Source organism: Dromiciops gliroides, chromosome 3, assembly GCF_019393635.1.
Source record: "Dromiciops gliroides isolate mDroGli1 chromosome 3, mDroGli1.pri, whole genome shotgun sequence".
Taxonomy (NCBI): domain Eukaryota; kingdom Metazoa; phylum Chordata; class Mammalia; order Microbiotheria; family Microbiotheriidae; genus Dromiciops; species Dromiciops gliroides.
Genome location: NC_057863.1, coordinates 581165165 through 581293597, shown reverse-complemented (window position 1 = coordinate 581293597; position 128433 = coordinate 581165165). Strand labels below are relative to the sequence as shown.

Here is a 128433-nt window from a genome sequence, read left to right as displayed (position 1 = left end):
AGGGAAAAGGGCATTTTTTTCAGGAGGAAACCTATCTTTGAAATCCTGCTCGGAAGTTTCTTAGGATCTCAGTTACAGGTGGGATCCACACTGGTCTCAGAGCAGGGATTTCTCAATGTGAGCCAGTCCTGGGCTTTTATCTACTTTCCCCAGATATCTCCACCCCTTTCCCATTCATATCAAGGTCTGAATTGCTATCCTCACAATGAGTGGCACAATAGAAAAATTCCTTTGTTCTGCCCTCACCCAGGAACACTGCTTAGCGGTTAGTTATTTCCTAGCCCAGCACCTCATTTACTTAGATTCAACTTAGTCACTTTCTGAGTGCATCAAGTGTTCACTCCTCAGAAACAATGAAGAGGGAGTTTACTCCCTTGAGCAATTCATCATAACAGTTTCTAATTATTTACTATGTGTAATGTGCTTAGATAAAAGGAGAATCAAGTCTTCTCTTCAATGGAGAGCTTTTGACCAAATGATCCCCTCACCCAGATTCATTAAGAGTTTCTCAATGTCTGAGTAAGCCAACCCAGGCCCAAGCTTTACTTTTTTTCTGGTGTCTGGACTGGACAACTACCATCCACTAGGAAGGAGTCAAAGCCTCCTCAGGATCCCTAGTCCCTTGGCAAAAAAAGTCACATGGGCCATGCAGGGCACTTATGACATCAAGAACCAACTGCTGAAAAAAAAAAAAAAGAACCAACTGCTGGAGGGACAAAGAGAAAGTGGCCTCCCCAGCCCAGGAAATATCCTGAACTGCAGAGTTAATCTAGCTCACTGAGCTTCAGGGGTTAACTGCAGGATTCAGGTTAAGGAAATGAAACACCCTGAGTTCTATGCACTTAAGGCACTAGCAAGAATGAGCATGACTGGACAGGGTGGCATGCCTTCTATTTGTCTGTGTGAGTGTATGTTTTGTTTAGTATTTTATTTTTCCCCTCAATTACATGTAAAAACAATTTTAACATTTGTTTTTAAAACTTTGAGTTATTTCTACCTCCCTACCCCTTTCGTTGAGAAAGCAAGCAATTCCATATAGGTTGTACATGTGTAGGCATGCAAAATATATTTCCATACTAGTCATGTCATCAAAGAAAACATAAACCCCCCCCCCCCAAAAAAAAAACCTCAAGAAAAATAAAGCAAGTAAACAAGTGTGCTTCAAGCTATATTCACACACCTGGACTTCCGTTTCTGAGGAGGGATCGAATTTTTCATCAAGTCCTTCAAAGCTGTTTTGGATCATTGTATTGCTGAGAATAGCTGCATCATTCATAACTGATCATCTTACAATATTGCTGTTACTTTCTACTCAGTACATTATATTTTGCATCAGCTTATATATGTAAGTCTTTCCAGGTTTTTCTTAGCTCATCCTGCTCATCACTTCTTATAACTCAATAGTATTCTATCACAATCACATATCACAGTTTGTTCAGCCATTCCCCAATTGATTGGCATCCCCTTAGTTTCCAATTCTTTGCCAGCAGAAAAGGGCTGCTATAAATATTTTTGTACATATACGTTCTTTTCCTTTTTTTTTAAATCTCTTTTTGGATACAGACCTTCCAGTGGTAGTAACTAGCCTTAATCACTGAGTGGGTGTTGCCTCAGGCAAACTGTGACCTATGAAAGGCCTTATCTTAAAAGGCCAAGGTGTCCTCCCTGTGTCTGGGGCCATTTCCACTAGTCCTGATGTATATCTTGCCACAGGACTCAGATCACTCAGGATGAAAGAGTGAGGCTGGTGACTTTATACAGCCCTGCCTCACTTTTAAATGAAATTCACCATAAGTCATGATCACCTCCCAGATGTCTTGGTCTTCTTACAGAACAAAGGATAGACAACCACCACAGTTTTTTCAGTAATTCCCCAATTGATTGGCATCCCCTCAATTTCCAGTCCTTTGCTAGCAGAAAAGAAGTGCAATTGGGGCAGCTAGATGGTGCAGTGGATAGAGCACTGGCCTTGGAGTCAGGAGTACCTGAGTTCAAATCCAGCCTCAGACACTTAACACTTACTAGCTGTGTGACCCTGGGCAAGTCACTTAACCCCAATTGCCTCACTAAAAAAAAAAAATTTAAAAAAAAAAAAGAAAAGAAGTGCAATAAATATTTTTATACATATGTCACTTTCCTTTTAGTTTTTTATCTCTTTTTGGATACAGACCTAGTAATGGTATTGCTAGGTTAAAGGGATTTCTAAGGTGCGGAGTCAAGATGGCAGAGGAGAGGCTGTGACTCCCACAAGCTCCAGATAAACCCGTCTACTCACTTCCAAATAATGTGGTTAAAAAACAAAAAACAGAGCAGTCCAATGCACATAAGAACAGAGTGAGACTATTTTTCAGCAAAAGAAGGCAATTTTGATCACCTACTGATCAGACTGAACAGCTCAGAGTACAGTCTGGACCCAGCCAGGAACAGACAGTGCTTCCAGAGTGCCTCAGAGTCTTCAGCACCAACAGCTTCTGAGGCTCTGATTGCAGACTAGTGAGAGGGTTCAGCAGTAGGGCAGGGTAAAGTGGTGTCAGTCTCTGCTGGAGTTGGGGCAAAGTGACCTGGTTCTGAACCAGTGGGCTGAATCGAATGGTGGTGGCCCAGTTGAGGAGGGACAGAGGCATGCTAAGCTTCCAACCATAGAGAATCAGAGTTCAATCAGACTTCTCTTTCCAGGTAAAAGAGAAAGCAACTATGGTTACTCACAGGCCAGGCAGGCTGAGAAGAAGCCCAATCGCCCCCTCGGCCACGCTGTAGCATGAACAGTGTGTCCTGGAAGGAGCACTACACTTTAAGAAGGAGTTAGAAGCCAAGAAATAGACAGTCAAGACGAGTAGGCAGAGAAAGCAGTAGACCATCCAAAACTTCTTTGGGGGAAAGGTAGACCACAACACACCCTCAGAAGAAGAAGATAATAACAGGGTCAAAGCTCCAACATTTGAAGCTTCCAAGAAAAATATGACTTGGTCTCAGGCCATGGAAGCATTTAAAAGGGATTTTGAAGAGAAAGTAGGAGAGATAGAAGGAATATTTAGAGAGATGGAGGAAAAGATGGAAAGAGAAATGAGAGCAATGCAGGAAAGTCAAGAGAAAAGAATCAACAGTTTGAAAAACCAAATGGGAAAAGAAATAGAAAAGCTCTCTCAAGAAAGTGATTGCCTAAGAATTAGGATTGAACAAATGGAAGCTAGTGACTTTATGTGAAACCAAGACATGGTAAAGCAAATCCAACTGAATAAAAAATAGAGGGCAATATGAGATCCCAAAAGGAAAACCTCCAGGAATATTATAGCCAAATTCCAGAGCTCCCAGGTCAAGGAGAAAATATTGCAAGCAGCTAGAAAAAAGAGAATTCAAATACTGTGGAGCTCCCATAAGGATAAAACAAGATCTAACAGCATCTACATTAAAGGACCGGAGGGCATGGAATATGATATTCCAGAGGGCAAAGGAACTGGGACTATAGCCAAGAATCACGTAGCCAGCAAAACTGATTATAGTCTTTCAGAGGAAAAAATGGGACTTCAATGAAAAAGAGGACTTTCAGGCATTTGTGATGAAAAGACCTGAACTGAATAGAAAATTTGACTTTCAAATACAAGACCCTAGAGAAGCATAAAAAGGTAAACAGAAAAAAGACTTCATGAGGGATATTAAAAGATCAAACTGTTTACATTCCAACATGGGAATATAATACTTTGAACTCATAAGAACTTTCTCAGTAAGGAACTCACAGAAGACACAGGTCTGAACTGAATATGAAGGGATGATATCTGTAAAGCATTTATGTTTTGTTCTTTGTGAGGCAAACAGGGTGGGATGTCTTATGTCTAGGGCCAGATTTGGGCTTGGGGCCTCCTGGGTCCAGGGCTGGTGCTTTGTCCACTGTGCCACCTAACTAACCCATGATGACATCTTTAAAATAGGGTTGAGGTGTAGGGGGAATAGACTGGGGGAGGGGGAAGGGGAGAGATGGTCTGTGGAGAGGTAGTTCACATGAAGAAAACAAGAAAAAAGCTTATGGAGGGGAGGCGAAGAGGGGGAAGGAGTGGGGGAGTGAGTGAACCTTAATATCATCAAAATTTACTCAAAGAGGGACTAACATACATACTCAAGTATAGTAATATATTTTTGCCCTGGGTGGGGAGGGAGATAACGGGGGAGGGAGAAGAGGGTAAGGAAGTAAGGGAAGATTGGGGGAGAGAGCAGTAAAAAGCAAAACACTTTTGAGGAAGGTAAAGATGTTCTGTATTACTGCACATGTATGACATTGAATCGCTTGATTTCATAGAGAGGGTTGAGGAGGGAGGGAAGAAGAAAAATTTAGAACACAGAATAAGCTCAAAGACCTTAATCTCATCAGAGTGGGCTCAAGGAGGGAATAACATTCACACCCAATTGGGAGGAGTAATCTATTTAACCCTACAGGAAAGTAGGAGAAGAGGATAAGGAGGGAAGGGTGAAATAAGGGGGTGCAGATCAGGGGAGGGGACAGCCAGAAGTAAAACACTTTTTAGGAGGAATACGTTAAAAGAATATAGAAAATACAAAACAAAATAAAACAAAAACAAAAAGGGGCAGCTAGGTGGCACAGTGGATAAAGTACCGGCCCTGGATTCAGGAGGACCTGAGTTCAAATCTGGCCTCAGACACTTGACACTTACTAGCTGTGTGACCCTGGACAAGTCCCTAAACCCTCACTACCCTGCAAAAACAAAATAAAACAAAAACAAAAGAAGAAAGAAAATAGACTAAATATCTTGGGAAGAGAATAGGATAGAACGAAATAGTTATGATGATTGATTATAATGGCAAAATGTATGGTACCTACTTTGCTGGGTTATTATGAAGAAAATTCTTTGTCAAGTTTAAGGTACTATATATAGGTTATGATGAACAGGATGCTATCAGAAAAACCTGGAAAGACCTACATGAACTGAAGCAGAGTGAAATGTACTGTATACAAAATAACAGCAATAATGTAAGATGATCTGCTGGGAAGCATGTGGTTATTTTTAACAAGGCAATGATCCAATATAACCCTGAAGGACTTATGAAAATTGCAATCCATCTACAGAGAAAAAACTGATGGTATCTGGAAACAGATGGAAACACATTTTAAAAAAACAAATTTTGGACAATTCCTTAATCTGAAGTTTTATTTTTTAACTGTTTTCTCTCACAACCTAGCTAATGTGGGAATGTTTTCCACAGCTACTCATGTATAACTTATTTTGAATTGCTTGAGTTCTGGTGGGGGGTGGGTGGGAAGGGAGGGAGGAAGAGTAGTTGGAACACAAAGTTTTTAAAAAATTGATGTCAAGATTTTTTTCACATATATTTTGGAAAATAAATTTCTATTCAACTAAAAAACAAAACAAAACAAAAACAAAAATGGGATTTCTAGCCTTTTGGGCATAGTTCTGAATTGCTCTACAGAATGGTTGTCAGTTCACAACTCTACCAACAGTGCATTAATGTCTCTTTTCCTCCAAATCCTGCCCAATATTAGTCATTTTCCTTTTCTGTCCTAGTTGCCAATCTAATAGGTATGACATAGTACCTCAGAATTGTTTTAATTAGCATTTCTCTGTGAGATTAAAATTGGATATTAGATCATAAATCTACCCTACTTAACCTTTCCCTTAATTTATCTCCTGGACTAGTAAATGGAAGAAGCTTCTGGTTTTCTAGATAGAGCTTTTATTATATGGTAGTCACAAGGTGATGTTGATTAGAAGGATAGGAAAGAAGAAATACAATACAAATCGTCTTTAGTCTAGGCTTAGTCTATATTCCGTATAAAATTCACCAAAACCCAAGGCTACCTTTGGGGAGAGAGACTGAGTCAAGCGCGTACTGTTAACCGAGAGCCAGGCCGAGTCAAACTCCAGTCCACGTCTGTCTGTGCAGCGCAGCCAGGAGACCAGCGGAGCAGGAAAAAAGGCCCCACTTCCGTTCTCTCCTTGCCTTTTAAGCTCGCACCCCGGAAGTTGAGTGCTCAGCAGGCAATCTGGCGTGCGTAGCTCATGCTGTTGGTCTCCTCCCCAAAAGGGTGGTCCTAAAAAAAGTGGCGTCTCTCCATTATCTAACCGACTGTTAAAACTTTTTACCACATTCCCCCCTTTTGTTCCTCAAGAAACAAAATATTTCCTTGACGGAGCATCCGAGACAGCCAGTTAATAAATTCCATTACATCTCCAATCAGTAGTGACTTAGAACATTTTTTCATATGGCTATAGATAGCTTTGATTACTTCATCTGAAAACTGTTCATATCTTTTGATCATTGATCAATTGGACAATGGCTCTTATTTCTATAAATTTGACTCAATTCTCTCTATGTTTGAGAAATTAGATCTTTTTCAGAGCAAGTTGCTTCAAATTTTTTTTTCCAATTAGGATTGGTCACTGTATTTTCCTCCATCTTATTTCCCCTTTGTTTATTCTGTTTTCTCTCTCCTTTCACCCTGTCCCTCTGTGGGGATTAAAATTGTCCAGCATATTATAAAAGAAACTGAGGCAGAGCTCTGAGGAAATGGCACTTTATGAAGTAGACCTCAGGTCTTCCTCTTGATCTAAAATGCCCCCTTCTACCAAGGTATTGTTTTTATAGGGTTTGATACCCAGATATGCAAAAGAGCACAGTGAAATACAGAATTTCATTGGTTGGTAGACCTTGCTTTTGAGGGCCCAAAATAACATCAGCAGGGGAGTCTTGGTTTGGGTAAGACATGGCGTACCTCCACTGATGAAGTGGTCATACGATGGTCACAAGATGGTCACCTGCTCATATTGGACAAAAGGCTCCATCTGGGATTGAATTGGACTGATTTGATTGCCTGAGATTGACTGACTTTGCTGATTAACATGCTTTTTTTGGGGGGGGGGAGGGAATGAAGGTTAAGTGACTTGCCCAGGGTCACACAGCCAGTAAGTGGTAAGTGTCTGAGGCCGGATTTGAACTCAGATCCTCCTGACTCCAGGGCTGGTGCTCTATCCACTGCACCATCTAGCTGCCCTTCCTTTTTTTTTTTTAAGTAGGAAACATTTTTATTTATAGTTTTTAGCTCCAGTTTTTATCCCTCCTTCCCTCTCTCCCCTCTTCCCTCTCTGGTAAGCAGAGGTTATACATGTGTAATTATATAAAACATTACCATATTAGTCATTTTGTACAAGAAAACATGAATAAAAGTAAAAAAAAAATGAAAGAAAGTGAAAAATACCTTGCTTCATTTTGTGTTTCATCAATATCAATTCTTTCTTTGGATATGGATAGTATGTTTCATCAATAGCCCTTTGGGATTGTCTTAGGTCATTGTATTCTTGAGAATATTCAAGTTATTCACGGTTCTTCATCAAACAATATTGCTGTCTCTGTGCACAATGTTCTCTTGGTTCTGCTCACTTCACCATACATCAATTCATACAAGAATTTCCAGGCCTTTCTGAAATCATCTTGCTTGTCATTTCTTTTTTTTTGGGGGGGTGGGGGAGAGGGGTTTGAAGGGGGAGGCTGGGAATGAGGGTTAAGTGACTTGTCCAGGGTTACACAGCTAGTAAGTGTCAAATGTCTGAGGCCAGATTTGAACTCAAGTCCTCCTGAATCCAGGGCTCCTGCTTCATCCACTGTGCCACCTAGGTGACCCTTTGTCATTTCTTATAGCACAATAATATTCCATCACTATCATATATCACAGCTTGTTTAGCGATTCCCCAACTGATGGGCATTCCTTTGATTTCCAATTCTTAGCCACCACAAAAACAGCTGCTATAAATACTTTTGTATAAATATTACCTCTCCCTTTCCCTTTCTCCCAGTGCATTCCTCTCTCACCCCTTAATTTTATTTTTTTTAAATATGTCAACCCTTCATATTCAACTAACACCTGTGCCCTCTGCCCATACTCCTAACTGCTCTAATAATGAGAAAGGTTTTAGGAGTTATGAATATCATCTTCCCATGAAGGAATGTAAACAGTTTAACCTTATTAAGTTGCTTATGATTTCTCTTTTGTATTTACTTGGGAGGGGGGTAGATAAAAGGGAATGAAGGTAGTGGGGTAGAGAGGAGTGTGTGAAGTGCCAGGGTCAAGTCAAGGGCTAACAATGAAGGAAAGGTGACCTCTGTGGTCTCACAAAGTAAAGAACCTCCAGAGGAGTGGGTGAGGGGGAGGCAAAGGAAAGAAGTTTTGCTTTGGTGGTGGGAGGGCATTCCATTGATTAAAGATGAAGCCCTTGTTGTTGTTGTTGAGTCATTATTCAGTCATTTTTCACTCCTCATGTGATGACTCCTCTCCACCCCACCTCCACCAAATTCAAGATGAAGTAATCAGGAGCAGATTGAGAGCTCTCAGTCCACCTCCTCATCCATTGTTCACAAATCAGGGTAGTTTTCCCATCTTAGGTTTTCTTGTTAAAGATTCCTTCTCCAGTTCATTTTTCAGGTGAAGAACTGAGGCAAACAGGGTTAAGTGACTTGACCAGAGTCACACAGCTAGTAAGTGTCTGAGGCCAGATTTGAACTCAGGAGGATGTGTCCTCCTGATTCCAGGTGCAGTACTCTATTTCTACTGTGCCATCTAGTTTCCCTGATGAGGGCCTTACACTGATCAAGAGGTAATCCCTTACAAAGAAAGGGTTAGTGCTTGAAATATCTACTCATCCTATATTAGGAAGGGGGAGTGGGAATAACTGGGATCAACTCTCACATTGGGGAGTCGGAGAACATGTACACAAGGAGATTTTGAGGCAAATGAGGTGGGGGTGATGTGGGATGGAATTTGAGGTCAAATTGATCTTGAGTTGTCCCAAAAGAATTACAAGACTCAGTGACTCAGTTTCCCAAGTTTTATTGCAATACTATGGGTAACCACAGGGAGAGAACCAGAATAGTGGAAAGGTATCTTTCAAATAAGGAAAGGAAAGATGGTTATATTTAGAGTATGGATAAATTATCAGTCTCATTATAATAATTTCTAACTTGGGGAGGTACAAGGGAGGGCCTATCCTCATTATAATATTCTCTACCATGGGGTTTTACAGGGGAGGGCTTATCTTAATTTGGAGTTCCTGGGGTCCTAAGCCAACCCCCAAGGCAGGTATTTTTTTTAGCAGAGGTATGTTTTGGGTGTTTACATGTCATAAGGTGAATCTGGGGACAAATTTGGCCTTTTCTGTGCATGTCTCTTTCTGGTTTCCATGGGTAGTTTCAAAACATATTCATTTTTCATTTATTTCTGGTCTAAGCTTCTATAGTCTTATCAATTCCTTTATTGTTATTTGACCTGACCCCTTATGGTCCCATTATGGGTACTAATTTCTGTGGGTAAGAGAACCCAGCATCCTGCCTTGCAAGTTATCCATTAACTGGGATTTTAGAGCTAACATCTGAATTAGAGCTTTTGTCTTAGGTTTTTCTGTCAACCCTTTTTTCACCTCCTACATCAGGGGAATGGGAAATAAGGCAGGGTACAGATGAGTGGTGGGCCCCATAATCAGAAACATGGTAGGAGAGGGGCCTAACCATGGGCCAGTGTCCTCTCTGATGTTAAAAAAAAATACCCAAACTGTCTCTTATAGAAAAGAGTGAGAAACTCATGCAACAGAGTAAAATACAGTTTAGAGAAAACAGCACCAATTTGTTCTCTAATGAGTAGCATGTAAGGTGGGGTTGTGAGAACCAAGAAAGCATGAAGTGACCTTTCTGAGATTTCAAAGGTCAGATCAGTGTCCCAGAAGTTGCCACCTTCATAGACCACCTTTAAGTCATTTCAATCAATGGACTTGAATGTGACCAGCCAATTAGCTTGGAGCTGTGTGTGGGGACCACCCTTCTTTCTGTTTGACAGGGGGCTTCAGGGGAACTGAGTGGGACTCTTTCCTTTTGGAAGCCTGGCAGGTAGGTAAAGGAGCGGTTTTCCTCTCTCTCCAGGCATATATCGGAGATCGGTTTTTTTCCATTCTTTCAGAGACATGTGCTTCTCTCCTTCTTTACTTACTTCTAATATACTTTAATAAATGATTAAAAGTCTAAACTGTTGATGAAGCTCCTAATTTATAAGTAATTCCTGGCTAGTTTCACACACACACACACACACACACACACACACACACACACACACACTGGCGGGGACAGGTAAGGACACACACATTAGATTTTAATCATCACAAGGTCCTCTCCCCAAAAAGAACAGCTCAGGTTCCTTTTTCTGGGTGAAAGTATTTAAAATCTTTTTGCTCAGAGTGTTTACAATCCTTGGGCACCCAAAGTTTATGTCTTTATTGGTAAATCAAGCACATCCAGATTGACTGTTCCTGGCTTGTTAGTTACAGGATGTTCTTAGTTCCATTAGCATAGTACAAACTTGAAATCAAACAACATGACAAGAATATATGAATTAGAAGGGGTTTCTACAAATAAGAATATTTCTTGAGGGGTCCATGACATCCCAGATATTGGGGGAGGTGAGACAGGATGACTCTGGCAGACAATTAGAAGACTATAAACCACCAATTAACTGGGGGATGGAATTTCTCTTCTGAAAAAATGTTCATTGAGTCGTTCCATTATCCCCAGACATCCATAGAGAAGCAAATGGTCTCTATACCCCACCCATTAGTGTATCATCCAGGTTCAATCTCTGTCATTGTTAAGAGAATTCTGATAAATGCAATTCATCATTATTTATCACTGGCAACTTCAATAAATAATTAACATTGTACTTGTTTATAGAAATTACCTACTTCTGCCAACCTACTTTGAGTGAACCCCATGAATTCCAATTCCCCTCCTCTATTTGTGACATCCCTCTGATAAGGCACGGCTAAAATACTTGCCAATCCAAACATGAGGCAACCTCTGTTCTTGCCAAGAGAAGTCTAGAAAAAGGTAGCAGCCTGTGCTTTAATCCCCTTTTGAAATTCAATGGTAAACTCCTCTCTGAGATGACCTTAGGCCATCTCCTTGTGGAAATGGGCACCTATCAGGATTGCCTTGCTTTTATAATCAGTGGTCTATCAAAGCCATAGGTATTCTGAAACCATGACTTGACAGCATTCATCATGCTTTTCCTTGGGTGCTGAAGGCACCTGAAGGCCAACCCACTTTCCCCAAATGCACCCAATCTTAAAGCTTCTCCCCCTTTCAAGGCTCAATAAAAAAAAATGGTGTTGCTAGTGTTATCAGGGAAATGAGGTATGACATTCAGAAAATGAGTGTATAGTGATACAGATGAATTTCTGAAGTGAAAGTTCACTTTAAATTGTACCAACAGTTATGGACTTATTATTAATTTTTCCACTGTCCCACCTACAACCCCTGGCTAGATCCTATTTTTTGTTTGTTTGGGGTTTTTTGCAGGGCAATGGGGTTTAAGCAACTTGCCCAGGGTCACACAGCTAATAAGTGTCAAGCGTCTGAGGCCAGATTTGAACTTAGGTCCTCCTGAATCCAGAGCTGGTGCTTTATCCACTGCACCACCTATCTGCCCTGATCCTATTTTATAGATGAGAAAATTGAGACTCAGAAAGTGTCACACAATAAGCATTAATCAATTAAGTGAATATCACATCTGGAAGTTCGCCAGCCATTAGAGATGCATCAGGAAAAAGGAAAGAATCCTTGTCCTCAAGGAGCTTACATTCTATCAGAGGAAACAACAGAAACACAGAGAAATGTAGTCTTCTCCCCCCATGTCTCATACATTTTGGTAGCCTGGAACTCCAGAGGGCAGCTGACTACTTCTCCCTTTGAGGTTTGAGGGGTAACCCTGAGGCAAGGTTGTGGCTTCTAATACTAAGGCTCCTGAGCCCTGATCCCAGGTGTTCCCTACTAATTACCAATCAGCCAGCTTACAGTTAACTTTGACAAAGGAACACTGAATGAAGTAGTACAAGAATAAAAGATGGTAGAAAGTTTTCTTCCTAAGAAAGATCATTCTCTCCCCCACACAAGGTCCATGGGGAGTGTGGGTTAAGACTTAGAGAACACATATAACAATCAGAGGGTAACTCATGACTTGGGCTATTCCAAGTCCTTTTCTCCCTTTGGGGAGTTCTCATGAAGTTCCCCTTGGGTGCGACTCTGCTGTGCTTTGGGGGTCAGTGTCCTTGTAGGATCTTGAAGCTGCCTTTATTGAGTATGATTAATTTCTTATCTGGTCTTTTAGCTTCAGACATTGACAACAGCATCTGGTGCTCTGGGGACTCGGCTCCTGCTGTGGGAGAAAAGTCCAGGTCTTCTCTGATCAAGATGGAGGAGGGGCTATAATTAGGTGTGGAGGGGTAGGAAAAAGGTTATTCCCTTGACTTCCACTGGTCTGGTTTGTCATAAGCTTGGTCCTATTAGAATCCATTGGTGCAATGTACATAAGACCAGATATATTTATGATTCTTTCAACCAATTCAAATCATTTCTTGTGTGGCTGTCCTCTGATTATACTCAGTGATCAAGTACTTTATCCACAATGATTGATTCAATACCTAGCTTAAAGCTTTGATAGATGGATTCAATTTAGAAGTGTTGGCCATCTGCTCCATCTTAATTAGGTTGGGGGTTTCTATGCCCACCCTTATGTATTTCTGAAACTCAAGGGCACAAGTTAGAGAAAATATTCTATTTATATTTGGAAGGTATCTTAAAGAGGATCAAGTCCAAACCCCTCATTTTCCAGATGTGGAAGCTGAGGAGGCCCAGAGACTGTGACATGCCTAAGGTCAATGAAGTGGTAAGTAGGAGAGCTGTTGTTTAAGCTGGGGCCTTGTTGATTCCATGTACAGAGTTTTCTATTAGTGGCAAAGGCTAGACTGGAATCTAGACTAAAGCTAATTCTCAATGCAAAGCTTTCTGCTCTGCCAGGCTGGTTAATTATTCTCGACTGAATGCAAAGGTTCTCTCCCTCCTCTGCACCTCCCCATCTCTTCCTCTTTAAGGACTCTTGGGACTTCTTATGAGTCAGGGGCTTTGCTTTTCCATTTGGATATGTGGCCATGTCAGCTCCAGGCCCAAGCTTCTAGTGCCAGGCTGGGGCTAAGTACAGCCTGGCAGAAAGTGGCAACTCCCAGCAGAGGCAAAATGGTTCCTGAGCTCTGATTGCTGAACACGTAATATGACAAGAGAGAACACTAATATGTATTTTACTCTGATTTCTATGATTACTATCCCCCAGGAACTGTTAACATCATAGCCTGTAAGTTAATGGAACCATGGGAGCAGTCAACCTGAGTTGGCTTACCTTTCCCCTCCCAATTTGGGTCAGTGACAATCCAAGGCTTAAGGGTCATTTCTTTCAATTAGTCACTAACTAGCCTCTGAAGGCACCCAAAGTAAAAATCACTTCTCTCAGCCAATTTCTTGCTAATATATGGCTTAGAGCCTGTGGGCCAGGCCTTAGTGGTGCCAACTTGCTTGTTGGGGAATAAATTACTGCCTGTTGTTATTGGCAGGGATGTCCTATTTGTTTCAGAGCTTTCCCTGGTGACAGCCTATAGTATCTCCTTTTACTTGAACAGTCAAAGCATTTCATCTGCCCTGTACAATTTTGCCTTTGATTATATCTAGCCTATATCTGACAAAAAAAGGAGCTCCATCTCAGTGATTGAGCCTCCAAGGGTGGAGGTGGAGTAAAGAGTTTGGTTGCCAGATAAAGGGGAAGTCATTAGTTGAGGCTCCTGATAAGTCAGAAAATTTCAGTCCAACAGCCAAAACAGCTCTGGGGTGAGCAGGAACTGACTGAGTCCATATTGACATTTTGGCCAATCAAATCTACTTTGACATCAATCCTTCTCTTGGCAGGTGAAAGAGGTGAAAGAGAAATCATTGCCTCAGGACCAGACATCTCTTTGGTGACTTTGACAAGAAGAGCGCAAAGCTGGGACATTTCGATGGATACCCTTCAGCCAGAAAGGAAATGCCCATGGGCCTTGGCTTTTGTATATGAAGATTTACAAGGACTCAAGCCCTCTGAGGTGGTCAATTTAATCCCACCAGCCTCAGAGTCCTAGCCAAGACATTGATGCTCCTGCTGCTCTGACTGCTCCTGCTGCTCTTGTATCTCTTGCACAATTATTGTCCAAGTTATCCTGGTTCTCTTCATGCTCATCATTATTGTGATACTATATGTATTCTCTGTGAGACCCTCTACAGGCTCAACAGCAACACCATGAAATTCATGCATGTATCCCCAGACTTGGTACAAATTATGGACCAGCACAAACTGGCTTTTGGATCCTCCTTCTACTCTTATCACTAAAATGATGTTAGAGAAGCTCCAACCACTCAATATACTGTCATATTTTCTGCTTGCTGTAAGGTACATGACCACCAGTACAAATCTCCTCCATGACCAACTCAGAGACTAACCAAGGCCCTGACAAGCTTTACCAGTGGCTTGTGAAGAATGCCTGTCTTCAGATCCGCCTGGCCATCAAGTCTGGTGAAGCCTGAAATAGCTTCTCTTATCTGCTACCTTCCCTCAGTCCTCTTCCTAGAGGAGGAATTTCTTAGAACACCACTTCCAATTTTATAGGAATAAGCATCAACCCAAAGAAGAAATGTGAGAAGACAATCAATCCCACCCTACTCCTTTAGAGAGGTGGGAGGGCAACTGGTGTGGCACCTTGCTTTTCTGCAATGTGTTGATCACTTTGGTGGATTTTTCTCCTCTTCCCATTTTTTCCCTCTGTAATAAATATTATCAATAAATTTACTTTAATAGACTACTATCCCTGTGAAGAATTTTTGGTCATTTTCTCTGTAAATGTCAGATATTTTAACATATGGATATTCATTCAATTCTGTAGTATTTCTGTTTACTTGAATGCTAGGATATAATTGGGAATGGAGAAAAGAAATATCTAGAAAACAAGAGGATTTCAAGTTGTAAGGTTTTATAAGCCCAATTTGAATATGCCCATAGAAGGGATTAGCAGTTAGAGTCATTTTAATTTGGAGTACAGAGACTCAAGGAAAAAGAATACTACTATTCAGGGTCTCATATTTACTAGCTGACCCTTTCCCTTAACTTTTATCTGCCTCAGTTCCCTTAAGTATAAAATGGAGATAACAGCACCTACCTCCTAGGCTTGTTTTGTGAATCAAATGATATTATACATGTAAAGAGCTTAGCACAGAACCAGGCATACTGTAGGTAATTAATACATGCATGGTTCTTTCCTTCTTTGGTTTCTTACTTTGTCCTAAGATGCCAGCTTATTTTAATTTTCATCTGTTTTGCAGTAGGCATTTTTGAAGAATAGTTAAAGCTATTCTCTTGAAGAAAGAATGACTTGTAAGAAAAACAAGCTTCCATTAAGAGAGAGAGCACACACTTCTGCCTCCCAACACTGATACTCCATGAGTATCACTTGTTGATTAGCTAGATACTCTCTTGTATTCATCTCTGGGTCATCCAGACAAATAGCTTATGAAATTTTCTCAAATGCTTTTTAAAATTTAGATAAACTATGTCTTCTGTATTTCCTTGATCTATCATTCTACTAGCCTTGTGTTAGGGACAAATTTGATATGTGGAGAGTTAATTGGGTGGCTCACCATAATATTGGGGTTCAGAAAATAATGAGGGACCTCTAGGTCCAAAATTTCCTCCCCACTGAACTGCCTTTTTAGTTATTTCTCCCAGGCCAATAAGAAAGGAGCTTAACAGCCTCTTTGCCACAAATGAATCAGGTTTTATTAATAGGAATAAAATACACAGCAAAGTGAAATTAATAAAGTCAAGGACAAGGGAATAGAGAAAGAGAAAAATGGACAATCTCCCTGGCTCTAACAAAAACCTATAGAATCCCCAATCTCACTTCCAGCTCAGCTAATTCAAAGGGCTGGAAATAACTCATCACCAGGGGTCCATAGTTTTTATGGGAGTCAGCAGCCAGTCTCTAGTTTGCTACAAAGCCAGAGAGAGAGAAAGTGTGAGAGAGTGTCTTACTTCCTGTTGGGTCCTCTTTTCTACCTTTTTCTCTCTCCCCCCAGAGGGGAGGTCCTCCAAGTAGTTGTGGCTGAGACTGGTTCTCTGTTGATGACACAGTCCACAGCCTCTGAGGACACTCCTTCTCAGGGTTGGCTAAATTTAAACTAAGGTCTGACAGGGCAGGCCAGGTCAAGATCTAATCACCTTAAGTGGGTACTTCTCATTCACACACACTTCAAACACTACTAAGTCAATCAAGTTGGACCCCTGGGCATCTGCCAAATTCCATTATTTTACCACACTTGTCAAAGAAAATGAGATCACAAGTGTGACTTTTTCTTTTTTTCTTTTTTGGGGGTTTTTTTGGTTTTTGTTTTTGTTTTTACTTTTTCTTAATAAGAAGGATTTTCACTGAATAAAAAGGAAGTGATGATAAAAATTGTTTTAGAATTTTGCCAGGAATCAAAATCAAGGTCAATGATTTGTACCTTCTGTATTCTTATTAACTTTTTTTTTAATACAGGATGTTTGTTGTTCAATAGTTTCAGAGGACCTCTCCTTTTCTTATGCTCATTCAATGGAATAATGATTTCTTTATTTTTAAGTGACCTTTCCAAACTGAATCCTCCTCTCCCTCCTATACAACAAGCCATCAAACCTCTTTCACAATGATCAAATCACCCAACTTTAGGTTTGCTGGAAGCCAGGCATCCCCCAGAACTCCATACCAGTTCCCCTTCCTGGGCCTTTAAGGGAAGGAAGAGAATATTGTAGCCTCTGTGGGTCAGCAATTATCCTCGCTTCCCACAAGAAACTCCTACAACTGGAAAGCCATTGTTTTGCACCAGTCCTCTCCAGTTCTCCACTTCCAAACTCACCTCTCTCTCTGCCCAATTGCTATTCTGCCAAGTTCTCCTCCACCACTTTTAAAGATTCCCTCTGTTGCCTGATGTCCAAGGAGGACTCAATGGGAGGATGAATACCTAGGAATAATAAGAACCTACTGAACTTATTTCTTAAGGATTACAGACTCCCACCTTGTCATTCTGGGACAGGTAAGTGGCCCATTGAATAGAGCACTGGGCTTGGAATCAGGAACACTCATTTTTCAGAGTTCAAATCTGGCCTCAGACACTTCTTAACTTGTGACCCTGAGCAAGTCACTTTACCCTGTTTGCCTCAGTTCCTCCTTTGTAAAATGAACTGGAGAAGGAAATAACATGATACTCCAAACAAGAAAATCCCCAAATGGGATCATGAAGAGTCAGATATAACTGAACAACTGTAAATCCTGGCTTTCATTCACTATCCCAATGATTCTCATCTTCTTTTTTTTTTTAAATAATTATCTTTAATATTTGAGTTGACATTCTGGACAAGGGTGTCACATTACATTTATAGTCCAAACGTAAAAACAAGCCATGTTTCTGAATACATGACGCACATGTTCACATAAATGTGTGTATGTATATTATGGGAAGTAATTATGAATGACCAATGTAATGGGAAACTTCAGATCCCCCCTTTTATTAAATGCTGTAATTCAAACTCAATGTCCCTCTTAAGGCTACACCCAGGTAGAATCAAACCAGCTGGCTCAGTATGAGTATGGTCCACATTCTTTGAACTGATAACTTTATATAGAGATATTGTCTGGAATCAAAAGGACTCTCAGTACTTTGTGGGGTTTTTTTATTATTGTGACTAAATTGTTTTCTAAATTAATTGCTGCTTATAAATTAATGGCTATTGCACCTGTTTTGGCAGTAAGCATTTATTATTAATTAATACCATATATACCATGGGCAGTTAGGTGGTACAGTGGATAAAGCACCAGCCCTGGATTCAGGAGGACCTGAGTTCAAATTTGACCTTAGACACCTGACATTTACTTGGCTGTGTGACCCTAGGCATGTCACTTAACCCTCTTTGCCCCTCAAAAAAAAAAAGACAACAATAATACCATATATACCAGTTGTAAAGTTGCTATCTATACAGGGCTAAAATTCTAGATAGAATGTCTAAAAGTCTAATGAATGGTCACCATAAATTATAAGCTTTAGCAAGAGTTTAGACTTTTAAGTATTTATTAAGGAGCATAAGAATTTGGTGAGGAGAGAAAAAGAGGCCAAGATGCCTTCATCTATCTATATAAGGGAGCCAGAGTCTCAGCTCCACTCCACATGAGGTCCCTGCAAAAGAGAGAGAGCCTCGACCCTTCTTCATCCCAGAAGCCTCCTCTCCAACAGGAAAAAGGGCCGTCCACACACACACACACACACACACACACACACACACACACACACATAGCTCCAAGCTAATTGGCTGGTAGTTCTGATTAACAAGTCTAACAGGTGGCTCTATAGAGACAATTTCCTGGGTACCAGCCTGCAAGCTTCCAGAAGCTAAAGTCACATGTCTCCCCTTAGGCCAGAGCTCGAAATGTTCCTTCCAGCAGGGGCATCATTCCAACTCTCACAGTCCCCGGCCCCCCCCCCCCTTCAAGTGAAGAAACATGGTTTCCTCACATGAAGCAATGACATTCCAGATGCTTATGACTAACTAAGTAAAGGGAATGAAAAGAGAAAAAAAGAAATTGAGTGACACATTGACAAAGGCAAAAGGGGACACTCCGCTATTAGCAGGTGGACATCACAAAAAGAAAAAATTAAAGGGGGCACTCCCCTTTAGTAAGTGGACATTATAAATAGTAAATACAATGTGGAACAGGAAAACATGGAAATGTCCATTTAAGTCTTTTGAAGTCTTTTCTCAGATGATTCTTGGGATGTCTTCTGGGTGTAGTTGTGGAATGGAAGTCTTTTCAGATGTTTCAGATATGTGGATGCTAGTAATCAGTCAGGAAAGTCCACATCAGTTTTTACCAATATTGTTCTCCCAACCTTTCCCTGGACAGTTTACTACCTGCTCTTCATGCCTCTGTAGAAGCCCTTCAGGGTCACTGGCACAAGGGCTGCTCAGGAGTATAATCATATCTGGTAGACTAAGAATAAAATCAATTAATGTCTCAAATGATAAATTCCCATAATCCAAGTCTTATATAGATTGTAACAATTGAGGAAAATGATGATAGCAAAAAGTGCGAATTTGCTTTTTGACTCAGGATATACTTGCAATATACAATAATTCCAAATAATACTACAAATATGTAATTACAATCACATAGATAGTAGATGACAAATGTAAATGACTGACAACATTATTCATTATTACATAATCTCAATCAATGTATTAATAATTAAAATCACATCACCTTGGGAATCAAGTTATGTCCATGAATTCCATATATTTTAAAGCTAACTATAAAATCAGCTGCAAACATGTTCTTTATTTGTAGCATGAATGTAGTATGTAGCATGTAGATGCTTTTCCCTTTGTGAAAAATCAGAATATATTCTAATACAGGTTAAATTCAATTTAAAAAGAATGACAATCTCTATGATAATAAAAACCCATACACTTAATTCCAAATGTGGGTGCAACATCCAAAAATAACCTTTATGCAGCGTTTGAACTGACATTATTCCTCTGAGGGAATCTAGAAAGTTTTTGGTTGTGTCCCCTTTGGGAGTTTCTAAGATCCTCAAATCTCATAAGATCTTGCTGTCTTATTCTTCATGCTTGCAAAACATACCCCCATTTATGGCAATAGAAATTGGTTCTCAAAAGGCTGATGATAACTGTCAGCCACTTGGTTCAGCTTACTAGAAATTTTCTATATGGAAGTTAAATACTGTGGATCCTGTTTGTGTCCTCAGGGGTGCTGGTGTCTAGTACCTGATACTTGCCTTTCACCTCTTTATTCAGCTTAAGTTTTTCCTTTCTGATCTCTTCCACCTTTTATTTCTCTGGTACTTGAGTAAGTTTTTCTTGTTTTTTTTTCTCTTTTTATTTTTCCTTTCTCCCTTTGTTTTCCCTCTTAGTGTCTTTATGTGCTATTCCTTTCAAAAAGCACTTAATCACTGTTTACATTTCTACATGGGAAGATGATACTTCTAACTCATAAGAACTTTTTTTCAGTACTAGGGCAGCTGACAGGAATAAATTTAGACAGAGGCCACAGGTGGGAATTGATTATGAAGGGATGATATCTGTAAAGAATTTTTTTTTTTTAGTGAGGCAATTAGGGTTAAGTGACTTCCCCAGGGTCACACAACTAGTAAGTGTTAAGTGTCTGAATTTGAACTCAGGTACTCCTGACTCCAGGGCCAGTGCTCTATCCACTGCACCACCTAGCTGCCCCTGAATTTTTTTTTTCTTTAAGCAACAAACATTTATTTTATTTTTTCCAGTTACATGTAAGGGTAGTTTTCAACATTCGTTTTCATAAGATTTAGAGTTCCAAATTTTTCTCCCTCCCTCCCTCCATTTCCTCCCCCCTCCATAAGATCACAACCAGGTTATATATGTACAACCCACAAATGCTCTTTTTATCAGTTCTTTCTATGGGGGTGGATAGTAGGCTTCCTCATTAGTTCCTTGGGATTTTCTTGGATTGTTGCATTGCTGAGAGTAGTTAAGTCATTCACAATTGCTCATTGAACAATACTGCTGTCACTATGGACAATGTCCTCTCAGCTCTGCTCACTTCACTATACACTGATGTTCATTAATCTTTCCAGGTTTTTCTGGGATCATCCTGTTTTTCATTTCCTATAGCACAAGACCATTTCACCACAATCATATAGCACAGCTTCTTCCATCATTCCTCAATTGATAGACATTCCCTTGATTCTCAATACTTAGCCTCCATAAAGAGTTGCTCTAAATAATTTTTGTACAATTCTCCCCTTTTCTCTTTTTCATGATTACTATTGTTAACTGTTTCCCTTCCATTCTATTCCCTTGCCCATGACATTTATTCTATTATCCATCTCCTTTCATCCTATCACTCTTCAAAAGGGATTTGCTTCTGTCTGTGCCCTCCCCCAATCTACCCTTCCTTCTTTTGCCCCTCTCTCTTTGTCCCCTTCCCCTCCTATTTTCCTGCAGGATTAGAGAGATTACTCCACCCAATTGAGTGTGTACATTATTCCCTCCTTGAGCCAATTCTAATGAGATTGAGGTCTTTGAGCCAATTCTGATGAGTGTTAGGCTCATTTACTGCCCAGATTAAATAGACTACTCCACCCAGTTGGGGGTGTGTGTGTGTGTGTGTGTGTGTGTGTGTGTGTGTGTTAGTCCCACCTTGAGGCAACTCTGATGAGTTTAAGGTCTTTGAGCCTTTTCTGATGAGTGTAAAATTCATTTATTGCCCTGCTCTTCTCCCATCTCTTTCCCCACTCCATAAGCCTTTTCCTTTTTCATTCATGTAGGATTTCACCTCTGCCCTTCCCCCTCACCCAGTGCATTCCCCTCACCCCTCAATTTAACCTTAAGGATGTCATCATGGGGCAGCTAGGTGACACAGTGGACAAAGCATCACCCCTAGAGCCAGGGGGATCCCAGCCAAAACCCAGCCTCAGACACAAGACAGTCACCCACTGCACAACCCCTGGTATGTCCCCCAACTTCAAATTTTTTATAGTTCTCTAGGGTCTTGTATTTGAAAGTCAAATTTGCCATTCAGTTCAGGTCTTTTCATCATGGATACCTGAAAGTCCTCTTTTTCATTAAAGTCCCATTTTTCCCTCTGAAAGTTTATAGACAATTTTGCTGGGTAGGTGATTCTTGCTCGTAATCCCATTTCCTTTGCCTTCTGGAATATCATATTCCATGCCCTCTGGTCCTTTAATGTAGAAGCTGCTAGATCTTGTGCTATCCTGACTGGGGCTCCATAGTACTTGAATTCTTTCTTTTTGGCAGCTTGCAATATTTTCTCCTTGACCTGAGAGCTCTGGAATTTGGCTATAATATTCCTAGGAGTTTTCCTTTGGGGATCTCTTTCTGGTGAATTCTTTCAATTTCTATTTTAACTTCTTCTTCTAGAATTTCAGGGTAATTTTCCCTGAGAATATCTTGGAAGATGGTATCTAAGCTCTTTCCTTGATCACGGTTTTCAGGTAGACCAATAGTTTTCAAATGATCTATCCCGGACCTATTTTCCAGGTCAGCAGTTTTTCCCAGAAGATATTTCACATTGCCCTCTATTTTTTTATTCATTTAGATTTGCTTTATTGTGTCTTGGTTTCTCATAAAGTCATTGGCTTCCATTTGTTCAATCCTAATTCTTAGGAAATTATTTTCATCTGAGAGATTTTCCATTTGGCTTTTCAAGCTGTTGACTTTTTTCTCATGTCTTTCCTGCATCACCCTCATTTCTCTTTCCATTTTTTCCTCTACCTTTCTAACTTTATCTTCAAAGTCCTTTTTGAGTGCCTCTATGGCCTGAGACCAATTCATATTTTTCTTGGAAGCTTTAGATATAGGGGCCCTGACATTGACATCTTCCTCTGAGGGTACACCTGGATCTTCCTTGTCACTGAAGAAACTTTCCATGGTCCTCACCTTTCTCTGTCTACTTATCTTGCCTTTCCTTTACTTGACTTTTAGTTCCTTTAGTGCCCACTTTAGGGGCACTGTTTCCAGGATGCAGTATCCCAAGTTTAAGAAGTCCCAGGTGGTATGATTTAAGGAGGATCAGGTTCTTCACTCACCTGGCCTGTTCCCTGGTCTGTAGATGACCCCTGGCCAACTTGCTAATCAACCAGCTTTGTGTGTTGTGGTTGTTAGCTCCAATGAGCCTGTGCCCCTCCCCTACCTGGGCCACTGCTACTCAAGCCTACCCACTGGTTCCCAGAAGGGGTGAAAAACCCAAGTTCTGTCTCAGCACCAGCATAGACCCCTGTAGTCTCCCCTCTGCCCAGGGCTCAGCCCTCTCACCAGACTGTGAGTTTAGTTCCAGATGACACTGGCACTTCAGCTGATTCAGAGGCTCTGGGGGTCGACTTCTCTGGTGAGGCCTTCCTGGGACTGGATCTGTGTCAGAGTGACTGTGGGGTTGGGCCCAACTCCTGTATCAGCACAGGAGCTCCCTCCTTCTGACCTTCCAAGCCGTTCTTGGTTAGAAGATGATTTCAGCACATTCTTCTGTGAGTTTTGCTGCTCTGGGCATTTTCCTATGGCATTATTTGGATTTTTTTTGGAGTGATTGTGTCATAAGTTTGAGAGCTCACTGTCTTTCCTCTGCCATCTTGGCCCTGCCCAAGAATTTTTTTTATCATTTTTTTTTCCCTAGGGCAGTCTGGGTTGGGTAGCATGCTCTGGGTCAAGCAGTTGGGCAGTGTCTTATGTCTGAGGCCAGATTTGGGCATGGGTCCTCCTGGGTCCATTAATCCAAGTGAATGTACTTCTGAATTATCTTACAAAAAATCATTTCATTCTTCTTCCATATTGGCATTCTATGCTATTTGCACGCAGAGACCAGAACAGAGTGATTTTTACACTTAAAGTCATAAAGTGGCCAAAATCAATGCCAATCAAGCACAGGTAAATTATAATGGGAATAATAATTTTCCCAATTAATTTATCAAAATCCAATATAATTACTTTTTTGACATTCAAGGTATTTAGTATATTAATCATCTCTGATGATCCAATGTGACTGTTTCAATGAAAGGTTACACATAGATTTCTTATTCTTACAGTTTATAAACTTTTTTATCTTAATGTCAAATTTTAAGGATATTTTCAATCAAGGTATATCTTACTTATAGAGGGTCACATATTACAATTATCCTAATAAGAAAAACATTCCATTTTAAAAGAGACTGCATTTCAATTTTAGTTAGAATAAACTTATTCAAATCAAATCTGAATTTGCAGTTATAAATGATTCCATATAAAATCTCAAATTTCCTAAGGGCCAGTCAGTGCCAGCCTTTCCATTATATACACAACTACCTTAAGTAAGGAGTAGCTAGGTGGCTCAGTGGGTAGAGCACCAGGTCTGGAGTCAGAAAGACCTATCTTCCTGAATTCAAATCTGACCTCACACACTTACAAGATGTGTGACCCTGGGCAAATCACTTACCTCTGTTTGCCTGAATTTCCTCATGTGTAAAATGAGCCAGAAGAGGAAATGACAAACCAATACCAATAAAACCCCAAATGGGGTCGCAAAGTGTTGGACATGACTTTAAATGACTCAATAACAATAGCAAGAGCTTTCAATAAATCTTCTGATAGAGGTTAACATGGATATCTTGCCTTTCTGTTCCTACATATCAGGAATATTCTCAGCTTTTCTGAAACATGGGAATTGCAAGTGTATGATGTCATATAGTAACAAAATTTTTAATGTATATTCCTCATAAAGATTAAAATGCATGCTAAACTCAAATAATTTTAGGTTGCAAATTTATTTTCATATCGTCCACTAAGTAACTGTTGTAAAAAGATAGAATTCTATTAACAGAAAACTCAGAGCATTTAATCTCCCCTCCCACAAAAGGGGAGGTCCTTCAAAAGCTGCCTTTGTAACCTCAGGGTGGGCCAGGTGTGGCCCCTCCCAAATGAGTTAGCTAAAAATGGGAATATTAATCTTTACCCCAAATAATTTTTACCACACAAGCAACCCATATATCTTATCTGAAACTGACCCCATCCTGGCCAATCAGTTATTGTTTCCATGTTCTCTTCATTGAAATTTGGAGGGAGTGGGATGCTTTTTTTTGCTTTCAGGGAACTGCACCACTTAGCTCTCCTCCAACTTGCAAATCCCTAATTTTTCCTTCAACTAGAAATCAAATGATCTACTTCTATATCCCAGTGAAATGTTTTCTTTTAATTAATAGGTCTTATTTAATTATTTGTTTTTAATACATAAAAATCTGTCTCCCTCTATATTCAGGGTCCAATACCAAAGCTGAGGGAGGCCACTGGTGCCTATTTGTCATGCAATCAGCACGCATTGCATTGTGTTGAATTAAGAAAACACTTGGTCTCTGCCCTCTAAGAAATGTAGATAAAATTGGAGAAGGGGCAGTAAAATATTGCAATAACACCCCTATGAGGTAGATATTATTATTATTTTTATCATCATCATTATGACGATGATGTCTGAGTCAGCTCTTCAGGACTACAAGTTTATCTTTCCATTGAGAGACTTTTCCACAAATTTCCCACCTCCAAGCAAGCTTTCTTGTGCTACACTGAAGGAATTCTTAACCTGATATCTGTGAACTTTTAAAAGAATCTGATCATTTTATTTCAATATAATTTTTTCCCTTTTTAATCTTATTTGTTTTATACATGTAAAAACATTCTGAAAGTGGGGTTATATTATATATTATTTTAAGGTTATAATGTAATAACTAATTATTACTTTGTGATCTACCCTTTCTTCTCTTATATTTTTCTGTTAGAAAATAATGGATTTTGGGATTCCCAGAGACCCCCACTTGAGAGGATAATATTGGGATTGATTGGATTGACTTTGCTGACTAACTCACTTAAAGCTGACTTGATTGAAACCACACTTACATGAGAGCCTGGCCCTAAGGGGGTGTGTTCTCTGAACCCCTGACCTTAGCTTGTATTGCTCATGGACCACCCTCAAATCCAGTGAACCAATAGATTTGGGTGATGCTGGCCAATTAGCTTGGGGTGGTGTGTGGAGGCCACCTTTTGTCCGGACCCAGAAGTAGCTTCCCTCTCATAGGCAGGGGAACTTCCACTTTTGGGCCTGAGACTCCAAGGTGGTGTGGCTAGATAGGCTTCTTAACTTTGTGAGCCAGGTGGTCTCTTTTTACTAATATTTAGCATTCTTTAATAAATGTTTAATGCCCCAAACCAGTGCTAAAGCTTTGAATTTATAAATAACAAATATATTAGAACCCCCAGCAAATTTTCCCCAAACTTGGGACAGAAATAAGGCAACCACATATAGTTTTACTCATCACAGTTCAAACCCATTTCCTGGAAAAGTTCATTCAGCCTCTGAAGGGCATAGCTGAGTGATAAGATGTGCTCCTAGTCCCCAAAGCACATTCTCTTTAATTAGGTGCATGGGATCCCACCCCACTAGCAGACCTAATTCTATTTAGAGTGTAAACAGAATCAGGACTGGGCAAGCCTTTGCCTTTAGGAATCTCAGTCCTTGTTCTTTTCTATTAGACTTTAGGGCAACCCAGCTCATGAAGGAAAAAACTATCCAGAGATACCCAAATGGAGATGGCTTCCCCTGTCCAGATGCCTTGAGGCTGCTTAATCTCATGCTTAAGCCATGTTCTCAGCAGAAGGAGCTGAATATTTATAGTCTACTTTAATAAAGTTCATCAATGTGGTAGATAGGTGGAGCAGTAAATAAAGCACTGGCCCTGGATTCAGGAGGACCTGAGTTCAAATCAGACCTCAGACACTTGACACTTACTAGCAGTGTGACCCTGGGCAAGTCACTTAACCCTTAATGCCCCAGCCAAAAAAAAAAATGTTCATCAATCAGGGTTGATTTTTTACTTTTCAAGGGAGTCCTCTTTGAGAAGCGATTTAAGGCATTTCAGGGTCTTCTTTTGCATCTTTGATTACTGAGGGAAACCACTGACCATCAATTTATTGATTTCTGCCTAGTGAATTAATAAATGCATTATTAATTACCAAAAATCTCTGCCACAATATTCTGTTACTTGCATAAAGGTATTATTTTGTGTATCCCATTGTTATATAGGCTAAGGGGGTAGATAGAGGCAAATTTGCATTATATAACAATCACTTTATGTAGAGATCTGCACAATGATCTGCTTATGTAAAGTGAGAACTGTCTGGACCTAGAATTGACACATGGTTAAATTGCTACCAATACTTTAAAACATTATCAGACCACTAAGAGAAAACACTTAATGTAACACTATTTTAAAATATAGTGGTCTATTTAAAAAATAATTATTGATATCTTTTGTATGTTTTTTTCCATTACCAGAGTTTTCCCCAGTATTTCTCTTCTATCCTCTATCAGAGAGTCATACCATACAACAAACAATAATTATTACAGAGGAAAAAAAATGAAAAAATAAAAAAAATTTCAAAATTCATCAGTTTATTGAAAACATCTGCAAAGTGTGTAGTATCACTGGAAGATCAGCATCATGGTGACGCAGAAATATTAAAATAGGTACAATAATTTTGTTTTGTTTTTTTAAGAAAAAGGGATTTTATTGAGAAATGTGATGAAGCAATAATGACTTCTGCTGAGTTTCTGCTTCATAGTCCTATATAGAGCAAAATTTGCCTGGATGAACTTATAAAAGCCAAAATAAAACAATGGCCCAATCATGTAGACTTTGCCCCTTTAAAGTTTTCTTCTCTTGATGCTTTCTGCTTTCCAATGTACTGGATGAGTTTCTTCATCCCTCAGCTGAGCTGAATCATATTTTATGTCTATTTTAATGGTCTTATCCACTTCTGTAGTGAGTAATCAACTCCCAGACTAATCAAAAGCACATGCAGATATTCCTGATTCACTGTCCAAAGATCCAGGCTGCACAGCTGCATGCACTCTTTGGAAAGTGTATCCAGTCCTCCAGTACCAAAGATGCATAGTGCCATCATCTGCTCCAGATACCAACACTCCATCCGAGTTCACAGCCAGTATATTAATTATAGCATTATGATCAGAGAGATCTTGAAGGAAGTTTCCCTTAGGGAATTTCCATTAGTTAATATGATCTGGAGAACCAGATGCAAAGGTGTAATGTCTTGGATGCAAAGCTGCTGCTCTCATGGACTTTTTGTAATGTTTTAATATGACCTTTGATCCTCCAGCCACTAAGTCCCAGAATCTTATGGTTGTGTCATGGCTTCCAGTAATGATCTGGGGTTCTGCAGCTTGACACTTCACTGAAGCCACTGCATTTGTATGCCCCCCCCCCAAATGTGCCAACACTGGCCTGTGTCCTCAGTTCCCATATCCTTGTATTTGAATCCCTACTACAAATCCCAGCAAATCAAGTGTTGGGTGCATATCAAAGCCATAGACTGCACTTAGATGTGCATGATAGAGTGTCTGACAACCTTATTGTATTCCAGATCCCAGCACTTCAGCTGCTTATCTTCAGCACAGGAGAAAAGGTATGGACTCTTTGCACTTACTGTCACCCCTGTTTCAGTCCAGTCAGGGAGAGTTTTAATTTGCCAGTAGCCAGGTCCCAGATCATTAAAAGTGCTATCAGCAGAACCTGTCACAAACCAGTGATTCCCAGGTTCTACTGCAAGACATTGGACCCAGCCTAAATGTCCACTGACGACTCCATAGTTTCCACAGTGGATGCCACTGGGGTTTAGGCATGGTAGGGGCCTTTCTGGCCATCAGTGCAGCATTCTTGGTGCCATTAGCTTCCATCATAGCCATAGCTAACCCAGGTGCTTGTGAATTTTCAGGACGCCCAGCTTCTTTTTCTTCCCTTTCACAGTACAGTACATGGTAAAAAGGAACACATACAGCAGTTGTCTCCACTTTCTCAATCTGGGAGATATGTTTGAGCTAACACCTAGAAAACATGTAGAAAGGAGTAAACAAGTTTTGGACATGGGAAAGAAAGAGGAAGAAGTGCAGGCAGGAAAAGAATCAAGAAACCAAAATAAATACAATTAAGCAAAGCCTTCAGCTTCACTCTTGCTCAAGATCTTGCCATGTCACCTTCAAGTAACACGTATAGCAGTGCATACCAATGGAGTTCTTAGGAAGAATTCATTAAACTTCTTTTGCCATCCCAATTTCATTCAAGTTCAATTTAGAAATGTGGAAGATATTGTCATGGGGAAATTGGTGGGGGTCCTTAAGAATTCCCCTTTAAAGAATTATACCCTCTAGCACACAAATCCAATTAGAATGAAATAATATTTTATTTTGGCACTAGAGAAAGGTAACTTTGAGACAAGTCTCAAGGGGAAATAGTTCCAGAGACATGGTTCTCTGAGATATCTATCTTAGCTTAAGGCTGGATGGGCAAAAGAGAAATACGTTCAATGAAGTGAAGATAATTTGACATATGATTGGAAAAAGCAAATAGAAAGAAAGCTGTAACCTGTTTGCACTGATAGTTTGAACTAAGAATTTGAGAGTAAATAGTTTGCAAATTTTTGAGGAAAAAAAAAGCTTTGTCTCACTTTGAATCTCCACCAGTAAACAGCCTGTAGTTGCATGATTACAGTAAACTCCTGAGATCAGCCATACCTCTTCCCTTAAATAGGTTCCTCTGTTGTTTTAGGGAGGAAACAAGACAGTTCTTAAAATTCAGATAGAATACAATTTATTACAAAAATGGGTAGGATTCTGATATAATTTACAGTTGTTTCCAATTTGAACACACACACACCCCAATTTACAAGATACTTTAAAATAGAACATTGAATTTCAATAGAAATGGTTTCCTTTGTAATCATATGTATTTTCTTTAATGCATTTTCAAATATTCTTCCAAGAAGGGGACCATTGGCTTCACCAGACTGCCAAAAAGGTCCATGTACAAAAAATGGTTTAAGAACTCCTGCTGTGCAACCTTAGCCTTGACCACAGTAGGGAAGGAACTCCCTTCCTATAGAGCATAGGTGTCAGATGCAAGAATCCTGCTCTGCGCCTGGGTCAGAGGCTCATGAATGGATCAAGGGTCAGGATAGGGAGGGAATTGCCCTTTACTGAGGTAGGTGATTCAGACCCTCAGCCCTTGCTCTGTTCTGTGAAGGCAGGCCATTCTGCAAATATATGTGCAGGTGCCAAGGTAATTGACTTGGAGATCTAAGAAGGAAAGAATTCTCTACCAGTAAAGCAAGATGTCAAGTGCCCTGACCCTTGCTTTCTGCCTAGAGTTAGCTAGGTAGTGAAATAGATAGAGTCCTGGACCTGGAGTTAGGAAAACCTGAGTTTCCAATCGAACCTCTAATATTAGCTCTGTAGTCCTGGGCAAGTCACAACTTCTGTTTACCTTAGTTTCTTCAATTATAATGTAAACAACAACAATAATAACTTGACTATACAGGGTTGTTGCAGAAATAAAATGATCCAATATTTACAAAAGCACTCAGTACACTGCCTGGCACTGTTGCTTTTTCCATTCTCTTCTCCATATCAAGACTGGAGGTCAGGTAAGAGATGAGTGCTGGCTAAATATATCTCTAAATCCTCAACCTAAAGATGACAATTGAATCCACAGGAGCTCATGAGCTCACCAAGTAAAATGGCATGGAGGGAGAAGAGGAGAGGACTCAGGCCAGAACCTCAGTGGACATCCACAGCTGAAGATCCAGAAAGTGAGACTGAGGAGTGATCACACAGGTAGGAGAACTAAGAGAGCATTCTCATGATATCCTAGAGAAAAGAGATTAACTTTAGTAACTTTGGGCAGAGCATTTCCACTAGAATGATGAAGTAGAAAGCCCTAAGAGTCAAGACCAAGACTCAAGAAGAGAGTGACAGGAAACAACATGAAGGCATTATTGACTGTAGATGGCTTTCTCAAGGAGTTTACTCATGAAAACAAAGAAGGATAATAGCATGATATGAGATGGTGCTTTTAGTGAATAGCTTCAATTTTTTCATCAAAATATAAGTCAAGGTATTTAACTGAGAAGATTGGAGGAGCAGTGGGAGATGTGAGGATGGATGAAAAGGTTTAGAAAAAGCTGCTGTCATGAATGGGATTGTGAATCAAATAGATATAAAAAGGATTGTCTTGTGAGGGTCCAGGTGAAATTATGTAATTCTGAGGTGTACCTGGTCAACCCAGTTTCATGATTCTCCACCTTCATTCAGCAGTATGGTGAGGAAGATCAATGGCAGGAGATGGTGGAGATAGTGGGAGTCATTCATGGTTGAGGCTTGGCAGGCAAAACCTGGGGCAGGAAAAGAGATCAAGAAAACCAATAGAATAGGACTGCAGAGAATTGAAGTAGTTGACTAAGGGGAACTAAGGGTTCAAGTTGGGGAAGAGATAAAAGTGTAGCCAGTGCATGGGGTGATGGCCTGGGAAAGAAATGAAGGTTTGAGGGTTTGAAGCGCAGGATAATGATGAACAGGATTAGGGGTTGCAGATCAATAGGAAAAGTGGGATGACAACATATTATATTCATCTAAAAAATTCAGAGTTCTTGAACATGAAGTAGAACACTTATAGGTGATGGAAAAAATTAAGGGTATGGACCACCTCTGAGTAAGAGTAGGTCATGGGAAAAGAGTAAGTTAGCCACTTGAGAGGTTAGGGAGTTTAAGGAAGACTCAATATCATATTTATGTTGAAGGCCTGTAGTATGAGAAGAACAGTGAGGAGAAGAGAAAAACCATGACCCAGGCACTGAATTGTTGAGGAAAGAATAAGACTGCTCTGGAGGTCAGTGGACTAGAATCTTGATAGACTGATAGAGATGGATTGAGTGAAACTCAGACATGTCTCTGGGAGTGCAATCAATTAGAGAGTAGGAAGAGGGTTTAAGTTAAAAGCTAGTGTGTTGTCTATGAAACAGATATTCCAGAGAGTACAGTGGAATAGTGGGTAAAATGGGACACTGGGAGAACTTAGGTTGAGGGGTTGGTGTTATTTTTTGTTTCTTTGTTTTTTTGCAGGGCAATGGGGGTTAAGTGACTTGGACAGCTAGTGAGTGTCAAGTGTCTGAGGCCAGATTTGAACTAGGGAACTTCTGAATCCAAGGCTGGTGCTTTATCTACTGCACCACCTAGCTGCCCCCTATGGGAATGGTGTTATTAAGGGGGTAATCCCTGGTCAGTAGGGGATAAAGAATTTGGTTTCATCAGTGATAGCTGTGGGTTGAGAATCATGGAAATGGGAAAGGTATAACGGGATGAAAATATGGCAAACACTGAGGAATGTGTTAAAATACCTTATCATAGTCCTTAGGGTTTCAGTCTCTGGAGATGACTACCAGAGCATGAGTCTCATCAGAGTGTAGATGGAAATGGAGGGGATCATTTTCCCTCTAAGGCACTGTACTCCAAATTAAATCTGTGGCTGCAGCTCCATGTCAGTTGAAGTTGCACATCCAAGTTGGGTTTGACCTTACAACTTTAAATTTTCTTCCCTCCCAGACATATCTTCTGTTCATTCCCAATTTTATCCTATCATTCAAGTAAGCAGAATTAGCAAAGATTAGAATGACCATCTATATTTTAAATCATTGTCACACATAGAAAAATATTTCAAACATACCATTTACAAGGACAGTAACCCCCTTTAAAGCATGTTTTCTTTACCTTTGTTTTTTTCCATCACCAGAATTTATCCCAGTATTCTTCCTCCAACCTCTCAGAGAGCCATTACATAGAACATTTAGCTCTGAATCCCTTTTGAATGAATCACTCCTCAGAAATAATGAAGAGGGAGTTTAGCCACCAAATGAATTAATCACACCAGTCTCCTAAGCACCTACTAAGTATAAGCTATTTAGATAAAGGAAGGCTCCAATCTTCTTTGCAGTGAACCCAGCTTTTTTTACCAAATGAATACAGGTGTTACTGAAGGTCTGACAATGGATTCCAGGGTTTGAGTAAGACAACCAAAGCCCAAGCTCTACTTTTTCTGATTTTTGGTCTAGATGATTATTATCTACAAGGAGGGAGTCAAAGCCTCCTCACAAGCCCCAGTCCCTTGGCCAGGGAAGTCACATGGGCCATGTGGGGCAGCCATGGCATCAAGAACCAACTAACTGCTGCTGGTTTGGGTCAGGGGGACATCAGAAGGACAAAGGAAAAGATATCAAAGATAATTTGCTTTAGAAAGACTATTACTCTCATAAACAGTATTGTTTATCATTTGTCTTGGTGGGAAGTCCACATTTGTTAAACCATCCACATAGTTTTATACTTTGTCAATGTATTAATCATTTGAAATGAACTTTTATTTTTCTTTTGAAAAATACTATTTGCCATATAGAATGGCTCTGTGGGAGGGAGTGGGGGAAGGATATTTGGAATAACTGTGCTAATATTAGAAACAGAAAATATCAATAAAACTTCTTTTATATATTATATAATAATGTTATACTTCATTATATAATATTATAAAGTAATATATAATATTGTTAGAATAAAACCTTTTTATTTTCATAAAAACAATAAAAACTATACACATAATATTTGATTCATACAACAACCCTAGGAGGTAATGCTAACAGTTATCTCCATTTTATAGTTATGGGAACTAAGGCAGGTAGAGGTTAAGGGACATGCCAAGGGTCATAGGGGCAGTAAACATCTGAGACCCTGAATAGTATTCTTTCTCCTTCTTAGGCTATGTACTCTAAATTAAATATATGATTGCAACTGCCAATCAGTTGTATGCAGACATCCAAATGAGACTAAGAAAATCTCACAACTTTAAATCCTTTTCCTTCTTAGACATATCTTCTCTCCATTCCCAGTTTCATCCTAGCATTCAAGTAAACTGAACTGCCACAGAATTGAATGACCATTCATATTTTAAACCCATATCTGACATTTACACAGAAAAGGACAAAATTATTTACAAGGATAGCAGTCTGTTTAAAGTAAAATTTTTATTGATATCTTTTGTTTCTTCCATGGCAAGAATTCCTCCTAGTATTCTTCCCTATCTTCTACAACACAGCCACTCCATATAACAAACAATATTTTTATTACAGAGGAAAAAAATAGGAAAGGGAAAAAACAATCCAAACTGGTCAACACATTGAAAAAAATCTGCAGAAATATTCAATGTACCACACCAGTTTCCCTCCCAACTCTCTAAAGCAGTAGGGTGGAAGTGTCTTCTCATATGTCTTCTTTGAGTCCATGCTTGCTCATAGATATTGACAGTGGTTTCTTAAAAATTCCTGCTCTATGAAAAGTATTGAGTCAACTTGGAAGCAGATATGAGACTTCTCTAGAATTGACCTGGAGACAGGAATTGTTCAATGCCACTAGCTAAGTTTGTCAGAGCCTTGGATGGTGTCTGAGTTGGTTGTAAATGAAATTGGTGTTGGAAGATGGCACCTTATGTTTTTGGGTTTTTTTGTTTTTTGCGAGGGGCAATGGGGGTTAAGTGACTTGCCCAGGGTCACACAACTAGTTAAGTGTTAAGTGTCTATGGTCAGATTTGAACTCAGGTCCTCAACTCCAGGGCTGGTGCTCTATCCACTGTGCCACCTAGCTGCCCCAAGATTGCACCTTATGTACCTTGCAGGAAGAAGGAAACATGGCACTATGGTGGGTGGCTGGAGCTACTCTAACTATTGGTGTCATTAGTAATTAAGAGCAGGAGCAGGGTCCAGAAACCAGTCCTTGCTAGGCTATACCTTGTATGAAGGCTGGGGATACATACATGCATTTCATGGTGTTAGGGCTGAGCCTCTAGAGAATGCTGAGAGGAGTTACCATAGCCTCAAGGCTATGAAAACCAAGAGAAGAGTCAAAATAGCACAGAGAAAATGTCTGGGTTGGGGTTCTGGAAGTGATGGTGTTGAGTTTATTGCCACAAAAGAGTTCAGTGTTTGCTTTTCTTCATATACTAATGTCAGAGAATCAAAGGATATTAGGTCTCTGGCTGTAGGGTATCCATTGAAATAACTTAGGTTTGGGCTCTTCTTATACAATTCACCAAAATGATGTATCTGTTGTCTGGAACAAGGATCAGAAAAAGTGGAGCTTGGACCTGGGTTGGCTTACTCAGACACTGGGATACTTTTGTAACCCTTGAGTAACATGTAGGATCACTTGGCAATGCCTTGTGTTCTCTGCACAGAAGATTAGAGACTTCCTTTGTCTAAGTACCTTATCCTTAGTAGGTACTCAGGAGACTGGTGTGATTAATGCATCCAGTGGGTCCACTGCCTCTTCATTGTTTCTGAGGAGTGATACATTCAAAAGGATTTCAGAGTTTAATGTTCAATAAATGGAGTGCTAAGGAGAGAAGTGAGAAGGTGACCAAGAGCTGAGGGGTGGTGATTGAGGGGGAACAAAGAGATTTTTCTACTTTGCCACTCCTTGAGGATGGAGTACACACCTTCATCATTATGTAAATGAGAAAGGGGAGGAGAACCCAGGGAGTGAAAGTAGTATAAAAGGCCAGTAGTGGCTGAGTTTTAGAAGTCTCTGCTCAGAGTCTCCATTCCAGGTGCAGCTGTGTTCCTGACCTAGAAGCCTCCTAGCAGTACATCCAAGGTAGGTTTTTCCCTGGGGGAATACTTTTTTTTTTCTTTTCAGATCTGTGAAAACTGAGAGGTGGCCTTTTGAGGGGACTTGAAGTCAGTAGGGATTTAGGATTTTCATTGGGTGCTTATGACGTGGTCAGAGTTCCTTGACCATGGTCAAGGTTCTTGTCCCACCCAAACTTCAATTTCCTTATCTATAAAATAGGGATGTTAATACCTACAATGTCTTTACTCACAGAAGCTGTTATATCAAATAGACAGAGACAGACAATAAGTCAGATGTGAGTCTTGCTTGGTGATATCATTTAGATCAGGCCCACTCAGAAGGGGAACAGTATCTTGTTTCTGATCCATGATTATGTTAGTCTAGACTATCTCAGCTAAGGGGAATGGATGTAGGTCAATCCTTGCAGAAGTCCTGAGCTAGAAACCAAAACATACTGGAGTGATCCAGCACTGATTGCTATCCCTTAGTAGAACCTACCATTGCATTCAGCAGGCAGGCAGGCAGGCAGGCAGGCAGGCAGGCAGCTAGGCAGCTGTAATGATTGGAATGATGCCACCTACTGGAGACTTGCTGTGGAGAGCTCCACCATGAGGAAAATGCCTCAGAGGCATTGTGGCTTTTCCTTGGCGTCAGGAAATGACGCTTGCTCATGGGTGCTGTCTATCAAGTCTACCAGCCAATCAACTGGAGGAGCCTCCTATGGTCTGGGAGGAGACAGGAAGGAGGAAAGGGAGCCTGCGCAGGGAGCGCAGGCCCTTTTGGCTTCCGGACTTGATGGTGGTGGCGGCAGAGGACTTCACAGGAGATTTGAGGAAAGATAGGAATGCCAGACTGTTAGAATTCTGTTCTCAATCTTTTTCTTTCTATTTTCCAATAAACCCTTAAAACCCTAAACTCGTTTTATCAGTGATTTTTAGTCAGTTTCCCCCAAACTGGGGGAACACATTAGAATCCACATTTAGAATCTTAAATTACACAGAGCCAAGGAGAGTCATTTTGCAAATTTACTTTGCTCCAGTGCCAGGTGTAGGGCACTATGATGAAGAACCAATCAAGGACTTTCTCCAGCTTCATTTATCAGTACAGGAAGTGGAGCAAAATTGGGAGCCTTGATGAGAGAAACCCTCAGTTGGGATTTGACAAGGCATGATCTACAATGGGACAAGGGGGCAAGGCCTTCAAACCAAATGATTAGATACTGAATGTACATTGAACTTCTGATATCCTTGAAGTGAATTGGGAGTCTCTGATCATTCAGTTCTCTACTAGGCCTCCTTGTAGCCAAGCAGAAGGCTTTTCTCCATCAGATTTGGTATCTTCCAGTGTTGAAGTCTAGTGGCCATGAAGATCATCTTAGCTTGCTGGGGCTTCTTCTTCTCCCAGTTGGGCAGATCCAGACACTTGAGATCCAGTAACTTGAGCTAGGAAACTGGGAAACTCAGCTGGAAAAGTTCCATATATGTACAAGGGGTCACTTGACCATAAAAGCAAGAGATTTGTTGTTTTAGTGACTCTAAAATCAAAAGAAAATCACAGGCTTGGAGTTCCAAGATCAATAACATTAAGATTTTGACAGATGAAGAGATGATTTATTCAATTGCACATAGTAATAAATGGTAGAGCTAGATTCACATCTAGTTTTTATCTCCAAAGCTCTTTTCCATTGTACTACACTGCTTCCATTCATAGGCTTGATGAATTAATAGGTAGGCAAGCAATCTACAAATAAGGGTATTCTCCACTGCTAACTGAATTTGGCGGGGTTGGGGGGGGGTGATAGAGGGAGGAAAGACTCTCCAACCTTTTCTTATATTGACCTCTCTGAACTGTTTTTTAAGCAACATAGAAAGCAGCAAGGAAAATATAATTAAGGGCCTTTTTAATGAATAAAGAACTTGATGTTTCTGATAAAGGCCTCATTTTTCAAATACAGAGAACCTGAAGCAAGTTTATAAGCTTACAAGCCATTCCCCAAATGACAAATGGTCAAAGGATATGAAGAGGCAGTTTTCAAATGAAGACATTAAAACTATCTATAGACATAAGAAAAAAAAATGCTCTCAATCACTTGATCAGAGAAAATGTAAATTAAAACTGAGGTACCACCTCATATGTATCAGATTGGTTAATATGACAGAAAAGGAAAATGATAAATGTTCAAGAAGAGGGAAAATCGCAACACTAATGCATTTTTGGTGGTATTGTGAACTGATCCAACCATTCTGGAGAACAATTTGGAACTCTGTCCAAAGGGTTATAAAACTATGCATATAACCCTTGATCCAGGAATACCATTATTAGATCTGTATTCCAAAGAGAGCATAAAAAAGGGAATAAGATCTATATGCACAAAAATATTTAGAGCTACTCTTTTTGTGGTGGCAAAAAACTGGAAATTGAGGGGATGTCCATCAAATTGGAGAATGGCTGTGGTATATGAATATAATGGTATATTCCTGTGCTATAAGAAATGCTGAACATGCAGATTTCAGAAAAACCTGGAAACACCTGAGCTGATGCTGATTGAAATGAGTAGAACCTGGAGAACATTATAACTATAGAGTCTAAATGCAATTGGAGGCACCCTATTTTCACTTTTTGTTTATTTTTTTTCTTGTTAGTGATTTTCCACTTTTGTTTTGAATTTGATTTCATAACAAGTCATCTACAAATATGTTTAATATGGTTATACTGTATAACCTATATCAGACTGCATGCTGTCTTGGAGCAGGGAGGGAGAAAAATCACATAACAATGAATATTGAAAACTATTTTACATGTAATTGGGAAAAATTAAAGTTGGGAGAGGGAAAGAATAAGGAAGTTGAAAGTAATTGACAGAGACACCTCCATGATTATCTCCCTGTGGTCAATATGATCAATTAAACCCACCCCACATCTGTTCTACACAGGAAGTCCTACTTCTCACACCCATCAGCTCCATCCTATTCCTGAGAAACTGAGGCAAGTTTGAGAACAGATCCTAATTCCTCAGGAGAGGAAGAAGAGCTTCTGCAGACTAGAGAGGAATGCCCAGGTAAAACAGGACCATGGCCAGCATCAATGATCTACCTGAGGAAGTCCTCCTGGAGTTGTTCTCCCTGGTGCCAGCCTTGGAGCTGCTGAGGCACTGCCGGCCAGTCTGCAGCCTCTGGAGGGACCTCATTGACCAGGTGTGCCTGTGGAAACGCAAGTGCCAACGAGAGGGCTTCATCTCCAAGGACTGGAGCCATCCTGTAGCTGACTGGAAGGCCTTCTACCTCTGTTGCAGCCATCCAAAGAACCTGATCCACAATGCCTGTGGTCAAGATGGGTTGAATTTTTGGACAACTCAAGAGAAAATGAAAGAATATTGGACTGTAAAATACAGCCCTGCATGCCCTGTCCAGAAATGCTTTTTCTCATGCTATGGTCATACTCTCAAGTCTCAGATGGTGGACCTGAAAGCTGAGGGCTATGGTGAAGAAATAATGGACATAGTGAGGCCAGACATTGTGGTCAAGGACTTCTTTGTTGTCAGATTCGACATTTTCTGCGCCTACAACTGCTGTGTGCGCTTCCTAGATTATAACTTTAAACTCCTGCATGTGCTCAGACTGTCAGATGGAGAGTTTAGATGGATGGACAATAAGTGGATACAATTCTCCTACACGTTGTCCAACTATAGCCCAGGAATCCGTTACATCCACTTCCAGCATGGCACCTTGGGGTTTCAGGGCTTTAAGGGCTTGTCTTGGCCATATATGTTCAAAGTCACTAGCAGCAGCATCACCATTGGTCCTGTGAGATTTGCCAACACCCAAAGGCAAATGGAGAATGATTTAAATTGATTGAATTAAGTGAGACTGACTTGACTCTGCTGATTTACCCACTCCAATTTGACTTGATCAAAACCACACCTGCCTGACTCCCAAGAGTGAGTGTTCTCAGAGGCTGTGGGCTATGACATCAACATGAGACCAGCCTTAACCAATCTGCTTGAAGGACTGCCTCTTCTCGGGAAGGAGGGAAGGGGTTGTTTGCTCTCTCAATTTTTTCATTGGTTGCTGCAACCTGCTGTTGGTGGCAGAAGGAGGCCAGACTGAACTCTGGATCTCTCCTCTAGGGTGGATAGGTTTCCTATTTTTCTGAAGTCCATGAGTTCTCTCTTTGCTAACTTCTAAAATATTTTAATAAATGCTTAATGCCTAAACTGTTGCTGAAACTTCTAATTTATAAGTAAATCCTGGCTAGCTTTCCCCACACTTGGGGACAGGAAAAAGGGGAACACACAGATTTTTTTTGTTGTTGTTTGCTTTTTTGTTTTTTGGTGAGGCAATTGAGGTTAAGTGACTTGCCCAGGGTCACACAGCTAGTAAGTGTCAAGTATCTGAGGCCAGATTTGAACTCAGGTCCTCCTGAATCCAGGGCCGGTGTCCTATGCACTGCACCACACACATTAGATTTTAAATGTCCCAGTCCTGAGTTCAGCAGGACACCCATTTGTGCAGAAGTAGCCAGATGCAACAACGAGATCCAGACTCAGATGAACTAATGGTTTCAGTATCTTCCTACTTTTAGCAGCTTGGGGTTTCCATAAACACTGCTCTAGATTACTCCCACCTCCTACTACTACTCGAAATTCATGGGCAGCTGAAACTAAAGGAAATCACAAAACCAAGCTGAGTGAGCCACTGCACATGTATGAAGTTTTAAAAAAAATCTGGACCCTGGCCATAGCAAATAATTATAAGAATATGTGAAAAACAACTAGCACTCATAGGGTTTTTTAAAAATTGCAAAGTGCTAATAAGTATCTCATTTGATCTGCATGACAACCCTGAGAGGTGGGTGCTATTCTTATGCCCATTTGGCAGATGGGGAGGCTGAGGCAGACAGGTTGAGTGCCTTTCCTGGTGTCACAGGGCTGGTGGGTGTCTGGGGCTGGCTTTGACTTCAGGTCCTCCTGGCTCCAGATCCAACAATCTTTCCCCTACACCACCTAGCTGCTTCTTTGCATTCCCCTATCCCACCTCTCACAGCAGCTAGGTGTCACCATCGTGCATAGAGTGCTGGTTCTGGAGCTAGGACGACTCATTCTTGCTGAGTTCAGATCCAGCCTCAGACATTTGGTAGCTGTGATTCTGGGCAAGTCACTTCACCCTGTTTACCTCAGTTTCCTCATCTGTAAAATGAGATGGAGAAGGGAAAGGCAAACCACTCCAGTGTCTCTGCCAAGAAAACCCCAAATGGGGTCAAAAAGAGTTGGACATGACTGAAACATCTGAATGACAGCAATAATCCCATCTTCCACCATAGATGTTTCCAACCTTCTCATCTATATATAGTAGCCATTAGAAATGCAACAGCAAAAATGAAGGAATCCTTGTCCTCAAGGAGTTTACATTCTATCAGAGGAAACAACACAAACATAGTGAAATGTAGTCTTCCCCCCCATGTCTCATACATTTTGGTAGGCTGGAATCCCAGAGGGCAGCTGACTACTTCTCCCTTTGAGGTCTGAGAGGTAATTGTGAGGCAAGGTTGTGGCTTCTAATGCCAAGGCTCATGAGCCCTGATCTTAGGTGTTCCCCACTGATTATCAATCAGCCACCTAGAGTTAGCTTTGACAGAGAACACTTAATGAAGTAGTCTATGAAGAAGAGTTGATAGAATTCCTAAGCAAGAGCACTCTCTCCCACACACAAGGTCCCTGGGGACAGTGGATTCAATCTAGAGAGTACACATCACCAGAGGGTAACTCATGACTTGGGCTGTTCCAAGTCCTTTTCTCCCTTTGTGGAATCCTCATGAAGTTCCCCTTGGGTATGACTCTACTGGGCTTTGAGGATCACTGTCCTTGTAGTATACTAAAGTTGCCTTTTTTGAGTATGACTAATATCTTATTCTGTCTTTCAGCTTCCAGTGCAGACATTGCCAATAGCTTCTGGTGCTCTGGGGATTCAGCTACTGCTGTAGAAGGGAAGTCCAGGTCTTCTCTGATCAAGGTGGAGGAGGGGCTATAATGAGGTGTGAGATGGGAGGATAAAGGCTATTATTCCCTTGTCACCAGACTGGTTTGCAACAAGCACGGTCCTATTAGAATCTGCTGGCACAATGTACACAAGACCAGAGATATGTCTGATTCTTTCAACCAATTAAAATGCATTCCTTGTGCAGCCAACCTCTGATTTTATTCAGTGATGAAACATTATCTGAAATGACCAAGTCCATTCTGAGTTTATAGCCCTCACTGATTGGTTCAATATAAAAGTGTTGGCTATTTGTTTCATATTTATTAGGTTGGGGATTCCCATTCCCACCCTTACATAAGTATTTCTGAAACTCAAGGCCACAAATTAGAGACAATGCTCCATTTAGATCTGGAAAGTATCTTAAAGAAGAGCTAGTCCAAAGGAGCATTCAGTATGAGCCCTCCCTTACTTCTATTTCTTTCCTTGTATGATGGACCTGTGTTGTCTCCTGTACATGACTGCTGGGAGTTAAGTCAGTCCATCAACACTGATGAAGCACCTACTATGTGATAGGCGCTGTACTAAGCTCCAGCAAGGGCTCTCCAAATCTTCCGATGCTAGAGAAATGTGAGCTGTGACCAAATAGAGTTGTCATGAGGACTGCATGAGATGGATGTAAAATGCCACACAAACAGGTGGTAGGCATTTGGGGTAGACAGAGTTAGAGTCAAGTTATGAAAAAATCGATGTGAAAATTCAGGACTGGAAACCAAATGATTTTGTAATCATTTTTAAAGTGTGAATTTTCATTTTACCCTGCTTTGGATCTGTTACATCATCTCTATAACTATTTTCTTCACCGTTGAATATCCATCCTCATCCCCACCCCAACACTTATACTATCTTATTCTACCATTCTTGATGCATGCCTCTCTGTGAACCTTCCATAGAGGGAAAAACTCAACATGCTCTGGTTCTCTTAATAGCTTGGGCTGCTGGGGTTTAGAGGGAAGGATAGATAGCAGTGAAGCACTTGGGCAGTCCATCTGTTTTCATTTAGCAAGACAAACTGGCTCACCATTTTCCTGAGGAATACATGTGTCTACTGGTCTACTTGCTTACAGGTCAATTTCACACAATCCAAGGTACTTCAGAGATCATTTTTTTTCATTATCTAGTTATTACTGCAAAATTGTGTCTGAAAATATTCCTCTTTCAAAGAATTACTTGCCCACACAATCCAATCCAAATTTAAGTAAACGTTTTATTATTTGTCACACAGAGGTATGGCTGGGAGAAGAAGTCTAAACTTTAACTCCCATGGAGGAACAGATTTATGGCATGTTCTTCATCAGTCAGCATATAGAGGTATGGCTGAGAGTAGTCTAAACTTCAACTCCTTGAACAAAGGAGAAGGTGATAGTTTTATTGAGGAGAGAAGGGAGTGGGGGGAGAGACTTATGACTGAAAAGCTAAGGCAGTTTGGGAAATGATGATGCTAGCTATCTAGGGAGTGGTATACATAAAGTAGTAAATAAGCCACATTCCTATATTGAGATTATTGTCTTAATCACATAGCACACATGACTGGCTCCCAACTAAGCTCATGCTATAAATTTCAAGGTGCCCAGGTTTTTGGGTGTCCCTGACATGTCTGTTTTATCACCTGTTTGAATAACCACTACCTGGTTAATTAACTACTTTGCTTTTCCAAAGAAAGAGTAATTTCTAAGTAACCCTAGCAAGCTGATCAACCATATTTCTCCATCATCAGAGTGTCGCCTTCAGGGCCAGAGCATCCCTAACTGGACCCAGGCCTACCAGGTTGCTACTACATAGTGGACCTTCTAATATCCCTAACGGTAAGCCCCAGGCAGGGGTAAGTTACTGGACTCTAGGTGATGCCCTTGCCAAGTCTTCTTTTGCAAGTTACAAATTCACTATTCCTACCTCAAGTGGCAGATTTTCCAATCTTCTAATCATCCTTGTTGTCCTTTTGAATGTGTACCATGTGTTGTCTAAAATAATTGCTACTACTGTATTTTATAAATTAAATTGCTATTTACATATTAATGTCTATTACACCAGTTTTGGCAGTGAGCATTTATTATTAGTTAATATTATATATCCATAAACTATTGACCATGTGTTTCCCTAACTTCTCATGGTCTCAGACCTTCAGACCTACCCTATCCTAAGAGGAAGAGAACACACCAAGAGAGATGGTTCAGGGCCAAGAGAGGGGGTAAAGAGGGCAAAGAATGAATGACCCTGTTTAGGCCAAGAGTTTTGTCCTCTTTTGATACAGGCATCATTATACATTGTTCAAAGCTAATTGGTTAGCGTCATTCAATTCCACTGGTTAATATGACTTGAGAGTGGTTTACCTTAAAATGAACTCTATAGATGACTGTCATTCAGGTTAGGTGAACTAGACAAAGAGTCTATCTGCATTTCTTTTGTTCCCTTGGGCTTGTCCCAGACAAGATTTGCTGAAGTTCCCCAAGAACTGGTCTTTCAGGAGTAGAGGGGAGGGGGATGGAGGAGAAAGGACTGAAATTGATCTCTGAATCCCCCCAAGAAATCCATTATTAATTATTTTCTCACATCCATATTGTCTCTTTCTTAAAAAGTCATGTCCTCAATGGTATAATATCAGGGAGAAAACGGATTGAATATTCAGCAAGGGATATATGTTGGAGGGAGCCCAGTAGGGCGCACCTGAAACTTTCTAATTTTAGCCAAAGATGGGGGTCCCAAACCTCAATAGATTCTTACAAAAGGTAACTCAAGCAGGCTCTAGGATATCTGCCATTAGGTCAAAGGCATTGTGAATATATTGCCCTCAGGTAAAGTCTGCTCTGAAATTTTTTCAGAATGTTGAAGAGAATGAAGTCTGTCCCTTACACAGGTAAGCCCCCATCTCCTATTCCACTTTGAAGTCTTTTGGCTAACATTCAAAAAATGTCTGAAGCCACATCTGAACTCAGGAGGGTGACTCTTCCTGACTCCAGGCCCAGGACTCTATCCACTGTGCAATCTATCTGCCCTGTACTTTACACTTAGTAAAATACCTACACTTACTAAGTACCTTACACTTAGTAAATAATTAAAAGACTGCTATGATGAAATGATCAAGGGAATAAACACCTTCTTTATTGTTTCTGAGGAGTGAACACTTTGATGCACTCAGAAAGTGGCTCAGAGTTTAATGTAAGTGAATGAGGTGCTGAGTTGGGAATGTAACTAACCACTGAGGGGTGGTCCTGGGTGAGAGGGGATAAAGGGATTTTTCTACTTTACCACTCATTATGAGGATAGTAATTCACACCTTCTTCAGTGAATGGAAAAGGGGTGGAGATAACTGGGAAACCATCTATAAAAGCCCAGTTGTGGCTCTGGTTGAGAAATCCCTGATCAGAGCCTAGACCCCAGTAGGAGCTGTGTTCCTGCCTGCACTACCTAGCAGGACATCCAAAGTAGGTTTCCTCCTGGAGAAATGCCCTTTTTCTTGCATATCTGGGAGAGAGCTGGGCTGTTGAGGAGACTTGGAGTCAGTAGACAGAGGGGGTTTGCCTCAGAGCCGATGACCTGGCCATAGCTCCATGATCCCCTAACTGAGGCAGGCTGTCAGGATCAAATGTGCAACTACATGGAGACTGAATAGAGGTCTTGAGGTTGACCTGATGCTAACAGTGGATCAGAAAAAGTCAGAAGGGCAGGAGTGTCCTAATTTGCATTCAGTGGTACATTGTTATGAACTGTCTTGGCTTAGGGTCAATGGGTATAGTTGTATTATTGGGGAGGTCCTGAGCCAGCATTCAAAAGCACTGGAGTGATCCATCACCAATTGCTTTCCTTGGCAGGTCCTACCTATAGACTCAGCAGGCAGGCAGGCACTCAGTCAGTCAGGAAGCATCTAGTAAGCATTTACTGTATGCAAGTAACTGGGGATACAAAGTTTCCATCTAACTTCTTCTGTCTAATTAGAGGCATGGGAAGGAGAATTCCAAGCTATCTTTGACTCCTTTCCCATCAACTACCAGTTCCACAATGGACACCCATAGCACTTAACCAAGAAAACTCCTTTATCCAAATTAGTAGCCAAACAAAAATGAGAGAAGATATACAGAGAATAGAGAAGCCAGAGTAAAGGAAATACAGAGGTAAAAGTCATACAGAGTCATACTTCCCATTGTCAGTGAAGTAACTCATCTCAAAGAGAGTCTTGGATCTCAGCCAGGGGGAAAGTCCCCAAAGTTCCTAGTATAGCAAGCTGGGGTTAGGGACATGACTGAGACTATCATTGTTCAGTCATGTGCAACTCTTCCTGATCCCATTTGGGGTTATCTTGGCAAATGAGAAAACTGAGGCAAACAGGGTTAAGTGTCTTTCCCAGGGTCACAGAGCTGGTAAGTGTCTGAAGTGGCATTTGTATCCAGGTCTTCCAGACTCCAGATGCAGAGCTCTAACCATTGAGCCACCTAGCTGCCCTATCAGTTTCTCCCCTTGTCTTCCTAGAGTCTTTTCCTTCAGCAACTTCAAGTAAGGCTGGCCTCCATCTTTTCTCTTGAGGCTGGAAGCCAGAAGTTCCTGAAGCAACTCAAAGCTTCAAAAAGGACTCCCCCAAAATCTGGAGCTCTCTCTGATCTTGCCAACCTCACTCAGCCCCACACACAGATGGCAGAGGTCATTCACCTCCACCAACAGAGTCCCACAGCGCAATGGGCTTTGGGAGAGAGGTTACAAAAGGACAATATAATGACAGGCTTTCTTAATGCTTCAAACATTAAAGTAATTAAACATTAATAATAACTATATTTCATTCCTTTTCACAGTGACATTTTCCACATCATTTTCTTCAGATTTTGAGACCAATTAACTCTGCCCCCTCCTCAAATGCCCTATCCACAAATTCTTGTTTCACAGACCAAAGGAATGTACAATGTTTGCTTCCTCTTTCTCACCTGTAAGATGTTTGAACTCACCCACAAAAAAACTGACAAAGCAAAGTGATCCCCATATCAGTGATTGAGCCTCCAAAGGTGGAGATGGAGTAAAGAATTTGGTTGCCAGATAAAGGGGATGTCATTAGCTGAGACTCCTGATAAGTCAGAAAATTACAGTCCAACAGCCAAAACAGCTCTGGGGAGAGCAGTAACTGACTGAGTCCATATTGATATTTTGGCCAATCAAATATACTTTGACATTAATCCTTCTCTCTGCAGGTGCAAGTGGTGAAAGAAATCATTGCCTCGGGACCAGGCATCTCTTTGGGGTCTTGTACAAGAAGAGCCCAAAGCTAGGACATTTCGATGGATATCCCTCAGCCAGAAAGCAAATGCCAATGGGCCCTGGCTTTTGTATATGAAGATTTAGAAGGACTGAACCCCTCTGAGGTGGACAATGTAATCACATCAACCTCAGAGCCCCAGCCAAGACATTGCTGCCCCTGCAGCTCTGACTGTTCCTGCTGTTCAGGTTTCACTTGCATAATTATTTTCGGATTTTCCCTGGCTATATTACTTCTTATAATTATCTTGATACTATATATATATTCTTCCTGAAACCCTCTACAGACTCTACATCAAAACCATGACATCCTTGCATGTATCCCCAGACTTGGCACAAATTACAGACTGGCAAAGACTGGCTTCTGGATCCTGCTTCTGCTCTTACCACTTAAATGAAGTTAGGGCAGCTCCAATCACTCAGTATACTGTCCTATTTTCTGCCTGCTGTAAGGTACATGAGGTTTCATCTTTCAGTACAAATCTCCATGACCAACTCAGACTAAGGCCCTGACAAGCTTTGCCTGTGGCTTGTGAAGAATGCCTGTCTCTAGATCTGCCTGTCCTTCAAGTCTGGTGAAGCCTGAAATAACTCGGTTATCTGCTACCTTCCCTCAGTCCTCTTCCTAGAGGAGGAATTTCTCAGGACAACACTTACAATTTCATAGGAATAAGTATGGACCCAAAGAAGAAATGTGAGAAGACAATCAATCCCACCCTACACCTTTAGAGAGGTGGGAGGGCAACTGGTGTGGCACCTTGCTTTTCTGCAATGTGTTGATCAGTTTGGCTGATTTTTTCCTCTTCCCATTTTTTCCCTCTGTAATAAATATTATTTGTTATATGGAATGGCTCTGTTTTACATGATGGTGGAAGAATAATATGAGAAATTCTGGTTAGGGAAAAAACAAATCAATAAAAATTTATTTTAAAAGACTATTATGCCTGCAAACAATTTTTTGTCATTTTCTCTGTAAATGTCAGATATTTTAAAATATGGATATTTATTCAATTCTGTGGCAGTTCTGTTTAGTTGAATGCTAGGATTAAATTGGGAATGGATAAAAGAAATATCTAGAAAACAAAAGTATTTCAAGGTATGAAGTTTTATAAGGCCAATTTGAATGTGCCCATAGAAGGGATTGGTAGTTGCAGTGATTTTAATTATGAGTACAGAGACTCAGAAGGAAAGAGACTACTACTATTCAGGGTCTAATATTTACTAGCTGATCCTTGGCTTATCCCTTAACTTCTAATTGCCTCAGTTCCCTTGATTAAAAAATGGAGATAACAGCACCTACCTCCTAGGGTTGTTTTGTGAATAAAATGATATTATACATGTACAGAGCTTAGCACAGAACCAGGTACACTGTAGGTAATTAATAAATGTATGTTTCTTTCCTTCTTTGGTTCCTTACATTGTCCTAAGATGCCAGCTCATTTTAATTTTCATATGTTTGTCAGTAGCCATTTTGGAAGAACAGTTAAATCTCTTCTCTTGAAGAAAGGATGACTTGTAAGAAAGTCAAGCTTTCAGGGCAGCTAGGTGGCTCAGTGGATAAAGCACCAGCCCTGGATTCAGGTGGAACTGAGTTCAAATCCAGCCTCAGACACTTGACACTTACTAGCTGTGTGACTCTGGTCAAGTCACTTAACCCCTATTGCCTCACCAAAAAAACAAAACAAAACAAAACCCAAAAAAGAAAAAAAAAAGTTAAGCTTCCTTTAAGAGAGAGGGCAGACACTTCTGCCTCCCAACACCGATACTCTCTCATTAGTACCGCTTCTTGCTATGCATAGTTTTCTTTTTCCATCTATTCTTTCATAGTAACACTAGTCCCATGCACAAATCACTAAGGCAGTTCTTCCAAGTTGACATCAACTCTGGAGTTTAACCATTCAACCAGTTCCAACTGCAATTAGCTAGATACTGTCTTGCATTCCTCTCTTTGGCTCATCCAGACAAATAGCTCATGAAATTTTCTCAAACGCTTTGTTAAAATTTAAGTAAATTAAGTCTTCTGTATTTCCTTAATCCATCAGTCTAGCAGCCTTGTCAAAGAAAATGCGATCCCAAATGTTACTTTTTCTTAATTTGTACCTTGTGTATTCTCATTAACTTTTTTTTAAATACATGTTTGTTGTTCAATAGTTTTAGAGGATCTCTCCTTTTCTTATGCTCATTCTCTGGAAAAATGATTTATTTTTAAGTGACCTTCTTTGCAAATTTAATCCTACTCTCCCTCCTATACAACAAGCCATCAATCCTCTTTCACAATGATGAAAATCACCCACCCAACTTTAGCTTTGCTAGAAGCTAGGCATCCCCCAGAACTCCACACCAGTTCCCCCTCTTGGGCCTGTAGGGGAAGGAAGAGAATGTTGTAGCCTCTGTGGGTCAGCAATTATCCTTCCTTCCCACAAGAAACTCCTACAACGGGAAAGCCTTTGTTTTGCCCCACTTCCAAACTCACCTCTCTGCCCATTTGCTATTCTGCCAAGTTCTCCTCCACCTTTTTTAAAGCTTCCCTCTGCTGCCTGATGTCCAGGGAGGACCCAATGGGAGGATGAACACCTAGGAATAATGAGAACCTACTGAACTCATTTCTTAAGGATTAACATACTGCCATCTGGTCATCCTGGGACAGTTGGGTGGCCCAGTGAATAGAGCACTGGGCTTGGAATCAGGAAGACTCCTTTTTTCTGAGTTCAAATCTGGTCTCAGACACTTCTTAACTTGTGACCCTGAGCAAGTCACTTTACCCTGTTTGCCTCAGTTCCTCCTCTGTAAAATGAATTGGAGAAGGAAATAACATGATACTCCAAACAAGAAAATCCCCAAATTGGATCATGAAGAGTCAGACGTAACTGAACAACTGCAAATCCTGGCTTTTACTTACTTTCCCAATGATATCTCATCTTTTTCTTTCTTTCTTAAAAAAATAATAATCTTTAACATTTGAATTGATGTTCTGGCCAAGTGAGTCACATTACACTTCTCATACAAACAAAAAAACAACAACTCATTTCTGAATACATGATACACATATACAGATGTGTGTATGTATGTTGTGGGAAATAATTATGAATGAACAATATAATGGGAAACTTCAGATCTCCCCTTTTATTAAATGCTGCAATTCAAACTCCATGTCCGTCTCAAGACTATACCCAGCTAGAAGCAAGCCAGCTGGCTCAGTCTGAGTGTGATCCACATCCTTTAAACTGATTACTTTATATAGAGATATTGTCTGGAATCAAAAGGGCTCTGTCCTTTGTGGGCTTTTTTAAATTATTGTGGCTAAATTGTTTTCTAAATTAATTGCTACTTATAAATTAATGGCTATTGCACCTGTTTGTGCAGCAAGCATTTATTATTAATTAATACCTTATATACTAGTAAAGAATTGACCCATGGCACTTAGCACAGGCAGCACAAAAGCCCCAGACCCATTTTGTCTCTCAGAGAGACAGCATGTGATCTCAAGGGCTACATGGAAGAGTGATCACCAAGCAACTTATTGTGATCCTGTGGTCAAGGCTTTTGATCCTCTTTTGAAAGAGGTGAGTCATTATACATTGATCAAAGCTAATTGGTTAGCATCATTCAATTCCATTAGTTGACATGATCTGAGGGTGGTCCAAATGAAAATGAGCTCTACAGAAGATATAAGGGGGAAGTATGCAACAGACTCTCCCAAAGGACAAAGCCTAGGTGTCCTACAATCCCATCAGTCCTTCAGTGAGCCACACAAAAGAATCTATCTCCATTTGTTTGTTCCCTTGGGCTTTCTGGAGTGTGTGTGTATGTGTATGTGTGGGGTAGGGGTGGAGATGTAGGGGTGGTGGTGAAGAAATGGTCTAAAACTGGGTCTCTGGGTCCTGTGTCATTTGAAATATTGAGGGGAAGCCTTTGTCTGTTCTAAGTTATTGGGGGAAGTTAGCTGGGGTTTCTAAGATAATGCTACTTATAAATTAGAGGCCATTGCACCAGTTTTGGCAGCAAGCATTTATTATTAAACCATATTAAATATTAGTAAAGAGTTGACTGCATTTAAGGCAAGCTGAAAGCTCCCTGCACCATAGAGACAGAGAGTGAGCACATGGCTCCAAAGTAGAGTTCAGAAGCCCTCCATTATATGGATAGAGAAAATCCCAGCCAGGGGCCTGGAGAGAGAATGTGTGGCTGGTTCCCCTGGGGTTCCAGGACCAGAGATAATAAGCCTCCCAAGGCCCAGAGGAGAGGGTGCTCTTACACACTGTTCAAAGCTAATTGGGCAGCATCATTTGATTCTATTGGTTTATAGGATATGAGGGTGGTCCATATCAAAATGAGCTGTACTGTGCTGAGCTCAAGGCCTAATGAAAGACAGACCCTTTACTGAGAGTTTGACTTCCATTTCTATTGACTCTGGGCTGGCTTTGAAAGAGATCAGGTAAGGTTCCTGAGCTAATCCTTTGAGTAGAGGGGTCCCTGGGTCCCCAAAAAGTCCATTATTAATTATTTTCTCACAATCCCCCATGTGCTTCTTTAAAAACTAAAATAGTTGCCTTATATGAAGCAATAACTAGTATTACAAATACTTTACAAAAGGTTCTTAACTATGGGACTAATGATGATTAACAATGTGAGGGGGAATAAAAGAAGAGAAAAAAATTTGAGGGAGGCACTGACAAAAACTAAAGGGGATAGTCCCCTTTAGGAGGTAGAGATTACAAATAGCATATGCAACAGAAAAAAAGTGAAATAAAAGAAAAATGTCCATTTAAGTCTCTGGAAATCCCATATGATAACTGAGATGTCATCTGGATGCAGCTCTCGTTCTGGGTGTGGTTTCAGGTGTGGTTGCAAAGAAGTCTTTCTCAGGGTCTTTAGGTGTTGATGCTCAGCTGGAAAGTCTCCTCACCTGGAAAGTTTCCTACAAAATTGATCTTAACACAACTTTAAATAACTTTGCCAATAACCAAATCAAATAATGAGAGTTCACAAAAGCAAATATCTAAGGAAATTCAGACTCTTTTAGAGATTTTACAATTATGTATTGTCCAGTTGTTACATATAAAACTCAAGATATAATAAAAAAATTAGAACATTTAAAAAAACTTAATATTATTGTAATCCCCCATGTGGAGGATGAATTGAGAAAATGTCATATGAAAGTTATCAGATTATTTTCAGTTATAATAACTTCTAACAAAAGTTGATGTCTCTTGAAGGCATTTGCAAGAGTCCACAAGTTATGCTGATATACCCTTCTTTAATACAGGACTGAGACAATTGTAGTATTAATTAAGAAAAGGATTTATATCCTGGCTTCATCACTCTTTGCATCATGTGCCTAATTATCCTCATGCCATTATGAGAAATTAAAGAAGCTAACATAACTGGTAACAGATATCAAGGCCAAATCCTTTGATCATATACCTTTTATATATCAAATACTTTGGTCATCATATGACATCTGAAATGTTGTTCTCCCAGCCTTTCCCAGGATAGTTTACCACCTGTTTTTCATGTGTGTGTAGAAGAAGCCCTTCAGGGTCACTGGCACCAGGGCTACTCAGGAATAGACTCCGAATAAAATCAATTAATGCCTCAAATGATAAGTTCCTGTAATCCAAGGCTCAAATGAATTGTAACAATTGAGGAAATTGATGATAGCAAAAAGTGTGAATTTGCTTTTTGACTCAGGATATAGTTGTAATATACGATAATTCCAAATAATACTACAAGTATATAATTACAATCACATAGATAGGATATGATAAATATAAATGACTGACATTATTCATTATTACATAATTTCCATCAGTGTATTAATAATTAAAATTGGGGGCAGCTAGGTGGAGCAGTGGATAAAGCGCTGGCCCTGGATTCAGAAGGACCTGAGTTCAAATCCGGCTTCAGACACTTGACACTAGCTATGTGACCCTGGGAAAGTCATTTAACCCTCATTGCCCCACAAAAACAAAACAAAACAAAATAATTAAAATCACATCACCTTGGGAATCAATGGAAGCTGTCCATGAATCCCATATTTTTCTTTAAGCTAACTATATAATCACCAACATATTCTTTATCTGTAGCATGAATGTAGTATGTAGTATCTAGATGCTTTTCCCTTTGTGAAAAATCAGAATATATTCTAATACAGGTTAAAACACAATTTAAAAAGAATGACAATCTCTATGATAATAAAAACCCATACAACTAATTCCAAATGTGGATGCACCATCCAAAAATTATCTTTATGTAGCATTTGAACTGACCTTATTCCTCTGAGGGAATATGGAATTTTTCTGGTTGTACCCCCTTTGGGAGCTTCTAAGGTCCCCAAACCTCATAAGATCTTGCTGTCTTATTCTACACTCTTGCAAAATATGACCCTGTTTATGGCAATAGAAACAGGTTCTCAAAGGCTGATGATGACTGTCTGCCACTTGGTTCAGCTTACTAGAAATTTCCTGTATGGAAGTTAAATACTGTGGATTGTGTTTGTGTCCTCAGGGGTGCTGGTGTCTAGTACCTGATACTTGCCTTGCACCTCTTTATTCAGCTTAAGTTTCTCCTCTCTGATCTCTTCTACCTTTTCTTTCTCTGGTACTTGAGTAGGTTTTTCTTGTTTTTTTCTCTTTTTCTTTTTCTTTTCTCCCTCTGTTTTCCCTCTCAGTGTCTTTATGTGCTATTCCTTTCCAAAAACGCTTACTCATTGTTTGCATTTCTACATGGGAAGAGGATACTTCTAACTCATAAGAACAGTACTAGGGCAGCTGAAAGAAATAAATTTAGACAGAGGCCACAGGTGTGAATTGATTATAAAGGGATGATATCTGTAAAGAATTTGGTTTTTTATTTATTGTTTTTTTCTAGGTCAGTCTGGGTTGGGTAGCATGCCCAGGGTCATGCAGTTGGGCAGTGTCTTATGTCTGAGGCCAGATTTGGGCATGGGTCCTCCTGGGTCCAGGGTGGATGCTTTGTCCACTGTGTCACCTAGCTGCCCCATGATGACATCTTTACCATAAAATTAAGGGATGAGAGGATTAGACTGGGAGAAAGGGAAAGGGAGAAGTGGAATGGGGTAAAGTATCTCACATAAAAGAAGCAAGAAAAAGCTTATGGAGTGGTGGGGAAGATGGGGGAGGAGTGGGGGAGTGAATGACCCTTACTCTCATGTGGATTGGCTCAAAGAGGGATTCACATATACACTCAAGTGAGTATAGTAATAATCTTGCCCTGCAGGGAAGTGGGAGGAGAAGGGGATGAGGGTGGAGGGATGAAGGAAGGGAGAGCAAATTGGGGGAGGTACAGTCAGAAACAAAACACTTTTGAGAAGGGATAGTGTAAAAGAAGATAGAAAATAGAGTAAATATCATGGGGAGCAAATAGGATGAAGGGAAACACAGCAATAGTAATGGAAAAAAATTTGAAGCAGAGGCAAGAGCAATGTAAGATGACAGTGATGGTGATGGTGATGGTGATGGCACTTTGTTGGGCTATTGTGAAGAAAATTCTTCGTCAGGTATAAGGTACTATTTAATGTTAGCTATTATTGTTGTTGCAATAATCAACCTCATGGGGGTTTTGTAAGGATATCTCCCTATAAAGTACTATATAAGTATAGTTTACTATTTAAAAAAAAGATGAGTGAGATTCCATCAGAAAAACCTGGAAGACTTACATGAGCTGATGCAAAGTGAAATGTACTGTATACAAAAAACAGTAGTATTGTAAGCTGCTGTAAATGACTTAGTTATTTTTAACAGTGCAATGAGCCAAGACCACTCTGAAGGTCTTATGAAAAATGCAAAGAGCTGATGGTATCTGAATACAGGTGGAATTATATTTTGTTATTGTTAGTTCTTTTTCTAAAGATTATTTTTGTCTGCTATGTTTTGCACAACTCAACATGTATAACTTATATTGAATTGTTTGAGTTCTTAAGGGAGGGATAGGGAGGAAGGATGAGAAATTGGAACACAAAGTTTTAAAAACTGATGTTACAATTTGTTTTTACATGTAAAGTAGGGGGAAATTCTAAATAAATATTTTTTTAAGAAAAGCATTTAATCACTAGTAAAAACAGATAAAAAATATGACTATGACTTCCATCATGAGTAATTATCTCCTGTAGAGGTAGGATGGAGTCAGGGTTCTCTTTTCTCTCTAAAGCTAGAATTTCAGTTGAGGTTAATTTAGAAGGCCAGGAACAGGAAGAATCAAAATTACAGGACTGCCTGTTGGCTGTAGAAGCCATGGAAGTGTGTTTGGGTGGAATGGCCACAGTGCTAGGTGGCTCCACCTGACTTGCTGAAAGGTGAGGACCAGGTGGAGGGACACTTGGAGTGGCAGCAGGTGCATGTGAAAGTGGCAGGAACCAGAGCTGAGGGGGGAAGGGCAAAGGGCTAGCAGAGCAGCAGGCAAATTTCTTGTCCAAGATACTGGAAGTGTTTACCATCCTTCTCCAGCTCATTTTATAGATAAGTAAAGTGAGGCAAACAGGGTGAAGTGACTTACTTGTTCAGGGTCACATAGCTAGTAAGTGCCTAAGGCCAAATTTGAACTCAGAAAAATGAGTCTCCCTGATTCCTGGACCAGCACTTTATCCATAGTTTCTTCATAAAACATTTGTAGTTCTTCCACTATTATAAGAGAAAACTGCTATAAAGTGGAAGGACACAGTTGTAACAATATCAGGGCTATTCCCTCAGGCTTAACCCTGAAATCACAGATTGGCCTATTGTAGGTGTATCAGGATAGAAACTCCCTTAGTTCTGTTTGATTTCAGGTAAAAGTCATAGATGTTCTATGGAACAGCCAATCATGCTACATTATTCACAGGGTTTCAGAGCCAGGCTCAGATTTAGCAAGGTCTGAATTCTTCTTAATCATAAAAAAAGCACAGTGGGGAAACTGAGTCAAGAGGCTCCTGCCATTCCCTTGGTAAGGACATTTTCTCAACCTCCCCAATCATCTACATCTTACCTGCAGTGTTTCTCAGATCATACCTCCTTCAAGCAACTCTTGACACTTACATGGAATGCTGGAACACTGACTTAACAACATTCAAAGAGTTATACCTCAGTTCAAAACTTAGAGTAAGTCAAATTACAGTTTTACCAATCATAATAAATTCTACTCTTTACAGTTTAGAGAAGGTTATAGTTATTTTCCATGTTGGAGAATTGGTTGGTTAATAATAAATAAAAACATTTATCTTCAGTAGTTATTAAGTAAATACAAGGTCTTTCTAGAAAGCATTAATTCATCATTTTCCTTTTTTAGTTTAAACATTTTCTTAAGTAAAAATTTAATCATTAAATGTAGAAAAAATAATATTCTGAAGGTTCACACATACTTTTAATACAAGAGTTCAGTTGGAATTCAGAAAAAAACAACTTGCTACACTTCACCTGATTATCTTAAGGTGTTGCATATTAATACCTAAGACAAAACTAAAAATTTTAAAACTATGGTTTATTGATCTTAAGCTTCTTCAAAGAAAAAAATCCTCTAATATATTATTCTAGGTATAATCTCACAATTTTTATAATGTCAGACAATTCATTATATAAATCTCTTTTATATGATAAAGTAAACTTGTAAGCCAGTCTCCATTCTCACTATGAGTATTTGTGCGGAAAGAAGGGATTTTAGTTCCTGAGGAAACCAATTTACTAATTTAGAATGTCTAAGGGTCTCAGTCACATGCATTCATTCAGGCCCTTCTTTTATAGAGATAAGAAGATGCTATGATCTTGCCAATGTTGAGAATCCAGAGGACTAGGTAAGCCTCCAAAGAATTTCACAGATTGCCACTGCTAGGTTTGTATCCCAAAGACATTCCTGAAAGAGAAAAAGACCTATTTGAAAAAAAATAATAATTCTAGCAGCTCTTTTCGTGGTGGCTAAGAATTGGAAATTAAAGGAATGCCCATTAATTGAGGAATGGCTAAACAAGCTGTGGTAAATGATGATGATGGAATATTATTGTGCTATAAGAAATGACAAATAGGATGACTTCAGAAAGTCTTGGAAAGACTTGTATGAACTGATGTATGGTGAAGTGAGCATAACCAAAATAACATTGTACACAGAGACTGCAATATTTTTTGATGAAAAGTTGTGAGAGCAATGCAATGATCCAAGACAATCCCAAAGTACCAAGGATAAAGTATACTGACCACCTCCAAAGAAAGACTGATATTGATTGAATACAGAATGAAGCATACTATTTTTCACTTCCTTTCATTTTTTCTTTTAATCATTTTTTCTTATACAAAATGACTAATATGGCAATGTTTTACATAATTGCACAGTCTAACCTATATCTGAGTGCTTACCATCTCAAGGAGGGGGAAGGGAGGGAGGAAAATAGGCATAAAATTTAGAACTCAAATCTTTAAATAAAATGTTCATTATTTTTAAAAAAAGAATTTCACAGAATGAGAACTTGTAATGTCTTTTGTACTTTTCTGAAACACTAAGTAATTACCATTATTATTCATTTTAAAGAAAAGCATACCCAATTAAGTTTTTAAGAAAATTCTTTTAACTAGAACAAAAATCTCTGATAAGTGATAGCTGAAATTCATAATTCCACAGCATTCAGATCAAAAGAGGAGTTAATCTTCAAATGATACAATTGTATTGAATTCCAATTTTAAATCTCACAAGGTATAATTTTTCAAATTAACTTTTTCTTATACAATGTTTTTTCTCAAATTATAATATCAGAAATTATAAGTATAACACTAATATAAAACAATATTATAGACTGAAAATGTGTAAAACAAACTTTTATTACCAGTCAGATGACATTAATCCAAGTGAATATACTTTTGAATTATCTTACAAAACATCATTTCATTCATCTTCCATTTTTTCATTCTATGCTAATTGCATACAGAGACCAGAATAGACTGATTTTTACACTTAACGTTATAAAGTAGCCAAAATCAATGCCAATCAAGCACAGGTAAATTATAATGGGAATAATAATTTTCCCACTTAATTTATCAAAATCCAATATAATTACTTTTTTGAAGTTCAAGGTATTTAGTATATTAATCATCTCTGGTGATCTAATGTGACAGTTTCAATAGAAAGGTTACACATAGATTTCTTATTCTTACAGTTTATAAACTTTTTTATCTTTTTTTTTTTTTTTTGCGGGGCATTAGGGGTTAAGTGACTTGCCCAGGGTCACGCAGCCAGTTAAGTGTCAAGTGTCTGAGGCCAGATTTGAACTCAGGTACTCCTGAATCCAGGGCCGGTGCTTTATCCACTGTGCCACCTAGCCGCCCCCCTAAACTTTTTTATCTTAATGTTAAACTTTAAGGATATTTTCAGTCAAGGTATATCTTATTTATAGAGGGTCAAATTACAATTATCCTAATAAGAAAAACACATTCCATTTTAAAAGAGACTGCATTCCAATTTTAGTTAGGATAAACTTAATCAAATCAAATCTGGATTTGCAGTTATAAATGATTCTATAGAGAACCTCAAATTTACTAATGGCCAGCCTTTCCATTATCCACCCAACTACCTTCAGTAAGGAGCAGCTAGGTGACTCAGTGGATAGAGCACCAGGTCTGGAGTCAGAAAGACCTATCTCCCTGGATTCAAATCTGACCTCACATAATTACAAGATGTGTGACCCTAGGCAAATCACTTGCCTCTGTTTGCCTGAATTTCCTCATGCGTAAAATGAGCCAGAAAAGGAAATGACAAACCAATACCAAGAAAACCCCAAATGGGGTCACAAAGAGTTGGACGTGACTTTAAATGACTCAATAACAATAGCAAGAGCTTTCAATAAATCAGAAGATAGAGGTTAACATGGATATCTTCCCTTTCTGTTCCTACTATCAGGAATATTCTCAGCTTTTCTGAAACATGGGAATTGCAAGTGTATGATGTCACATAGTAACAAAATTTGGAATGTATATTCCTCACAAAGATTAAAATGCACCCTTCTGTAGGTCCTTGGAGAACAGAATTTTAGCATGCTAAACTCAAATGATTTTAGGTTGCAAATTTATTTCTATATCCTCCACTAAGTAACTGTTATAAAAAGATAGAATTCTATTAAAAGAAAACTCAGAGATAATTTGAAATCTCAAAACTAATTCTAACAAATATTCCTCCAAATAGAAACCTCAAATTTACAGGCCTAAAAATCTTCCCATTCTCTTATTCTTCAGTATGATCTAAAACTTCCTTAAGTTTTTCTTTCTCTTGATTCCTATAGGCTTCTACTAACCTTCAAAGTTTCACTTTTCTTCTCTCACTCTGGTTCAACCCTTAACTTACCTTCACTTCTTCCTTCATTTATCACATTTTTATCTCCCAGTCATATCCCAGTCTATTTACAAAACTAATTTTCTTCATTCCCTGGAATCTTTTCTTTTCAAATTAGCACATTTTTCTTATATAATGCCAATTAATTGGAAACTTATACTTTTTCCTAATTAAAACAGAAACTTCTGTGAGATTGGTGAAAACACTATCTACCCCCAAAATGGAACCTTAAAGTCAGAAAAAACAGTTATGAGATTATGGAAGTGGAGACTGATCTTCAGCCTGTATTGCATACAACAACTGGATAAGTCCATTGATTTTACCTTGGAGAGAGGTTCTACTATCTTAAGAGACTTAACTTCCATTCAGTGTCTGAGTCCCTAACTTCCCACCACCAAGAAAGGTTTCTTATGGTACACTGAAGGCATTCTTAACCTGTCTGTGAACTTTTAAAAGAAGCTGATAATTTTATTTCAATATAATTGGTTTCCTTTTTAATCTCATTTATTGATTTCTGCCTAGCCAATTAATAAATTGATTATTAACTACCAAGAATCTCTGTCTCTCAGGGTTTTCATTTGTCACAATATTCTGTTACTTGCATAAAGGTATCATTTTGTATATTACTTTGTTATATAGGCTAAGGGGTAGATAGAAGCAAATTTGCATTATATATTAATCACTTTATGCAGAGATCTGCACAATGATCCACTTATGTAAAATGAGAACTGCCTGGACCTAGAATTGACACATATTCAAATTGCTATCAATACTTTAAAACATTATCAGACCAATAAGAAAAAGAACTTAATGTAACAGTATTTAAAAAGATAGTGGCCTATTGTAAAAAATATATTTATTAATATCTTTTGTTTGTTTTTTTCCATTACCAGAGTTTTCCCCAGTATTTCTCTTCTATCCTCTATAAGAGAGTCATACCATACAACAAACAATATTCATCACAGAGGGAAAAATGAAAAAAAATTGTGAAATTCATAAGTTCATTGAAAACATCTGCAAAGTATGTAGTGTACCACACCTATGGACTTCTTACCTTAGCAAAAGAGTGGGGTTGGGATGTTTTCTCCTCTCTCTTCTTCAAAGTATCGTAAGTAGAAGATCAGGGTCCTGGTGATCCAGAATAAAAAAAATAGGTACAATAATTTTGGCTTTTTTTTAAATAAAAGGGGATTTTTAAGGGGATAGCTAGGTGGCACAGTGGATAAAGCACCGGCCCTGGCTTCAGGAGGACCTGAGTTTAAATCCAGTTTCAGACACTTGACACTTAATAGCTGTGTGACCCTGGGCAAGTCACTTAACCCTCATTGCCCCCCCCCCAAGGGATTTTATTGTAAAATGTGATGAAGCAATAATGACTTCTGCTGAGTTTCTGTTTCATAGTTCTACATAGAGCAAAATGTTCCTGAACGAACTTTTAAAAGCCAAAATAAAACAGTGGCACAATCATGTAGACTTTGCCACTTTAAGGTCATCTCTTGATCCTTTCTGTTTTCCAACTGACTGGGTGTGAGTTTCTTCATCCCTGAGCTGAGCTGACTCATCTTCTCTGTACACTTTAATGGTTTTATCCACTTCTGCAATGAGTAATCGACTTCTAGACTGGTCAAAAAAGCACATGCAGATATTCCTGATTCACTGTCCAAAGATCCAGGCTGCACAGCTGCATGCACTCTTTGGAAAGTGTATTCCGTCCTCCAGTCCCAAAGATGCATAGTGCCATCATCTGCTCCAGATACCAACGCTCCATCCGAGTTCACAGCCAGTATATTAATTATAGCATTATGACCAGAGAGATCTTGAAGGAAGTTTCCCTCAGGGAATTTCCATTAGTTAATATGATCTGGAGAAGCAGATGCAAAGGTGTAATGTCTTGGATGCAAAACTGCTGCTCTCACGGACATTTTGTGATGTTTTAATGTGACCTGTGATCCTCCAGCCACTAAGTCCCAGAATCTTATGTTTGTGTCACATCTTCCAGTAATGATCTGGGGTCCTGCAGCTTGTATGCCCCCTCATTGTGCCAACACTGGCCTGTGTCCCCAGTTCCCATATCCTTGCAGTTGAATCCCTACTACAAGTCCCCAACAATCAAGTGTTGGGTGCATATCCAAGTCATAGACTGCACTTAGATGTGCATGATAGTGCCTGATAACCTTATTGTATTCCAGATCCCTGCATTTCAGCTGCTTATCTTCAGCACAGGAGAAAAGGTATGGACTCCTTGCACTTACTGTCACCCCTGTTGCAGTACTGATATGTCCAGTCAGGGAGAGTTTTAATTTTCCAGTAGCCAGGTCCCAGATCATTAAAAGTGCTATCAGCAGCACCTGTCACAAACCAGTGATTCCCAGGTTCTACTGCAAGACATTGGACCCAGCCTAAATGTCCACTGATGACTCCATAGTTTCCACAGTGGATGCCACTGGGGTTTAGGCACGGTAGGGGCCTTTCTGGCCATCAGTGCAGCATTCTTGGTGCCATTAGCTTCCATCATTGCCATAGCTAACCCAGGTGCTTGTGAATTTTCAGGAAGCCCAGCTTCTTTTTCTTCCCTTTCACAGTACAGTTCATGGTAAAAAGGAACACACAGAGGGGCAGCTAGGTGGTGAAGTGGATAAAGCACTGGCCCTGGATTCAGGAGGACCTGAGTTCAAATCCAGCCTCAGACACTTGACACTTACTAGTTGTGTGACCTTGGGCATGTCACTTAACCCTCATTGCCCCACCAAAAAAAAAAAAAGGAACACACACAGTTGCTTCCACTTTTTCAGCCTGGGAGATATGTTTGAGCTAACACCTAGAAAATCTGTAGAAAGAAGTAAACAAGTTTTGGACAGGGGAAAGAAAGAGGAAGAAGTGCAGGCAGAGAATGAATCAAGAAACCAAACTAAATATAATGAAGCAATGCCTTCAGCTTTCCTCTTGCCCAAGATCTTGCCATATCACGTTCAAGTAACACGTATAGTAGTGCATACCAATGAAGTTCCTAGTTTCATTAAACTTTTGCCAGCCCAATTTCATTCAAGTTCAGTTTAGAAATGTGGAAGATGTTGTCATGGGGAATTTGGTGGGGGCAGCAAACAATCAGATATGGGTTTATACATGTATGATTATGTAAAACATTACCATATTTGTTATTTTGTACAAGAAAACGTGATTAAAAGAAAAAAAAGAAAAAAGTGAAAAATAGCATGCTTCAGTCTGTTTCATCAACATCAGTTCTTTCTTTCTTTCTTTCTTTTTTTTTTTTTTCAGGGCAATGAGGGTTAAGTGACTTGCCCAGGGTCACACAGCTAGTAAGTGTCAAGTGTCTGAGGCCGGATTTGAACTCAGGTCCTCCTGACTCCAGGGCTAGTGCTCTATCCACTGTGCCACCTAGCTGCCCCTCAACATCAGTTCTTTCTTTAGAGGTGGATAGTATACTTCATCATTAGTCCTTTGGGATTGTCTTGGATCATTGTATTACTGAGAATAGTAAAGTCATTCACAGTTCTTCATCAAACAACATTGCTATCTCTGTGCACTATGTTCTCCCAATTTTCTTCACTTCACTATACATCATTTCATACATGTCTTTCCAGGCCTTTCTGAAGTCATCCTGCTTGTCATTTCTTATAGCACAATAATATTCCATCACCATCATATACCACAGCTTATTTAACCATCCCCCAGTTGATGGACATTCCTTTGATTTCCAATTCTTAGTCACCACAAATATTTTTCTACAAATAGGTCTTTTTCTCTTTTGAGGGATGTCTTTGGGATATAAACCTAGCAGGGGTATTCCTGGATCAAAGGGTATGCATAGTTCTATAGCCCTTTGGGCATAGTTTCAAATTGCTCTCCAGAATGTTTGGTTTTCTTTCTTTTTTTTTTTAGTGAGGCAATTGGGGTTAAGTGACTTGCCCAGGGTCACACAGATAGTAAGTGTTAAGTGTCTGAGGCCGGATTTGAACTCAGGTATTCCTGACTCCAGGGCCGTTGCTCTATCCACTGCGCCATCTAGCTGCCCCTTCCAGAATGGTTTGATCTTTCACAACTCCACCAACAGTGGATTAGGGTCCCAGTTTTCCCACACCCCCTCCTACTTCTAATATTTTCCATTTTTGTTATATTTGCCAGCTCTTCCCAGAAATGCAATAATCCAAAACAATTCCAAAACACTCATGATGTAAAATGCTATCTGCATTGGGAGAAAGAACTATGGAATCTGAAGGTGGATTGATACATACTATTTTCACTTTGTTGGTTTTTTGTTTTTTTCTTTCTTGTGGTTTTCCCCTTGTGTTCTGATTCTTATTCCACAACATGACTAATGTGGGAATATGTTTAACACGACCATACATATATAACCTATATTAGAGGGAGTCTTTCCTCCCTCCAGCACTCCAGAAAGCCAGTTAGCAGTTGAGAATACGCTGCTCTATGAAATGCTTGCCTATTTATGAATTCATTTAAACCAATCAATAGAAGCAGTGTAGTACATTGGGAAAGAGCTTTGGAGATGAAAGAACTGAATTTGAATCTTGCTCTGCCAATTACTATGTGAATTTAAGAAGTAAGTAATTTCCCTTCCCCCCACCCCCTCTCTGTACCTCATCACTCAAATGTCTCTATTGTTTTATCTCTTACAACTCCCAGTTTTATCTTGGAATCAGTATCATCCTGCTTATATGGCAAAGTGACCCCTTGTACACATAAGGAACTTTGCCAGCTGAGTTTCTCAGTTCTCTGGCTCAAGTTACTCTGTGCCTGAATCTACTCAACTGGGAGAAGAAGAGGACCCAGGAAAGCAAGATGATCCCCAGGGTCTCCAGACTGCAACACTGGGAGAAGATACCACGTCTGTGATGGACAAAAGCCTTCTGTTTGGCTACAAGGAGGCCTAGTAGAGGAGATTGGGGAGACTTTTAAGAACTGGATAAGCAGCGATTGTCAGTTAAGTTCAATGACATTAGAAGTTCAAGTATATTCATTGCCTAATCCTTTAGGTTTGAAGGCCTTGCTCCGTCATCCCACTGTAGATCATGCCTTGTAAATACCATACCTGGGCTTCTCTCACAAAGGCTCCCAATTTTGCTCCTATTCTTGTGCTAGTAAATGAGGCTCGAGAAAGTCTCCTTGACTGGTTCTTCATCAAAGTACACTACACTTAACACAGTGCCTGGCACAAAGTAAATGCAAAATAAATCTTGTTGGCTGACTCTGCCTACTGAGTTTATTGGGAGGCCTTACTAAGGAAAGTAATCAATGCTGGATCACTCCAATGTTTGGTTTCTAGATCGAGACCTCTGCAAGAATTGAGCTTCTCCCATTCTCCCTATCCAAGATAGTCCAGATCATCATAAACATGGATCAGAAACAAGATACTGCTCCCCTTCTAAGTAGGCCTGATCTAAATAGTATCATCAAGCTAACCTCACAACTTACTTACTGCCATTCTCTGGATATTTGATATTAACAGACTGTTTGTATAAATATATTGCAGGTATTAAAATCCCAATTTTACAACCTGGTATCTTTGAACATGTGTTTTTAAATATATATGTATATATGTGTATATATATATATATATATATATTTTTTTTTTTTTTTAGTGAGGCAATTGGGGTTAAGTGACTTGCCCCGGATCACACAGCTAGTAAGTGTTAAGTGTCTGAGGCCGGGTTTGAACTCAGGTACTCCTGACTCCAGGGCCGGTTTTCCATCCACTGTGCCACCTAGCTGCCCCCAAAATATATATATTTTTATGATTTTAATATTAGGGGTTTCCCATAAGAAGACCATTGAGTGATGTCTTTGGCTTCTATAACCTGGGCCTTCATTCAGAGTTTCTCCGCTCTATCCTCCTTCCATTAGTATGCTCCAAGAATTGCTTGAGCCAATCATCACCAATCTCTGACACCTAATAATTCTTAATAAGTCAACTCAATACGTATTTCTTGTGTCTACTCTGCATAAGGCACCGTGCTAAATAATGGATTTGGAATAAATGAGATTGGGTCAACAATCACAGAAACCCTAGAAGTTCCTTTCCCTTCCTCCTCACAATAATGTAACAGTAACTACATTCACATTCATTTGGGGAAGTGGAATCAAAGTTCCAAACAGAGCTAATATCTCTGTATCCTGCTCATCTTGACAAGGTTCTCCATATTAAACCTCCACAATTCAGAAATGATTAACCTGGGGTTTTTGAAGTTTTTAAGAATATTCTGATCATTGAATTTCAATAGAAGAGGTTTCCTTTTCCTGTGTATTTTCTTTAATGCATTTACAACTATTCTTCCAAGAAGGGGACCATTGGCTTCACCAGACTGCCAAAAAGGTCCATGTACAAAAAGTGGTTTAAGAACTCCTGCTGTGCAACCTTAGCCTTGACCACAGTAGGGAAGGAACTCCCTTCCTATAGAGCATAGGTGTCAGATGCAAGAATCCTGCTCTGCGCCTGGGTCAGAGGCTCATGGATGGATCAAGGGTCAGGATAGGGAGGGAATTGCCCTTTACTGAGGTAGGTGATTCAGAGCCTCAGCCCTTGCTCTGTTCTGTGAAGGCAGGCCATTCTGCAAATATATGTGCAGGTGCCAAGGTAATTGACTTGGAGATCTAAGAAGGAAAGAATTCTCTACCAGTAAAGCAAGATGTCAAGTACCCTGACCCTTGCTTTCTGCCTCAGTACACTGCCTGGCACTGTTGCTTTTTCCATTCTCTTCTCCATATCAAGACTGGAGGTCAGGTAAGAGATGAGTGCTGGCTAAATATATCTCTAAATCCTCAACCTAAAGATGACAATTGAATCCACAGGAGCTCATGAGCTCACCAAGTAAAATGGCATGGAGGGAGAAGAGGAGAGGACTCAGGTCAGAACCTCAGTGGACATCCACAGCTGAAGATCCAGAAAGTGAGACTGAGGAGTGATCACACAGGTAGGAGAACTAAGAGAGCATTCTCATGATATCCTAGAGAAAAGAGATTAACTTTAGTAACTTTGGGCAGAGCATTTCCACTAGAATGATGAAGTAGAAAGCCCTAAGAGTCAAGACCAAGACTCAAGAAGAGAGTGACAGGAAACAACATGAAGGCATTATTGACTGTAGATGGCTTTCTCAAGGAGTTTACTCATGAAAACAAAGAAGGATAATAGCATGATATGAGATGGTGCTTTTAGTGAATAGCTTCAATTTTTTCATCAAAATATAAGTCAAGGTATTTAACTGAGAAGATTGGAGGAGGAGTGGGAGATGTGAGGATGGATGAAAAGGTTTAGAAAAGCTACTGTCATGAATGGGATTGTGAATCAAATAGATATAAAAAGGATTGTCTTGTGAGGGTCCAGGTGAAATTATGTAACAATTCTGAGGTGTACCTGGTCAACCCAGTTTCATGATTCTCCACCTTCATTCAGCAGTATGGTGAGGAAGATCAATGGCAGGAGATGGTGGAGATAGTGGGAGTCATTCATGGTTGAGGCTTGGCAGGCAAAACCTGGGGCAGGAAAAGAGATCAAGAAAACCAATAGAATAGGACTGCAGAGAATTGAAGTAGTTGACAAAGGGGAACTAAGGGTTCAAGTTGGGGAAGAGATAAAAGTATAGCCAGTGCATGGGGTGATGGCCTGGGAAAGAAATGAAGGTTTGAGGGTTTGAAGCGCATGATAATGATGAACAGGATTAGGGGTTGCAGATCAATAGGAAAAGTGGGATGACAACATATTATATTCATCTAAAAAATTCAGAGTTCTTGAACATGAAGTAGAACACTTATAGGTGATGGAAAAAATTAAGGGTATGGACCACCTCTGAGTAAGAGTAGGTCATGGGAAAAGAGTAAGTTAGCCACTTGAGAGGTTAGGGAGTTTAAGGAAGACTCAATATCATATTTATGTTGAAGGCCTGTAGTATGAGAAGAACAGTGAGGAGAAGAGAAAAACCATGACCCAGGCACTGAATTGTTGAGGAAAGAATAAGACTGCTCTGGAGGTCAGTGGACTAGAATCTTGATAGACTGATAGAGATGGATTGAGTGAAACTCAGACATGTCTCTGGGAGTGCAATCAATTAGAGAGTAGGAAGAGGGTTTAAGTTAAAAGCTAGTGTGTTGTCTATGAAGCAGATATTCCAGAGAGTACAGTGGAATAGTGGGTAAAATGGGACACTGGGAGAACTTAGGTTGAGGGGGATGGTGTTATTTTTTGTTTGTTTGTTTTCTTTGTTTTTTTGCAGGGCAATGGGGGTTAAGTGACTTGGACAGCTAGTGAGTGTCAAGTGTCTGAGGCCAGATTTGAACTAGGGAACTTCTGAATCCAAGGCTGGTGCTTTATCCACTGCACCACCTAGCTGCCCCCTATGGGAATGGTGTTATTAAGGGAGTAATCCCTGGTCAGTGGGGGATAAAGAATTTAGTTTCATCAGTGATAGCTGTGGGTTGAGAATCATGGAAATGGGAAAGGTATAACGGGATGAAAATATGGCAAACACTGAGGAATGTGTTAAAATACCTTATCATAGTCCTTAGGGTTTCAGTCTCTGGAGATGACTACCTGAGCATGAGTCTCATCAGAGTGTAGATGGAAATAGAGGGGATCATTTTCCCTCTAAGGCACTGTACTCCAAATTAAATCTGTGGCTGCAGCTCCATGTCAGTTGAAGTTGCACATCCAAGTTGGGTTTGACCTTACAACTTTAAATTTTCTTCCCTCCCAGACATATCTTCTGTTCATTCCCAATTTTATCCTATCATTCAAGTAAGCAGAATTAGCAAAGATTAGAATGACCATCTATATTTTAAATCATTGTCACACATAGAAAAATATTTCAAACATACCATTTACAAGGACAGTAACCCCCTTTAAAGCATGTTTTCTTTACCTTTGTTTTTTCCATCACCAGAATTTATCCCAGCATTCTTCCTCCACCCTCTCAGAGAGCCATTACATAGAACATTTAACTCTGAATCCCTTTTGAATGAATCACTCCTCAGAAACAGTTTAGCCACTGAATGAATTAATTAATCACACCAGTCTCCTAAGCACCTATAAGCTATTTAGATAAAGGAAGGCTCCAATCTTCTTTGCAGTGAACTCAGCTTTTCAGTCTTTTTTTTTTTTTTAAAGTGAGGCAACTGGGGCTAAGTTACTTGCCCAGGGTCACACAGCTAGTAAGTGTTAAGTGTCTGAGGCTGGATTTGAACTCAGGTACTCCTGACTCCAGGGCCAGTGCTTTTATCCACTGCACCACCTAGCTGCCCCAACCCAGCTTTTTTACCAAATGAACACAGGTGTTACTGAAGGTCTGACCATGGATTCCAGGGTTTGAGTAAGACAACCAAAGCCCAAGCTCCACTTTTTCTCATTTTTGTTCTAGATGACTATTATCTGCAAGGAGGGAGTCCCCAGTCCCTGGGCCAGGGAAGTCACATGGGCCATGTGGGGCAGCCATGGCATCAAGGACCAACTAACTGCTGCTGGTTTGGGGGGGGGGTTCATCAGAAGGACGAAGGAAAAGATATCAAGGATAATTTGCTTTAGAAAGGACTATTACTCTCATAAACAGTGTTGTTTATCATTTGTCTTGGTGGGAAGTCCACATTTGTTAAACCATCCACATATTTTTATACTTTGTCAATGTATTGATCATTTGAAATGAACTTTTATTTTTCTTTTGAAAAATACTATTTGCCATATAGAATGGCTCTGTGGGAGGGAGTGGGGGAAGGATATTTGGAATAACTGTGCTAATATTAGAAACAGAAAATATCAATAAACCTTCTTTCATATAATAGATAATATTATAATATATAATATTTCATATAATATATAATATTCATATAATATATATAATGTTATACTTCATTATATAATATTATAAAGTAATATATAATATTGTTAGAATAAAACCTTTTTATTTTCATAAAAACAATAAAAACTATACACATAATATTTGATTCATACAACAACCCTAGGAGGTAATGCTAACAGTTATCTCCATTTTATAGTTAAGGGAACTAAGGCAGGTTGAGGTTAAGGGACATGCCAAGGGTCATAGGGGCAGTAAATATCTGAGACCCTGAATAGTATTCTTACTCTTTCTTAAGCTATGTACTCCAAATTAAATATATGATTGCAACTGCCAATCAGTTGTATGCAGACATCTAAATGAGACTAAGAAAATCTCACAACTTTAAATCCTTTCCCTTTCTAGACATATCTTCTCTTCATTCCCAATTTTATCCTAGCATTCAAATAAACAGAACTGGCACAGAATTGAATGACCATCCATATTTTAAATTCATATCTGACATTTACACAGAAAAGGACAAAATTATTTACAAGGATAGCAGTTTGTTTAAAGTAAAATTTTATTGATATCTTTTGTTTCTTCCATGGCTAGAATTCCTCCTAGTATTCTTCCATATCTTCTACAACACAGCCACTCCATATAACAAACAATATTTTTATTACAGAGGAAAAAAATAGGAAAGGGAAAAAACAATCCAAATTGGTCAACACATTGAAAAAATCTGCAGAAATATTCAATGTACCACACCAGTTTCCCTCCCAACTCTCTAAAGCAGTAGGGTGGAAGTGTCTTCTCATATGTCTTCTTTGAGTCCATGCTTTCTCATAGATATTGACATTGGTTTCTTAAAAATTCCTGCTCTAGGAAAAGGACTGAGTGAACTTGGAAGCAGATAAGAGACTTCTCTAGAATTGACCTGGAGACCGGAATTGTTCAAAGCCACTGGCTAAGTTTGTCAGAGCCTTGGATGGTGTCTGAGTTTGTTGTAAAGGAACTTGGTGTTGGAAGATGGCACCTTATGTACCTTGCAGCAGGCAGGAGACATGGCACTGTGGTGGGTGGCTGGAGCTACTCTAACTACTGGTGTCATTAGTAATTAAGAGCAGCAGCAGGGTCCAGAAACTAGTCCTTGCCAGACTATAACTTGTATGAAGGCTGGGGATGCATGCATGGATTTCATGATGTTAGTGTTGAGCCTCTAGAGAATGCTGAGAGGAGTTACCATTGCATCAAGGCTATGAAAACCAAGAGAAGAGCCAGAATAGAACAGAGAGAATGTCTGGGTTGGGGTTCTGGAAGTGATGCGGTTGAATTTATTACCACAGAAGAGTTCAGTGCTTGCTTTTCTTCATATACTAATGTCAGAGAATCAAAGGGTAGAGTCTGGATACTAGGTTTCTGGCTGTAGGTTATTCATTGAAATGACTTAGGTTTAGGCTCTTCTTGTGCAAGTCACCAAAATGAAGTGTCTGGTCCTGGGCTAATTATTCCTATTTCAACACTTGTCCCTGCATAGAGAAAGGCTATTTTCAAAGTAGCTTGGATTGGCCAAAATGTCAATATGGGCCAAGTCAGTAGCAGCTCACCTCAGAGATGTTTTGAATGTTGGACTCAACTTTCTGGTCCTATCAGGGGTCTCAGCTAATGACTTTTCCTTTACCTGGTGTCCAGACTTTATCTCTACCCTAAGATGCTCAATTACTGAGAGGGGGATCACTTTTTTTTTCAGTTTTTCTGTGGGTTAGCTCAAACTTAGCATACAGCTGAGAAAGAAGAGGCAACCATTGTATCTTCCTTTTTCTAGGAGCTGGATTGTAAAAGGGAAGAAATCAAGGACAGAGCATCTGAGGAGAGAGTACAGTCATTTGGTCTCAAAATTTGTACAAAATTATGTGGGAAATGTCATTGTGAAGAGGAATGAGAATCATTATCAACTTTTAATTAATTTTTGAAGTATTAAGAAAGCCCATCATAATATGTTCCTTGTATTTTACTCTTGGAATCCTTGTTTTTATTGACAGAGAAGAATGACATCCCCTGTGTGAGGGGGCTGAGTGAGGTTGGCAAGAGCAAAGAGAACTTCAGATTTTTTGGGAGTCTTTTTTGCCACTTTGATTCACTTCAGGAATTTCTGGCTTCCAGTTTCAAGAGGGAAGAAGGAGGAGGGCAACCCCACTTCAAATTGCTGAAGAAAAAGACTCTAGGAAGACAAGGAAAGGAACTGATAGGGCAGCTAGGTGGCACGATGGATAGACTGGGGCCCCTGGTTTTAGGAAGACCTGAGTTCAAATCCAGTCTCAAGTATTTACTAGCTGTAAACCTGGGAAAATCACTTAACTCTGTTTGCTTCAGTTTTCTCATTTGTAAAATGAACTGGAAATGGCAAAGCACAAGAAAACCCCTAATGGGGTCACAAAGAGTTGGACAGGACTGAACAACAACAATAGTCTCAGTCATGTCCCTAACCCCAGCTTGCTATACTAGAGACTTTGAGGACCTTCCCCCTGGCTGAGGTCTTAGACTCTCTCTCTCTCTCTCTCTCTCTCTCTCTCTCTGAAATGAGTTACTTCACTGCCAATGTAAAGAGATCCTTTACTCTGTATGACTTTTACCTCTATTTCCTTTACTCTGATTTCTCTATTCTCTGTATACCTTCTCTGACTTTTGTTTGGCTACTAATTTGGATACATGGCTTTTCTTGGTTGTTATGGGTATCTATTGTAGAACTGTTAGCTGATGGGAAAGGATCAAAGCTTGGATAGAAAGTTTGGGGTTATTTTTGCTCTAATAATGAGACAGCATCAAAAGTTAAAATCTTAATAATGCCAGCACTTGTCTCACTGCCTGGCATATAGTAAGTAAATGCTTAATAGATGACTCCTGACTGACTGACTGACTGACTGACTGATGAGTCTATAGGTAGAACCTGCCAAGGAAAGCAATTGGTGATGGATTGCTCCAGTGCCTTTGGATGCTGGCTCAGGACCTCCAGTAATAATTCAACTACACCCAATGACTCTAAGCCAAGATAGTTCAGTTCAACATATCGATGAATAAGAATCAGGACATTCCTGTGCTTCTGACTTTGTCTGATCTACTGTTAGCATCAGGCCAACCTCAAGACCTCTAGCAAGTTTCCCTGAATTCACACATTTGATCCTGACAGCCTACCCCAGATAGGAAATTACAGGTATTAAAATCCTTGCAATTTTCAGATAAGCAAATAAGTTTAGGCAAGAAGAAACTTGAGTGTGGTCATGGAGCTATAACCAAGTCACACACAGGCTCTGAGGCAAAGCCCCTATGTCTACTGACTCCAAGTCCCTTCAACAGCCCAGCTGTCTCCAAAATATGCATGAAAAAGGTCGTTTCTCCAGCAGGAAACCTACCTTGGAGGTCCTCCTAGGTGGTGAAGCCAGGAACACAGCTCCTACTGGGGTCTAGGGTCTGAACAGGGGTTTCTCAACCTGAGCCACTACTGAGTTTTTATAAATTTTTCCCAGTTATCTCCACCCCTTTTCCATTTACAGTAAGAAAAAGTGAATTTCTAGTCTCACAATGAATAGTCCAGTAGAAAAATCTCTTCATTTCTCCTCTCTCAGGACCACTCCTCAGTGGTTAGTTACATTTGCAGCTCAGCTGCTCATATAGTTACATTGAACTCTGAGACATTTTCTGAGTGCATCAGTGTTCACTCCTGAGAAATAAGGAAAAGGGAGTTTACTCCTTTGATCAATTAATGATAGCAGTCTTTATTTACTAAGTGTAAAGTACTGTGAAATCCTGTAAATAAATGACCAAAGAGCTCAAGATTGTACCCCAACCCTGCTACCTCTTGAAAAAGAAATACCAAAGAACTCACAAAAATAATCACAAGAACTGTTAACTCTAAAAAATAAAATAAAACCAAAGAGCAAAAAGGGTTTAAAAGCCAAAAAATCTTTATTCCATTGGAAGAGGGAAACTAGACAGTTCTGCTAGGGTCTGCTCTGATAAGAGGAAGTGCACTGAAGTAAGACTGAGCCATGATAAATGAGAAGGTAACAGCAACAATGAGGCAAGTTTGATTCATAGCAGGGTTCCATGAAGAAAATGTGGTTTCTACTGGTGCTTGTCCTAATTCAGTACCACCTGGATCTGCTGTGAAGCCCTTCTGGGGTTTTGCTGCAGCAGAGTTCATCCAAAGGGTGAGTGTAAAGGATTGTTGTTATGCCAATCTCAGGGAACAGCTTGCTTACTGGGTCTTAGTTCTGGAAAACAGGATGTCTCCGAAGAGTAAAAAAGAGGCATGGTCTTGCATGGGGATCATGACAGTACTTATTAAGTGCATGTATTTTACTAAGTGTAAAGTACAGGGCAGGTAGGTGGTAAAGTGAAGGGAGTACTAGGCCTAGAGTCAGGAAAAGTCATCTTCCTGAGTTAAAATCTGGCCTCAAGTTACATACTAGCTATGTGACCCTGGACAAGTCACTTAACCCTAATTGCCTCCATTTCTCCATCTGTAAAATGAGCTGGAGAAGGAAATGCAAACCACCCTAGTATCTCTGCCAAGAAAACCCCAAAGGAAGTCACATGGAATTGAACACGAGTAAAAAAATGACTTAACAAGAACAAAAGTACTTGGACAAAAAGGCAAGCTTAAGCCTTCTCTTCAGTGAAGAGATCTTTTGACCAAATGATCCCAGAGGAGGACTATTGAAAGGATCTCAGGGTCTGAGTAAGCCAACCCAGTGCCAAACTTTACTTTTTCTGATTTCAGGACTGAGCAACTACTATCCTCTAGGAGGGGGTGAAAGCCTCCTCAAGCATACCAGTCCCTACAGTAGGGAAGTCACATGGGCCATGTAGGGTAGCCATGGCATCAAGAACCAACAGCTAGAGGGACAGACAGAAAAGAAAGAGGGAATAAATGTCTGAAGCAGGATTGGAACTCAGGTGTTCTTGATGCCTAGACCAGCACTCTATCATTATCTAGCTGCCTCAAATGTCCTTTGCTTTCTAGTAAGAGCAGCCCTGAATCTGGCTTCCATGACCTGAGCCTGTACTCAGAGTTTCTTTATTTTTCCTTCCCTGTCCCAGTTCAACAGGTATACATGTACAATAGCTTGTGCCATCAGCACCAGTCTCAGAGCTCAATCAACCAACATTCTTTAAGTATGTGCTCCTCTTCAGGCACTGAGTTAAGCACTGGATTAGGAATGGAGAATTGGGTTCACAGTCACAGAAACCCTATAGTGTTGTTTCCCCCAGCCCCTCCCTCTGCAGAGGGTATTAATAGGCATGTCCAAACTGCTTCAGGGAAATGTAATCAGTATCAAAAGCTTAGCCTCTCCCCCCCTCCATAAACTTCATCAAGAATAAATCTCTGGACATAGATGAAGGGAAGACAGGAAGTATAATTTACCTAGATTTTTAACAAAACATTCCACAAAGTTTCACAAGATCTTTTTCTGAACAAGTCAAAGAGATGAATATTAGAAAATACCTACCCATGCTTAATTGAAATTTTTTGAGTAGTCAGAATCCTGAAGGCAACATTGAAGGGTTGGTGTCAAGTTGGAAGAATGTCTGGGGTGGAAGGTCCCAGGGATTTAAACCTGGTTTATACTAACTAGTATTAACATCAATAAATTACACAAAATTAGAAACATCAAAAGATAAAAATAAAAAAGTAAAAAGTAAGAAACGCACTTCTCACAACAGGTGGTGCTCAACATAAAGGCAGGCTGAGCTATCTTTGTATTGAGCAGATGGGGAAGGGACTGTTGCAGAAGGATGTTCTTACTCCCCTCTTCCTTAATGAATGCTTGGCTTTCTGCCAACCCAATGATAAGAAGTTCCTTTCAGGTGCTATCTACCCAAAAAAAGGCTGGGGCAGTTAATACAGTGAATAGAGCACTAGCCCTGAAGTCAGGAGACCCGAGTTCAAATCTCACCTCAGACACTTACAAGCTGTGTGACCCTGAGAAAATCACTTCACCCCACTTGCCTTAAAGAACATCCACAGTCATCACCAGTTGTCCTAATACATATCTTGCCACTGGACCCAGATGGCTCTGGAGGAGAGGGTGAGGTTGATAACCATGTACAGCCCTCTCTCACTTAAATCCAATTCAGTGCAAGTCATGACATCAGCCCAATATTATGGTCCTCTTTGAAAACAAAGGACAAACAATAGTAGTAGGCCTCCACCAGTCGAGGACGACCATGGATCAGCACCATGAAGAGCCACAGGCCACAGTGTGGCTGTGCAGTCCAATACAGGAGCTCAGCTCCTGAGTGACTTATAACTGGTAACTGCCACATCCCCTGTTGTATCTACCCCATGAGGAGTAGCTGGAGTGTCCTCTCCAGGGCACTGGCCTGGGCAGATCAATATGGAAAACATGCTGTTGCCCATGCAGCAGGTTTTCCCTCTCCTTGACATTGGTGGATCCAAAGGAGAGGCAGTCAATACAGTTTGGCACCCGTGCCACCGCAGGAGTTGCCAGAGGGATGTGATGTCCAACATCCAACTGCCTAAGGGACTCAGACTCCTGATTTTTCCTCGGGGTTAACTCCCCAAGCCTTTCCCATATATGGGTATAGCCGCAAGGCAGTGGAGGTTTAAAATCAGGGTTTCCTTCCCCTAGGAGGCTTGCCTACCAAGGTTAAGGAGCCCCACCTGCCCGAACGACTGGTTTTGAAGCGCCAGTGACTCGCCTTCACCCCTTCTCCTGTTAGTGGAAACAGTTCCACTAAGAGAAGGCCAGGAGTTGGGCTTTGGGTGTCAGAGGCTATTTGAGACACATGCTATTGGAGCATTTTATAGAGAGTGGGAGCTTATCCACACTCCCACCCCCGCGTGACAAACCTTTGGAACCAAGAACAAACAATAAAAACCTCAAAAAAGGATACAGTCAGCAAGTTAAAAATAAAAGTAAGCCAGGGCTCCTTATCCACAGGCATTTGAGGGGAATATTAGGCAGAACAATTTTCTCTTTCTTCCTCTGAAGCACTATATTCCAAATTAAATATGTGGCATATACCATAGTTAGTTGGACTGGCCATCCAAATTGAATTCATAAAATTACACCATGATATTTTTCCCCCTACCCAACACATCTTCCTTCCATTCCTAATCTCACCCTAGAATTCAAGTAAATGGAATAGGCACAGATTTGAATGTCCATCTGTATTTCAAAACTTTTCCCCAAACCTGCAGAGATAATTGCTTAATACAATGCTATTTTTTAAAATAATAATTTTTCTAAAGATAACTTTTTCTTCATTTTGTTGTTCCTGTCACCATAATTTCACCAAGTAACTGCCCCTTATCACCTCACAGAGACCCATGCCATATAATGATTTTTTTTTTTTTTTTTTTTTTTTTTGCGGGGCAATGGGGGTTAAGTGACTTGCCCAGGGTCACACAGCCAGCAAGTGTCAAGTGTCTGAGGCCGGATCTGAACCCAGGCACTCCTGAATCCAGGGCCGGTGCCCCAACCACTGCGCCATCTAGCTGCCCCTTTATAATGATTTTTTAAAGAGAAAAATAATAGAAAAAAATGAACAAAATTGATTAATATCTGATAAAAAATCTACAAAAAACATGAGCTCAACCATGAACCTCCAACCTCTGCAAAGGTGTGGGGTAAGAGTATCTACCAAAATATCTCTACTTTGGGTCCATGCTTGTTCTTTGTAACTTTCTGACACCCATTTTTAAAAAACATGGTTTTTGTCTATTTGTTTCCTTGAAGTGGGAATAGTAAGAAAGTTGTCAGTCTGTTTGTGCAAGAGGGCAGAGGGTTAGGTAGGAGAAGTGAGACTGATATTCACAGTGTGGCTAATTCCCTTCCATCAAGTTCTTCTAAGGGGATGGGAAAAGCAAGGAAGTAAAAGGGGGAAACACTGGGACCTCCCACCAAGACAAATGATAAACCCTCTTTACAAGAGTAGTCTATTCTAAAGTACATTTCTGTTGATGTCTTTTGTCCATCTGATGGTCCCCCAGCAGTTAGTTCCTTCTTGATGCCATGGTTGCCCTTAATGGCCCATGTGGCTTCCCTGGTCCAGGAACTGGGGATGGTGAGGAGGCTTTGACTCCCTCCTTGTAGATAATAGATGTCTGGACCAAAGTTCAGAAAAAGTGAAGCTTGGACTTGGGTTGGCTTACTCAGACACTGGGATCCCTTTGTAACCCTTGAGTAACATGTAGGATCAGGTGGCAATGGGGCAGCTAGGTGGCTCAGTGGATAGAGCAATGGCCCTGGAGTCAGGAGTACCTGAGTTCAAATCTGGCCTCAGGCATTTAACACTTACTAGCTGTGTGACCCTGGGCAAGTCACTTAGCCCCAATTGCCTCACTAAAAAAAAAAAAAAAAAAAAAAAAAAGGATCAGGTGGCAATCAGCTGTGTTCACTGCACAGAAGATTGGAGACTTCCTTTTTCTAAGTACGTTATCCTTAGTAGGTACTCGGGAGACTGGTGTGATTAATGCATCCAGTGGGTCCACTGCCTCTTCATTGTTTCTGAGGAGTGATACATTTAAAAGGATTTCAGAGTTTAATGTTCAATAAATGGAGTACTAAGTAGAGAAGTGAGAAGGTGACCAAGAGCTGAGGGGTGGTGATTGAGGGGGAACAAAGAGATTTTTCTACTTTGCCACTCCTTGAGGATGGAGTACACACCTTCATCATTATGTAAATGAGAAAGGGGAGGAGAACTCAGGGAGTGAAAGTAGTATAAAAGGCCAGTAGTGACTGAATTTTAGAAGTCTCTGCTCAGAGTCTCCATTCCAGGTGCAGCTGTGTTCCTGACCTAGAAGCCTCCTAGCAGTACATCCAAGGTAGGTTTTTCCCTGGGGGAATACCTTTTTTTTTTCTTTTCAGATCTGTGAAAACTGAGAGGTGGCCTTTTGAGGGGACTTGAAGTCAGTAGGGATTTATGATTTTCATGGGTGCTTATGACATGGTCAGAATTCCTTGACCATGGCCAAGGTTCTTGTCCCACCCAAACTTCAATTTCCTTATCTATAAAATAGGGATGTTAATACCTACAATGTCTTTACTCACAGAAGCTGTTATATCAAATAGACAGGGACAGACAATAAGTCAGATGTGAGGCTAGCTTGGTGATATCATTTAGATCAGGCCCACTCAGAAGGGGAACAGTATCTTGTTTCTGATCCATGATTATGTTAGTCTAGACTATCTCAGCTAAGGGAAATGGATGTAGGTCAATCCTTGCAGAAGTCCTGAGCTAGAAACCAAAACATACTGGAGTGATCCAGCACTGATTGCTATCCCTTAGTAGAACCTACCATTGCATTCGGCAGGCAGGCAGCCAAGGAGAGTCATTTTGCAAATTTACTTTGCTCCAGTGCCAGGTGTAGGGCACTGTGATGAAGAACCAATCAAGGACTTTCTCCAGCTTCATTTATCAGTACAAGAAGTGGAGCAAAATTGGGAGCCTCGATGAGAGAAACCCTCAGTTGAAATTTGACAAGGCATGATCTACAATGGTACAAGGGAGCAAGGCCTTCAAACCAAATGATTAGATACTGAATGTACATTGAACTTCTGATATCCTTGAAGTGAATTGGGAGTCTCTGATCATTCAGTTCTCTACTAGGCCTCCTTGTAGCCAAGCAGAAGGCTTTTCTCCATCAGCGATTTGGTATCTTCCAGTGTTGAAGTCTAGTGGCCATGAAGATCATCTTAGCTTGCTGGGGCTTCTTCTTCTCCCATTTGGGCAGATCCAGACACTTGAGATCCAGTAACTTGAGCTAGGAAACTGGGAAACTCAGCTGGAAAAGTTCCATATATGTACAAAGGGTCATGACCATAAAAGCAAGAGATTTATTGTGATAGTGACTCTAAGATCAAAAGAAAATCACAGCCTTGGAGCTCCAAGATCAAAAACATTAAGATTTTGACAGATGAAGAGATGACTTATTCAATTGCACATAGTAATAAATGGTAGAGCTAGATTCACATCCTGTTTCTGTCTCCAAAGCTCTTTTCCATTGTACTACACTGCTTCCATTCATAGGCTTGATGAATTAATAGGTAGGCAAGCATTCTACAAATAAGGGTATTCTCCACTGCTAACTGAATTTGGCGGGGTTGGGGGGGGTGATAGAGGGAGGAAAGACTCTCCAACCTTTTCTTATATTGACCTCTCTGAACTGTTTTTTAAGCAACATAGAAAGCAGCAAGGAAAATATAATTAAGGGCCTTTTTAAAGAATAAAGAACTTGATGTTTCTGATAAAGGCCTCATTTTTCAAATACAGAGAACTGAAGCAAGTTTATAAGCATACAAGCCATTCCCCAAATGACAAATGGTCAAAGGATATGAAGAGATAGTTTTCAAATGAAGAAATTAAAACTATCTATAGATATAAGAAAAAATGCTCTCAGAGAAAATGTAAATTAAAACTGAGGTACCACCTCATATGTATCAGATTGGTTAACGTGACAGAAAAGAAAAATGATAAATGTTGGAAGAAGTTGTGGGAAAATCACAACACAAGTGCCTTGTTGGTGGTATTGTGAACTGATTCAATCATTCTGGAGAACAATTTGGAACTCTGTCCAAAGGGTTATAAAACTATGCCCCTTGTTCTAGGAATACCACTACTAGATCTGTATTCCAAAGAGCATAAAAAAAGGAATAGGATCTATATGCACAAAAATATTTAGAGCTACTCTTTTTGTGGTGGCAAGAAACTGGAAATTGAGGGGATGTCCATCAAATAGGAGAATGGCTGTGGTATATGAATATAGTGGTATATTACTGTGCTATAAGAAATGATGAACATGCAGATTTCAGAAAAACCTGGAAATACTTACCTGAACTAATGCTGATTGAAGTGAGCACAACCAGGAGAACATTTTACATACGAACAGCAACATTGTACAGTGATCAACTATGAAAGACTTAGCTCTTCTTAGCAATACAGTGATCCAAGACAATTCTGAAGGACTCATAATGGAAAATACTCTCCACTTCCAGAAAAAAAGAACTATGGGGTCTGAATGCAATTGGAGGCACCCTATTTTCACTTTTTGTTTATTTTTTTTCTTTTTAGTGGTTTTCCACTTTTGTTTTGAATTTGATTTCATAACAAGTCATGTGGAAATATGTTTAATATGGTTATACTGTATAACCTATATCAGACTGCATGCTGTCTTGGAGCAGGGAGGGAGAAAAATCACATAACAATGAATATTGAAAACTATTTTACATGTAATTGGGAAAGAAATTAAAGTTGGGAGAGGGAAAGAATAAGGAAGTTGAAAGTAATTGACAGAGAGACACCTCCATGATTATCTCCCTGTGGTCAATATGATCAATTAAACCCACCCCACATCTGTTCTACACAGGAAGTCCTACTTCTCACACCCATCAGCTCCATCCTATTCCTGAGAAACTGAGGATCTGTTCTCAAACTTGCCTAATTCCTCAGGAGAGGAAGAAGAGCTTCTGCAGACTAGAGGAGAATGCCCAGGTAAAACAGGACCATGGCCAGCATCAATGATCTACCTGAGGAAGTCCTCCTGGAGTTGTTCTCCCTGGTGCCAGCCTTGGAGCTGCTGAGGCACTGCCGGCCAGTCTGCAGCCTCTGGAGGGACCTCATTGACCAGGTGTGCCTGTGGAAACGCAAATGCCAACAAGAGGGCTTAATCTCCAAGGATTGGAACCATCCTGTAGCTGACTGGAAGGCCTTCTACCTCTGTTGCAGCCACCCAAAGAACCTGATCCACAATGCCTGTGGTCAAGATGGGTTGAATTTTTGGATAACTCCAGATATAAAGAAAGATTATTGGACTGCAAAAGACATCCCTGGACTCCCTGTCCAGAAATGCTTTTTCTCATGCTATGGTCATACTCTCAAGTCTCAGATGGTGAACCTGAAAGCTGAGGGCTATGGTGAAGAAATGATGGACATAGTAAGGCCAGACATTGTGGTCAAGGACATGTTTGCTATCAGATACAACATTTTCTGCACCTACTACTGCTCTGTGTTATTCCTAGATTATAATTTTAAAATCCTGCATATGCTCAGACTCTCAGAGGCAGAGTATAGATGGATCAACAATGAGTGGATAGTGGTCTCCTGCACATTGTCCAACTATAGCCCAGGAATCCGTTACATCTACTTCCAGCATGGCGGCATGGGGTTTAAGGGCTTGTTTTGGCCATATGTGTTCAAAGTCACTAGCAGCAGCATCACCATTGGTCCTGTGAGATTTGCCAACACCCAAAGGCAAATGGAGAATGATTTAAATTGATTGAATTAAGTGAGACTGACTCTGCTGATTAACGCACTCCAATTTAGCCCCACGGGGCTTTTTGGCTCAGTTGAAGTGAAGGTGGAGGGGCACCATCCCCTCTTACACAGTTTAAAACCCCTGAGGGCCTAAGGCTTTTTCATCTCAGCCCAAAGGCAGGGTCCCCAAATCAAAATAAATTCTCACATTGGTGAGGCAATTGAGGTTAAGTGACTTGCTCAGGGTTACACAGATACAGGTCCTCCTGAATACAGGGCCGGTGCCCTATGCACTGCACCACACACATTAGATTTTAAATGTCCCAGTCCTGAGATCACCAGGACACCCATTTGTGCAGAAGTAGACAGATGCAACAACGAGATCCAGACCCAGATGAACTAATGGTTTCAGTATCTTCCTACTTTTAGCAGCTTGGGGTTTCCATCAACACTGCTCTAGATTACTCCCGCCTCCTACTACTACTCGAAATTCGTGGGCAGCTGAAACTAAAGGAAATCACAAAACCAAGCTGAGTGAGCCACTGCACATGTATGAGGCTTTTTAAAAAATCTGGACCCTGGCCACAGCAAATAATTATAAGAATATGTAGGGGGCAGCTAGGTGGCGCAGTGGATAAAGCACCGGCCCTGGATTCAGGAGTTCCTGAGTTCAAATCCAGCCTCAGACACTTGACACTTACTAGCTGTGTGACCCTGGGCAAGTCACTTAACCCCCATTGCCCCGCAAAAAAAAAAAAAAAAAAAAAGAATATGTGAAAACCAACTAGCACTCAGGGTTTTTAAAAAATTGCAAAGTGCTAATATGTATCTCATTTGATCTGCATGACACCCCTGAGAGGTGGGTGCTATTCTTATGCCCATTTGGCAGATGGGGAGGTTGAGGCAGACAGGTTGAGTGCCTTTCCTGGTGTCACAGGGCTGGTGGGTATCTGGGGCTGGCTTTGACTTCAGGTCCCCCTGGCTCCAGATCCAACAATCTTTCCCCTACACCACCTAGCTGCTTCTTTGCATTCCCCTATCCCACCTCTCACAGCAGCTAGGTGTCACCATCGTGCATAGAGCGCTGGTTCTGGAGCCAGGACGACTCATTCTTGCTGAGTTCAGATCCAGCCTCAGACATTTGGTAGCTGTGTGATTCTGGGCAAGTCACTTCACCCTGTTTACCTCAGTTTCCTCATCTGTAAAATGAGATGGAGAAGGGAAAGGCAAACCACTCCAGTGTCTCTGCCAAGAAAACCCCAAATGGGGTCAAAAAGAGTTGGACATGACTGAAACATCTGAATGACAGCAGTAATCCCATCTTCCACCATAGATGTTTCCAACCTTCTCATCTCTCCTCTAGCTTCTGACAGCGCCCCTCCCCCACAGTCCTCACGGAGGACTTCACCTCCTACTTCATCAGAAAGAAAAGAAAATCCAGACCAGTTGCTGAGAGTTCCCTCTTCATCTCACATTAGTCAGACATCCATCCATCTTCCCCCACTACCTTCTCCACTGGGATCTCAGAGGAAGAGGTGGCCCTTCTCTTTGCCAAGCCAACCCCTCCTTAAGAAGCACTCTCATCTTCTATGTCTCCTCTTCATTTATAAACCTGAGAAAGCCATCCACACTTAGAGCCTCTCCTCCTTCTCTCACTGTCTTCTAAATTGTTCACAGTCTGGCCTGACCTCTTCATTCAGCTGAAACTTTGCTCTCCAGTTACCAGTGTTCTCTTGAATTCTACATCTAATGGACTCTTCTCAGTTTTCATCTCTCTTGATGTCTCTGCATTATTTGGTGCTGCTAGTCACTTTTCCTGGACATTCTCTAGGCTTTCATTTTCAGCCTGTTGCTCTCTCCTAACTCTCCTCCTGTCTGACTTCTCCTAACTTTTTCTGCTGGGTTTCCATCCATGTCACACACCTTGGGTGCCCCCAATGGCTATGTCCTGGGCCCTCTTCCCTTTCCCTCTTTGATCTCATCAGTTTCCATGGCCTAAATCATCTTCTCTATGTAAAGGATTCCTAGATCTATTTTTTCCAGCACTGTTCATGGTAGCTGTCTTTGAGTTCCAATCCCACATCATCAACTGGACCTCTTAAAGAGAATGTTCATTGGGTATATCAAGCTCAACACATCCCAAACCAAACTTATTGTGGTCTTATAGTTATTTCATGATTAAGCGTCAGGTGCTCAGTCTCCACCAGTGCCCAATAGACAGCTAATAGTTGTTGTTCAAATGGGGTGTATTGCAAACCAGAACTAGGTAATTTATGGGACCAAAAACCCATGGGCATGTTCTTTCCTTCTTGCTTTTGCCATAAGCTCCAATTGGCATATTCTTGTTCTACAGAGACTTGTAATTTTACTGGACCTTCTTTTATAGGCCATAGGTCTAAAGCAGTTTGGGTTGCAGCCTTAGCTTCTTCAAAGGCTTTTTGTTCCTTAGGTCCCCATTCAAATTCATATTTCTTTCGAGTTACTTTATAAAGGGGACTTAAAATTTGCCCCAAATGAGGAATGTGATTCCTCCAGTATCCAAAAAGTCTAATAAATTTCTGTGCCTCTTGTTCAGAGGTAGGGGGAGCAGAGCCAGCTATTTTCTGTTTAGCTTTCAGTAAGATTTCTCTATGGCCGGCATTCCACATAATCCCTAAAGATTTTATGTTTTAGCAGGATTTATCTCCCACCCCTTCTCCTTCATGTGATCAATCAAAACGTGTAGTGCCTTTTCCACTATCTCTTTGTTCTCTCCCTGAACCATAATGTCATCAATACAATGAATAATTTGTTCTCCAGAAAGTTTTAATTCATTCAAGTGTTCAGCCACAGTTCTATGACAAATAGTAGGGCTATGCAAATATCCTTGAGGAAGTCGTGTGAAAGCATATTGTTTCTCTTGCCAAATAAAGGTAAACTGGTCCCACTGACTAGAATCTGCTGGTTTTGTAAAAAAAGGCATTTGCAAGATCTATAACTGCACACCACTGCCCAGGGTAAGTTTGAATAGTCTCGATTAAAGCCACTGTGTACGGGACTGATGCATAAAGTGGAGGAGTTACCTTGTTTAATTGTCTACAATCAACAGTCACCCTCCATGTCCCATCACTTTTCCTCTTTCTTTTCTTTTACTTATACTGAGCCACTCTTACAGCAGCTTTCTGAGCTATGCTCTGATAATTCTGAGCTTGTCCTCCCAAGTATAAAATTCGGACATTGTAACATAGGTGATTTTCCCTGGAATTCAGGTAACAGTCAAAACGCAGTCAAAAATGCCCAACCTCTTCTACAAACTCCAATAATTTCTTTTCCTTTTTCCTCATATTTCTGAAATAGAGGCATTTTTTCTCTGATAAAAGTATTTTATTTTTTCCAGTTACATGTAAAAATAGTTCTCAACATTTGTTTATACAAGCTTTCAAATTTCAGATTTTTCTCCCTCCCTCCCCTAGACAGCAGGTAATCTGATATAGGTTTTATATACTTAATAACAAACATATTTCTGCATTAGTCATGTTATAAGAGAAAAATCAGAGCAATGAGGAAAAACCTCAAAATAGAAAAACAACAGCACCAAAAGCAAAAGAAATAGTATGGTTCAATCAGCATCTCTACTCCACAGTTCTTTTTTTTTTTCTTGGATTTGGAGATTCTCTTCTATCAGGAGTTCCCTGGAACTCTTCTGTACCATTGCATTGGTGAGAAGAATCTAGTCCATCACAGTAGATCAACACACAATGTTCTTCTGGTTCTGCTCATCTCACTCATCATCAGCTCATGCAAGTCCTTCCAGGTTTCTCTAAACTCCTGCTCATTGTTTCTTACAGCACAATAGAATTCCATTACATTCATATACCACAACTTGTTCAGCCATTCCCCAATTGATGGGCAACCCCTCAATTTCCAATTCCTTGCCACCACAAAAAGAGCAGCTATAAATATTTTTGTACATGTGGGTCGTTTTCCCTTAACAGAGGCATTTTGTACAGCAAATCCTATTCGTGATGCCAATTTGTATGGTTAAGGATAATGTTCAGATTCACTCCTACAAAAATGACATTCCAACACCAGGTGAAGAAAATTAAATTTAATGAGTATTATAGTAATTTAAAGGGAAATACATCACCAAATCAGGGAAGCACCAACTACTGGGTCCAATTGGCTGGGGGTCCTGGTACGGCTTCCCAGAGTCCCAATTGGGAACATCCTGGGCAGAGCGTCCAAATCTCTGATTTGGCCTTTTTTGGACTCCTGTCCAAAGGAGCAGGCTTTGATGCTAATGGCCACCCTTCTCCTGGGGGACATCTCCTGCCACTCCTTTTCTGTTTTCTTGGTCACAGCCCCTAGATGTTTGTGTACCCCAGAGCTCTGTCCTGGGCACTTTTTCTCAGCTACCATAGATCACCTAGAAACTCAGTCATTTCACTGGCTGTCATCCTTGCCTTGAGTCCCCTCCCTACTCACCCCTGCCTCCTTGGCTTCCTTCAAAGTTCACCTCAAGCACCACCTTCCCTAAGAGGTTCTTCCACATTTCCTCTGTCTTTAGTGCTTTTTTCTCCATCATTATCTCCCAATGATGGCATATATATATATTGGGTATGTACCTAACTGTTCTCCTTTGTCTTCTTTAATAGAGTGTGGGTTCTACACCTATTTTTCCAAATAACTTGTATAGTATTGGAATTAATTGTTCTTTAAATGTTTGGTAAAATTCACTTTTAAATCCATCTGACCCTGGAGATTTTTTCTTAGGGAGTTCATTAATGGCTTGTTCAATTTCTTTTTCAAAAAAGGCCTATTTAAGGATTTTATTTGCTCTTCAGTTAACTTGGACAATTTGTATTTTTGTAAATATTAGCACACAGTTGGGCAAAGTAGCTCCTAATTATTGCTTTAATTGCCACTTCATTAGTGGTTTTATGACACAAATATGGTGTTGATACCTAGACCAGGCAGAGCCAAAACAGAGAGATAATTACAGACCAATTTCCCTAATGAATATTGATACAAAAAAAATCTTAAATAAAGCATTAGCAAGGAGATTACAGCAAGTGATCACCAGGATCATGCACTATGACCAGGTGGGATTTATACCAGGAATGCAGGGCTGGTTCAACATTAGGAAAACTTAATATAATCAACCACATCAATAAGAAAACTAACCAAAATCATAGGATTATCTCAATAGATGCAGAGAAAGCTTTTGACAAAATACAGCTCCCATTCCAATGAAAAATACTAGAGTGGGACAGCTAGGTGGCACAGTGGATAGAGCACCGGCCCTGGATTCAGGAGGACCTGAGTTCAAATCCGGCCTCAGACACTTAACACTTACTAGCTGTGTGACCCTGGGCAAGTCACTTAACCCCAATTGCCTCACTAAAAAAAAAAAAAAAAAATACTGGAGAGCATAGAATAGGTGGAGCTTTCCTTAATATAATAAGCAGCATCTACCTAAAACTATCAGCAAACATGATATGTAACTGGGATAACTTAGAGGCATTTCCAGTAAGATTGGGGTGAAACAGGGATGTCCATTATCACCTCTATTATTTAATATTGTGCTAGAAATGTTAACTTTAGCAATAAGAGAAGAAAAAGGAATTAAAGGAATTAGATTAGGCAAGGAGGAAATAAAACTCACTCTTTGCAGATGATATGATGGTATGCTTAGGGAATCTTAAAGAATCAACTGAAAAACTACTTGAACAACTTTAGCAAAGTTACAGGATATAAAATAAACCCACAGCATTTCTATACGTGACCAACAAAGCTCATCAGCAAGACATAGAAAGAGAAATTCCATTTAAAGTAATGGTAGACAATACAAAATACTTGGGAGTCTACCTGCCAAGACAAACCCAGGAAACTCTATGAATACGATTATAAAACACTTTTCGCATAAATAAAATCAGATATATATAATTGGAAAAATAGCAATTGCTCATGGATAGGCTATGCTAATATAGTAAAAATGTCAATTCTACCTAAATTAATTTAACTATTCTGTGCCATACCAATCAGACTGCCTAAAAATTATTTTATAGAGTTAGAAAAAATAACAAAATTCATCAAGAAGAACAAAAAGTCAAGAATATGCACAGGAAGGTGGGCTAGCCATAGTAAATTTGAAGCTCTACTATAAATTTTTTTTTTTTGTGGGGCAATTGGGGTTAAGTGACTCGCCCAGGGTCACACAGCTAGTAAGTGTTAAGTGTCTGAGGTCAGATTTGAACTCAGGTACTCCTGAATTCAGGGCCGGTGCTCTATCTACTGCACCATCTAGCTGCCCCTTCTACTATAAATATTAACTAAGCACCTATTAGGTGATACAATGGACAGAGTACCAAGCCTGGAGTCAGGAAGTCTTGAGTTCAAATACAACCTCAGACACTTAATAAACTGTGTGACTCTCTGTGAGCTACTTAACCCTGTTTCCCTTTGTTTTCTTAATGGTAAAATGAGCTAGAGAAGGAAAGGGCAAAGGACTCTACTATTTTTTCCAAGAAAAACCCCAGTGGGGTAATGAAGAGTAAGACACAAGATCTCTAAAATGAAAACAAAACAGCATCTTCTCTGTGCCAGGCACTGTGCTAAGGCCAACAAGGCCTCTTGGAGCAATTTTTGAAAATGGGCCAGTACTGGAGGGAGGAGAGGTGGGTATGTCATGTTTGTTCATTTAAAGATGGGAAAAGAGGATGAGTAGGAGGCCAGAGAAAGTCCCTGAGAGCAGGGCAAAGCATAGATGAGCAGACAGCAAATTCACTTTAGGAATCTAATTAGTCTGGGAAAATTGGATCAAGGCAGAAGTTGGAATTAGGATTCATTCAGATCCCAAAATTGAGTTTGAAGGATTCTCCCAATTCAGCCTGGGCTACAGCCTGGGTTGGGATGGTAGGGAGGGGCAGTTTGGCTGCTTGAGGGAAGACAATAGCAGGGAAGCAGGAAACTGAGTAGAGCCAGAGATGGTATCCAAGGCTGGAGACCACTTTTAAAGTGGCCAGCTCCCAAAGGACCCTGCGTTAGAGCTAGACTGGACCTCAGAGCTCCATGTCCTCATTTTGCCTTGGGGACACCTGATTCTTTGATGTCTTCTTGGTCTGGCCAGAGGTGACTGGAGACAGGTGGTGAGTGCTCCTGGAATCTGTCCTCCAACCTTCCATAACTCCCATTATTAAATCTCATCTCACCCCACTCCCTTACCTTCGGGGCCAGGCAAGTCCAAACTTGGCTCCACCCTGCTTAGATTCCTCCTAGCTCAGGTGGGGGTGGGAGTGTGGGGATGGGGTTGGGGAGGAGGCTGAATGTCCAAAGCTTCCTTTACCTAGCCTGGGTTAGTCAGGTGGCCTAGGTTTAATCCCTGCCCCAATAATGAAGACATGTCTCCAAGCAGACTCCTTTGAGCTTCGGTAACTAATCTCACACCTCCAACTCCAAACTGAATCAGATTTAGGACTCCCCAGAGACATCTCAGTGACTCTTCTAAGCCTGGGAGGAGGAGACAAAGACCTTTAACCTGTTACACAGGCCCCCTTCTTCCCCACAAATTAATCATGAATTTATAATCACTCACATTTATACTGCACATTAAGGTTTCTCAATCAGCTTTCAAAGAAACACCATCACCTCAGCCCTGGACTATTACAATAGCTTCTAGGAGATCTGGCTGCCTCAACTCTCTCGCCATTCTGATCCATCAGCCCCCAATTCATTTTCTTAAGTGCTGCAGGTCTGCCCATGTCACCTCCCTCACCCATTCAATGAACTGCAGTGGCTTCCTCTGGCTTCTAGTAACAAATACAAAATGCTTTGTTTGGCATTCAAAGCCCTGCATAATTTGGCCCTCTCCTACCTTTCCAGTCTTCTTCCACCTTTCTCCCCGACCTATATTCTTGGATCTAGTGACACTGGACTCCTGGATGTGTCACTAACAAGACCCTCCATTTCTAAGTTCTCAGCATTTTCTCTGGCCATTCCCCATGGCTAGAATGATCTTCCACCTCTACTCTGACCACTGACTGTTACCTGAGGCAGTGTGCAGAGATCCTAATACTTATACCAATTGTTGCTGGGCAGTGAGCTGTAGCCCTGACAATGAAGGGTAACAGCAGCAATGGGACAAGGTAGATTCATAGCAGGGCTTCATGACCTAAACATGGACACTACAGGAGATTGTTCAATGAGTGTCTTGAGCTCAGAGAACACCTGGTGCTGGTCAAAGCAATACAATAGGTGGCGCAGTGGATAGAGCACCAGCCCTGGAGTCAGGAGTACCCGAGTTCAAATCCGGCCTCAGACACTTAACGAGTACTAGCTGTGTGACTCTGGGCAAGTCACTTAACCCCAATTGCCTCGCTAAAAAAAAAAAAAGCAATACAATAGTTATGGGATTTTGCCAGAGGGTGAGCCTAGAGGATTGTGTTTATGCCAAGCTCAGGGCACAGCCTGCTTTCTGGGCCTTACCTCTGGGAAATAGGGAATCTCCTAATAACATCTTTGTAAATCCCACCTTCTGGAGCAAGCCTTCTCCCACCCCTCTTAATTCCAGGGCCTTCATTCTGCCAGTTATGTCCTATTTAGCCTATATCTAGCTTGTTTTGTACATATTTGTGTGCTGACTCCCTTAGGTTGTAAGCTCTCTGAATACAGACACTTTCTTTTGCTTTTTTTTGTATTCCCTAGTGCTTGGCACAGTGCCTTGCTCATTGTTCAGTTGTTCAGTCCTGTCTGACACTTCCAGGGGACATTTGAAAGAGGCTTCCTAAGGTATATTGCTTTGATGATCTTTTTGATGTGCCCTGGGACCACCCCTTCCAGTGTCTGGGGGTTCACTAATCACAAAATTAGACATAATCGTTTGCCTTTGATCATTTCCCCATCTCCATTTTTAAGAATAAACTCACTTATTTTTAAAAATAAAGAAATCTCAAATAAAGCAATACATTTGACAAAATTCAGTGCAGTTGGTTGAAGAAAATGGGTTTCTGCCAGGGTATTATGAAATTAAGCAGAATTCCCCTTAGATAAGATCAGGACCTCTGTTTCTCTGGCTCTGAGTGTCTCCTTGTGTTTACTTCTCTCAGTCTCTCTTTCTCTATTTCTCCCTCAGTTAAACTATCCACATGTTTTAGCCAACTGCCTTTATTACAAGACTGTGTGAGTGCATTTGTAAATGACTACACTAACTACTGTAATGATTGGAATGGCACCGCCTGTTGGAGACTTACTGTAGAAGAGCTCTGCCCATGAGGTGAAGGTCTTTGAGGGCAAGACCATGTGTCTTTTCTTTGGTGTCAGAAAGTGACGTTTGCTTGTGGGAGGAAGAAGGGGGAGACTGGCGCTCTGACTCCGGCTCTTTCCTGTGGACTCTGGTGGAGAGGGGAGCTAGAAATGCACTTTCCCATAAATGCTTAAAAGTCTAACTCTTGCTAAAGCTTATAATTTATTGGCGACCACTCATTAGATATTTTAGACAGTTTAGCTAGAATTTTAGCCCTTAACACTACCTTGATTTGCCTGCGCTCCCTAATTATCCAGGAAACCAAGAAGTGCTGTATGAGGACTGTCTATACTGACTAAGGAACACAATTGCTTGACAATCCTTTACTGAGAACCTGGTTGAACATGCAGAAAATTTGTAACTCTGATGTCAATCAAGCTCATATCAGCTTTGAAGCAGATCCTGAGCCACTTGGTGGTTTATGGACCTTGAAGAGACAGTCCTGTGTTCAAAGACTTACCTGACTGCAGGTTATCACACTATGGACATATTCTGTTCATGATCTTCTTTTGGAAACCTTATCTTCAGTGACTCCCCTAACTTTGGCTATGGGGCTCTCAGAATTATCCTATTTTCTGAGAGATTTGCTTATCAAGACATGCCCTAATCAAGCCTTGAACTGTGAACTGCTTATCACCAAGGATGCCTTCTGATTTGTGTATCAAAAGCTATATCCTTGACTCCAAAATTCCTCATGGCCCTTCCCTTTGGGAAAGGGACCCACTGACACATTCCTTTCTAAGTGCCCCACCCCCTGCAAAATTCTTTATCTATCTTTGTTTAAAATGTATATAAAGCCACACAATCTATTATCTGGTATCTTATTCAGAATAGGCGGGATAGCACCCATGCAGCATGTTACATTTTTATTTTCTTCTTTGCTTAATGATGTTATGGGAATGCAGTGGGACTCCAAGAAACCTAAAGACCCCAACCCCCAAGGCTAAGGGAAAGATAACTCCCTCTCCTACCTCAGCTATGAAGTATAGCAGGACATGACCCCAGTATGCCATGTAAAAACATTTTAACTAATTGCGGGGCCCTAATCTGTGGACTTTTGACTGGCTGGCTATCTGACTGCCATTAATTGCCTAAACCAGTCTGTTAGGGCCATTTAAAAATTCCCACACTGCTTCTCCCAAATTGATAAGCAAACGCCTCTCTGTAAATAACAGCACAAGGATTTATTTAGATGAATAAACTTAGGGGTAAAGGCAACAAAAGTAGGATAATAAAATTAAAATATGACCTGTGAATTTCTGCCAACAAACTCTCCACTTTTTCTTTTAATTGTCTCTCCTGCCAACCCTTGCACTTACTGTTTGATTTCTTATCATCCCCCTGTCTCCTTAGTGTCTCTGTACCAACAGACCTTCTAGTTAATCTCAGCCCAAAGGCAGGGTCCCCAAATCACAATAAATTCTCACAGCTGATAAGCAATATCAAGATCAAGATGATATGCAAGATATGGATAGGTGTTGTATATTTTACTGAAGCCCCATTATTTCAAAATACCCTCCTTGTTTTGCATTTCCCTCCTAGTGCTCTGTAATGCCCTTCCCTTTTGTATAGATTCAAAAGACAGGTCTTTTATTCCAGTGGAAGAGTCACCAAGGTGATCAAGGTTTCATGGCCATATATCCCTCTCTCCTAATAAAACTCTTACAAGTTCTTTATTCTTCAAAAAGGTGCTTAATTATATGTTCCTTGCTTCTTTCTATCTTGCTTTTTTTATTAAAGACACATTTATTTAGCTTCATGATCAGACTATTACATTTAGCAATCAACAGCATGGGTGCAAAAAAAATCTATATTAAAACCCTTTGTTGGAATGCTTTACACTTTCCACAGAACAGAAACTAAAGTAACCTGTTATACAATTAGTCACGAATACAGTCCTGGTGGAGTTTTTTGCCCATACACAAAAAGTATTGTCTAAAACATGTCTTCTTGTAGACAGCTAGGCCCTGCCACCACTGTGCTTGTCTGAGTTCACAAATGTGCTGTAACCTGTAGCTTCCTTGTTTCTTCTCTGGCTTTCCTCGCCTGTTAAGCTTTGTTTCCTAACAGTAATTAAAATCTTGTGCCACTGCCATAACTACTGCTACTCCCGAAACCATCATAGCCACCTTGGTTACATGGTTTGGCAAAATATTGGCCTCCATCGTAAGGGCCCAAGCTCCTGCCTCTAAAGTTTCCTCCCTTCAAGGGACCAAAGTTTGAAGATTCATTGTTGTAGTTGCCAAAATTATTGTAGCTTCTATCACCTCCAAAGTTGCTTCCATCATTTCCAAATCCATTGTAGCCATTTCCATTTCTACTATATCCTCCACCACCATGACTGCCACCAAAACCACCAAGACCACTGAAGTTTCCACCATGGCAAAAGTTATCATTTCCACCAAAGCCACCTCCACGGCCACCACCAAAGCCTCTAGAACCACTTTGACCTCTTTGACTAGATGAAGCACTGGCCATTTCTCGTTTAGACAGGGCTTTCCTTACTTCACAGTTGTGGCCATTCACAGAATGGTATTTTTGAACAACAATCTTATCCACAGAATCATGGTCATCAAAAGTAACAAAAGCAAAGCCCCTCTTTTGGCCACTTCCTCGGTCAGTCATGATTTCAATAACTTCAATCTTTCCATACTGCTCGAAGTAGTCTCTTAGGTGATGTTCCTCAGTGTCTTCCTTAATGCCACTCACAAAGATCTTTTTCACAGTTAAGTGGGCACCTGGCTTTTGAGAGTCCTCTCTGGAAACAGCTCTCTTTGGTTCAACAACTCTGCCATCAACTTTGTGAGGTCTTGCACTCATCACTGCATCTACCTCTTCCACTGTGGCATAGGTCACAAAACCAAAGCCCCTGGAACGTCTGCTATTTGGATCCCTTATTACCACACAGTCTGTAAGCGTGCCCCATTGTGCAAAATAGCTCCTCAGACTCTCATCCGTCGTCTGCAGGCTCAGGCCTCCAATAAAGAGCTTTCGAGGCTGCTCAGGCTTCTTGGGGGACTCTGACTTCCACATGGCAAGAGCAGCAGCAGACCCTTCAGCAATCCTCCAATGATGTCAAGGACAGAAAAGCTCTATGTTGCTTTAAAAATAATTCAGAGAGGTCAATATGAAAGTGTCTTTCCTCCCTCTATCACCCCCCAAAATTCAGTTAGCAGTAGAAAATACCCTGATTTGTAGAATGCTTGCTTACCTCTGAATTCATCAAGCCTATGAATGGAAGCAGTGTAGTACAATAGAAAAGACCTTTGGAGACAGAAACAGGATGTGAATCTAGCTCTACCATTTACTATGTGCAATTGAATAAGTCATTTCTTCTTCATTTATCAAAATCTTAATGTTTTTGATCTTGGAACTCCAAGCCTGTGATTTTCTTTTGATTTTAGAGTCACTATCACAATAAATCACTTGCTTTTATGGTCAAGTGACCCCTTGTATGTATATGGAACTTTTCCAGCTGAGTTTCCCAGTTTCCTAGCTCAAGTTACTGGATCTCAAGTGTCTGGATCTGCCCAAATGGGAGAAGAAGAAGTCCCAGCAAGCTAAGATGATCTTCATGGCCACTAGACTTCAACACTGGAAGATACCAAATCGCTGATGGAGAAAAGCCTTCTGCTTGGCTACAAGGAGGCCTAGTAGAGAACTGAATGATCAGAGACTCCCAATTCACTTCAAGGATATCAGAAGTTCAATGTACATTCAGTATCTAATCATTTGGTTTGAAAGCCTTGCCCCCTTGTCCCATTGTAGATCATGCCCTGTCAAATCCCAACTGAGGGTTTCTCTCATCAAGGCTCCCAATTTTGCTCCTCTTCTTGTACTGGTAAATAAAGCTGGAGAAAATTCTTGGTTGGTTTTTCACCACAGTACCCTATACTTAACACTGGAGCAAAGTAAATTTGCAAAATGACTCTCCTTGGCTGCCTGCCTGCTGAATGCAAAGGTAGGTTCTACTAAGGCATTAGCAATCAGTGCTGGATCACTCCAGTATGTTTTGGTTTCTAGCTCATGACTTCTGCAAGGATTGAGCTACATTCATTCCCCTAAGCCAAGATAGTCCAGACTAACATAATCATGGATCAGAAATAAGATACTGTTCCCCTTCTGAGTGGGCCTGATCTAAATGATATCACCAAGCTAGCCTCACATCTGACTGTCTATTTGATATAACAGCTTCTGTGAGTAAAGACATTGTAGGTATTAACATTCCCATTTTATAGATAAGGAAACTGAAGTTTGGGTGGGACAAGAACCTTGACCATGGTCAAGGAACTTTGACCATGTCATAAGCACCCATGAAAATCCTAAATCCCTACTGACTTCAAGTCCCCTCAAAAGGCCACCTCTCAGTTTTCACAGATCTGAAAAGAAAAAAAAAAGTATTCCCCCAGGGAAAAACCTACCTTGGATGTACTGCTAGGAGGCTTCTAGGTCAGGAACACAGCTGCACCTGGAATGGAGACTCTGAGCAGAGACTTCTAAAACTCAGCCACTACTGGCCTTTTATACTACTTTCACTCCCTGGGTTCTCCTCCCCTTTCTCATTTACATAATGATGAAGGTGTGTACTCCATCCTCAAGGAGTGGCAAAGTAGAAAAATCTCTTTGTTCCCCCTCAATCACCACCCCTCAGCTCTTGGTCACCTTCTCACTTCTCTCCTTAGCACTCCATTTATTGAACATTAAACTCTGAAATCCTTTTGAATGTATCACTCCTCAGAAACAATGAAGAGGCAGTGGACCCACTGGATGCATTAATCACACCAGTCTCCTGAGTACCTACTAAGGATAAGGTACTTAGACAAAGGAAGTCTCTAATCTTCTGTGCAGAGAACACAGCTGATTGCCACCTGATCCTACATGTTACTCAAGGGTTACAAAAGGATCCCAGTGTCTGAGTAAGGCAACCCAAGTCCAAGCTTCACTTTTTCTGAACTTTGGTCCAGACATCTATTATCTATAAGGAGGGAGTCAAAGCCTCCTCACCATCCCCAGTTCCTGGACCAGGGAAGCCACATGGGCCATTTAGGGCAACCATGGCATCAAGAAGGAACTAACTGCTGGGGGACCATCAGATGGACAAAAGACATCAACAGAAATGTACTTTAGAATAGACTACTCTTGTAAAGAGGGTTTATCATTTGTCTTGGTGGGAGGTCTCAGTGTTTTCCCCCTTTTACTTCCTTGCTTTTCCCATCCCCTTAGAAGAACTTGATGGAAGGGAATTAGCCACACTGTGAATATCAGTCTCAATTCTCCTACCTAACCCTCTGCCCTCTTGCACAAACAGACTGACAACTTTCTTACCATCCCCACAGTGAGAAAATAATGGAATTTGGCAGATACTCAAAGGCTCACCTGGAGATTAATCTAAACTGATTGAATTATGTGAAAATGATTGACTTTGCTGATTAACCTAATTCAAGTTAATTAGATTTTAACCACACCTGGCTAGGCCTTAAGAAGGTATTGTTCTCAGAAGCTAAGGACTTTGAACTCAACTCAAGACCACCTTCAAGTCCAGTGAACTAATGGATTTAGATGAAGCCTACCAATCCATCTTGAAGTAGTGTGAAGGACTGCCCAGGCTCTTGGTGGAGGACTTGAGGAAGAACCAGACCAGGCTGGAACTCTAGGCTAGATAGGCCTTTTCTTAACTTTCTGAACTTCACATGTTTTCCTTTTTACTAATACCTAGTATGCTTTAATAAATGCTCAATGCCCAAAGAATGGTGCTAAAGCTTCTAATTTAAGGCAAGCACACACTGAGATTTTAAACATCACACTAGTTCAAGAAAACAGACACAAAGCAATTTTTTAAAATGGGTGTTAGAAAGTTACAAAGAACAAGCATGGACCCAAAGGAGAGATATAAGAAGATATCTTTACCCCACAACCTTGCAGAGGTTGGAGATTCATGGTTGAGCTCATGTATTTTGTAGATTTTTTATCAGGTATTAATCAATTTTGTTCATTTTTTTCTATTCTTTTTTTCTTTAAAAAATAATTCATTAGGGGAAGCTAGGTGGCACAGTAGATAAAGCACTGGCCTTGGATTCAGGAGGACCTGAGTTCAAATCAAGCCTTAGACACTTGACACTTACAAGCTGTGTGACCCTGGGCAAGTCACTTAATCTTCATTGCCCCAACCCCCCAAAAATCATTCTTTATACGGGATGGGTCTCTGTGAGGGGATAAGGGACAGTTACTTGGTGAAATTATGGTGATGGGAACAACAAAATCAAGAAAAATTTATCTTTAGAAAGATTATTATTTTAAAAAGTAGCATTCTATTAAGCAATTATCTCTGTAGGTTTTTGAAAAAGTTTTGAAATATGGATGGACATTCAAATCTGTGCCTATTCCATTTACTTGAATTCTAGGGTGAGATTAGGAATAGAAGGAAGATGTGTTGGTTAGGGGCTATACCCATATATGGGAAAGGCTTGGGAAGTTAACCCCGAGGAAAAATCAGGAGTCTGAGTCCCTTAGGCAGTTGGATGTTGGACATCACATCCCTCTGGCAACTCCTGCGGTGGCACGGGTGCCAAACTGTATTGACTGCCTCTCCTTTGGATCCACCAATGTCAAGGAGAGGGAAAACCTGCTGCATGGGCAACAGCATGTTTTCCATATTGATCTGCCCAGGCCAGTGCCCTGGAGAGGACACTCCAGCTACTCCTCATGGGGTAGATACAACAGGGGATGTGGCAGTTACCAGTTATAAGTCACTCAGGAGCTGTGGCTCCTGTATTGGACTGCACAGCCACACTGTGGCCTATGGCTCTTCAAGGTGCTGATCCATGGTCGTCCTTGACTGGTGGAGGCCTACTACTATTGTTTGTCCTTTGTTTTCAAAGAGGACCATAATATTGGGCTGATGTCATGACTTGCACTGAATTGGATTTAAGTGAGAGAGGGCTGTACATGGTTATCAACCTCACCCTCTCCTCCAGAGCCATCTGGGTCCAGTGGCAAGATATGTATTAGGACAACTGGAGATGACTGTGGATGTTCTTTAAGGCAAGTGGGGTGAAGTGATTTTCTCAGGGTCACACAGCTTGTAAGTGTCTGAGGTGAGATTTGAACTCAGGTCTCCTGACTTCAGGGCTAGTGCTCTATTCACTGTGATATCTAACTGCCCCAGCCTTTTTTTGGGTGGATAGCACCTGAAAGGAACTTCTTATCATTGGGTTGGCAGAAAGCCAAGCATTCATTAAGGAAGAGGGGAGTAAGAACATCCTTCCCCAACAGTCCCTTCCCCATCTGCTCGATACAAAGATAGGTCAGCCTGCCTTTATGTTGAGCACCACCTGTTATGAGAAGTTCATTTCTTTTTTATTTTTATCTTTTGATGTTTCTAATTTTGTGTAATTTATTGATGTTAATACTGGTTAGTATAAACCAGGTTTAAATCCCTGAGACCCTCCACCCCAGACATTCTTCCAACTTGACACCAACCCTTCAATGTTGTCTTCAGGATTCTGACTACTCAAAAAATTTCAATTAAGCATGGGTAGGTATTGTCTGATCTTCATCTCTGTAATGATTGGAATGATGCCACCTACTGGAGACTAACTATAGGAAAGCTCCACCATGAAAAGGAAGGTCTTTGAGGGCAAGACCATGCGTCTTTTCTTTGGCGTCAGGAAGTGACATTTGCTAGTGGGAGGAAGAAGGAAGAGACTGGGGCTCTGTCTCACGCTCTTTCCTTTGGACTCTGGTGGAGAGCAGAGCTAGAAATGTGCTCTCCCTTTAATAGATAGATGAATGTAGGCCTTTCTTTCTCTCTTTGCCAAATTCTTATTCTCCTTAATAAATGCTTAAAAGCCTAACTCTTGCTAAAGCTTATAATTTATTGGTGACCACTCATTAGATATTTCAGACAGACTAGCTAGAATTTTAGCCCTCAACATCTCTTTGACTTGTTCAGAAATAGATCTTGTGAAACTTAGGTAAATGATGCTTCGTGAATTCCCTTCATCTATGTCTAGAGATTTATTCTTCCTTTCTTTTTTTTCTTTTTTCTGGGCAATGGGGGTTAAGTGACTTGCCCAGGGTCACACAGCTCAGTCAAGTATCTGAGGCCGGATTTGAACTCAGGTACTCCTGAATCCAAGGTCGGTGCTCTATCCACTGTGCCACCTAGCCGCCCCTAGAGATTTATTCTTGATGAAGCTTATGGGGGGTGGGGCTTTAAGCTTTTGACACTGATGACATTTCCCTGAAGCAGTTTGGACATGCCTATTAATACCCTCTGCAGAGGGAGGGGCTGGGGGAAACAACACTATAGGGTTTCTGTGACTGTGAACCTAATTCTCCATTCCTAACTCAGTGCTTAACTCAGTGCCCGAAGAGGAGCACATACTTAAAGAATGTTGGTTGATTGGGCTCTGAGACTGGTGCTGATGGCACAAGCTATTGTACATGTATACCAATTGAACTGGAACAGAAAGGGAAAAATAAAGAAATTCTGAGTACAGGCTCAGGTCATGGAAGCCAGATTCAGGGCTGCTCTTAGTAGAAAACAGAGGAGATCTGAGGCAGCTGGATGATGATAGAGTGCTGGTCTAGGCATCAAGAACACCTGAGTTCCAATCCTGCTTCAGACATTTATTCCCTCTTTCTTTTCTGTCTGTCCCTCTAGCTGTTGGTTCTTGATGCCATGGCTACCCTACATGGCCCATGTGACTTCCCTACTGTAGGGACTGGTATGCTTGAGGAGGCTTTCACCCCCTCCTAGAGGATAGTAGTTGCTCAGTCCTGAAATCAGAAAAAGTAAAGTTTGGCACTGGGTTGGCTTACTCAGACCCTGAGATCCTTTCAATAGTCCTCCTCTGGGATCATTTGGTCAAAAGATCTCTTCACTGAAGAGAAGGCTTAAGCTTGCCTTTTTGTCCAAGTACTTTTGTTCTTGTTAAGTCATTTTTTTACTCGTGTTCAATTCCATGTGACTTCCTTTGGGGTTTTCTTGGCAGAGATACTAGGGTGGTTTGCATTTCCTTCTCCAGCTCATTTTACAGATGGAGAAATGGAGGCAAATAGGGTTAAGTGACTTGTCCAGGGTCACATAGCTAGTATGTAACTTGAGGCCAGATTTTAACTCAGGAAGATGACTTTTCCTGACTCTAGGCCTAGTACTCCCTTCACTTTACCACCTACCTGCCCTGTACTTTACACTTAGTAAAATACATGCACTTAATAAGTACTGTCATGATCCCCATGCAAGACCATGCCTCTTTTTTTACTCTTCGGAGACATCCTGTTTTCCAGAACTAAGACCCAGTAAGCAAGCTGTTCCCTGAGATTGGCATAACAACAATCTTTTACACTCACCCTTTGGATGAACTCTGCTGCAGCAAAACCCCAGAAGGGCTTCACAGCAGATCCAGGTGGTACTGAATTAGGACAAGCACCAGTATGAACCACATTTCCTTCATGGAACCCTGCTATGAATCAAACTTGCCTCTTTATTCATTTATCATGGCTCAGTCTCACTTCAGTGCACTTCCTCTTATCAGAGCAGACCATAGCAGGAGTGTCTAGTTTCCCTCTTCCAATGGAATAAAGATTTTTTGGCTTTTAAACCCTTTTTGCTCTTTGGTTTTATTTTATTTTTTAGAGTTAACAGTTCTTGTGATTATTTTTGTGAGTTCTTTGGTATTTCTTTTTCAAGAGGTAGCAGTGTTGAGTATAATCTTGAGCTCTTTGATCATTTATTTTCAAGGTTTCATAGTACTTTGCACTTAGTAAATAATTAAAGACTGCTCTCATTAATTGATCAAAGGAGTAAACTCCCTCTTCTTATTTCTCAGGAGTGAACACTTTGATGCACTCAGAAAATGTCTCAGAGTTCAATGTAACTAAATGAGCTGCTGAGCTACAAATGTAATTAACCACTGAAGAGTGGTCCTGAGTGAGGGGAAATGTAGAGATTTTTCTACTGTGCTACTCATTTTGAAACTAGAATTTCACATCATCTTTCTATAAATGGAAAAAAGAGGTGGAGATAGCTGGGGAAAGTTTATAAAAGCCCAGTAGTGGGGGGCAGCTAGACACTTGACACTAACTAGCTGTGTGACCTTTGGCAAGTCACTTAACCCTCATAGCCCTGCAAAAAAAAAAAAAAGTCCTGTAGTGGCTCAGGTTGAGAAACCCTGGCTCAGAGCCTCGACTCCAGTAGGAACTCTGTTGCTGGCTGTACCACTTAGCCGGACATCCAAGGTAGGTTTCCTCCTGGGGAAATGCCCTTTTCCTTGCAAATCTGAGAGAGAGCTGGGCTGTTGAGGGGCCTTGGAGTCACTAGACAGAGGGGGTTTGCCTCAGAGCCTGTGACCTGGTCATAGCTCCATGACCGCACCCAAGTTTCTTCTTCTTGCCTAAACTTCAGTTTGCTCATCAGCAAACTTGCAGGGATTTTAATACCTGTAATTTCTTAACTCAGGCAGGCTGTCAGGATCCAATGTGCGGATACATGGAGACTGGCTAGAGGTCTCGAGGTTGGCCTGATGCTAACAGTAGATCAGACCAAGTCAGAAGGGCAGGAATGTCCTGATTTTCATTCAGTGGTACATTGGTCTGAAATGTCTTGGCTTAGGGTCCCTGGGTGTAGTTGAATTATTGGGGACGTCCTGAGCCAGCGTCCAAAAGCACTGGAGTGATCCATCACCAATTGCTTTCCTTGGAAGGTCCTACCTATAGACTCAGTAGGCAGTCAGTCAGGAAGCATCTAGGAAGCCCTTACTATATGCAAGTAACTGGAGATACAAAGGTTCCATTTAACTTCTTCTGGCTGTCTAATTAAGGGCAGGGGAAGCAGAATGCCAAGCTTTCTATACAAGCTTTGACTCCTTTCCCATCAACTACCAGTTCCACAATGGACACACATAGCACTTAACCAAGAAAACCCATTTATCCAAATTAGTAGCTAAACAGAAATCAGAGAAGGTATACAGAGAAGAGAGAAACCAGAGTAAAGGTAATACAGAGGTAAAAGTCATACAGAGTAAAGGATCTTTTCCCATTTGCAGTGAAGAAACTCATCTCAAAGAGAGTCTTAGATCTCAGCCAGGGGGAAGGTCCCCAAAATTTCTAGTATAGCAAGCTGGGGTAGGGTGTGAGAAAATGGGTAATTGTCTCCTCTCAACGAGGATACAAGTCAATCATACTCCTCCTGACCTGTTTTCAGGACAAAAGTCTCAGATCCCCTCCTTCCCCTTTGGCTAACAAAATCACATGGTTCAAGGAGCCCTGGTCTCAATAAGGTCTGGTCCTGAGTTATGCCCATATAAGGAAGAATTTATTATAGATGGGAATACTGCTTTCTGATGAGCTAGTTTTTGCATGTAGACTGTAACCCTTGAGTCATCGGACCAATGATGAAAAGGGGAGGGTCCATTCACATTAGGGACTAGGGTTTAAAACAGGGCCTCTGAGCCCCCATGCTGGGCATCCATTAGCTGCATACTAGGGTGTCCCTTTCTCACGAGAAGGAAATAAACGAGCCTTTGTCACATAGCTGCTGAGTTCCCAAGAATCATTGAGAAGAGGATTGTTTTCCCTCACATAGGGACATGACTGAGACTATTGTTATTGTTCAGTCCTGTCCAACTCTTTGTAACCCCATTAGGGGTTTTCTTGTGCTTTGCCATTTCCAGTTCATTTTACAAATGAGAAAACTGAAGCAAACAGAGTTAAGTGATTTTCCCAGGTTTACAGCTAGTAAATACTTGAGACTGGATTTGAACTCAGGTCTTCCTGAAACCAGGGGCCCCAGTCTATCCATCGTGCCACCTAGCTGCCCTATCAGTTCCTCTCCTTGTCTTCCTAGAGTCTTTTTCTTCAGCAATTTGAAGTGGGGTTGCCCTCCTCCTTCTTCCCTCTTGAAACTGGAAGCCAGAAATTCCTGAAGTGAATCAAAGTGGCAAAAAAGACTCCCAAAAAATCTGAAGTTCTCTTTGCTCTTGCCAACCTCACTCAGCCCCCTCACACAGGGGATGTCATTCATCTCCATCAATAAAAACAGGGATTCCAAGAGTAAAATACAAGGAACATATTATGATGGGCTTTCTTAATACTTCAAAAATTAATTAAAAGTTGATAATGATTCTCATTCCTCTTCACAATGACATTTCCCACATAATTTTGTACAAATTTTGAGACCAAATGACTGTACTCTCTCCTCAGATGCTCTGTCCTTGATTTCTTCCCTTTTACAATCCAGCTCCTAGAAAAAGGAAGATACAATGGTTGCCTCTTCTTTCTCAGATGTATGCTAAGTTTGAGCTAACCCACAGAAAAACTGAAAAAAAAAAAAAGTGATCCCCCTCTCAGTAATTGAGCATCATAGGGTAGAGATAAAGTCTGGACACCAGGTAAAGGAAAAGTCGTTAGCTGAGACCCCTGATAGGACCAGAAAGTTGAGTCCAATAGTCAAAACAGCACTGGGGTGTGCAGCTACTGCCTTGGTCCATATTGACATTTTGGCCAATCCAAGCTACTTTGAGAATAACCTTTCTCTCTGCAGGTACAAGTAGTGAAATAGGAATCATTGGCCCAGGAACAGATACATCATTTTGGTGACTTGCACATGAAGAGCCCAAACCTGTCATTTCAATGGACACCCTACAGCCAGAAACCTAGTGTCATCACCATTTCAAGGCAGAATATGCAAAACCTTAAGGTAGTCAGGCTAAGTGTAGTGCATAGATTTCCTGAATTACAACTGAACTGTTACATATTCACAGTACCTGTAAAACTCCAGAATATATTTGTTTTTTCCATTTTATTTTTTATTTTATGTTTTTTTATTTAGAATTTTTCCCCGAGTGACATGTAAAGACAAATTTGACATTGATTTTCTTTCTTTTTTTCTTTCTTTCTTTCTTTCTTTTTTTTTTTTTAGCGAGGCAATTGGGGTTAAGTGACTTGTCCAGGGTCACACAGCTATTAAGTGTTAAGTGTCTGAGGCCGAATTTGAACTCAGGTATTCCTGACTCCAGGGCCGGTGCTCTATCCACTGCGCCATCTAGCTGCCCCTTTGACATTGATTTTTAAAACTTTTGTGCTCCAAATTCTCTTCCTCCCTCTCTCCCCACTCACCTTAAGAACTTAAGCAATTCAATATAAATTACAAATGTGCAGTTATGCAAAACATTTCCACATTAGTCAGGTTGTGAAAGAAAAAAGACAAAAAAGAACTTGAGATAAAGGAACTAAAAAAATAATTATACTTCATTCTGTATTCAGTTATCCTCAGTTCTTTCTCTTTAGATGGATTGCATTTTTCATAAGTCCTTCAGAGTTGTCTTGGATCATTGCATTGCTGAAAATAACTAAGTCATTCACAGCAGATCATCTTACATTATTGCTGTTATTTTGTATATAGTACATTTCACTTTGTATCAGCTCGTGTCTGAGGCTGGATTTGAACTCAGGTCCACCTGAATCCAGGGCCTGTGCTTTATCCACTGTGCCACCTACCGGCCCCCTCTCTAAGCTTTTGTGATAACATCCTGCTCATTATTTCTTAGGGTACTATGGGGTTCTGTCCTAATCTCATCCCAGAACTTGTTCAGCTATTCCCCAATTGATGAGCATCTCCTCAATTTTGAATTCAACCTTTTTTTTTTTTTGAATCTCTTTTTGAATACCAACCTAGTAGTGGTATTGCTAGGTCAAAGAGTTTGAATGGTTTTATAGCCTTTTGGCCATAGTTCCAAATTGCTCTACAGGATGTTTGAATCAGTTTACAACTTTACCAAGAGTGTATTAATGTCTCATTTTCCCCATATCACCAACAACATTTGTCATTTTCCTCTCCTGTCCTATTATCCAATGGGTATGAGGTAGTACCGAGAATCGGTTTGACATGAATCTCTCCAGTCCATAGTGACTTAGAACATCATTTTTTTTAGATGATTATACCTTTCTTCCTGATTTTCTAAGCTGCCTTTGGCTGGAAAATGATCTCACCCCATCCTTTTGTGGGTTCTGCTGTTCAAGGAATTGTCTTATGGCATTATTTCAAGGTATTGGTGGGGTCTTGGACAGAGCTCAGGCAAGTCACTGCCTTTCCTCCACCATCTTGGCTCCTATTTTTTCCAGTTTACTGGTTCATTTTTTATTCAAAAACAATGAATTAATGCTTTTTAGAAAGACCTTATATGTACTTAATAACTACTGAAAATAAATGTATTTATTATTAACCAATTATTGCTACAACATGAAAAGAAGGTGTAGTCTGCTCTTAACTGTAAATAGTTGAAGTTATTATGTCAGGTGAAACTGTAATTTGACTTGCGCTAAATTTTGAATTGAGATATAACTGTTGGAATGTTGTGAAGCCAGTGGTCCAGCATTCCCCAGAAATGTCAAGAGTTGTTCAAAGAAGATATGATCAGAGAAACACTGAAGGTAGATGTAGATGATTGGGAAGGTTGGAAAAATGTCCTTACAAAAGGAATGGCAGGATCCTGTTGACACAGTTTCCCCACTGTGCTATTTCCTTTCTGAATAGGGATAATTTAGACCTGGCCAAATCCAAGCCTAGCTATGATACCCTGTGTATAATGTAACACGATTGGCTGTTCCAAAAAAACATTAAGAGATTTTCTGTCCTGGTACACCTACAATAAGTCAGTCTATGACTTTAGGTTTAGGCCCGAGGGAATAGCCCTGATATTGTTATAACTGTGTCCTTCCACCTTATGGAAGCAGTTTTCTCTGACCATAGTGGTCAGGTCCTTAGGATGACCTGAGTTTATTCATATATTTATTCAGAATTTTCCCCAAGTTACATGTAAAAAAAATCAATGTTTTCACATTGATTTTTAAAAACTTTCCAAATTTTCTCCTTTTCTCGCTCCCCACCCCAAGAAATCAAGCAATTCAATATAAGTCAAAGTTCACCTCAAGCACCACCTTCCCTAAGAGGTTCTTCCACATTTCCTCTGTCTTTAGTGCTTTTTCTCCATCATTATCTCCCAATGATGGCATATATATATATATTGGGTATGCACCTAACTGTTCTCCTTTGTCTTCTTTAATAGAGTGGGTTCTACACCTATTTTTCCAAATAACTTGTATAGTATTGGAATTAATTGTTCAGTGAGAGAAGGAGGAGAGGCTCTAAGTGTGGATGGCTTTCTCAGGTTTATAAATGAAGAGGAGACATAGAAGATGAGAGTGCTTCTTAAGGAGGGGTTGGCTTGGCAAAGAGAAGGGCCACCTCTTCCTCTGAGATCCCAGTGGAGAAGGTAGTGGGGGAAGATGGATGGATGTCTGACTAATGTGAGATGAAGAGGGAACTCTCAGCAACTGGTCTGGATTTTCTTTTCTTTCTGATGAAGTAGGAGGTGAAGTCCTCCGTGAGGACTGTGGGGGAGGGGCGCTGTCAGAAGCTAGAGGAGAGATGAGAAGGTTGGAAACATCTATGGTGGAAGATGGGATTACTGCTGTCATTCAGATGTTTCAGTCATGTCCAACTCTTTTTGACCCCATTTGGGGTTTTCTTGGCAGAGACACTGGAGTGGTTTGCCTTTCCCTTCTCCATCTCATTTTACAGATGAGGAAACTGAGGTAAACAGGGTGAAGTGACTTGCCCAGAATCACACAGCTACCAAATGTCTGAGGCTGGATCTGAACTCAGCAAGAATGAGTCGTCCTGGCTCCAGAACCAGCGCTCTATGCACGATGGTGACACCTAGCTGCTGTGAGAGGTGGGATAGGGGAATGCAAAGAAGCAGCTAGGTGGTGTAGGGGAAAGATTGTTGGATCTGGAGCCAGGGGGACCTGAAGTCAAAGCCAGCCCCAGATACCCACCAGCCCTGTGACACCAGGAAAGGCACTCAACCTGTCTGCCTCAGCCTCCCCATCTGCCAAATGGGCATAAGAATAGCACCCACCTCTCAGGGGTGTCATGCAGATCAAATGAGATACTTATTAGCACTTTGCAATTTTTTTAAAACCCTGAGTGCTAGTTGGTTTTCACATATTCTTTTTTTTTTTTTTTTTTTTGCGGGGCAATGGGGGTTAAGTGACTTGCCCAGGGTCACACAGCTAGTAAGTGTCAAGTGTCTGAGGCTGGATTTGAACTCAGGAACTCCTGAATCCAGGGCCGGTGCTTTATCCACTGCGCCACCTAGCTGCCCCCTACATATTCTTATAATTATTTGCTGTGGCCAGGGTCCAGATTTTTTAAAAAGCCTCATACATGTGCAGTGGCTCACTCAGCTTGGTTTTGTGATTTCCTTTAGTTTCAGCTGCCCACGAATTTCGAGTAGTAGTAGGAGGCGGGAGTAATCTAGAGCAGTGTTGATGGAAACCCCAAGCTGCTAAAAGTAGGAAGATACTGAAACCATTAGTTCATCTGGGTCTGGATCTCGTTGTTGCATCTGTCTACTTCTGCACAAATGGGTGTCCTGGTGATCTCAGGACTGGGACATTTAAAATCTAATGTGTGTGGTGCAGTGCATAGGGCACCGGCCCTGTATTCAGGAGGACCTGTATCTGTGTAACCCTGAGCAAGTCACTTAACCTCAATTGCCTCACCAATGTGAGAATTTATTTTGATTTGGGGACCCTGCCTTTGGGCTGAGATGAAAAAGCCTTAGGCCCTCAGGGGTTTTAAACTGTGTAAGAGGGGATGGTGCCCCTCCACCTTCACTTCAACTGAGCCAAAAAGCCCCGTGGGGCTAAATTGGAGTGCGTTAATCAGCAGAGTCAGTCTCACTTAATTCAATCAATTTAAATCATTCTCCATTTGCCTTTGGGTGTTGGCAAATCTCACAGGACCAATGGTGATGCTGCTGCTAGTGACTTTGAACACATATGGCCAAAACAAGCCCTTAAACCCCATGCCGCCATGCTGGAAGTAGATGTAACGGATTCCTGGGCTATAGTTGGACAATGTGCAGGAGACCACTATCCACTCATTGTTGATCCATCTATACTCTGCCTCTGAGAGTCTGAGCATATGCAGGATTTTAAAATTATAATCTAGGAATAACACAGAGCAGTAGTAGGTGCAGAAAATGTTGTATCTGATAGCAAACATGTCCTTGACCACAATGTCTGGCCTTACTATGTCCATCATTTCTTCACCATAGCCCTCAGCTTTCAGGTTCACCATCTGAGACTTGAGAGTATGACCATAGCATGAGAAAAAGCATTTCTGGACAGGGAGTCCAGGGATGTCTTTTGCAGTCCAATAATCTTTCTTTATATCTGGAGTTATCCAAAAATTCAACCCATCTTGACCACAGGCATTGTGGATCAGGTTCTTTGGGTGGCTGCAACAGAGGTAGAAGGCCTTCCAGTCAGCTACAGGATGGTTCCAATCCTTGGAGATTAAGCCCTCTTGTTGGCATTTGCGTTTCCACAGGCACACCTGGTCAATGAGGTCCCTCCAGAGGCTGCAGACTGGCCGGCAGTGCCTCAGCAGCTCCAAGGCTGGCACCAGGGAGAACAACTCCAGGAGGACTTCCTCAGGTAGATCATTGATGCTGGCCATGGTCCTGTTTTACCTGGGCATTCTCCTCTAGTCTGCAGAAGCTCTTCTTCCTCTCCTGAGGAATTAGGCAAGTTTGAGAACAGATCCTCAGTTTCTCAGGAATAGGATGGAGCTGATGGGTGTGAGAAGTAGGACTTCCTGTGTAGAACAGATGTGGGGTGGGTTTAATTGATCATATTGACCACAGGGAGATAATCATGGAGGTGTCTCTCTGTCAATTACTTTCAACTTCCTTATTCTTTCCCTCTCCCAACTTTAATTTCTTTCCCAATTACATGTAAAATAGTTTTCAATATTCATTGTTATGTGATTTTTCTCCCTCCCTGCTCCAAGACAGCATGCAGTCTGATATAGGTTATACAGTATAACCATATTAAACATATTTCCACATGACTTGTTATGAAATCAAATTCAAAACAAAAGTGGAAAACCACTAAAAAGAAAAAAAATAAACAAAAAGTGAAAATAGGGTGCCTCCAATTGCATTCAGACCCCATAGTTCTTTTTTTCTGGAAGTGGAGAGTATTTTCCATTATGAGTCCTTCAGAATTGTCTTGGATCACTGTATTGCTAAGAAGAGCTAAGTCTTTCATAGTTGATCACTGTACAATGTTGCTGTTCGTATGTAAAATGTTCTCCTGGTTGTGCTCACTTCAATCAGCATTAGTTCAGGTAAGTATTTCCAGGTTTTTCTGAAATCTGCATGTTCATCATTTCTTATAGCACAGTAATATACCACTATATTCATATACCACAGCCATTCTCCTATTTGATGGACATCCCCTCAATTTCCAGTTTCTTGCCACCACAAAAAGAGTAGCTCTAAATATTTTTGTGCATATAGATCCTATTCCTTTTTTTATGCTCTTTGGAATACAGATCTAGTAGTGGTATTCCTAGAACAAGGGGCATAGTTTTATAACCCTTTGGACAGAGTTCCAAATTGTTCTCCAGAATGATTGAATCAGTTCACAATACCACCAACAAGGCACTTGTGTTGTGATTTTCCCACAACTTCTTCCAACATTTATCATTTTTCTTTTCTGTCACGTTAACCAATCTGATACATATGAGGTGGTACCTCAGTTTTAATTTACATTTTCTCTGAGAGCATTTTTTTCTTATATCTATAGATAGTTTTAATTTCTTCATTTGAAAACTGCCTCTTCATATCCTTTGACCATTTGTCATTTGGGGAATGGCTTGTATGCTTATAAACTTGCTTCAGTTCTCTGTATTTGAAAAATGAGGCCTTTATCAGAAACATCAAGTTCTTTATTCTTTAAAAAGGCCCTTAATTATATTTTCCTTGCTGCTTTCTATGTTGCTTAAAAAACAGTTCAGAGAGGTCAATATAAGAAAAGGTTGGAGAGTCTTTCCTCCCTCTATCACCCCCCCCAACCCCGCCAAATTCAGTTAGCAGTGGAGAATACCCTTATTTGTAGAATGCTTGCCTACCTATTAATTCATCAAGCCTATGAATGGAAGCAGTGTAGTACAATGGAAAAGAGCTTTGGAGACAGAAACAGGATGTGAATCTAGCTCTACCATTTATTACTATGTGCAATTGAATAAGTCATCTCTTCATCTGTCAAAATCTTAATGTTTTTGATCTTGGAGCTCCAAGGCTGTGATTTTCTTTTGATCTTAGAGTCACTATCACAATAAATCTCTTGCTTTTATGGTCATGACCCTTTGTACATATATGGAACTTTTCCAGCTGAGTTTCCCAGTTTCCTAGCTCAAGTTACTGGATCTCAAGTGTCTGGATCTGCCCAAATGGGAGAAGAAGAAGCCCCAGCAAGCTAAGATGATCTTCATGGCCACTAGACTTCAACACTGGAAGATACCAAATCGCTGATGGAGAAAAGCCTTCTGCTTGGCTACAAGGAGGCCTAGTAGAGAACTGAATGATCAGAGACTCCCAATTCACTTCAAGGATATCAGAAGTTCAATGTACATTCAGTATCTAATCATTTGGTTTGAAGGCCTTGCCCCCTTGTACCATTGTAGATCATGCCTTGTCAAATTTCAACTGAGGGTTTCTCTCATCGAGGCTCCCAATTTTGCTCCACTTCTTGTACTGATAAATGAAGCTGGAGAAAGTCCTTGATTGGTTCTTCATCACAGTGCCCTACACCTGGCACTGGAGCAAAGTAAATTTGCAAAATGACTCTCCTTGGCTGCCTGCCTGCCTGCCGAATGCAATGGTAGGTTCTACTAAGGGATAGCAATCAGTGCTGGATCACTCCAGTATGTTTTGGTTTCTAGCTCAGGACTTCTGCAAGGATTGACCTACATCCATTTCCCTTAGCTGAGATAGTCTAGACTAACATAATCATGGATCAGAAACAAGATACTGTTCCCCTTCTGAGTGGGCCTGATCTAAATGATATCACCAAGCTAGCCTCACATCTGACTTATTGTCTGTCCCTGTCTATTTGATATAACAGCTTCTGTGAGTAAAGACATTGTAGGTATTAACATCCCTATTTTATAGATAAGGAAATTGAAGTTTGGGTGGGACAAGAACCTTGGCCATGGTCAAGGAATTCTGACCATGTCATAAGCACCCATGAAAATCCTAAATCCCTACTGACTTCAAGTCCCCTCAAAAGGCCACCTCTCAGTTTTCACAGATCTGAAAAGAAAAAAAAAAAGGTATTCCCCCAGGGAAAAACCTACCTTGGATGTACTGCTAGGAGGCTTCTAGGTCAGGAACACAGCTGCACCTGGAATGGAGACTCTGAGCAGAGACTTCTAAAATTCAGTCACTACTGGCCTTTTATACTACTTTCACTCCCTGAGTTCTCCTCCCCTTTCTCATTTACATAATGATGAAGGTGTGTACTCCATCCTCAAGGAGTGGCAAAGTAGAAAAATCTCTTTGTTCCCCCTCAATCACCACCCCTCAGCTCTTGGTCACCTTCTCACTTCTCTACTTAGTACTCCATTTATTGAACATTAAACTCTGAAATCCTTTTAAATGTATCACTCCTCAGAAACAATGAAGAGGCAGTGGACCCACTGGATGCATTAATCACACCAGTCTCCCGAGTACCTACTAAGGATAACGTACTTAGAAAAAGGAAGTCTCCAATCTTCTGTGCAGTGAACACAGCTGATTGCCACCTGATCCTTTTTTTTTTTTTTTTTTTTTTTTTTAGTGAGGCAATTGGGGCTAAGTGACTTGCCCAGGGTCACACAGCTAGTAAGTGTTAAATGCCTGAGGCCAGATTTGAACTCAGGTACTCCTGACTCCAGGGCCATTGCTCTATCCACTGAGCCACCTAGCTGCCCCATTGCCACCTGATCCTACATGTTACTCAAGGGTTACAAAGGGATCCCAGTGTCTGAGTAAGCCAACCCAAGTCCAAGCTTCACTTTTTCTGAACTTTGGTCCAGACATCTATTATCTACAAGGAGGGAGTCAAAGCCTCCTCACCATCCCCAGTTCCTGGACCAGGGAAGCCACATGGGCCATTAAGGGCAACCATGGCATCAAGAAGGAACTAACTGCTGGGGGACCATCAGATGGACAAAAGACATCAACAGAAATGTACTTTAGAATAGACTACTCTTGTAAAGAGGGTTTATCATTTGTCTTGGTGGGAGGTCCCAGTGTTTCCCCCTTTTACTTCCTTGCTTTTCCCATCCCCTTAGAAGAACTTGATGGAAGGGAATTAGCCACACTGTGAATATCAGTCTCACTTCTCCTACCTAACCCTCTGCCCTCTTGCACAAACAGACTGACAACTTTCTTACTATTCCCACTTCAAGGAAACAAATAGACAAAAACCATGTTTTTTAAAAATGGGTGTCAGAAAGTTACAAAGAACAAGCATGGACCCAAAGTAGAGATATTTTGGTAGATACTCTTACCCCACACCTTTGCAGAGGTTGGAGGTTCATGGTTGAGCTCATGTTTTTTGTAGATTTTTTATCAGATATTAATCAATTTTGTTCATTTTTTTCTATTATTTTTCTCTTTAAAAAATCATTATATGGCATGGGTCTCTGTGAGGTGATAAGGGGCAGTTACTTGGTGAAATTATGGTGACAGGAACAACAAAATGAAGAAAAAGTTATCTTTAGAAAAATTATTATTTTAAAAAATAGCATTGTATTAAGCAATTATCTCTGCAGGTTTGGGGAAAAGTTTTGAAATACAGATGGACATTCAAATCTGTGCCTATTCCATTTACTTGAATTCTAGGGTGAGATTAGGAATGGAAGGAAGATGTGTTGGGTAGGGGGAAAAATATCATGGTGTAATTTTATGAATTCAATTTGGATGGCCAGTCCAACTAACTATGGTATATGCCACATATTTAATTTGGAATATAGTGCTTCAGAGGAAGAAAGAGAAAATTGTTCTGCCTAATATTCCCCTCAAATGCCTGTGGATAAGGAGCCCTGGCTTACTTTTATTTTTAACTTGCTGACTGTATCCTTTTTTGAGGTTTTTATTGTTTGTTCTTGGTTCCAAAGGTTTGTCACGCGGGGGTGGGAGTGTGGATAAGCTCCCACTCTCTATAAAATGCTCCAATAGCATGTGTCTCAAATAGCCTCTGACACCCAAAGCCCAACTCCTGGCCTTCTCTTAGTGGAACTGTTTCCACTAACAGGAGAAGGGGTGAAGGCGAGTCACTGGCGCTTCAAAACCAGTCGTTCGGGCAGGTGGGGCTCCTTAACCTTGGTAGGCAAGCCTCCTAGGGGAAGGAAACCCTGATTTTAAACCTCCACTGCCTTGCGGCTATACCCATATATGGGAAAGGCTTGGGGAGTTAACCCCGAGGAAAAATCAGGAGTCTGAGTCCCTTAGGCAGTTGGATGTTGGACATCACATCCCTCTGGCAACTCCTGCGGTGGCACGGGTGCCAAACTGTATTGACTGCCTCTCCTTTGGATCCACCAATGTCAAGGAGAGGGAAAACCTGCTGCATGGGCAACAGCATGTTTTCCATATTGATCTGCCCAGGCCAGTGCCCTGGAGAGGACACTCCAGCTACTCCTCATGGGGTAGATACAACAGGGGATGTGGCAGTTACCAGTTATAAGTCACTCAGGAGCTGAGCTCCTGTATTGGACTGCACAGCCACACTGTGGCCTGTGGCTCTTCATGGTGCTGATCCATGGTCGTCCTCGACTGGTGGAGGCCTACTACTATTGTTTGTCCTTTGTTTTCAAAGAGGACCATAATATTGGGCTGATGTCATGACTTGCACTGAATTGGATTTAAGTGAGAGAGGGCTGTACATGGTTATCAACCTCACCCTCTCCTCCAGAGCCATCTGGGTCCAGTGGCAAGATATGTATTAGGACAACTGGTGATGACTGTGGATGTTCTTTAAGGCAAGTGGGGTGAAGTGATTTTCTCAGGGTCACACAGCTTGTAAGTGTCTGAGGTGAGATTTGAACTCGGGTCTCCTGACTTCAGGGCTAGTGCTCTATTCACTGTATTAACTGCCCCAGCCTTTTTTTGGGTAGATAGCACCTGAAAGGAACTTCTTATCATTGGGTTGGCAGAAAGCCAAGCATTCATTAAGGAAGAGGGGAGTAAGAACATCCTTCTGCAACAGTCCCTTCCCCATCTGCTCAATACAAAGATAGCTCAGCCTGCCTTTATGTTGAGCACCACCTGTTGTGAGAAGTGCGTTTCTTACTTTTTACTTTTTTATTTTTATCTTTTGATGTTTCTAATTTTGTGTAATTTATTGATGTTAATACTAGTTAGTATAAACCAGGTTTAAATCCCTGGGACCTTCCACCCCAGACATTCTTCCAACTTGACACCAACCCTTCAATGTTGCCTTCAGGATTCTGACTACTCAAAAAATTTCAATTAAGCATGGGTAGGTATTTTCTAATATTCATCTCTTTGACTTGTTCAGAAAAAGATCTTGTGAAACTTTGTGGAATGTTTTGTTAAAAATCTAGGTAAATTATACTTCCTGTCTTCCCTTCATCTATGTCCAGAGATTTATTCTTGATGAAGTTTATGGAGGGGGGGAGGGCTAAGCTTTTGATACTGATTACATTTCCCTGAAGCAGTTTGGACATGCCTATTAATACCCTCTGCAGAGGGAGGGGCTGGGGGAAACAACACTATAGGGTTTCTGTGACTGTGAACCCAATTCTCCATTCCTAATCCAGTGCTTAACTCAGTGCCTGAAGAGGAGCACATACTTAAAGAATGTTGGTTGATTGAGCTCTGAGACTGGTGCTGATGGCACAAGCTATTGTACATGTATACCTGTTGAACTGGGACAGGGAAGGAAAAATAAAGAAACTCTGAGTACAGGCTCAGGTCATGGAAGCCAGATTCAGGGCTGCTCTTACTAGAAAGCAAAGGACATTTGAGGCAGCTAGATAATGATAGAGTGCTGGTCTAGGCATCAAGAACACCTGAGTTCCAATCCTGCTTCAGACATTTATTCCCTCTTTCTTTTCTGTCTGTCCCTCTAGCTGTTGGTTCTTGATGCCATGGCTACCCTACATGGCCCATGTGACTTCCCTACTGTAGGGACTGGTATGCTTGAGGAGGCTTTCACCCCCTCCTAGAGGATAGTAGTTGCTCAGTCCTGAAATCAGAAAAAGTAAAGTTTGGCACTGGGTTGGCTTACTCAGACCCTGAGATCCTTTCAATAGTCCTCCTCTGGGATCATTTGGTCAAAAGATCTCTTCACTGAAGAGAAGGCTTAAGCTTGCCTTTTTGTCCAAGTACTTTTGTTCTTGTTAAGTCATTTTTTTACTCGTGTTCAATTCCATGTGACTTCCTTTGGGGTTTTCTTGGCAGAGATACTAGGGTGGTTTGCATTTCCTTCTCCAGCTCATTTTACAGATGGAGAAATGGAGGCAATTAGGGTTAAGTGACTTGTCCAGGGTCACATAGCTAGTATGTAACTTGAGGCCAGATTTTAACTCAGGAAGATGACTTTTCCTGACTCTAGGCCTAGTACTCCCTTCACTTTACCACCTACCTGCCCTGTACTTTACACTTAGTAAAATACATGCACTTAATAAGTACTGTCATGATCCCCATGCAAGACCATGCCTCTTTTTTACTCTTCGGAGACATCCTGTTTTCCAGAACTAAGACCCAGTAAGCAAGCTGTTCCCTGAGATTGGCATAACAACAATCCTTTACACTCACCCTTTGGATGAACTCTGCTGCAGCAAAACCCCAGAAGGGCTTCACAGCAGATCCAGGTGGTACTGAATTAGGACAAGCACCAGTAGAAACCACATTTTCTTCATGGAACCCTGCTATGAATCAAACTTGCCTCATTGTTGCTGTTACCTTCTCATTTATCATGGCTCAGTCTTACTTCAGTGCACTTCCTCTTATCAGAGCAGACCCTAGCAGAACTGTCTAGTTTCCCTCTTCCAATGGAATAAAGATTTTTTGGCTTTTAAACCCTTTTTGCTCTTTGGTTTTATTTTATTTTTTAGAGTTAACAGTTCTTGTGATTATTTTTGTGAGTTCTTTGGTATTTCTTTTTCAAGAGGTAGCAGGGTTGGGGTACAATCTTGAGCTCTTTGGTCATTTATTTACAGGATTTCACAGTACTTTACACTTAGTAAATAAAGACTGCTATCATTAATTGATCAAAGGAGTAAACTCCCTTTTCCTTATTTCTCAGGAGTGAACACTGATGCACTCAGAAAATGTCTCAGAGTTCAATGTAACTATATGAGCAGCTGAGCTGCAAATGTAACTAACCACTGAGGAGTGGTCCTGAGAGAGGAGAAATGAAGAGATTTTTCTACTGGACTATTCATTGTGAGACTAGAAATTCACTTTTTCTTACTGTAAATGGAAAAGGGGTGGAGATAACTGGGAAAAATTTATAAAAACTCAGTAGTGGCTCAGGTTGAGAAACCCCTGTTCAGACCCTAGACCCCAGTAGGAGCTGTGTTCCTGGCTTCACCACCTAGGAGGACCTCCAAGGTAGGTTTCCTGCTGGAGAAACGACCTTTTTCATGCATATTTTGGAGACAGCTGGGCTGTTGAAGGGACTTGGAGTCAGTAGACATAGGGGCTTTGCCTCAGAGCCTGTGTGTGACTTGGTTATAGCTCCATGACCACACTCAAGTTTCTTCTTGCCTAAACTTATTTGCTTATCTGAAAATTGCAAGGATTTTAATACCTGTAATTTCCTATCTGGGGTAGGCTGTCAGGATCAAATGTGTGAATTCAGGGAAACTTGCTAGAGGTCTTGAGGTTGGCCTGATGCTAACAGTAGATCAGACAAAGTCAGAAGCACAGGAATGTCCTGATTCTTATTCATCGATATGTTGAACTGAACTATCTTGGCTTAGAGTCATTGGGTGTAGTTGAATTATTATGGAGGTCCTGAGCCAGCATCCAAAGGCACTGGAGCAATCCATCACCAATTGCTTTCCTTGGCAGGTTCTACCTATAGACTCATCAGTCAGTCAGTCAGTCAGTCAGTCAGGAGTCATCTATTAAGCATTTACTTACTATATGCCAGGCAGTGAGACAAGTGCTGGCATTATTAAGATTTTAACTTTTGATGCTGTCTCATTATTAGAGCAAAAATAACCCCAAACTTTCTATCCAAGCTTTGATCCTTTCCCATCAGCTAACAGTTCTACAATAGATACCCATAACAACCAAGAAAAGCCATGTATCCAAATTAGTAGCCAAACAAAAGTCAGAGAAGGTATACAGAGAATAGAGAAATCAGAGTAAAGGAAATAGAGGTAAAAGTCATACAGAGTAAAGGATCTCTTTACATTGGCAGTGAAGTAACTCATTTCAGAGAGAGAGAGAGAGAGAGAGAGAGAGAGAGAGTCTAAGACCTCAGCCAGGGGGAAGGTCCTCAAAGTCTCTAGTATAGCAAGCTGGGGTTAGGGACATGACTGAGACTATTGTTGTTGTTCAGTCCTGTCCAACTCTTTGTGACCCCATTAGGGGTTTTCTTGTGCTTTGCCATTTCCAGTTCATTTTACAAATGAGAAAACTGAAGCAAACAGAGTTAAGTGATTTTCCCAGGTTTACAGCTAGTAAATACTTGAGACTGGATTTGAACTCAGGTCTTCCTAAAACCAGGGGCCCCAGTCTATCCATCGTGCCACCTAGCTGCCCTATCAGTTCCTTTCCTTGTCTTCCTAGAGTCTTTTTCTTCAGCAATTTGAAGTGGGGTTGCCCTCCTCCTTCTTCCCTCTTGAAACTGGAAGCCAGAAATTCCTGAAGTGAATCAAAGTGGCAAAAAAGACTCCCAAAAAATCTGAAGTTCTCTTTGCTCTTGCCAACCTCACTCAGCCCCCTCACACAGGGGATGTCATTCTTCTCTGTCAATAAAAACAAGGATTCCAAGAGTAAAATACAAGGAACATATTATGATGGGCTTTCTTAATACTTCAAAAATTAATTAAAAGTTGATAATGATTCTCATTCCTCTTCACAATGACATTTCCCACATAATTTTGTACAAATTTTGAGACCAAATGACTGTACTCTCTCCTCAGATGCTCTGTCCTTGATTTCTTCCCTTTTACAATCCAGCTCCTAGAAAAAGGAAGATACAATGGTTGCCTCTTCTTTCTCAGCTGTATGCTAAGTTTGAGCTAACCCACAGAAAAACTGAAAAAAAAAGTGATCCCCCTCTCAGTAATTGAGCATCTTAGGGTAGAGATAAAGTCTGGACACCAGGTAAAGGAAAAGTCATTAGCTGAGACCCCTGATAGGACCAGAAAGTTGAGTCCAACATTCAAAACATCTCTGAGGGGAGCTGCTACTGACTTGGCCCATATTGACATTTTGGCCAATCCAAGCTACTTTGAAAATAGCCTTTCTCTATGCAGGGACAAGTGTTGAAATAGGAATAATTAGCCCAGGACCAGACACTTCATTTTGGTGACTTGCACAAGAAGAGCCTAAACCTAAGTCATTTCAATGAATAACCTACAGCCAGAAACCTAGTATCCAGACTCTACCCTTTGATTCTCTGACATTAGTATATGAAGAAAAGCAAGCACTGAACTCTTCTGTGGTAATAAATTCAACCGCATCACTTCCAGAACCCCAACCCAGACATTCTCTCTGTTCTATTCTGGCTCTTCTCTTGGTTTTCATAGCCTTGATGCAATGGTAACTCCTCTCAGCATTCTCTAGAGGCTCAACACTAACATCATGAAATCCATGCATGCATCCCCAGCCTTCATACAAGTTATAGTCTGGCAAGGACTAGTTTCTGGACCCTGCTGCTGCTCTTAATTACTAATGACACCAGTAGTTAGAGTAGCTCCAGCCACCCACCACAGTGCCATGTCTCCTGCCTGCTGCAAGGTACATAAGGTGCCATCTTCCAACACCAAGTTCCTTTACAACAAACTCAGACACCATCCAAGGCTCTGACAAACTTAGCCAGTGGCTTTGAACAATTCCGGTCTCCAGGTCAATTCTAGAGAAGTCTCTTATCTGCTTCCAAGTTCACTCAGTCCTTTTCCTAGAGCAGGAATTTTTAAGAAACCAATGTCAATATCTATGAGAAAGCATGGACTCAAAGAAGACATATGAGAAGACACTTCCACCCTACTGCTTTAGAGAGTTGGGAGGGAAACTGGTGTGGTACATTGAATATTTCTGCAGATTTTTTCAATGTGTTGACCAATTTGGATTGTTTTTTCCCTTTCCTATTTTTTTCCTCTGTAATAAAAATATTGTTTGTTATATGGAGTGGCTGTGTTGTAGAAGATATGGAAGAATACTAGGAGGAATTCTAGCCATGGAAGAAACAAAAGATATCAATAAAATTTTACTTTAAACAAACTGCTATCCTTGTAAATAATTTTGTCCTTTTCTGTGTAAATGTCAGATATGAATTTAAAATATGGATGGTCATTCAATTCTGTGCCAGTTCTGTTTATTTGAATGCTAGGATAAAATTGGGAATGAAGAGAAGATATGTCTAGAAAGGGAAAGGATTTAAAGTTGTGAGATTTTCTTAGTCTCATTTAGATGTCTGCATACAACTGATTGGCAGTTGCAATCATATATTTAATTTGGAGTACATAGCTTAAGAAAGAGTAAGAATACTATTCAGGGTCTCAGATATTTACTGCCCCTATGACCCTTGGCATGTCCCTTAACCTCAACCTGCCTTAGTTCCCTTAACTATAAAATGGAGATAACTGTTAGCATTACCTCCTAGGGTTGTTGTATGAATCAAATATTATGTGTATAGTTTTTATTGTTTTTATGAAAATAAAAAGGTTTTATTCTAACAATATTATATATTACTTTATAATATTATATAATGAAGTATAACATTATATATTATATGAATATTATATATTATATGAAATATTATATATTATAATAGTATCTATTATATGAAAGAAGGTTTATTGATATTTTCTGTTTCTAATATTAGCACAGTTATTCCAAATATCCTTCCCCCACTCCCTCCCACAGAGCCATTCTATATGGCAAATAGTATTTTTCAAAAGAAAAATAAAAGTTCATTTCAAATGATCAATACATTGACAAAGTATAAAAATATGTGGATGGTTTAACAAATGTGGACTTCCCACCAAGACAAATGATAAACAACACTGTTTATGAGAGTAATAGTCCTTTCTAAAGCAAATTATCCTTGATATCTTTTCCTTCGTCCTTCTGATGAACCCCCCCCCCAAACCAGCAGCAGTTAGTTGGTTCCTTGATGCCATGGCTGCCCCACATGGCCCATGTGACTTCCCTGGCCCAGGGACTGGGGACTCCCTCCTTGCAGATAATAGTCATCTAGAACAAAAATGAGAAAAAGTGGAGCTTGGGCTTTGGTTGTCTTACTCAAACCCTGGAATCCATGGTCAGACCTTCAGTAACACCTGTGTTCATTTGGTAAAAAAGCTGGGTTGGGGCAGCTAGGTGGTGCAGTGGATAAAAGCACTGGCCCTGGAGTCAGGAGTACCTGAGTTCAAATCCAGCCTCAGACACTTAACACTTACTAGCTGTGTGACCCTGGGCAAGTAACTTAGCCCCAGTTGCCTCACTTTAAAAAAAAAAAAAAGACTGAAAAGCTGAGTTCACTGCAAAGAAGATTGGAGCCTTCCTTTATCTAAATAGCTTATAGGTGCTTAGGAGACTGGTGTGATTAATTAATTCATTCAGTGGCTAAACTGTTTCTGAGGAGTGATTCATTCAAAAGGGATTCAGAGTTAAATGTTCTATGTAATGGCTCTCTGAGAGGGTGGAGGAAGAATGCTGGGATAAATTCTGGTGATGGAAAAAACAAAGGTAAAGAAAACATGCTTTAAAGGGGGTTACTGTCCTTGTAAATGGTATGTTTGAAATATTTTTCTATGTGTGACAATGATTTAAAATATAGATGGTCATTCTAATCTTTGCTAATTCTGCTTACTTGAATGATAGGATAAAATTGGGAATGAACAGAAGATATGTCTGGGAGGGAAGAAAATTTAAAGTTGTAAGGTCAAACCCAACTTGGATGTGCAACTTCAACTGACATGGAGCTGCAGCCACAGATTTAATTTGGAGTACAGTGCCTTAGAGGGAAAATGATCCCCTCTATTTCCATCTACACTCTGATGAGACTCATGCTCAGGTAGTCATCTCCAGAGACTGAAACCCTAAGGACTATGATAAGGTATTTTAACACATTCCTCAGTGTTTGCCATATTTTCATCCCGTTATACCTTTCCCATTTCCATGATTCTCAACCCACAGCTATCACTGATGAAACTAAATTCTTTATCCCCCACTGACCAGGGATTACTCCCTTAATAACACCATTCCCATAGGGGGCAGCTAGGTGGTGCAGTGGATAAAGCACCAGCCTTGGATTCAGAAGTTCCCTAGTTCAAATCTGGCCTCAGACACTTGACACTCACTAGCTGTCCAAGTCACTTAACCCCCATTGCCCTGCAAAAAAACAAAGAAAACAAACAAACAAAAAATAACACCATCCCCCTCAACCTAAGTTCTCCCAGTGTCCCATTTTACCCACTATTCCACTGTACTCTCTGGAATATCTGCTTCATAGACAACACACTAGCTTTTAACTTAAACCCTCTTCCTACTCTCTAATTGATTGCACTCCCAGAGACATGTCTGAGTTTCACTCAATCCATCTCTATCAGTCTATCAAGATTCTAGTCCACTGACCTCCAGAGCAGTCTTATTCTTTCCTCAACAATTCAGTGCCTGGGTCATGGTTTTTCTCTTCTCCTCACTGTTCTTCTCATACTACAGGCCTTCAACATAAATATGATATTGAGTCTTCCTTAAACTCCCTAACCTCTCAAGTGGCTAACTTACTCTTTTCCCATGACCTACTCTTACTCAGAGGTGGTCCATACCCTTAATTTTTTCCATCACCTATAAGTGTTCTACTTCATGTTCAAGAACTCTGAATTTTTTAGATGAATATAATATGTTGTCATCCCACTTTTCCTATTGATCTGCAACCCCTAATCCTGTTCATCATTATCATGCGCTTCAAACCCTCAAACCTTCATTTCTTTCCCAGGCCATCACCCCATGCACTGGCTATACTTTTATCTCTTCCCCAACTTGAACCCTTAGTTCCCCTTTGTCAACTACTTCAATTCTCTGCAGTCCTATTCTATTGGTTTTCTTGATCTCTTTTCCTGCCCCAGGTTTTGCCTGCCAAGCCTCAACCATGAATGACTCCCACTATCTCCACCATCTCCTGCCATTGATCTTCCTCACCATACTGCTGAATGAAGGTGGAGAATCATGAAACTGGGTTGACCAGGTACACCTCAGAATTGTTACATAATTTCACCTGGACCCTCACAAGACAATCCTTTTTATATCTATTTGATTCACAATCCCATTCATGACAGTAGCTTTTCTAAACCTTTTCATCCATCCTCACATCTCCCACTCCTCCTCCAATCTTCTCAGTTAAATACCTTGACTTATATTTTGATGAAAAAATTGAAGCTATTCACTAAAAGCACCATCTCATATCATGCTATTATCCTTCTTTGTTTTCATGAGTAAACTCCTTGAGAAAGCCATCTACAGTCAATAATGCCTTCATGTTGTTTCCTGTCACTCTCTTCTTGAGTCTTGGTCTTGACTCTTAGGGCTTTCTACTTCATCATTCTAGTGGAAATGCTCTGCCCAAAGTTACTAAAGTTAATCTCTTTTCTCTAGGATATCATGAGAATGCTCTCTTAGTTCTCCTACCTGTGTGATCACTCCTCAGTCTCACTTTCTGGATCTTCAGCTGTGGATGTCCACTGAGGTTCTGACCTGAGTCCTCTCCTCTTCTCCCTCCATGCCATTTTACTTGGTGAGTTCATGAGCTCCTGTGGATTCAATTGTCATCTTTAGGTTGAGGATTTAGAGATATATTTAGCCAGCACTCATCTCTTACCTGACCTCCAGTCTTGATATGGAGAAGAGAATGGAAAAAGCAACAGTGCCAGGCAGTGTACTGAGGCAGAAAGCAAGGGTCAGGGTACTTGACATCTTGCTTTACTGGTAGAGAATTCTTTCCTTCTTAGATCTCCAAGTCAATTACCTTGGCACCTGCACATATATTTGCAGAATGGCCTGCCTTCACAGAACAGAGCAAGGGCTGAGGCTCTGAATCACCTACCTCAGTAAAGGGCAATTCCCTCCCTATCCTGACCCTTGATCCATCCATGAGCCTCTGACCCAGGCGCAGAGCAGGATTCTTGCATCTGACACCTATGCTCTATAGGAAGGGAGTTCCTTCCCTACTGTGGTCAAGGCTAAGGTTGCACAGCAGGAGTTCTTAAACCACTTTTTGTACATGGACCTTTTTGGCAGTCTGGTGAAGCCAATGGTCCCCTTCTTGGAAGAATAGTTGTAAATGCATTAAAGAAAATACACAGGAAAAGGAAACCTCTTCTATTGAAATTCAATGATCAGAATATTCTTAAAAACTTCAAAAACCCCAGGTTAATCATTTCTGAATTGTGGAGGTTTAATATGGAGAACCTTGTCAAGATGAGCAGGATACAGAGATATTAGCTCTGTTTGGAACTTTGATTCCACTTCCCCAAATGAATGTGAATGTAGTTACTGTTACATTATTGTGAGGAGGAAGGGAAAGGAACTTCTAGGGTTTCTGTGATTGTTGACCCAATCTCATTTATTCCAAATCCATTATTTAGCACGGTGCCTTATGCAGAGTAGACACAAGAAATACGTATTGAGTTGACTTATTAAGAATTATTAGGTGTCAGAGATTGGTGATGATTGGCTCAAGCAATTCTTGGAGCATACTAATGGAAGGAGGATAGAGCGGAGAAACTCTGAATGAAGGCCCAGGTTATAGAAGCCAAAGACATCACTCAATGGTCTTCTTATGGGAAACCCCTAATATTAAAATCATAAAAATATATATATTTTGGGGGCAGCTAGGTGGCACAGTGGATGGAAAACCGGCCCTGGAGTCAGGAGTACCTGAGTTCAAACCCGGCCTCAGACACTTAACACTTACTAGCTGTGTGATCCGGGGCAAGTCACTTAACCCCAATTGCCTCACTAAAAAAAAAAAAAAATATATATATATATATATATACACATATATACATATATATTTAAAAACACATGTTCAAAGATACCAGGTTGTAAAATTGGGATTTTAATACCTGCAATATATTTATACAAACAGTCTGTTAATATCAAATATCCAGAGAATGGCAGTAAGTAAGTTGTGAGGTTAGCTTGATGATACTATTTAGATCAGGCCTACTTAGAAGGGGAGCAGTATCTTGTTTCTGATCCATGTTTATGATGATCTGGACTATCTTGGATAGGGAGAATGGGAGAAGCTCAATTCTTGCAGAGGTCTCGATCTAGAAACCAAACATTGGAGTGATCCAGCATTGATTACTTTCCTTAGTAAGGCCTCCCAATAAACTCAGTAGGCAGAGTCAGCCAACAAGATTTATTTTGCATTTACTTTGTGCCAGGCACTGTGTTAAGTGTAGTGTACTTTGATGAAGAACCAGTCAAGGAGACTTTCTCGAGCCTCATTTACTAGCACAAGAATAGGAGCAAAATTGGGAGCCTTTGTGAGAGAAGCCCAGGTATGGTATTTACAAGGCATGATCTACAGTGGGATGACGGAGCAAGGCCTTCAAACCTAAAGGATTAGGCAATGAATATACTTGAACTTCTAATGTCATTGAACTTAACTGACAATCGCTGCTTATCCAGTTCTTAAAAGTCTCCCCAATCTCCTCTACTAGGCCTCCTTGTAGCCAAACAGAAGACTTTTGTCCATCACAGACGTGGTATCTTCTCCCAGTGTTGCAGTCTGGAGACCCTGGGGATCATCTTGCTTTCCTGGGTCCTCTTCTTCTCCCAGTTGAGTAGATTCAGGCACAGAGTAACTTGAGCCAGAGAACTGAGAAACTCAGCTGGCAAAGTTCCTTATGTGTACAAGGGGTCACTTTGCCATATAAGCAGGATGATACTGATTCCAAGATAAAACTGGGAGTTGTAAGAGATAAAACAATAGAGACATTTGAGTGATGAGGTACAGAGAGGGGGTGGGGGGAAGGGAAATTACTTACTTCTTAAATTCACATAGTAATTGGCAGAGCAAGATTCAAATTCAGTTCTTTCATCTCCAAAGCTCTTTCCCAATGTACTACACTGCTTCTATTGATTGGTTTAAATGAATTCATAAATAGGCAAGCATTTCATAGAGCAGCGTATTCTCAACTGCTAACTGGCTTTCTGGAGTGCTGGAGGGAGGAAAGACTCCCTCTAATATAGGTTATATATGTATGGTCGTGTTAAACATATTCCCACATTAGTCATGTTGTGGAATAAGAATCAGAACACAAGGGGAAAACCACAAGAAAGAAAAAAACAAAAAACCAACAAAGTGAAAATAGTATGTATCAATCCACCTTCAGATTCCATAGTTCTTTCTCCCAATGCAGATAGCATTTTACATCATGAGTGTTTTGGAATTGTTTTGGATTATTGCATTTCTGGGAAGAGCTGGCAAATATAACAAAAATGGAAAATATTAGAAGTAGGAGGGGGTGTGGGAAAACTGGGACCCTAATCCACTGTTGGTGGAGTTGTGAAAGATCAAACCATTCTGGAAGGGGCAGCTAGATGGCGCAGTGGATAGAGCAACGGCCCTGGAGTCAGGAATACCTGAGTTCAAATCCGGCCTCAGACACTTAACACTTACTATCTGTGTGACCCTGGGCAAGTCACTTAACCCCAATTGCCTCACTAAAAAAAAAAAGAAAGAAAACCAAACATTCTGGAGAGCAATTTGAAACTATGCCCAAAGGGCTATAGAACTATGCATACCCTTTGATCCAGGAATACCCCTGCTAGGTTTATATCCCAAAGACATCCCTCAAAAGAGAAAAAGACCTATTTGTAGAAAAATATTTGTGGTGACTAAGAATTGGAAATCAAAGGAATGTCCATCAACTGGGGGATGGTTAAATAAGCTGTGGTATATGATGGTGATGGAATATTATTGTGCTATAAGAAATGACAAGCAGGATGACTTCAGAAAGGCCTGGAAAGACATGTATGAAATGATGTATAGTGAAGTGAAGAAAATTGGGAGAACATAGTGCACAGAGATAGCAATGTTGTTTGATGAAGAACTGTGAATGACTTTACTATTCTCAGTAATACAATGATCCAAGACAATCCCAAAGGACTAATGATGAAGTATACTATCCACCTCTAAAGAAAGAACTGATGTTGAGGGGCAGCTAGGTGGCACAGTGGATAGAGCACTAGCCCTGGAGTCAGGAGGACCTGAGTTCAAATCCGGCCTCAGACACTTGACACTTACTAGCTGTGTGACCCTGGGCAAGTCACTTAACCCTCATTGCCCTGAAAAAAAAAAAAAAGAAAGAAAGAAAGAAAGAACTGATGTTGATGAAACAGACTGAAGCATGCTATTTTTCACTTTTTTCTTTTTTTTCTTTTAATCACGTTTTCTTGTACAAAATAACAAATATGGTAATGTTTTACATAATCATACATGTATAAACCCATATCTGATTGTTTGCTGCCCCCACCAAATTCCCCATGACAACATCTTCCACATTTCTAAACTGAACTTGAATGAAATTGGGCTGGCAAAAGTTTAATGAAACTAGGAACTTCATTGGTATGCACTACTATACGTGTTACTTGAACGTGATATGGCAAGATCTTGGGCAAGAGGAAAGCTGAAGGCATTGCTTCATTATATTTAGTTTGGTTTCTTGATTCATTCTCTGCCTGCACTTCTTCCTCTTTCTTTCCCCTGTCCAAAACTTGTTTACTTCTTTCTACAGATTTTCTAGGTGTTAGCTCAAACATATCTCCCAGGCTGAAAAAGTGGAAGCAACTGTGTGTGTTCCTTTTTTTTTTTTTGGTGGGGCAATGAGGGTTAAGTGACATGCCCAAGGTCACACAACTAGTAAGTGTCAAGTGTCTGAGGCTGGATTTGAACTCAGGTCCTCCTGAATCCAGGGCCAGTGCTTTATCCACTTCACCACCTAGCTGCCCCTCTGTGTGTTCCTTTTTACCATGAACTGTACTGTGAAAGGGAAGAAAAAGAAGCTGGGCTTCCTGAAAATTCACAAGCACCTGGGTTAGCTATGGCAATGATGGAAGCTAATGGCACCAAGAATGCTGCACTGATGGCCAGAAAGGCCCCTACCGTGCCTAAACCCCAGTGGCATCCACTGTGGAAACTATGGAGTCATCAGTGGACATTTAGGCTGGGTCCAATGTCTTGCAGTAGAACCTGGGAATCACTGGTTTGTGACAGGTGCTGCTGATAGCACTTTTAATGATCTGGGACCTGGCTACTGGAAAATTAAAACTCTCCCTGACTGGACATATCAGTACTGCAACAGGGGTGACAGTAAGTGCAAGGAGTCCATACCTTTTCTCCTGTGCTGAAGATAAGCAGCTGAAATGCAGGGATCTGGAATACAATAAGGTTATCAGGCACTATCATGCACATCTAAGTGCAGTCTATGACTTGGATATGCACCCAACACTTGATTGTTGGGGACTTGTAGTAGGGATTCAACTGCAAGGATATGGGAACTGGGGACACAGGCCAGTGTTGGCACAATGAGGGGGCATACAAGCTGCAGGACCCCAGATCATTACTGGAAGATGTGACACAAACATAAGATTCTGGGACTTAGTGGCTGGAGGATCACAGGTCACATTAAAACATCACAAAATGTCCGTGAGAGCAGCAGTTTTGCATCCAAGACATTACACCTTTGCATCTGCTTCTCCAGATCATATTAACTAATGGAAATTCCCTGAGGGAAACTTCCTTCAAGATCTCTCTGGTCATAATGCTATAATTAATATACTGGCTGTGAACTCGGATGGAGCGTTGGTATCTGGAGCAGATGATGGCACTATGCATCTTTGGGACTGGAGGACGGAATACACTTTCCAAAGAGTGCATGCAGCTGTGCAGCCTGGATCTTTGGACAGTGAATCAGGAATATCTGCATGTGCTTTTTTGACCAGTCTAGAAGTCGATTACTCATTGCAGAAGTGGATAAAACCATTAAAGTGTACAGAGAAGATGAGTCAGCTCAGCTCAGGGATGAAGAAACTCACACCCAGTCAGTTGGAAAACAGAAAGGATCAAGAGATGACCTTAAAGTGGCAAAGTCTACATGATTGTGCCACTGTTTTATTTTGGCTTTTAAAAGTTCGTTCAGGAACATTTTGCTCTATGTAGAACTATGAAACAGAAACTCAGCAGAAGTCATTATTGCTTCATCACATTTTACAATAAAATCCCTTGGGGGGGGGGCAATGAGGGTTAAGTGACTTGCCCAGGGTCACACAGCTATTAAGTGTCAAGTGTCTGAAACTGGATTTAAACTCAGGTCCTCCTGAAGCCAGGGCCGGTGCTTTATCCACTGTGCCACCTAGCTATCCCCTTAAAAATCCCCTTTTATTTAAAAAAAAGCCAAAATTATTGTACCTATTTTTTTTATTCTGGATCACCAGGACCCTGATCTTCTACTTACGATACTTTGAAGAAGAGAGAGGAGAAAACATCCCAACCCCACTCTTTTGCTAAGGTAAGAAGTCCATAGGTGTGGTACACTACATACTTTGCAGATGTTTTCAATGAACTTATGAATTTCACAATTTTTTTTCATTTTTCCCTCTGTGATGAATATTGTTTGTTGTATGGTATGACTCTCTTATAGAGGATAGAAGAGAAATACTGGGGAAAACTCTGGTAATGGAAAAAAACAAACAAAAGATATTAATAAATATATTTTTTACAATAGGCCACTATCTTTTTAAATACTGTTACATTAAGTTCTTTTTCTTATTGGTCTGATAATGTTTTAAAGTATTGATAGCAATTTGAATATGTGTCAATTCTAGGTCCAGGCAGTTCTCATTTTACATAAGTGGATCATTGTGCAGATCTCTGCATAAAGTGATTAATATATAATGCAAATTTGCTTCTATCTACCCCTTAGCCTATATAACAAAGTAATATACAAAATGATACCTTTATGCAAGTAACAGAATATTGTGACAAATGAAAACCCTGAGAGACAGAGATTCTTGGTAGTTAATAATCAATTTATTAATTGGCTAGGCAGAAATCAATAAATGAGATTAAAAAGGAAACCAATTATATTGAAATAAAATTATCAGCTTCTTTTAAAAGTTCACAGACAGGTTAAGAATGCCTTCAGTGTACCATAAGAAACCTTTCTTGGTGGTGGGAAGTTAGGGACTCAGACACTGAATGGAAGTTAAGTCTCTTAAGATAGTAGAACCTCTCTCCAAGGTAAAATCAATGGACTTATCCAGTTGTTGTATGCAATACAGGCTGAAGATCAGTCTCCACTTCCATAATCTCATAACTGTTTTTTCTGACTTTAAGGTTCCATTTTGGGGGTAGATAGTGTTTTCACCAATCTCACAGAAGTTTCTGTTTTAATT

At 40.6% G+C, this 128433-nt stretch overlaps 4 protein-coding genes and 3 pseudogenes across 4 annotated transcripts; 3 read left to right on the top strand and 4 right to left on the bottom strand.

Annotated features, from left to right (window-relative positions):
* Positions 1-27176: 27176 nt before the first annotated feature.
* LOC122747996 lies at positions 27177-29029 on the bottom strand (annotated as a pseudogene).
* Positions 29030-38059: 9030 nt separating this feature from the next.
* LOC122747995 (F-box only protein 44-like) lies at positions 38060-38839 on the top strand. Its single transcript, XM_043993742.1, has one exon. It carries the CDS (start codon positions 38060-38062, stop codon positions 38837-38839), a length of 780 nt encoding a protein of 259 aa, XP_043849677.1.
* Positions 38840-60047: 21208 nt separating this feature from the next.
* Positions 60048-77796, bottom strand: LOC122747994 (annotated as a pseudogene).
* Positions 77797-79885: 2089 nt separating this feature from the next.
* On the top strand, positions 79886-80656 carry LOC122747992 (F-box only protein 6-like). The gene has a single exon (XM_043993741.1). The coding sequence runs from the start codon at positions 79886-79888 to the stop codon at positions 80654-80656; it is 771 nt and encodes a 256-aa protein (XP_043849676.1).
* An 11331-nt stretch (positions 80657-91987) lies between these two features.
* On the bottom strand, positions 91988-92947 carry LOC122750388 (heterogeneous nuclear ribonucleoprotein A1-like). The gene has a single exon (XM_043997110.1). The coding sequence runs from the start codon at positions 92945-92947 to the stop codon at positions 91988-91990; it is 960 nt and encodes a 319-aa protein (XP_043853045.1).
* A 13726-nt stretch (positions 92948-106673) lies between these two features.
* LOC122747991 (F-box only protein 6-like) lies at positions 106674-107444 on the bottom strand. Its single transcript, XM_043993740.1, has one exon. It carries the CDS (start codon positions 107442-107444, stop codon positions 106674-106676), a length of 771 nt encoding a protein of 256 aa, XP_043849675.1.
* Positions 107445-109613: 2169 nt separating this feature from the next.
* Positions 109614-127112, top strand: LOC122747990 (annotated as a pseudogene).
* The last annotated feature ends 1321 nt before the right edge of the window (positions 127113-128433 follow it).

What these genes read in the sequence shown, in the direction of transcription:
- LOC122747995 (XM_043993742.1), top strand. Translation starts at nt 38,060, where the DNA reads ATGGCCAGCATCAATGATCTACCTGAGGAAGTCCTCCTGGAGTTGTTC.
- LOC122747992 (XM_043993741.1), top strand. Translation starts at nt 79,886, where the DNA reads ATGGCCAGCATCAATGATCTACCTGAGGAAGTCCTCCTGGAGTTGTTC.
- LOC122750388 (XM_043997110.1), bottom strand. Translation starts at nt 92,947, where the DNA reads ATGTGGAAGTCAGAGTCCCCCAAGAAGCCTGAGCAGCCTCGAAAGCTC.
- LOC122747991 (XM_043993740.1), bottom strand. Translation starts at nt 107,444, where the DNA reads ATGGCCAGCATCAATGATCTACCTGAGGAAGTCCTCCTGGAGTTGTTC.